This window comes from Ahaetulla prasina, chromosome 3 (assembly GCF_028640845.1).
Source record: "Ahaetulla prasina isolate Xishuangbanna chromosome 3, ASM2864084v1, whole genome shotgun sequence".
In the NCBI taxonomy this organism is placed as follows: Eukaryota; Metazoa; Chordata; class Lepidosauria; order Squamata; family Colubridae; genus Ahaetulla; species Ahaetulla prasina.
This window is the reverse complement of record NC_080541.1, coordinates 227,030,208-227,167,900: the sequence shown is the minus strand read 5'-3', so window position 1 is coordinate 227,167,900 and position 137,693 is coordinate 227,030,208. Positions and strand designations below refer to the sequence as shown.

Here is a 137,693-nt window from a genome sequence, read left to right as displayed (position 1 = left end):
CATCCTTTATAAGGTAGGTAAAATGAGGACCCAGATTGTTGGGGGGCAATAAGTTGACTTTGTATATAATATACAAATGGATGAAGACTATTGCTTGACATAGTGTAAGCCGCCCTGAGTCTTTGGAGAAAGGCGAGATAGAAATGCAAATAAACAACAACAACAACAAAAACTATGAGATTCTTGGGGTTCTCTGAGCTTGGTGGTTTCCTGCAGATGTTTCATGACCCAACTAGGGAACATCATCCGTGCCAGAAGGAATGTAGTTTTACAGAAGTCAAAGGCCTTCAAGTTTTTCAGCCTGTTTGGTCTGCCTGTTGCCAGAATAATTCAGAAACATTTATTGTTTTCATTTATCCTTCCCTCGACTTTCGCCAAGGATGGATATGCGACAGGTTGACAGCAAGACCCCCAAAAACGGACATTTACAATTTGTGTTTTGATTTTATTTAAAACAGCTAGTACTCGATGGACCCCTGGAGGTTATGTTCACACAACATGTTTAGCCAGGTGAGGAAAAAAAAAAACCCGTAGCAAATGTTTTTGGACAATACGGTGTTTATTTTGGCTGGGGGTTTCTCAGGGCTTCGAATGTAATATGATCCCACCAGATTTTTTTTCTTTTTTTAGCTGATTTGTGCGTTGTAGTGCACCAATTTATTTATTTGATATCGAATTTATTTGCCACACACACACTCCGCTCCCGTCTGCCAGTTCCATGAACTCTGGGGGGGCTTGCAACAAGATAAAAGCAGCATACAACAACGATAAAAACAGATTAAAATTACAAAAAATTGAAATCAACTAAAAAGCAAGGCCTTGGATGGAAAAGGTGCCTTTTTCTGTTTTTTTATTTTTATTTATTTATTTGCATTTATATCCCGCCCTTCTCCGAAGACTCAGGGTGGCTTACATTGTGTTAAGCAATAGTCTTCATCCTATTTGTATATTATATACAAAGTCAACTTTTATTGCCCCCAACAATCTGGGTCCTCATTTTACCTACCTTATAAAGGATGGAAGGCTGAGTCAACCTTGGGCCTGGTGGGACTTGAACCTGCAGTAATTGCAAGCAGCTGCTGTTAATAACAGACTGTCTTAGCAGTCTGAGCCACCAGAGGCTGTTAGCGTATTAAACCCCAAATCCCAGAAATAATGGATTAATTCAATAAACCTGGTTAAGTAGATGGTGCGTTAACAACCATGGAAGCTGATTTTTTTAAAAAAAAAAAATGGCGCATAGCTACGTCAACCTTTGTCCATGAATTGGGTGGATATTTTGAATATGTTTGCAGGACACCTGGCTCAAAAATTGTGCTGGGAGGCACAGAAGTTCTGCAGTTGTTGTACCTGGGGACTTTGAAAGTCTCCGGAAAATAATAAAGTAAAGTAAAGTAAAGAGTAAAGTAATAAAATAAAATAAAATAAAAAATAAAATAGAATAGAATAGAATAAAATGATAAAATAACATAAATAAAGTAAATAAAATAAATAAATGAAATAAAATAAAATAAAATAATAAAATACAATAAAATAAAATACAATACAATAATAAAATAAAATAAAATAAAAAATAGAATAGAATAGAAAAAAATGATAAAATAAATAAATGAAATAAAATGAAATAATAAAATACAATAAAATACAATACAATAATAAAATAAAATAAAAAATAGAATAGAATGAAATAAAATAATAAAATAAAAAATACAATAATAAAATAGAATAAAATAAAATAATAAAATCTAATTTTCCAAGATTCTGGGCACGTAGTTTCCCCCAAACTAGTGCTGTTTTTTTTTTATCCTGACGACCTGACGTAGCTCTCAGTCAGTGCAAATCCGTGTGGTTGGCGGAAAGTACCATCTGAGCAAGGGTGGGGTCCACTTACGTTTCCTACCACTTCGCAATGGGAGTGCGCGTGCGCAGATCGTATTTGATGACATCAGGGTGGGTGGGCGGAGTCTCCCGGCTCCATTACTAACGGTTCGCAAGAACCGGACCGAACCCACCACTGTATCTGAGGCTTGAAAAAATGTGGGAGGAAGAGGAAGGTTTGCCCTGTCAAAGACCTTAGAGAGCACAATGGACTCCACAGCCCTCCTCCTCCTCCTCCTCCTCTTCCTCCTCCTCCTCCTCCTCCTCCTCCTCTTCCTCCTCCTCCTCCTCCTTTCTGCAAAACCCCATTCCCTTCTAGCACTGATGATGTTACCTAGTTGGGTCATGAAACATTTGCAAGCAAATAACCAAGTCCAGAGAGCATCAAGGACCCCTCAGTTCCCCTCCTCCTTCTCCTCCTCCTCCTCCTCCTCCTCCTCCTCCTCCTCCTCCTCCTCCTCCACCCCACTCCCTTCTAGCACTGATGATGTTACCTCGTTGGGTCATGAAACATTTGCAAGCAAACGACCAAGTGCAGAGAGCACCAAGCACAGTTCTCCTTCTTTTCTTCTCCGGAAGCTAAGAATTTAGTGATCCCTGAGGTCCAAAAGGTTGGTGACCCCTAGCATAGAAGACCTCCAAGGTCCCTTCCAACCCTTGTCATTCTGTAAGGGTCTCCTGCTTGAGTAAGGGGGTTGGACTAGAAGACCTCCGAGGTCCCTTCCAACTCTGTCATTCTGTCATTCTGTAAGGGTCTCCTGCTTGAGTAAGGGGGTTGGACTAGAAGACCTCCGAGGTCCCTTCCAACTCTGTTATTCTGTCATTCTGTAAGGGTCTCCTGCTTGAGTAAGGGGGTTGGACTAGAAGACCTCCGAGGTCCCTTCCAACTCTGTTATTCTGTCATTCTGTAAGGGTCTCCTGCTTGAGTAAGGGGTTTGATTAGAAGACCTCCGAGGTCCCGTCCAACTCTGTTATTCTGTGAAAAGCCCGAATAAAAACCGCAGGGAATTTGATCGGCAGCGTCTCCTGATCTCTCTGAAAGGTCGCTTGCTATTCTCCTTCCTCCTCCTCCTCCTCCTCTTCCTCCTCCGTTCTTCTTCCAAATCCCAGAAGGGGACAGGGTGTGAAACCTACAGCTAGGGGTGAACAGCAGGTTAATTTCCAACTGCAGCTTCCCTCGGAAAACAATAGGACAATGCGCTGCCTACGTAAACCAGAGCAAAGGAGGGGAAGTTGTAAGATCTGCATGCAGGGCTCATGAAACCCAAGCCGGAGGAAAGGCCCCGCTTTGCAGAGACAATTAGCGGCCGACTTGGCCTCGGTCCTGCTTGAGCTGTCCAGGGAAGTCCCAGGGGTCCACTCTGGCTGGGCTTGAAGGTCACCTGGCCCGCAGCTCTTCAAAACAGCTTCTACCTTTGGGCCCAAGGAGACGAAAACAAGGGGAAACTCATCTGCGCGGCCACCCCCAGCCCTGAAGGCCTTGCAGGAGATGACCCTCCCCGCCCTCCCGGGATGGAGGGAGGCCTTGCAAGTTGACTTCTTCTTCTTCTTCTTCTTCTTCTTCTTCTTCTTCTTCTTCTTCTTCTTCTTCTTCTTCTTCTTCTTCTTCTTCTTCTTCTCTTCTCTTCTCTCCTCCTCCTCCTCCTCCTCCTCCTCCTTCTCCTCCTCCTCCTCCTCCTCCTCTTCCTTCCTTCCTTTCTTTCCTTCCTTCCTTCTCTCCTTTCTCTTTCTTTCTTTTCTACTCCTCCTTCCCTTCTTTCCTGCCTGCCTGCCTGCTTTCTTCTTCTTCTTCTTCTTCTTCTCCTCCTCCTCCTCCTTTTCCTTTTCCTCTTCTTCCTTCCTTCCTTCCTTCCTTTCTTTCTTTTCCTTCCTTCCTTCTCCCCTTCTTTCTCTTTCTCTTTCTTTTCTCCTCCTCCTCCCCTTTCTTCCTGCCTGCCTGCTTTCTTCTTCTTCTTCTTCTTCTTCTTCTTCTTCTTCTTCTTCGTCTTCGTCTTCGTCTTCGTCTTCGTCTTCTTCTTCCTTTTCTTCTTCTTCTTGTTTCTTCTTCTTCCTTCCTTCCTTCCTTCCTTTCTCTCTCTTTCTTTTCTCTTCCTCCTCCTCTTCCTTCCTTTTCTCCTCCTCCTCCTCTTCTTTCTTCCTTCCTTCCTTCCTTCCTTCCTTCCTTCCTTCCTTCCTCCCTCCCTCCCTTCCTTCCCTCTCTCTTCCCATCTGCCTCACATCTCCCCTTCCTCCCTCCCTCCCTCCCTCCCATTGAATCCAATAGAGTCGCAACAGCTATTTATCCAAGGAAACATCAGAAGCAGCTACATATATCAGACAAACACAACCAACAATACGTACTAAAATAACAACAGGTATAAGAATTCCAAGTGGTCTTCCGTGTTTTCTGAAAGGTGTCTTACTTAAGCGGGGCCGTCTAGTCCCCAAACGGGCAGCTGCTTCATTGACCCCGGGCTCTCCTGTTCTGCTGGCAACTGAAAACAGAGGCGAGAAAATGTATCTCAAGAGCCAGCAGGAATTCAGCATCCAAGAGGCAGAAGGGGAACTCACGAAATTTGCAGAGGACACCAAACCGGAGGGAATTGCAAACACTTTGCAAGATAGACTCAAGAGTCCGAAGGATCTTGACCAGTGGTGGGATTCAGCCGGTTCGCTCCGGATCATCCGAACCGATAGCGGCGATGGTGGTTTAACGCTCGCCTACTGCACATACACCTACTGCGGGTGTGTGAGCGCGCTCACATTTGTGAACCAGTGGGGAAGGTAAGAAAACCCCACCGCTGTTCTTCACAGACTTGAACACTGGAGCAGAGGTGAAATCCAGCAGGTTCTAACAGGTTCTGCAGAACCGGTAGCGGAAATTTTGAGCAGTTCGGAGAACCGGCAAATGCCACCTCTGGCTGGCCCCAGAGTGGGGAGGGAACAGGGATTTTGCAGTATCCTTCCCCTGGAGTGCAGTGGGAATGGAGATTTTGCAGTATCCTTCCCCCAGGAGTGGGGAGAGAATGGGGATTTTGCAGTATCCTTCCCCTGGAGTGCAGTGGGAATGGAGATTCTGCAGTATCCTTCCCCCAGGAGTGGGGAGGGAATGGGGATTTTGCAGTATCCTTCCCCTGTCACGCCCATCGAGCCACGCCCACCAAGCCACACCACGCCCACCAAGCCACACCCACAGAACCGGTAGTTAAAAAAAAATTGGATTTCACCACTGCCCTGGAGCCTATCTACCAATGAAAGAAGCAACCTGGAATTAAGGAGAAACTTCCTAACGGTGAGGACAATTAACCAGTGGAACAGCTTGCCACCGGAAGTTGTGGCCGCTGCATCGCTGGAGGTTTTTAAGAAGAGGCTGGGCAGTCACTTATCTAAAATGGCATAGGTTCTCCTGCTTGAGCAGGGGGCTGGACTAGAAGACCCTCCAAGATCCCTTCCAACTCTATTCTATTCTAAAATGAAACTCGGTGTAGAGAAAAGTGAGGTTCTACATTTAGGCAAGCAAAAAACAAAAGAGCAGGTATAGTATAGGTCAGGGGTCTCCAGCCTTGGCAACTTTAAGACTTGTGGACTTCAACTCCCAGAATCCCTCAGCCAGCAAAGCTCACTGAGGACTAGGAGCATAGGCTTTCCAAGCAGAGGGAAGACCTGTGGGAGTGCAAGGCCAGGTACCGGAGCCTGGAGGCTCAGCGGGCTGAGATGGTCAACCAGTTCCAGGCCATGACGCTGTCCTACTGGAACGAGGCCCTCTGGCTCTTCGCCACCAATGGCGCTTCCCTCCAGCCTTCGTCCAAAGCCCCGCCCAGGAGGCTGAAGCAGACCCCAAGTCAGAATTTCTGTCCCCCTCCGACCCACACAAAAAGACCCTGAAGGGGGAGACTCTCTGCAGCAACACAAACAGGGCCTCTGTGGCTCAGACTGGTAAGACAGTCTGTTATTAACAGCAGCTGCTTGCAATTACTGCAGGTTCAAGCCCCACCAGGCCCAAGGTTGACTCAGCCTAACATCCTTTATAAGGTAGGTAAAATGAGGACCCAGATTGTTGGGGGGGCAATAAGTTGACTTTGTATATAAATATACAAATGGATGAAGACTATTGCTTGACACAGTGTAAGCCGCCCTGAGTCTTCGGAGAAGGGCGGGATATAAATGCAAATTAAAAACAAAAAACAAAAAAAAACGTTCATTGCACGTATCCGTCCCAGAGGGCTGTAATTTGAGGACCCCTGATTTAGTGCAATATAAAAAATGCAAATAATTTTTCTGTGGACCATCAAAATTTTCTCGCAGACCACCAGTGGTCCACGGACCACCTGTTGGTGACCGCTGCCCTTGGGGACCCCAGTGTCGGAGCACCCACAACTTCTGTGTCCAATCACACTTCTTGGCCAATAAAAATTCTATTCTATTCTATTCTATTCTATTCTATTCTATTCTATTCTATTCTATTCTATTCTATTCTATTCTATTTCTATTTCTATTCTATTCCATTCTATTCCATTCTGCATTCCATTCCATTCTCTATTCTATTCTATTCCATTCCATTCTGTATTCTATTCTATTCTATTCTATTCTATTCTATTCTATTCTATTCTATTCTATTCTATTCTATTCTATTCTATTCTATTCTATTCTGGAGGGCAGCCGTTCCACCGATTAATTGTTCCCGCTGTCAGGAAGTTTCTCCTTCGTTCTCAGGTGGCTTCTCTCCTGGATGACTTTCCACCCGTTGCCATCCGCCTGGAAGGGGTTCTCGTGAATTAAAAATTCCGTCGAAGAATTCTCCGTGGCTCCCAGGACCCCTCCTGGCTTTCCACGTCAAACCTGGTGGCTGGAGGTGTCCAAAACAATCGCTTGATAAGGCGGTCTATTTTTAAAGCGAGGATATAGCCAGGATTCTGACAATCGAGGGAAGGGGGCTGGGCTTCTCCCTCGGGACCACTCGGTAGCTGTAAGGGGCCGGCAGGTTTCCTCAATGAGTTAGAGCCATACAATGCAAGGAAGATGGAGCCGAGAAAGACACTGGACCATGCTGGCCGGAGATTATCTGCTCCTTTACCCAAAGCGGTGACCCCTGACCGGGCCAGGGAAGCAGGCGCTGCCGTCAGAGGGTGGGCGAGGCGGCTGATGAGCCAGGAAAACAAGGTGAAAGCAGCTCAGCTTTTCCGTCGGACTCCTCCAGTCGGGTTAGCCAAGAAATGTTGCTGTTTTGTTGACTTTCGATCGACCGATGCTACCTTCGGCTCCACCAGGAGTCCATGGAGTCACGAGCGCTGTCTTTAGAATAACAGAAAAAAAATGGAGTGGGAAGGGACCTCGGAGGTCTTCTAGTCCAACCCCCCTGCTAAAGCAGGACATGCTAGGCAGGTAGTCCTCGACTTAACATTTAGCGTAAGTTCGTTCTGTGAGCGCTTGAAATTACAAGGGCACGGAACAAAGGGACTTATGACTCTTTTCCACACTTACGACCATTGCCGTATCTCTGTGGTCACAGCAGGGCCTAAATTTGGATGCTTGGCAATGGACTCGTATTTATTTATTTTATTTATTTATTTATTTTGTCACAACAATATATGTAGGTATCATACAAAAAGATTATATAGCATATAAACACATATATGAGTAAATATTAGGAGGTATAAGCATATATATATATATATATATGTAGGTCTTTGGTTATTCGGGTTTTCTCCCGCGTAAAATTGGAAGTGTCTTGGCGACGTTTCGACGAAGTCTCATTCGTCATCTTCAGGCTTCAGCTTCGTGCTTCTGGGAGCAATGTGTGACTGCAGCTGTTTCTTCCTTTTTAACTGCTAGTGGGGGTTTGAACTGATTGGGTGGGAGCTTGGCTGTGCTCTGATTGGATGTGGGTTTTTTTGGTGCTCTGATTGGCTGGGGGTGTGTCCTGTTTGGGTGGGGGCTTGGTTGTGCTCAAATTAGTCTGAGTTGCAGGGGGATCTGAGCTGGTGAGCTGCACTGCTACTGTTTGGCTTCGTGTTCGTGGTCGTGCTACATCTTCGTAGTGGGTGTCAGTCTGCTGCATGTATGGATTGGAGGGGTTTGAAATGGCTAATGTTGCAGCTGCGGTCTGGCTTCTGGTCCTTGGTCGTGCTTCCTGATCAGTGTGGGTTTGGGTGTGCTTTCTGGGTGGATGTGTGGTGGTGACATCCTGTGTGGACCTCGTGAGTGTGGGTCTGGTGTCATTCCTCGTGTTAGGGACACGTTTGTCAATAAGGGCAGGTTTCCAAATGGCTGGTAGGCGGGAGGTATCATCTCGTTTGTTCATGCTGTGTGGGCGTTTTTCTATCTCGATGGCTTCTCTGATTATTCTGTTGTTAAAGTGTTCAGTTTTGGCGATAGTTCTGGTCTTTTTAAAGTCAATATCGTGTCCTGTGACTTTAAAGTGTTGGACCAGGGAAGAAGTTGGTTCCTCTTTTTTGAATGAGTTCTTGTGTTCTTCAATGCGTGCACTTATTCTTCTGTTGGTTTGTCCAATGTATGTGGTGGGGCAGGCGGTGCATGGGATTTCATATATATATATATATATATAGAAGAAAAGAAAAACAATAGGACAGGAACGGTAGGCACATTTGTGCGCTTATGCACGCCCCTTATGGTCCTCTTAGGAATGGGGTGAGGTCAAAAGTAGAAAGTTTTTGGTTAAAGCTTTTAGGATTATGGGAAGAGACCACAGAGTCAGGTAAAGTATTCCAAGCACTGATGATTCTGTTGCAGAAGTCATATTTTCTGCAATCTAGATTAAAGCGGTTGACATTAAGTTTAAATCTATTAGTTGCTCTAGTATTATTGCAATTAAAGCTGAAGTAGTCTTTAACCAGAAGGACATTACAATAGATGATTCTATGAGTTAAGCTTAGGTCTTGTCGAAGGCGACGGAGTTCCAAGTTTTCTAAGCCTGGTGGGATAAGGTATTTTGTTGTTTTCAGAGGAATGGAGAACTCTTCTTGTAAAATATTTCTGGACACGTTCAATTGTATTGATGTCAGAGATGTGGTGAGGGTTCCAAACAGGCGAGCTGTATTCTAGAATTGGTCTAGCAAATGTTTTATATGCTCTGGTATTTATGATGGTTGCAGCGTCTTGCCATCATATTTTGCAACCTTCTGACAAGCAAGATTCTCTTAACAAACTTGTCACTAAATGAGTCACTGCAGTGCGGCCCTTGGTGCTCTCTGAGCTTGGTTGTTTTCTTGCAGACGTTTCATTACCGAACTCGGTAACATCATCAGTTCTAGTGAGGAGTTCAGTTTGTGCAACCACTATGTAGGGAAAAAACAGGCAGAAGAAATGATGCACGATTACTTAACAACGGTTAAGGTTCACTTAACAACTGAACTCGGTATGCCTAGTTTAATGAAAAGAAGGACTAAGGGAGACATGATAGCAGTGTTCCAATATCTCAGGGGCTTCCACAAAGAAGAGGGAGTCAAGCTATTCTCCAAAGCACCTGAGGGTAGAACAAGAAGCAATGGGTGGAAACTAATCAAGGAGAGAAGCAACCTAGAACTAAGGAGAAATTAACAATTAATCAGTGGAACGACTTGCCTGCAGAAGTTGTAAATGCTCCAACACTGGAAATTTTTAAGAAAATGTTGGATAGCCATTTGTCTGAAGTGGTGTAGGGTTTCCTGCCTGGGCAGGGGGTTGGACTAGAAGACCTCCAAGGTCCCTTCCAACTCTGATATTATTATTATTATTATAACTGCAGCCAAAAAGGTTGTAAAATGGGGCACAACTCACTTGAAAATCATCTTGCTGAACAATGGAAATTTTGTGCTCTACTGTGGTTGTAAGTCGAGGACCAGCTGTAACGTACATTTACTGCCCCCAACATGGCCAAGAAGAATAGTAAATGAAATTGACATCTGGAATGGAATAGAATGGAATTAGGAAAGAGTAGAGTAGAGTAGAGTAGAGTAGAGTAGAGTAGAGTAGAGTAGAGTAGAGTAGAATAGAATAGAATAGAATAGAATAGAATAGAATAGAATAGAATAGAATAGAATAGAATAGAGAGTTGGAAGGGACCTTGGAGGCCTTCTAGTCTAACCCCCTACTTAGGCAGGAAACCCTATCTCACTTCTGACAAGTGGTTATCCAACATGGAAAATTGGGGAAAACTGAAAGAGAGATGGATTCCGTACAAATGTCCATGTATGCTTTTTGACAACATTGGGGAATTCTGGGGCGGCTTGTCAGCTGTCTAATGTGTCAACAGCAACCCTCATGTTTGAGGATTTCCCATGCTTATCTTGCTTAGCGTGGGAACAATCGGGCTCAGAACATTGGGCAAAAAAATGAAATTCAATGTAGAGAAAAATAAGGTCTTACACTCTTTTTTACTTAGACAAGAAAAACCAAAGCTACAAGTACAGATTAGGCGAAACCTGGCTCCAAAACAGTAACTGGGAGAGGGACCTTGGAATCCTAGTAGGTGATCGCTTAAATATGAGCCAGCCGTGTGCGGCAGCAGCCAAAAAACCTCATGCAATCCTTGGTTGAATAAACAGAGGCACGGGATCAAAATCACGTGGTTTATAAAGCCTTAGTAATCCTACGTCCAGTTTTGGTCACCACATTAAAAAAAAGTTGTTCAGACTTTGGAAAAAGTGCAAAGAAGATGATTAAAGGCCCGGAGGCTAAAACATACGATGAGTGGTTGCAGGAATTGGGTATGTCGAATCTAAAGGAAAAGAAGGACTAGGGGTGACAGGGTAGCAACCTTCCAATATCTGAGGGGCTACTGCAAAGAAGAAGGGTTCAAACTATTCTGCAAAGCACCTGAAGGCAGGACAAGAAGCAACGGGTGGAAACTAATCCAAGGAGAGAAGCAACTTAGAACTAAGGAGAAATTTCCTGACAGTGAGAACAATTCATCGGTGGAACAACTTTCCTCCAGAAGTTTTTAAGAAGAGATTGGATAACCATCTGTCTAAAATGATATAGGGCCCCCTGCCTGAGCAGGGGGTTGGACTAGAAGACCTCCAAGGTCCCTTCCAACTCTGATATTCTGTAAGGGAAAACTTGCTCTGTAACCAGTTTTTAATCTTAGTCGGCATGGCCCAGTGCTGCCATCTAGCTGAGATAGAGGTTAAACTTGAAAGCTCTTGAAAGCTTCTAGTGTTGGAGCATCCACAACTTCTGAAGACAACTTCCGTTCCACTGATTAATTGTTCTCACTGTCAGGAAGTTTCTCCTTAGTTCTAGGTTGCTTCTCTCCTTGATTAGTTTCCACCCGTTGCTTCTTGTCCTGCCTTCAGGGGCTTTGGAGAATAGCTTGACTCCCTCTTCTTTGGGGCAGCCCCTGAGATATTGGAAGACTCCTATCGTGTCTCCCCTAGTGCTCCTTTTCATCAAACTAGACCTACCAAGCTTCTGCAACCGTTCTTCATATGTTTTATCCTCCTGTCTTTGTTGCTCTTCTCTGCGTTGGCTGCAGAGTGCAGAGAGACGTGTGTTTTTCCAAGCGAAATGTGCTTTGGGTTGAGTTTGAAGCGCATATCTTTTATGTATTCATATATTTATTCTCCTTTATGGATACGTTTCATAACAACACAGCACTTTTTGTTCCGCACCAGGAATTAATTCTGCACTGTGTAACTCTGCACTGCATGAGACTAGCGATTTATTAGCATTGGCTGAGAATGCAGTGCGGCGAAAGGGGCATGGGTAGAGTTCAAATGCCCTCTAGTGCAGGGGTCTGCAAACTTGGCTCTTTTAAGACTTGTGGACTTCAACGCCCAGAACTCCAGGGCCAAGTTTGCAGACCCCTGCCTCTAGTGGAAAATAGTGATTGGTTGGTGATTGCATTTGCAAACCTGCTTGGTTTGTGAGTTTAGGTAAACTCTTCCTCTCGGTCCTAGAAGGAGACAATGGCAAGCCACTTCTGAAATCTTACTTAGAAAATTTGAAAGATTTCTCCAGGCAGAGAGTGTGTTTCTCTCTGTTTGTGTGTGTATTGCGTTTCATTTCCACCCATCCTACTCTTTTTAGCTTTTTGTTGTGTCTGCGCCCCCCGAGCCGGGCCTGCTGCCAGAAAGTGACTTGGAAAGTGAGGGGGAAGGGCCGTCAGGACTTACCTCAGGAGCACCGGCTTCCCTGGCTCAGCTCCAGGAGCCAGAGGCAGGCCAGGTGGAGGAGATAATGAGGCCTCTATCCCCTGACTCTTTCCCCCCCAGGCCACGCCTCCAGACCCAGCTGATGGCAATCAGGCCTGGCTGGACCCTAGGTTTCGTAGGCAGGAGAGGAGGGAACAACAGAAGCAAGGGTGGGGCAGGCCCAGGAAGTGCTGAGTCCTGGAGCCACACCCCACAGGATATAAAAGACAGCGAGAGCTGCTGTGTCTCTTTGTAACAGGCAAATCCACTGATTAAGAGCTGAAGTTTGTTTCTGGGAGTCTCACCAGCATCGTGGAAGATAACAGAGGTTCTTGGCAGACGCTGGCTATTCTGCTGCCAGAGCTGATAGTGCCGGCTAATTAAGCCATCACTCGGACGGAGGCGAGGGAGGACACAACACGTTTGTTATTCGTACAGGTCATCCTCAACTTACGGCCACAATGGAGCTCAAAATGTTTCTGTGGCTAAGTGAGACCGTTGTAAAGTGAAAAGCCACAGCGGTGCAGTGGTTAGACCCACAGTACTACAGGCTACTTCTGCTGCCTGCTGGCTGCCGGCAATTTGGCAGTTCAAATCTCACCAGGCTCCAGATTGACTCAGCCTTCCGCCCTTCTGAGGCGGATAAAACGGGGACCCAGATTGTTGGGGGCAAAAGGCTGACTCTGTAAACCGCTTAGAGGGGGCTGTAAAAGCACTGTAAAGCGGTATATAAGTCTAAGAGCTAATGCTATTCCTTCCCTCCTCCCTTCCTTCCAACCTCCCTCTCTCCCTCCCTCCCTCCCAGTGGTTAGATTAACTCTGCCCACTGCCAGCAGTTCAATCCTGACCGACTGGCTCAAGGTTGATTCAGCCTTCTATCCTTCCGAGGTGGATAAAATGGGGACCCAGATTGTTGGGGGCAAGAGGCTGACTCTGTAAACCGCTTAGAGGGGGCTATAAAAGCTGTGTGAAGCGGTATATAAGTCTAAGTGCTATTGCTATTCCTTCCCTCCTCCCTTCCTTCCAACCTCCCTCTCTCCCTCCCTCCCTCCCAGTGGTTAGACTAACTCTGCCCACTGCCAGCAGTTCAATCCTGACCGACTGGCTGAAGGTTGATTCAGCCTTCTATCCTTCCGAGATGGGTAAAATGAGGACCCCAGATTGTTGGGGGAAATCTATAAACAGCTTAGAGAGGGCTGTAAAAGCACTGTAAAGCAGTATATAAAGTCTAAATGCTATTGCTATCACAATAGTCTGTAGAGATTCTCAGTCATCCAGGTCATGGCTGTGCTTTTATCAGGAGGCAACCGGGCTTTCTTGTGTTTTTTTTCTTTTCTTTTGAAGACATTTCGCTTCTCATCCAAGAAGCTTCTTCAGCTCTGACTGGATGGTGAGGAAGGGAAGGATTTATATTCCTTGAAGACAGCTGGTCATTTGCATCCTTTTAGAGAGTCCTTAAGGCTACTTGGAAGTTTTCATCCCAAATTATATAGCTAAAAGTCTGTAGAGATTCTCCATCATCCAGGTCACGGTTGTCCCAAAGGTGTGTTTTTCAGGAAGCAACTAGACTTCCTTGTTTTTTTCTTTGAAGACGTTTCGCTTCTCATCCAAGGAGCTTCTCCAGCTCTGAATCACTTACAACATTTTTTCACCTTTCTTGCCCCGTTGTTAAGTGAATCACTGCAGTTATTAAATTAGTAACACGGTCATTAAGTGAATCTGGCTTCCCCATGGACTTCGCTTGTCAGAAGGTCGCAAAAAGGATCACATGACCCCGGGACACTGTGACCGTCATAAATATGAGTCAGTGACCAAGCCTCCAAATTTTGATCATGTGACCATAGGGATGCAGCAACGGTCATAAGTATGAAACGGTCATTTTTTTCAGTGCCATTGTAACAGTCACTAAACAAATGGTCCTCAGTCAAGGTCTACCTCTATATAAATTTGTTTAATGAATAATTAAAACAAATAATAAACCTCCCATAGAATCGCGAATCTAGTTTGAACATCCGGCACATTGTGCGATGAGCAACAACCACAAAACTGAAGAACTGAGGAAGCTTCTTGGATGAGAAGAAGGGAAATATCTTCAAGGAAAACAAAGAATGTCATTCCCATCGTTCCCAGCCAGACTGTCCTGATGCAGAGGTGGGTTTCAGCAGGTTCTGACCAGTTCTGGACAACCGGTAGCGGAAGTTTTGAGTAGTTCGGAGAACCAGGAGTAAAAATTCTGACTGGCCCCACCCCCACCTATTCTCTGCCTCCCAAGTCCTAGAAGATAGGGAGGAAATGGGGATTTTGCAGTATCCTTCCCCTGGATTGGGGTGGGAATGGAGATTTTACAGTATCCTTCCCATGCCACGCCCACCAAGCCACACCCACAGAACTGATAGTAAAAATTCTGACTGGCCCCACCTGCATCTATTCTCTGCCTTTCAAGTCCCAGCTGATGGGAAGGAAATGGGGATTTTGCAGTAACCTTCCCTTGCCACGCCCACCAAACCACACCCACCAAGAGAGAGAAAGGGAGGGAGGGAGGGAGAGAAAGAAATTGAGAGAGAGAAAAATAGAGACAAAGAGAAATGGAAAAAGAGAGAGAGAAAGAAAGAGAGAGAGAGAAAAGGAGGGGGGAGAGAGAAAAAGAAATTGGAAAAGAAAAAGAGAAAGAGAGAGATGGGGAAAGCGGAGGGGGGGAGAGAAAGAGAGAGACACACAGAGAAATTGAGAAAGAGAAAGAAAGAGGGAAAGGGAGAGAGAAAGAGAGAAAGAAAAAAAGAGGGAAAGGGAGAGAGAAACTGAGAAAGAGAAAGAACGAGGGAAAGGGAGAGAGAAAGAGAAAGAAAGAAACGGAAAGGAAGAGAGAAATTGAGAGAGAAAGAAAGAGGAAAGGAGAGAGAAAGAGAGAAAGAAAGAGGAAAGGGAGAGAGAAACTGAGAAAGAGAAAAGAAGAGGAAAGAGAGAAAGAGAAAGAAAGAAACGGAAAGGAAGAGAGAAATTGAGAGAGAAAGAAAGAGGGAAAGGGAGAGAGAAAGAAAGAGGAAAAGGGAGAGAGAAAGGGAGAAAGAGGGAAAGGGAGAGAGAAAGAAAGAGAGAGAGACACACATAGAGAGAGAAATTGAGAAAAGAGCGATAAAGAAAGAGGGAAAGGGAGAGAGAAAGAAAGAAAGAGGGAAAGGGAGAAAGAGAGGAAAAGGGAGAGAGAAAGAAAGAAAGAAAGAGAGACACACATAGAAAGAGAAATTGAGAAAAAGAGCGATAAAGAAAGAAAGAGGGAAAGGGAGAGAGAAATTGAGAAAGAGAAAGAAAGAGGAAAGGGAGAGAGAAAGAGAGGAAAGGAGAGAAAGAAAGAAAGAAAGAGAGAGACACACAGAAAGAGAGGGAATTGAGAAAAAGAGCGATAAAGAAAGAGGGAAAGGGAGAGAGAAAGAAAGAAAGAGGGAAAGGAAGAGAGAAATTGAGAAAGAAAGAGGGAAAGGGAGAGAGAAAGAAAGAAAGAGGGAAAGGGAGAGAGAAAGAAAGAAAGAGGGAAAGGGAGAGAAAAATTGAGAAAGAGAAAGAAAGAGGGAAAGGGAGAGAGAAAGAGAGGAAAAGGGAGAGAGAAAGAAAGAAAGAGGAAAAGGGAGAGAGAAAGAGAGGAAAAGGGAGAGAGAAAGAAAGAAAGAGAGGAAAAGGGAGAGAAAGAAAGAGAGACACACATAGAAAGAGAAATTGAGAAAAAGAGCGATAAAGAAAGAAAGAGGGAAAGGGAGAGAGAAATTGAGAAAGAGAAAGAAAGAGGGAAAGGGAGAGAAAAATTGAGAAAGAGAAAGAAAGAGGGAAAGGGAGAGAGAAAGAGAGGAAAAGGGAGAGAGAAAGAAAGAAAGAGGGAAAGGGAGAGAGAAAGAGAGGAAAAGGGAGAGAGAAAGAAAGAAAGAGGAAAAGGGAGAGAGAAAGAAAGAAAGAAAGAGAGACACACATAGAAAGAGAAATTGAGAAAAAGAGCGATAAAGAAAGGGAGAGAGAAATTGAGAAAGAGAAAGAAAGAGGGAAAGGGAGAGAGAAAGAGAGGAAATAGAGACAGAAATTGAGAAAAAGAGACCGATAGAGAGAGAGAGAGAATAAGGCAGGCCGTGCCTCTCAACCAAACTCCATCTCCCAGCATTCAGCGCGGAAGGCGGTTGAAAGCATAGAGCCCGAGGGCGAGAGCGGCCAGGCGAGAAGGCAAGCGAGCAGCTTCCGCTTCCGGCCAGCCTCGCTTTGGGGCCCTGCGGTGGCGGCCGAGCCTTGTGCCGCCGCCATATTGTCTGTGTGAGGCCGGTGAGGCGGGTGGACGGTGGGGCGGCCGGCGGCTGCTGAGGTAACGGCGAGGCGGGGACGCTCCGGGGGGGAGGGGGCCTAGCCGGGCAGGGGGGGGCACCCTTCCTGCAACCCCTTTGGCGGAGGGGCGGCGATGAATGGGGGCTGTAGCCTTTAGGAAGGGAGGTGAAAAAAAAAAGGGGGGGTTCCATGAATGGGGGCGCTGCTCCTACCAACCCCTCCCCCCCGCCCATGAGGCGAGGCTCAATTGGGGTGGGCCTTTCCTCGCCCCCCTCCCTCCCCCGTCTCAGTGCTCCTTCCCCAACCTGGCGCCCTCTAGCTGCGCTGCGTTCACCCCTCCCCCAACCACAGTGTGGGTGGGGGGTGATAGGGGGACCTTGGCAGGCGGGGCTGGGGAGGGAGGGTCTCCACCCCCTCCCCCCCACCCAAAGGGGGAGAGGGACACACCCCTGTTTGCAAGGAAGTCTGGTTGGGGGGGCATTCTATGGGAGGGGGGGACCAAGGACCCCTCCCCAAACCAAGACTCCCCCCCCCCATATATCTAATGGGGGAGCAGGCAGGAAGATTTCCCCCACATAGGGACACCCTCAGATTCTGGGTTAAGATATTCCCCAACCAAGACCCCCATATATCTAAACTAATGGGGAGCAGGCAGAGATCCCCCATCCACATAGGGAGATTCTGGGTTAAGATATTCCCCAACCAAGACCCCCATATATCTAAACTAATGGGGAGCAGGCAGGGGACATCCCCAATAGGAAGACTCAGATTTTGGGGTAAGATTCTCCCCACCAAGGAAACCCCCATATATCTAAACTAATGGAGCATGTAGGGGGACAACACGGCTCCCCCAAATAGGGAAGACTCAGATTTTGGATTAAGATTCTCCCCCACCAAAGACTTCCCCAAACCAAGGAAACCCCCCCCCATATATCTAAACTAATGGGGGAGCAGGCAGGGGGACATCCCCAATAGGGAAGACACTCAGATTCTGGATTAAGATTCTCCCCAACCACAGTGTGGGTGGGGTGATAGGGGACCTTGGCAGGCGGGGCTGGGGAGGAGGGTCTCCACCCCCACCCAAAGGGGAGAGGGACACACCCTGTTTGCAAGGAAGTCTGGTTGGGGGCATTCTATGGGAGGGGGACCAAGGACCCTCCCAAACCAAGACTCCCCATATATCTAATGGGGAGCAGGCAGGAAGATTCCCCCACATAGGGACACCCTCAGATTCTGGGTTAAGATATTCCCCAACCAAGACCCCCCCATATATCTAAACTAATGGGGGAGCAGGCAGGGGAGATCCCCCCCATCCACATAGGGAGATTCTGGGTTAAGATATTCCCCCCAACCAAGACCCCCCCATATATCTAAACTAATGGGGGAGCAGGCGGGGGGGACCCCCCCATAGGGAAGACTCAGATTTTGGGTTAAGATTCTCCCCACCAAGGAAACCCCTCCCCATATATCTAAACTAATGGGGAGCAGGCAGGGGACATCCCCAATAGGGAAGACTCAGATTTTGGATTAAGATTCTCCCCACCAAAGACTTCCCAAACCAAGAAAACCCCCATATATCTAAACTAATGGGGGAGCAGGCAGGGGGACATCCCCCAGTAGGGAAGACACTCAGATTCTGGATTAAGATTCTCCCCCAAACCAAGACACCCCCCCCATACATCTAGACTAATGGGGGGCAGGCAGAGGGACACCCCTTCCCCCAGATAGGGAGACCCTCAGATTCAGGGTTAAGATATTCCCCCCATCCAAGACACCCCCTATATATCTAAACATTGGTGATGGCATTAGATTCCCCCCCCCCACCCAGCTGTGTAGCATATGGGGCAGGATCTGATGCTAATGCTACCACCAATATTTGGATCTATGGAGGGGGGGGCTTGGTTTATGGGGTGGGGGGTGGGGCTTAGTGATGGAGAGTCTTAATTCAGAATCTGAGAATCTTCCCTATATGGGGTGGGGGTGGGTGGGGGTCCCCCTATTTGCACCCCTGTTCATTCATTCATTGCTCCCTCTAGGGCTGATTTGTGTATGTGTGTTTGTCTTGGCTCCTGTTGAGATCCTGACATCTGGCTGGAGAGGAAGAAAAAAAAAAAAGCTGCAACTCGTTGGCAGTGTGATATTGTCGTTGTGCGAACGGGGAGGGCGAAGGGAGGCTGCCTGGGAGGTCTGCAGTGCTGCATCCTCCCAGCAATCTTTCTCAGGGTGGGGTGGCTGTGGGGGTTATCTACTGGGTTTCATTGGAGGGACTGTTAAATCCCAGTTTGTGTCCTGGTTTACGACGACGGGGCACAGCAGGGCGTCCCGACACGTGTGTCCTTTTGCTTGCGTTCAGGATCTCTTTTGTGTTTTGAGGGATCTTCTTCCCCCCCACATACACCTTTGATCAATTTCCTTCCTTGTGGTTTTCTGGCAATTGAGCTGAGTGGGGCTCCAGTTTCTGGCAGCTAGAAATAATTATGGGTGGTTTAAATTATGCTTGTTGATCTCAGAGACTGAAGACTCTATGCTTGGGAGTAGTTTCTCTTGAGGTTGTTTCTTCTTTAAACTTTGTCCGTCAGTCCCCCCCAGATCGCCTGGTTAAAAGAGAATATTTGTAGCTCGGGGCTGAACTGGGAGGTTCTTGGTGCTCTCTGGGCTTGCTTTTCTTCTTGCAGATGTTGCATTGCCAGACTTGGTAACATCATCAGGGTTGGAAGGGAGTGGGGTTTGTGGAAAGGAGGAGGAGGACAACAACACAGGACTGTGGAGTCCTTGGTGCTCTCTGAGCTTGGCTGTTTTTTTGCAGACGTTTCGTGACCCAACTAGGGAACATCTTCAGTGCTAGAAGGAAGGGGTTTGAGGATTATGGAAAGGATGGTCTCTAAGCTTGGCTGTTTTTTTGCAGACGTTTCATGACCCAACTAGGGAACATCTTCAGTGCTAGAAGGAAGTGGGTTTTGCAGAGCAGAGGATGAAGATTATGGGGTCACTGGTGCTCTCTGAACGTGACATTTCATGTCCCAACTAGGTAATATCATCAGTACTAATCTAGCGCTGATAGTGTTATCTAGTTGGCTAATAAAACATCTACAAGAAAACCCAGCTCAGAGAGCACCAAGGACCCCATAGTTTTCCTCCTCCACTTCACAAATCGTATTTCCTTATAACACTGATGATGTTACCTAGTTGGGTAATGAAATGTCCACAAGAAAAAAAAAACAACCAGCACCAAACTCTTGAGAACCCCAAGGGCCTTTTTCTCCTTACTACTGGTTGAATGTATTCAGGGCATCATTACTCCATCCCTCAGTCGACAATCTTCAAGAGCCAGCTGGTTATTACTAAGCAATCCTGTGGGTTTAAAACAGTTAAGCAAAACAGTTTGGAAACTACTTCTTGTATTTAAAACCTGTTGAGGCTTTTCCGAGCCTGTTATTATAAGGAAAAAATGTTATACAGGTAGTCCAAACTTTCTGTGGCTCAGCGAAACACCGGTTAAGTGAGCATTGCCCCATTTTACGACGTTTCTGGCCGCAGTCGTTAAGTGGATCACTGCAGAAGGTTAAGTTAGCAACACGGCTGTTAAGTGACTCTGCCTTCCTCATCGGCTTGGCTTGTCAGAAGGTCGCCAAAGGGGATGACATGATCCCTGGGCGCTACAACCATCTTAAAATATTGCCAAGCCTCTGAATCTTGGATCATGTGACCATGCTGCACGGTCATAAGTGTGAAAAAACGGTCATGGGTCGCCTTTTTCAGTGCCATTGTACCTTCAAACGGTTGCTAAACGAACTGTCGTAAGTGGAGGACTACTGGTAATGAAGATGGGGTGTTCCTTATAGAATAGAATAGAATTTTATTGGCCAAGTGTGATTGGACACACAAGGAATTTGTCTTGGTGCATATGCTCTCAGTGTACATAAAAGAAAAGATACGTTCATCAAGGTACAACATTTACAACACAATTGATGGTCAATATATCAATATAAATCATAAGGATTGCCAGCAACAAGTTATAGTCATACAGTCATAAGTGGAAAGAGATTGGTGATGGGAACTATGAGAAGATTAATAGTAGTGCAGATTTAGTAAATAGTTTGACAGTGTTGAGGGAATTATTTGTTTAGCAGAGTGATGGCCTTCGGGAAAAAACTGTTCTTGTGTCTAGTTGTTCTGGTGTGCAGTGCTCTATAGCGTCGTTTTGAGGGTAGGAGTTGAAACAGTTTATGTCCAGGATGTGAGGGATCTGCAAATATTTTCACGGCCCTCTTCTTGATTCGTGCAGTATACAGGTCCTCAATGGAAGGCAGGTTGGTAGCCATTGTTTTTTCTGCAGTTCTAATTATCCTCTGAAGTCTGTGTCTTTCTTGTTGGGTTGCAGAACCGAATCAGACAGTTATAGAGGTGCAAGTGACAGACTCAATAATTCCTCTGTAGAACTGAATCAGCAGCTCCTTGCCACGAGGACGTAACATTGGCCTCTTACTCTCAATTTACTTCTGAAGGTGCATTTTTCCTGCATTTCCCAAAGCGTGTTGCATGTATCCTCCCTCCTTAATCATTGTGGGTAAAACAGTCCTGGTTGCCAGGAATCAGAGTGAAAACTTGGGAGAGGCACAACCCACTGTTTTCCTAGCACAGGTGAGGAAGTGTGCCAAAAACATTGGTGCCAATAGTTCAGACGTTGTGTAGTTGTTCTTCCTACGGTTCTGGAAGGATATGTAGAACATGCCTATATTCGTTGGATAGATTCGTTGATTTTATTAGATTAATTTATTTTTTTTTAAATAAAGAACGAAATGGATTTAACGAAATGCAAAATGAGCTTAATGGACAAAGAACTAGCATGGAAAATTAAAAGTGTTAAGCAAAACTTTTTTTGAAAATGCAAACCAACCAGGAAGATGGAAGAAGAAGAATAGAATTTTTTATTGGCCAAGTGTGATTGGACACACAAGGAATTTGTCTTGGTGCATATGCTCTCAGTGTACACAAAAGAAAAGATACGTTCATTAAGGTACAACATTTACAACACAAATGGTCATATGGTACAATTTAACACTTAATGATAATCATAGGGTACAAATAAGCAATCATGGTTGTCATATAAGTTAAAAAAGAGAGAGAGAAATATTAATTTATTATGTGAACTCTTCTTTTATTAGTTTTATTGTTTTTATATGAGGTTTTATATTCTGCAAGCCGCCTTGAGTCGGTCACCATGTGCGAATTGTTGTTGTCGTTAGTTGCGAAGTCGTGTCCGACCCATCGCGACCCCATGGACAACGTTCCTCCAGGCCTTCCTGTCCTCTACCATCCTCTGGAGTCCATTTAAGCTCATGCCGACTGCTTAAATAAATAAATAAATAAGTAAATAAATAAATAAATAATAAGCTGTATAGTAGAGAAATGACAGTGATAAATACAGGTAGTGCTGAACCTAGGACCACAACTGACCCCAAAACTTCCGTGGCTAAGCGAGACAGTTGTTTCATGAGTTTTTGCCCCATTTTGCGACCTTTCCCGCTACAGTCGTTAAGTGAATCGCCGCGGTTGTTAAGTTAGTGACACGGTTGTTAAGTGAACCTGGCTTTCCCATTGACTTTGCTTGTCGGAAGGTCGCAAAAGGGAATCACGTGACCTTGGGACACTTTAACCATCGTAAGTGTGAGTCCAAGCGTCTGAATTTTGATGACATGGTCATGGGGATGCTATAAAAGTCATATATGTGAAGAACAGTCATAAGTCGCTTTTTTAAGCATCGTTGTAACATTGAACGGTCACTAAGTGAACTGTTGTAAGTCGAGCGGGACTTAACAACCACAACTGAATCCATTGCTAAATGAGACAGTTAAGTGAACTCGGTCCCGTTTTAGGGCCTTCTTCGGTTCTAACTAACCCAAGGGTCTGCAAACTTGGCTCTTTTAAGACTTGTGGACTTCAACTCCCAGAGTTCCTCAGCCAGCTTTACTGGAGTTGAAGTCCACAAGTCTTAAAAGAGCCAAGTTTGCAGACCCCTGAACTAACCCATAGGGAAAAGGAAGGATTTACAGATAGTCCTCAACTTAAGACAACAATTGACCCCAACATTTCTGCTGCTAAGCGAGGCATTTATGAAGTGCGTTTTGCCCCGTTTTATGACCTTTCTTGCCACTGTTGTTAAGTGAATCACTGCAGTTACTTGGTTGTTAAGTGAATCTGGCTTCCCCCATGCTTGCCAGAAAGTCACAAAAGCTGATCGCGTGACCCCGGGATACTGGAGTTGTCATAAATATGAGTCAATTGGAAAGTGCCCAAATTTTGTTCACGTGACCATGGAGATACTGCAAGGGTCGTAAGTGTGAGAAACGGTCATAAGTCACTTTTATTTCAGCGCACTTGTAACTTTGAACGTTAAGTCAAAGACTACCTGTATGAGGAAATGTTTTGTGGTCCTCAGGGAGATCTCTGAGGCGGGAGATTATAGAATCACAGAATCCCAGGGCTGGAAGAGACCTTGGAGGTCGTCTAGTCCAACCCCCGGTCCAAGACAGGAGTCCTCAGACCATCTCGATCAAATGGTTGTCCAAGCTTTTCTTGAAAACCTCTTGAGATGGAGCACCTGGAAGACAAGCAGTTCCATAGATTAATTATAATATAATATAATATAACAACAGAGTTGGAAGGGACCTTGGAGGCCTTCTAGTCCAACCCCCTGCCCAGGCAGGAAACCCTACACCATCTCAGTTAGATGGTTATCCAACATTTTCTTAAAAATTTCCAGTGTTGGAGCATTCACAACTTCTGCAGGCAAGTTGTTCCACTTATTGATTGTTCTAACTGTCAGGAAATTTCTCCTTAGTTCTAAGTTGCTTCCCTCCTTGATCAGTTTCCACCCATTGCTTCTTGTTCTACCCTCAGGTGCTTTGGAGAACAGCCCGACTCCCTCTTCTTTGTGGCAACCCCTGAGATATTGGAACACAGCTATCATGTCTCCCCTAGTCCTTCTTTTTATTAAACTAGGCATACCGAGTTCCTGCAACCGTTCTTCATATGTTTTAGCCTCCAGTCCCCTAATCCTCTTTGTTGCTCTTCTCTGCACTCTTTCTAGAGTCTCAACATCTTTTTTACATCGTGGTGACCAAACCTGGATGCAATATTCCAAGTGTGGCCTTACCAAGGCATTATAAAGTGGCACTAACACTTTATAATGCCTTGGTAAGGCCACACTTGTTCTGTTATTTTTTATGCTACAATTTAGAATAGATCTTGATGCTCCCCCCCTCCCCCCCGTTTGTTAATAGGTATGGCTTCCATATCTCCATCAATACTGTGGAGACAGTGGTTCCTTCTCATACAGGTAGTCCTCAATGTATGACCACAAATGAGCCCAACATTTCTGTCACTAAATCGAGAAATTTATTAAGTGAGTTTTGCCCATTTTACCATTTTGTCAAGTGAACCACTGTCATTGTTAAATTAGTCACATGGTTGTTAAGTGAATCTGATTTTCCCCTTGTCAAGAGGGTCGCAAAAAGGGATCACGCGACCCCGGGACACTGCAATGTGAGTCGTAAATGCGAGTCAGTTGTCAAGCATCCGAACGTAAATCATGTAGCTACGGGGATGTTGCAACGGTCACAAGTGTGAAAAACCATCATAAGTCACTTTTTTCAATGGATCTGTAGGCTCCAAATTTAGCTGAATGTAGAAATGTCAGTTTGAGTGGCGTAAGGAATCTCCTAGTTTTTTACTCTTGTCTGTTTGATCCATGGACTTTATACCGTGGTAAAAGTTGTAAAATTGTGAATCCTGTTTTTACTTGCGCACAAAGGCATGTTGAATTGGCGAGTCCAGATTTGGTTGAAGAACTCAAAAGAGGAGATTTGTTCATGGAATTCTTTGGGTGGTTTGCGATTTGTTCATTCTTGTGGTAGGAAAAAGCAAAATTACTGGCCTCTTTAATTTAATTTAATTTAATAATTTATTTAGAAAATTCATATTGCTGCTGACTTCAAGGCGGCTTAAAGGGATATAAAAACAGCACATGAAAGAAATAAAAATAATAAAATATTAACCCTGCCCCCCCAATTATTAATGAAGTACAGGTAGTTCTCGACTTAGAACCACAATTGAGCCTAAGATTTTTGTTAAATTTTTGAGCCTGAGACAGTTGTTAAGTCACTTTTTACCCCACAGAGTCCCTCTGTGGGAGAGATGGGCAGTTTAAAAACCTGACAGATAGATAAATAGATTTTATAAAAGCACTATTGTATTCTAGAAACTGTCAAACTCTCAGACAAACAGGGAGAGCTGAGACCGTCTGTTGGCTTATTTTCAAAGTAATCATAACCTTAATCTGTGCAGCCAAGCAAAGGAAAATGTGAATAACAGGTAAATTCAGCTTTTTAAAGTTATTTGTGGAGAAGGTTGGCTCCCAAGCAGGTCAATTGTGTTGCCGTTGGGATGCCTACAGGTAGTCCTTGACTTACGACCACAATTGAGCGACCCACATTTCTGTCGCTAAGCTTCACCCCCTTTTACAACCTTTCTTGCCACAGTTGTGAAATGAAACGCTGCAGTGGATTTAAGTTAGTAACCCGGCTGTTAAATGACTCCGGCTTCCCCGTTGAGTTTGCTTGTCCAAAAGGTCGCAAAAGGAGATCGATCACGTGACCTTGGGACGCAGCAACCGTCACAAGTACATGCCAGTTGCCAAGCGTCTGAATTTTGAATCATGTGGCCATGGGGATCCTGCAGTCAACGGTGGTGTGAAAAAACAGTCGTAAGTCGTTTTTTTCCATTTCCCCAAAAACAGTCACTAAATGAGCGGTTGTAAGTTGAAAACTACCTGTATTCAGTTTCCTGACTTGAATTTAAATTGAGTTTCCTCAAACAATCCAGCTTTACAAGGTGGTTCTTTGTAAACCAATTCAGGATTAGGTTGCACATAAACCAAGTTTATTTAAACTTACCCTTAGAAGAACTAGGAGGGGTTTTATAACATCTGTTCAGCGCCATTCCTGCTTTACCAGTTTTTTTCCAAAAAGTTTTTCAACTGCAGCCAGGATTGGTATGGCGATGCCAACTAAATTAAGAGCCGAGGGAGGTTGCCAGTTGGGCATGGATTTTCCCTGAAAACTGCTTCTTTTCATGAAGTAACCATTATAGAATTTACTTCATACTGTTGACTATGTTTCTGACTTGGTTGTGTTATGTGTTTTTTTAAAAGAACATCAAAAAGGTATACTTCAGTTAAAAGAACATTTGTGCCAAAAATTATTATTATTATTTATTAAATTTTTATACCGCCCTTCTCCCGAAGGACTCAGGGCGGTGTATAGCCAAAGATAAAACACAATACATATACAATTAAAACCAAACCAATACATATACAATTAAAAATGGGGGTTTGGGTATCCAATAATATCATGTTTCCCCAAAAATAAGACCCTGTTTTATTTATATATATATATATATATTTGTTTTCTGAGGTTTTCGCGGGTGTTTGTATGTAGGTCTTTGGTTGTTCGGGTTTTCTCCCGTGTAAAATTGGAAGTGTCTTGGCGATGTTTCGACGAAGTCTCATTTATCATCTTCAGGCTTCAGCTTCGTGCTTCTGGGAGCAATGTGTGATTGCAGCTGTTTCTTCCTTTTTAACTGCTAGTGGGGGTTTGAACTGATTGGGTGGGAGCTTGGCTGTGCTCTGATTGGATGGGGGTTTTTTGTGCTCTGATTGGATGGGGGTGTGTCCTGTGTTGGTGGGGGCTTGGTTGTGCTCAGATTAGTCTGAGTTGCAGGGGGATTTGAGCTGGTGAGCTGCATTGCTGTTGTTTGGCTTCGTGGTCGTGGTCGTGCTACATCTTCATAGTGGGTGTCAGTCTGCTGCATGTATGGATTGGAGGGGTTTGAAATGGCTACTGTTGCAGCTGCGGTCTGGCTTCTGGTCCTTGGTCGTGCTTCCTGATCAGTGTGGGTTTGGGTCTGCTTTCTGGGTGGATGTGTGGTGGTGACATCCTGTGTGGACCTCGTGAGTGTGGGTCTGGTGTAATTCCTCGTGTTAGGGACTTGTTTGTCAATAAGGGCGGGTTTCCAAATGGCTGGTAGAAAAACGCCCACACAGCATGAACAAACGAGATGATACCTCCCGCCTACCAGCCATTTGGAAACCCGCCCTTATTGACATATATATTTGCCACCAAAAAAATGCCATTATTTTCGAGGGGGGAATAGCAACAGCCCTTAGACTTATATACCGCTTCACCTCTTGCCGCCAACAGTCTGGGGTCCCCATTTTACCCACCTCAGAAGGATGGAAGACTGAGTCCACCTGGAGCCTGGTGGGATTTGAACTGCCAAATTACAGGCAGCCAGCAGTCAGCAGAAGTAGACTGCAGTACAGCACTCCAACCACTGCACCCACAGTGGCTCATAGCCCTGACACACCTCACTTGCATGTGTTGCCCCCGGCCTCCTCTTCACTGTCGGAGGCCTTCAGGAACTACTTCTGCAGCCAGCAGAAGTCCTGGAGGCCTCGACAGCCGATAACAGAGCTCCGGATCGATCTGGAGCTCTGTTATCGGCTATAGAGGCCTTCAGGAAAACCTGTTGGCTGCAGAAGAAAGGGTCTGGCAAGGCAGGTGTCGGGGTGTGCGAGGCCTGGCTGCAACTGTCTTGAAGGTAAATAGTAGGGTAGCTGTACCCCCACCCGCACCCCCACCCTGGAGTGGGTGGGTGGGAGGTCTTAATTAGGGCTTATTTTCAGGGTAGGGCTTATATTGGACTCACATGTAAAAAATCAAACTTACTTTCGGAGTAGGTTGTATTTTCAGGGAAACACGGTAGGATAAGTAGAAAAAATGAAATTGTAGTAAAACAGAGATCCCTGAACTTTCCGGCTTTTGTGGGCTGGCGGGCAGAGGTGGGCGGGGGAGAGAGAGAGAACAGTTACGTGTGAGCGGGCGGGCGAGCATGTGGCAGCTCCATTTGTGCGAGGGATGGGCACACATGCTGCTCACACAAATTGGAGCTGTGCGTGCGCAGGCTCGCTCTCACAAGTGGAGCTGCGTGTACTTCCTTATGATTTATATTGATATATTGACCATCAATTGTGTTGTAAATGTTGTACCTTGATGAAGGTATCTTTTCTTTTATGTACACTGAGAGCCTATGCACCAAGACAAATTCCTTGTGTGTCCAATCACACTTGGCCAATAAAAATTCTATTCTATTCTATTCTATTCTATTCTATTCTATTCTATTCTATTCTATTCTATTCTATTCTATTCTATTCTTTGCCCCCAGTTCCAAACGGGCCACAGCCCAAAGGTTGGGGACCCCTTGTAGTAAAACACTAAATGTTGAGAGTGAAAATTGAAGGCCTGGCCTAAATTTACCTTTGGTGAATTAATCACGGGAGGAATGGGTTTTTTTCTCCCCTCTCCCTGGTGAGTAATTGCAAGGTTGCGCTGCAGTCTGCTGTCAATCTAAAGGTTTCTCTTTTCCGAGCGCCGAGATTCTCCCATTATATTGCAAGGATTTACTTTGCACGAATTCCTCTGGCTGGGGAATTCTGGGAGTTGAAGTCCACAAGTCTTAAAAGTTGCCAAGTTTGCAAACGCCTGACTTATAGCAAATGGTGGCTTCACTTAAGGGCCATGTTATAATTGTCTTGTTGGCTTAACCACCACTTCAGAAAAGTTGAAAAATCAGTCGTGGCCACGTGGCGACTTATTTCCCCACCACGACCGTAATAGCGGGCACAATTACTGTCATAAGGACAGTCAAAGGACTCCCTGTTCAGCAATACGGGTAGTCCTCGACTTACGACCACAACGGAGCCCAAAATTTAAGTTGCTAAGTGAGAAATTTGTTAAGTGAGTTTTGCCTGCTTTTACGACTTTTCTTGCCGCATTTTGTTAAGTGAATCACTGCAGTTGTTAAATTAGTCAGTAGTTAAATTGTTAAGTGAATCTGGTTTCCTTGCGGATTTTGCTTGTCGGAAGGTTCGCAAAAGGGGATCACATGACCCCGGGACCCTGCAACCGTCATAAACGTGTGTCTGTTGCCAGGCGTCTGAATTTTGAACGCATGACCAAATGGGGATGGTGAAATGGTCATAAGTGTGAAAAACGGTTGTCCCAAAGTTGCTTTTTTTTTCAAGAGGCAACTGGACTTTCTGGGTTTTTCTTTGAAGATGTTTCACTTCTCCTCCAAGAAGCTTCTTCAGCTCTGGATGGTGGGGAATGGAAGGATTTATACTCCTTGCAGACAGCTGGTCATTTGCAATCTTTTAGAGAGACGTTGAGGCCACTTGGAGGTTTTTAGGACTGCCTGTATAACCGATTTTGGCCCTGGCCCCGGTAGTTGTGCCTCTGAATTATTGGTCCCCGCTGACCATAAAATACGATCCGGGTGAGTGTGATATTCCCCCTGGGATGAGTCAAGACGTTTTGCGAGAGCCGCTTCTTCACACCCGGTTGGAGAGATGACAAGCAACGCTCCTTGCATTTATGGTGCAAATTCAGGAAAACTTGTTCACAGAGGTAGAATATTTGGGAGGAGGGTTTCTAAATATCTTGTGAGGGTTTTTTTTTTTTCTTGGGGGGGGGGGAAATGTGGCTTTTATATATTTAGTCGCTTTTCTCACATCTTCCCTTCCAAAGGTGGGAGGTGATAACTTTTAAAACATAAGTGTCAGATAAATTGGGTACAGAAATATGGGTCTGCTTTGCGTGGAAGGAGAAAAAGGAAGTTTTAACATTTTTTTAGCCATTTTTAGCCTTTTTAGGAAAATCTAGGGGAGGCTCTCCGAGTCTTCAGCTGGCTCCTCCTTATGGGGGTGGTAGTCCCAACCATCTAAAGCAGGGGTCTCCAATCTTGGCAACTTTAAGCTTGGCGGACTTCAACTCCCAGCTTTGCTGGCTGGGGAATTCTGGGAATTGAAGTCCGCCAAGCTTAAAGCTGCCAAGGTTGGAGACCCCTGATCTGTAGAATATAATTGGATTATTGATGATCATACCCTGATCTAAATTGAGATGTAGATAGTCCTTGACGTACGACCACAATTGAGCCCCCCACATTTATGTGGTTAAGTGAGACAATTGAGCCCCAAACTTGTTAAGGTCGCAAATGAGGGGGGTCACATTGATCCCGGGACGCTGTGACCGTCATAAATGTGAATCGACTGCCAGGTGTTTGAATTTTGATCACGTGACCACCGGGATGTTGCATGTTCGCAAGTGTGAAAAATGGCCGTAAGTCACATTTTTCAGTGCTGTTGTAACGGACACTAAACGAAGTCTATATTTGCAGAAATTAATAGCTGGAAGCTGCATTTATGAGAAACGTAATGCCAAACCAACATGGCCTCCATGTTTCTGCCGTCGCTGCACAAAACTATCCAGAATCTCTGAAACCATGGAGCATGTGTTTGGTTTCCATTCTTTGGTTCCTTCTCTTTTTTTTTCCTGCAGTCATGGCCTTTTTCTCTTTTCCTTGCAAATAATAGACCTCTGTGAAACAGGGAATATTCCACACCACTGCGGAATACTTTTAACATTTAAAAAGAGCTCCAGTGGAGGGCGTAACATATTTTGAGCTCTCTCAACCCAACATGTACACCTAGATTTGTTAAAAAAAAAAAAAAGGCTTAAAATAACTCCCAGTTATTATTCCCCCCCCCCTTATAAAGGAGAGTATTTGTAGCTCAGGGTTCAAATGAGGGGTCCTGGGTGGTCTCTGATCTGGGTTGTTTTCTTGCAGACGTTTCATGTCCCAGCTAGGCAACATGATCAGTGCTAGAAGGGAGAAGGGTTTGCAAAGGGGAGGAGTGGGTGGGGAGGGGCTGTGGGGGTCCTTGGTGTTCTCTTAGCTTTGTTGTTTTCTTGCTTTCTTGCAGGTATTTCATGACCCAGCTAGGTAGCATCATCGGTGCTAGAAGATGGGGGGTGGGGTTGCAGCAGGGTGGATTTGATTTAAATTATTTATTATTTATTTATTTACATTTATATCCCGCCCTTCTCCGAAGACTCAGGGCGGCTTACATTGTGTAAGGCAATAGTCTCATTCTATTTGTATATTTATATACAAAGTCAACTTATTGCCCCCAAGAATCTGGGTCCTCATTTTACCTACCTTATAAAGGATGGAAGGCTGAGTCAACCTTGGGCCTGGTGGGACTAGAACTTGCAGTAATTGCAGGCAGCTTGGGATAATAACAGGCTTCTTACAGCCTGAGCCACACCGCAGCCCAAATCAAGTCGATTTTAAATCACAATTTAAATCACTAGTAAAACAGTGATTTCAAATCATCATTGTTAAAGAGTAACCGTCATCTCTGTTCCGCAGCAGCTGCTCTTCCTCTGACTTGCTGTTGACTCACTGACAGTCCCAGTCACTTCATTGGTCCTTGAGTGGCTCAGACTGTTAAGACAGTCTGTTATTAACAGCAGCTGCTTGCAATTACTGCAGGTTCAAGTCCCACCAGGCCCAAGGTTGACTCAGCCTTCCATCCTTTATAAGGTAGGTAAAATGAGGACCCAGATTGTTGGGGGCAATAAAAGCTGACTTTGTATATAATATACAAATGGATGAAGACTATTGCTTGACATAGTGTAAGCCCCCCTGAGTCTTCGGAGAAGGGCGAGATATAAATGCAAATAAAAAAAAAAAGGGGACAGCTGGTGATACGGTAGGGACACAACAAAGTGAGGGACATGGCAGGCAGCAGATGAGTGGATGCTCTCTAACAGCCGCTGCCATGATGGATCTGAAATGACAGGTGCTGTTTAATATATTTATAAGCTGCTTAAAAGGTTTCACTTTCATTTTTTACCGCTTGCCCTTCCTCCTCGCACTTCGAGCCTGGTGGTACCGATGCATTTCTCTTCCAACAGTCATACGGTTTGTAGTGTACATAGATTTGCAAAACAAGGGGATAAAGGAATATTCCTGAACTTCGTTTTATGATCGGTCTCATGGTTACCGTGAAATTGTGTGAATGCATCAATGCTGTGCACGTTATCTCAGCTTGTAGAGCTTGGATTCATTGAACGGGTTTACCCAAAAATGTAAACATTGCAGAATATACAGCCTCATGATGCATAACTAAGCTCCACTTCATGCTGACTAAACTAAATATTTATTGAATTTATATTGCCGCCTATTCACCCAGGGTGACTCAAGGCGGCCTACAGAATATAAAGCCTCATTTAAAACAATAAAACTAATAAAAATCAAATAAATTACTATACTATAGCAGGGGTCTCCAACCTCGGCAACTTTAAGACTTGTGCACTTCAACTCCCAGAATCCGGCTGAGGAATTCTGGGAATTGAAGTCCACAAGTCTTAAAGTTGCCAAGGTTCGAGACCCCTGTACTGTACTGTACTATACTATACTAATACTATACTATACTATATTATACTATACTACATCTAATACAAATACGAATACTAATACTACACTATAATACTAATACTATACAATAATACTAATACTATACTATATTATACTATACCAGCGGTTCTCAACCTGTGGGTCACAACCCCGTTGGGGGTCGAATGACGATTTGCCAGGGATCACCTAAGACCATCGGAAATATGGGAAGTATACTTGCAAGTTGAAGAATCGCGCTCCAATGGTTGACTCTACAAGCCAGCTGCAGGCTCTTCAAATCGCTAGCCGAATTCGGCTTCAGGCGCGATGAATTAAAAAAGAGAGAAATCTTTGCTCTGATATCTCCCTCTCAAGCCAGCTGCAATCGCTCCCAATCGCTAGCCTAATCTGGCTTCAGGCGCGATAAACTTAATAGTGGAGGAGTCTCTGCTTTAATGCCTCCGTCCTCAAGGCAATTGCAAGCAGTTCAGATCGCTAGCCAATACGGCTTCAGGCGCGATAAATTCAAAACGAAAATAATTTTACGGTTGGGGTCGCCACATCGCAGCACTATAAAGGTTGAGAACCACTGTACTATACTTCCCCACCCGGTGACACCAGATCACACTAAGCATTTAATGGGCTCCCTGATCCCACTCTGGGTTTCCCAGACCCGCTGGCAGAACCAGATCTTCAGCGCCTTCTGGATGAGTGTTAGAGTGGGAGCCGTTCTAATCTTTTGGGGCAAATGATGTTCCAGAGAGAGGGAGCCACCACGGAGAAGGCCCTTCTTCTGGGTCCCACCAGGTGTATCTCCTCGGGGATAGATTTTTTTACTCCATAACCATTTGATGAAAATAAATTGGAGGAACATCCAAAAAAAAATCCGATTTAAACAAAAAAATGGTTTTTAAAAAATAATCAATTTTTATCCACCTGGTTTGCAGAGACAGGAGGAGGAGGAGGATGACGAATGTGGGGTCCTTGGTGCTCTCTGAGTTTGGTTGCTTTCTTGCAGACCTTTCATGACCCAACTAGGGGATATCATCAGTGTCCGGTTTTGAACGGAATACCTTTCAAGAACGGAAATGGAACAGAACCCATAGGGCCGTGATGGCGAACCTATGGCATGCGTGCTACAGGTGGCACACGTAGCCATATCAGCGGGCACGCGAGTTCAGTTCCAGCTCACATGTGTGCGCCGGCCAGCTGATTTTCGGGCCTCTTGGGCCCACCAGAAGTAGGGATACATGTTGTTTCCTGCCTCCGGGGGGGCCTTGGGGTGGTGGTGGGGAAGGCCCGTTTTTCTCTCTCACCTGGCTCCAGAGCCTTTCTAGGAGTCTGGGGAGGGTGAAAATGGACTTCCCCACCCTCCCCCAGAGGTCCTCCAGAGGCCGAAAACGACCCACTTGCTAACTTCTGGTGGGGCTGGAAGTTGGAAAAGGTGCTGTTTTCGTCCTCCCCAGACTCCTAGAGAGGGTCTGGAGCCAAATGAGAGAGATGTTGACCTTGATGAAGGTATCTTTTCTTTTATGTACGCTGAGAGCATCTGCACCAAGACAAATTCCTTGTGTGTCCAATCACACTTGGCCAATAAAAATTCTCTTCTATGATTATCATTAAGTGTTGTATCATTAAGTGTTAAATTTGTACCCTATAACCATCATTTGTGTTGTAAATGTTGTACCTTGATGAAGGTATCTTTTCTTTTATGTACACTGAGAGCATCTGCACCAAGACAAATTCCTTGTGTGTCCAATCACACTTGGCCAATAAAAAAATTATATTCTATTCTATGCTCTGGAGCCAGGTGAGAGAGAAAAACAAGCCTACCAGGCCATTGTGTGCCAGGAGCGGGTGTGTGTGTGTGTATCACATGTGGGGCGCATAGAATTACAGGTGTGGGCACGCGTACCCCGGCACACGAAGGCAAAAAGTTTAGCCATCACGGCCGTAGGGTTTATACATTTTATGAGCAGAAGCATTTTACACACACACCCCAAGCAAAGCACTTGCAGCTCTCTGGATCCTAAGGTTGCTTTAGATCTAAGGGTGCTGAGATCTGACCCGCAGGGCCTCCCTGGAAACAGTGAAGGGCCGGCCTGCAGTGCTTCTGCCAGTGAAAATGGAGCTCGGGAGGGCCGCACGTTTTCACTGACAGAGGGTTGCAGGAGGCCGTCCCAGCCGAAAACGGAGATCAGAGTGCTTGATCCTCCACAGGTCCTCCCCCCCACATACAGGTGATGTTGAGCTGGCCACGCCCCTTCCCGCCCCCTGCCCCCAAAATCAACACAACCGTGATGCAGCCCTAACCACCACAAAGGCGCTGGAGATGGGAAGAGCAGAATTTTGCTTTGGCGGGTAGGCTGAATAATGGATGACGGAGCCCACAGCTTCTGGAAATCGGAAGCAGGAGAAATGGGTGTAGAACAAAAGAGCAGGGATGGGCAATCTCTTAATTGCTTAACAGATCTAAAGCAAACAAACAAAAAAACCCCACTCAGAGCCATCCAACCAAAAAAGAGATTCCTGAGGGACTGGCAGGGGGATCCAGAAATAGAATAGAATAGAATTTTATTGGCCAAGTGTGATTGGACACACAAGGAATTTGTCTTGGTGCATATGCTCTCAGTGTACATAAAAGAAAAGGTACAACACTTCATCAAGGTACAACACTTACAACACAATTGATGGTCAATATATCAATATAAATCATAAGGATTGCCAGCAACAAAGTTACAGTCATACAGTCATAAGTGGAAAGAGATTGGTGATGGGAACTATGAGACGATTAATAGTAGTGCAGATTCAGTAAATAGTCTGACAGTGTTGAGGGAATTATTTGTTTAGCAGAGTGATGGCCTTCGGGAAAAAACTGTTCTTGTGTCTAGTTGTTCTGGTGTGCAGTGCTCTATAGCGTCGTTTTGAGGGTAGGAGTTGAAACAGTTTATGTCCAGGATGTGAGGGGTCTGTAAATATTTTCACGGCCCTCTTCTTGATTCGTGCAGTATACAGGTCCTCAATGGAAGGCAAGTTGGTATTCTCACATCATCAGGACTTCTTTCTACCTGACCCCCAAGAATCAGTCAGTCAGTCTGTCTGATTTTAAAGAGATACTATCTTCTTCTCCCTCTATTTTTTAAAAGCTACCCATCTCTGTAGTTTTTAAAAGATATCCCTTCCTTCTCTCTCTCTCTCTTTCTATAAATCTCTGTCTCCATCCATTATCTACCTTTCAGGAGGCTGTCAAGAAGAGACGGGACTACCATCCGGGTCTCCTGCTTGGGCGAGTGGGGGTTGGACTAGATGATCTACAAGGTCCCTTCCAGCTCTGTTAATGTATAAACGGGTGCAGATCGTGGCGTTCTCGTGATGGATCGTGCCATAAGCGAGAGCGATCCCTTTCGCAGAACAGAAAATGGGTCATCGGTTCTCAGAAAAATCTCTCGCCCTGCCCTCAAAGCACGCCAGGTCCGTGAGGCGTGCAAGGAAAAAAACAAACAAACAAACCCAGAACGTTTTGCACATCCCCGCTGAAGCTTCCTTATAGTTTACATCGTCCCAGCCACCCAGTACGATGTGCTGCCAAAATTAACTTTGGTGGAGCTCTGGGTCATGGTGAAACGGGAACGGAGGTAGGGATGGGTAAAATGCCCAGATCTGGTGGTGGTGGGGAGGAGTTGGGGATGAGCAAGACCTTAAACCGTTACTATCTGTCTCTCTTTGCCGTTGGGTACACGAGTTATTGCAGATCCTGCATAGGGCAGGGAATGTCAAACTTGAATGGCTGCCGTGGCTGAGAGATGGAAGAAAAATATCTATCGATCTATCTGCAAATATCTGTTTATGTAACTCAGTGCTAATCTTTAATCGCTCAGAGACCAGTGTGTAGAATTACTGTGCAGAAATTACAGAATAAAGAGTTAATGATTGTTGTTGTTAGTTGCAAAGTTGTGTCCGACCCATCGTGACTCCATGGACAACATTCCTCCAGGCCTTCCTGTCCTCTACCATCCTCGGGAGTCCATTTAAACTCATGCCTACCGCTTCAGTTACTCCATCCAGCCACCTATAATAAATGATAATAAAATGCAAAAGAAAGAAGATTGTGTATGCACACACATCCACACAGATATATCTACCTACACACACACACACACACACACACACACACACACACACACACACACGTATATACAGTGTCGGCTGGTGGCCCCCAGGAGTAGGGCCTTCTCTGTGGGGGCAGTGACGCTCTGGAATGAACTTCCCCCTGGCCTACGTCAAGTGCCTGATCTTCGGACCTTCCGTCGTGAGCTCAAAACACACTTATTTATTCAAGCAGGACTGGCATAATAGTGTTGAATTTTAATTTGGTTTTTTTTTTAATATTTTAAAATTTAAAATTTTAATTTTAATTATCAGCCTTTTATAATCTGCTATGTTTTAATTGTTGTTTTAATTGTATATATCTTGTGTTTTACTTTTGGCTGTACACCGCCCTGAGTCCTTCGGGAGAAGGGCGGTATAAAAATTTAATAAATAAATAAATAAAATAAATAAATACATACATTGAAGGTCGGCAGTTCAGCGGTTTGAATCCCTAGTGCCGCGTAACGGGGTGAGCTCCCGTTCCTTGTCCCAGCTTCTGCCAACCTAGCAGTTCGAAAGCACGTAAAAAATGCAAGTAGAAAAAATAGGGGCCACCTTTGGTGGGAAGGGAACAGCGTTCCGTGTGCCTTTGGCGTTGAGTCATGCCGGCCACATGACCACGGAGACGTCTTCGGACAGCGCTGGCTCTTCGGCTTTGAAACGGAGATGAGCACCGCCCCCTAGAGTTGGGAACGACTAGCAGTCCTTGACTCCCCAACAGTTCATTTAGTGACCGTTCAAAGTTATAACGGCACTGAAAAAAGTGGCCTATGACCATTTTTCACACTTATGACCGTTGCTGCATCCCCAGAGTCACGTGATCAAAATTCAAAAGCTTGTCGACTGACTCGTATTTATGACGGTTGCAGTGTTCCCGGGGTCACCTGATCCCCTTTTGCGACCTTCTGATCAGCAAAGTCAATGGGGGGGGACGACAGCCAGGTTACTAACTTAACAACTGCAGTGATTCACTTAACGTCTGTGGCAAGGAAGGTCATAAAATGGGGCAAAACTCACGTAACAACTCTCAGGTAGACACAGAAATTTTGGGCTTAGTTGTGGTCCTATATATCATGTATCGGCTATCATTCGTTTCACCTATCTACTGATTACATCTCTCTCGCTATCATGTCTGTCTGTCTGTCTGTTATCTAGATGATAGATAGATAGATAGATAGATAGATAGATAGATAGATAGATAGATAGATAGATAGATAGATAGATAGATGAAAGAAAGAAAGAAAGAAATTGGGTATGATTAGTTTAATTTTTTTTAAATTTGAATTTATATCCCGCCCTTCTCAGAAGACTCAGGGCGGCTTACATTGTGTAAGGCAATAGTCTCATCCATTTGTATATTATATACAAAGTCAACTTAAAAGCCCCCAACAATCTGGGTCCTCATTTTACCTACCTTATAAAGGATGGAAGGCTGAGTCAACCTTGGGCCTGGTGGGACTCCAGCCTGCAGTAATTGTAATTGGAGGCAGCTGTGTGTTAATAACAGACTGCATTAGCCTGTTGAGCCACTTCCCAGCCCTGAAATGATGAAAAGAAGGACTACAGGAGACATGATAGCAGTCTTCCAATATCTCAGGGGCTGCCCCAAAGAAGAGGGAGCACCTGAAGGCAGGACAAAGAAGCAACGGATGGATATGAATCAAGGAGACCTCCCAAGGTCCCTTCCAGCTCTGTTATTCGATTCTCTCCCTCCCTCCCTCTCTCTCATCGATCTATCTAATCTATCAATGGGGTTAGAATCACTCCTGTGGCATAAAGTGCAGACCACTCAGCAGCACTTGGCTGTTGGGTTGGATTGATCTAATAATAGCATTTTAAAGGTGAAACAAATTAGAATGGCCAGGGTATTTAATAAAATGTGGAACTTATAAACCCTAGCTCTTATTTATGTACTATCGATCCATCCTATGATGCATGACATGGAAAAGATTGAGCAATAGACCCCTTGCTTTCTCTCAACCAAGGTTGGCCAAACTTGGCGATTTTAAGACTCGTGACCTTCAGCTCCCAGAATTCCCCAACCACTCTGAGGAATTCTGGGAGCTGAAGTCCTCAGGTCTTAACAATTACCAAGGTTGGGCACTCCTACTCTAAGCGGCGGAAATGTTTCACAGAAGAAAACCTTCCCTTTTAATAACAAGCTTTAGCCTGGCTCCTTGATACTTAAAACTTCAGTTTTAAGACAAATATGGAACTTTTTTGCAACCTAGCTTGGAAGCGTCGAGTCCTCTCTTCAGCATCCTTGCACTTTTTTGTCTTTGCAGTGAAAAAAAAACATACTCAGATTCGGAGGCAATCCTGGGTGTTGATCCGGAAGCCGGAAGAAGCGCGAAGCCCAGATCCGTAGCCCAGCTCCACCTGCCAGCCTGTCCGACATGTCGGGGCCTGTTCCAAGCAGGGCCAGAGTTTACACAGATGTAAATACACACAGACCACGGGAGTACTGGGATTACGAGTCGCATGTGGTGGAGTGGGGGTAAGTGTACCTGGTCTACAGGTTGGCCTGTTTGGCTATTTGGTGCCTTGTAACACTGCTGGATTTTATTCTGTTCTAGAATTCTATTCTGTTCTATGGAGATTCACAGTCATCCAGGTCACGGTTGTTCCAAAGGTGCTTTTTTTCAAGAGGCAACTGGACTTTCTTGTTTTTTTGTTTTTCGAAGACGTTTCACTTCTCATCCAAGAAGCTTCTTCAGCTATGACTGGATGGAGGGGAATGGAAGGATTTATATTCCTTGCAGACAGCTGGCCATTCGCCTCCTTTTAGAGCAATGGTTCTCAACCTTTATAGTGCTGCGACCCCTTTAATACAATTCCCCACGATGTGGCGACCCCAACCGTAAAATTATTTTCGTTTTGAATTTATCGCACCTGAAGCCGTATTGGCTAGCGATCTGAACTGCTTGCGATTGCCTTGAGGACGGAGGCATTAAAGCGGAGACTCCTCCCCTATTAAGTTTATGGCGCCTGAAGCCAGATTAGGCTAGCGATTGGGAGTGATTGCAGCTGGCTTGAGAGGGAGTCATCAGAGCCAAGATTTCTTTTTTAATTCATCGCGCCTGAAGCCGAATTCGGCTAGCGATTTGAAGAGCCTGGAGCTGGCTTGTGGAGTCAACCATTGGAGCGTGATTCTTCGACTCGCAAGTATACTTCCCATATTTCCGATGGTCTTAGACGACCCCTGGCAAATCGTCATTCGACCCCCAACAGGGTTGCGACCCACAGGTTGAGAACCGCTGTTTTAGAGGGTCGTTGAAGGACTTGCAGGTTTATCTGTGTCCTCAGAGTCACCTGAGGGGTGCAAATGGTTCCTGTAGTCTGCATTTTGTTTCCCTCTGGAAATCCATCCCTACTCCCACACCATTTTAAGGGTCTTCATCCCAAATTGTATAGCTAAACGTCTATAGAGATTCTCTGTCATCCAGGTCATGGTTGTCCCAAAGGTGCATTTTTCAGGAGGCAACTGGACTTCCTTGTTTTTTCTTTGAAGATGAGAAGACGTTATTCTCATCCAAGAAGCTTCTTCAGTTCTGAACCACTTATAACATTTTTCCACCTCTCTTGCCCCTTTGTTAAGTGAATCACTGCAGTTGTTAAGTGAATCGTGCAGTCGTTAAATGAATCTGGCTCCCCCATGGACTTCGCTTGTCAGAAGGTCGCAAAAGGGGATCTCATGATCCCGGGACACTGCAGCCGTCATAAATACGAGTCAGTGGCCAAACTTCCGAATTTTGATCATGTGACTATGGGGATGCTGCAGCAGTCATAAGTATGAAACAGTCATTTGTTCAGTGCCATTGTAACAGTTACTAAACAAATGGTTGTCAGTCAAGATCTAGCCGTATCTAAATTTTGTTTAATGAATAATTAAAACAAATAATAAAACTCCCACAGGTTTTGGGAATCAGGCGGTGTGTGTGTGCGTGTGTATGTATATATATATAGTGATAGTAACAACAAAAATGTTGAATCCAGTTTGAACATCCGGTGCACTGTGCGTGTTCTGTCCCCTCCCAACCACAACCAAAAAGACACGCGAGCTGACTCTTTACCAGCAATTTACTCCGACGACATATATTGCCTGCCGAGTTCTCCTCAGACCAGCATAATTACAGTTCAGAAATAAACAGAAGCCAAAGTCTTAATCACAAAATAGCACAGCCAAAGCTCCCAAAAGTCTGTTTTTGTCCGTCACGAAGCCCAATGGCAGCTCCACCCCCTTTTATACCCTGTGGGGTATGGCTCCGTGACTCATTATTCCCTGGGCCGGCCCTTTCCTTCCTTTTGCTGCGCACGCTTCACCCGGCGTCGCTGCCTTGCATCTAGCCAAGATTGATTCTCCTCAGCTGGCTCTTGGAGCTCTGCCAGGGAGGAGGAGGAGGGGTCGGGGGAAAGAGGCCACATCAGCTCCTCCTCCTCCACCTGGCCTGCCTCTGGAATCTGGAGCAGAGCCAGAGAGGAAGGTCCCGCAGAGGGAAGCCCTGTCGGCTCTTCCCCCTCACTCTGTGAGTCACTCTCAGCCAGGAGACCCGGCTCGGGGGCTGCAACAGACACAATAGTGCGATGAACAACCACCACAAAACTGAAGAACTGAGGAAGCTCCTTGGATGAGAAGAAGGGAAACATCTTCAAGGAAAATAAAGAATGTCATTCCCTTCGTTCCCAGCCAGACTGTCCCGATGCCATGAAATGAAGACTGGATAGGAGGGAGGGAGAAAGGGAGGAAGAGAGAAATTGAGAGACAGAGAAAAGGCAACTGGACTTTCTGGTTTTTCTTTGAAGATGTTTTGCTTCTCATCCAAGAAGCTTCTTCAGCTCTGACTGGATGGTGGGGAATGGAAGGATTTCTACTCGGTGCAGACAGCTGGTCATTTGCATCCTTTTAGAGCAACATTGAAGCCACTTGGCGGTTGGTCTGTGTCCTCAGGGTCACCTGAATGGTGCAAATGGGTGTGGAGCCTTCTTGGAACTGCTAAAAAGACTGTGTTGTAGTCTGTTCTGTTCCTTATTCTTATCCTTATCCTGTTCTATTTTCTTTTCTATTCTATTTTCTGCTCCATTTTATAATCGCCTCTCCCCTCCACTCCCCTCTCTTTTCTCTCTTCTGTTTTCTTCTCCCATTCTTTTCTTTGTTCTGTTTTCTTTTTCCATTTTTCTCTTCCCTCTCCTCTCTTTCCTCTTTTCTCCTTTCCTCTTTTCTCCTTCCCTAACCATGTGAGCCACTCCACTCCACCACCAGGTGGAGCCAGAACACCTGGTGATTGGCCCAAAGTCACCCAGCCTGCTTTCATTCCTAAAGGTGGGATTAGAATTCATCATCTCCTGGTGATTGGCCCAAAGTCACCCAACTGGCTTCCATACCTAAGGCGGGACTAGAACTCACTGTCTCCTGGTGATTGGCCCAAACTCACCCAGTCGGCTTCCATACCTAAGGCGGGACTAGAATTCACCGTCTCCTGGTGATTGGCCCAATATCATCCCATCTGACGTCATTCCCCACAAACATTGAAAAGGATCCATCACGTACTTAAAAGCTTTTATCCCTCTGTGGCTAAAACCGTGCATGTGGTGGAGAAGCTGGGATCTTTCAGAGCCAGAAATAATTCAGAAATAAGAAAATATAATTGGTCAGAGAAGAACTTGTTAGCTGCTGCAAAATGGAAAAGAAAGAAACATTGATTCACTGCTGCTCTGTTAAAAGGAAGCCCTGATTGGCACATCATCTGTTAGGTATATCTTCTCTTTCTAGCAGGAGTTCAGAGCACCCTATATAGCACTCTCGCCTCTATTTTGTATCACCTCCCCGCTGCAGTGCGAAGGAAATTTAGGCAGAGAGATTGTGAGAGTTTGCAACTCGGCTTTTATGGCCTTGTTCTTGCACTCTTGGGTGTCGTGTCCCCCTCCCCCTCCGACGACCGGGTCTAGGAAGTCCGTATCAGGCGTGGCAACGAAGCCTCTGCAGCTTTGCCATATTCCTCCGAGGTTTCTCAGGGCATGCAGGAGTCCAAGTTGCGACCTCAGCAAACTAGTTGAGACTTTGCTTGACTCAAAGTTGGAATGCCAAAAGCAGGTCCTTTATATAGGCTGTGGGGTGTGGCTCCATGACTCAGCATTTATCCAGGCCTGCCCCTCCCTTCCTTCTGCTGGCGTCGCCTCTCAGATCTCCGGAAGCAAGGATCCTCCCACTGTGAATTGTCTTCTGCTGTTTGAGAAAGGGAGGGGTAGAAGGAGTAGGCCCGAGTAATTCCAATCCGTGTCTGACTTCCTCTGATGGCTGAGCCAAAGGAACACACGTATGAGTGTGGTTTGTTTGTTCATTCCTGACATCCTCTCCGGGCACGGGGCCAGGGCCAGGGGCTGGAGGCATGACAGGCCATTCATCTTCATTATCAGACTCGGAGTCTGATAGCAGGCCCGGGAGGAGACAGGAGGGGCCCGGCTGAGGAGAGGAGGGAGGACGAGGCACAACATTGGGTCTCGATCCTGTCGCTTCTGAAAACTATTTAGAGACTTAGGGGACTAGAGGCTAAATCATAAGAGAGATGTTGCAGGAACTGGATATTTCTAATATAATGAAGAGAAGGACCAGGGGAGACACGATAGCAGCCTTCCAATATTTGAGGGACTGCCACAGAGGGGGGGGGGGTTTGTCAACCTATTCTGAAAGCACTTCTTTTTCTCAAGGACAAAAAGCAAATGATGGAAACTAATCAAGGAGAGAAGCAACCTTGAATTTAGGAGAAATTTCCTGACACTGAGAACTATTTGACAGCTTGCCTCCAGAAATTGTGAATGTTCACTGGAGCATTGGAGGTTTTAAAGAAGAGACTGGACAGTCACTTGTCTGGGGTGGTATGTAGCAGGGGTCTCCAACCTTGGCAACTTTAAGACTTGTGGACTTCAAATCCCAGAATCCCTCAGCCAGCTTTGCTGGCTGAGGAACTCTGGGAGTTGAAGTCCACAAATCTTAAAGTTGCCAAGGTTGGAGACCCCTGGTCTAAATTGACCAGTGGTCCCTGCTGGCACATGTTACTGGTCTAGATTTTGACAGCGGGAAAAATATATAAGAAGGTCTAGTGGTTAAGAGACCAGGCTAAAAAATTGGACGGTGAGTTCTAATCCCACTTTAGGTATAAAAGCTGGCTGGGTGATTTTACACCAATCACCAGAAGACCCTGAATTCTAGTCTTGTCTTAAGGAGAAAAGTCAGCTGGGTGATTCTGGACCACTCACCAGGAAATAGTGAGTTCTAGTTCTGCCTTCATCAGGGAAGCTGGCTGGGTGACTTTGGGCCAATCGCCAGGAGATGATGAGTTGAATAGAATGAATAGAATTTTTTATTGGCCAAGTGTGATTGGACACACAAGGAATTTGTCTTTGGTGCATATGCTCTCAGTGTACATAAAAAGACAAGATACATTCATCAAGAATCATAAGGTACAAGACTTAATGATAGGGTACAAATAGAATAGAATAGAATAGAATTTATTGGCCAAGTGTGATTGGACACACGAGGAATTTGTTTTGGTGCATATGCTCACAGTGTACACAAAAGAAAAGAAAAAGAAAAAAATACGTTCATCAAAGGTACAACATTTACAACACAAATGATCATAGGCTGCAATTTAACCCTTAGTGATAGCAACAAAAAGTTACAGTCATACAGTCATAAGTGGAAAGAGATCGGTGATGGGAACGATGAGAGGATTAATAGTAGTGCAGATTTAGTAAATAGTTTGACAGTGTTGAGGGAATTATTTGTTTAGCAGAGTGATGGCCTTCGGGAAAAAACTGTTCTTGTGTCTAGTTGTTCTGGTGTGCAGTGCTCTATAGCATCGTTTTGAGGGTAGGAATTGAAACAGTTTATGTCCAGGATGCAAGGGCTCTGTAAATATTTTCACGGCCCTCTTCTTGATTCGTGCAGTATACAGGTCTTCAATGGAAGGCAGGTTGGTAGCAATTATTTTTTCTGCAGTTCTAGTCCTGTCTTAGGGAAAAAAGTCTACCTGATGACTCTGGGCCGATCACAAGGAGATGATGAGTTCTAGTCCTGCTTTAGGCCAAAAAAGGAAAAAAGACTCAGGCCAATCACCAGGAGAATCGAAGAAGCTTCTTAGATGAGAAACAAAACATCTTAAAGAAAGATCAGAAAGTCCAGTTATCTTTAAAAGTTGGGACAAGATATGTTAAGTCAGAAAAAGAATGCTGGCAGATTTCTCTGATTTTTCCCTACTACAGACTAACAGTTCTCCTTCTGCAGTGAGTGATTTCTTTGAACACAAGAATGCTTTTGGTTGGTGAATAATTTTAATTCTCTTGCTTTGTATTTTTTTTTTTTTTTGTCTTACAGGAATCAAGACGACTATCAACTAGTTCGAAAGTTGGGCCGGGGCAAATATAGCGAAGTCTTTGAAGCCATCAACATCACAAATAATGAAAAAGTAGTTGTTAAAATTCTGAAGGTGAGGCTGCTGTGCAGAGGGAGAAGATTTTACAAAATGCCCCTTGGCTAATTCCGGTCAAAATGTTTACGCCTCGTCATTAAGAGTCACCCAGGAGACCGTATGCAAGTTGACAGTCAATTGCTCTATCCCTCTGACGTTCTGGGATAAATGTCTGCAAAAGTGTAAGAAAACACTCTTTTGTAGATTAAAAAAAAAAATTACCAATAGAAGAGAACGTTTGTAGCTCAGGGTTGAACTGTGGAGTCTTTGGTGCTCTCTGAGCTTGGTGGTTTTCTTGCAGAAGTTTCATGACCCAACTAGCTGGGAAGTGGCTCACCAGGCTAATGCAGCCTGTTATTAACACACAGCTGCCTGCAATTACAATTACTGCAGGCTCGAGTCCCACCAGGCCCAAGGTTGACTCAGCCTTCCATCCTTTATAAGGTAGGTAAAATAAGGACCCAGATTGTTGGGGGGGCAATAAGTTGACTTTGTATATAAATATACAAATAGGATGAGACTATTGCCTTACACAATGTAAGCCGCCCTGAGTCTTCTGAGAAGGGCGGGATATAAATTCAAAAAAAAACCCCAACCTAGATAACATCATCAGTGATCGAAGGGAGTGGGGTGAAGAGAAGGAGGAGGAAGAGGACTGGGGGGTCCTTGGTGCTCTCTGAGCTGGGTGGTTTTCTTGCAGACGTTTCATGACCCAACTAGGGAACATCATCAGTGCTAGAATGGAGTGGGGTTGGGAGGAGGAGGACTGTGGGATTCTTAGTGTTCTCTGCACTTGATTTCTTGCAGATCTTTTATTACCGAACTAGGTAACATCATCAGTGGTATTGTGTGCAAGAAAACCACCCAACTTAGAGCGCACCAAGGACACTATAAAAAGAAGGGATTTATTTCTTTAGTATGCTTGTACGATGATTCTGGGTGGCTGTTTTACGGTCTGGGCAGTTATTTTACTGTCAATATGGGACTTTTAAAGATAAAAATGTTACGGTGGTTAACACCAGTGACATATGCATGCCATCTTAGCATGATCTTGCATGAGATCTTATACCATCCTGGTCAGACTGTTGTCCAGTCTCCTCTTGAAAACTTCCAGTGTTGGAACACCCACAACATCTGGAGGCAAACAGTACCACTGATTAATTGTCCTTACTGTCTGGAAATTTCTCCTTAAATCCAGGTTGCTTCTCTCCTTGATTAGCTTCCATCTATTGTTTTTTGTCCTGCCCTCAGGGGCTTTGGAGAATAGGTTGACCCCCCCTTCGTTGTGGCAGCCCCTCAAATACTGGAATAATGCTATCATGTCATCCCTAGTTTTTCTTTTTGTTAAACTTTACATACTCAGTTCCTGAAACCATTCTTCATATCAATCAATCAATCAATCAATCAGATTAGACCTGGAAAGGACCTTGGAGGTTTTCTAGTCCAACCCCCTGCTCAAACAGGAGGCCCTATGCCATTTGAGACAACTGGTCTCTTCTTGAAACCTCCACTGATGGAGCCCCCACAACTTCTGGTGGCAGTCAGTTCCACTGATTAATTGTCCTCACTGTTAGAAAGTTTCTCCTTAATTCTAAGTTGCTTCTCCTTGATTAGTTTCCACCCGTTGCTTCTTGTCCTGCCTTCAGGTGCTTTGGAGAATTCTTTGACTCCTTCTTGTTTGTGGCAGCCCCTGAGATATTGGGAGACTGCTAACATGTCACCCCTTAGTCCTTCTTTTCATAAGACTAGACATACCCAGTTCTTCAGATGTTTTAGCCTCCAGTCCCCACATCATCTTTGTTGCTCTTCTCTGCACTCTTTCTAGAGTCTCAGCATCTTTCTAGAGTCTCAGCATCTTGAAGGTATCGTGGTGACCAAAACTGGATGCCGTATTTCCAAGTGTGGACTTATCACTGCAGTATTAAGTGTTTTATTTTTTGCCTAGGGAGAGGATATAAACAGAGGATCTGGCCTACTTTTCCTTCCACGTTTAAGAGCTGCTTGGAAGAAGGTTTTATATTTGCCCTTTTGCTCAGCTGAAAACTTCATATTCTAGAAAGACTCCATATTCTAGAAAGACTCCAGAAGGAAAAGTGCAGAGAAGAGCAGCTAAGACGATTAAGGGCCTGGAGACTAAAGCGTACGAAGAACGGTTGCAGGAATTGGGTCTGGCCAGTGAAAAGAAGGACTAGGGGTGACCTGATAGCAGTATATTTGGTATTTGAGAGGCTGCCCCAAAGAAAAGGGTGGGTCCACCTATTCTCCAAAGCACCCAAAGGACAAGAAACAACGGAGGGAAACTAACCAAGGAGAGACACAACCTAGAACTAAGGAAACATTTCCTGGCCGTGAGGGCAATTAACTAGGGGAACTACTTGCCACCAGAAGTTGTGGGTGCTCCATCACTGGACGAGACTGGACACAACCATTTGTCTGAAATGGTATAGGAGGATAGCGAACCTATGGCACATGTGCCGGAAGTGGCACGCAGAGCCATCTCTCCAGACACGTCAGCCATCACATGTTGCTCTTATGGGTTCCGGCGCCGGCCAGCTGGTCTTCGTGCATACGGGAGCACCGAAACCGGAAGAGCATGTGCGCGGGAAACCGAGCTTCCGGGTTTCTGGCACGTCCATGCGCGCTGGCTAGCTGGTCTTCGTGCACGCAAGCGTGCCAGAAACTGGAAGACCAGGTGGCCGCCGCGCATGCATGTGCAGGAAACCCGAAGCTCAGTTTCCGCTGTTTTTCTGGTTTCCGCCGTGACTTGCGTGCCGGAGAGCTGCTCTTCCCATTTTCGGTGCTCTCCCGCACACGCACACTCCCATTTCAGCACTTGGTGCCGAAAAAGTTCGCCAACATTGGTATAGGGTCTCCTGGGGGTTGGACTAGAACAGGGGTCTCCAACCTTGGCAACTTTAAGCCTGGAGGACTTCAACTCCCAAAGTTCCCCAGCTAGCTTTGCTGGCTGGGGAATTCTGGGAGTTGAAGTCCACCAGGCTTAAAGTTGCCAAGGTTGGAGACCCCTGGACTAGAAGACCTCTAAGGTCCCCTCCAACTCTTATTATTTTGTTATTCTGGTCTATTATACAACTAACATTATTTGCATATTCAAGTTTTTTTTTAATTATTATTTTATTATAACACACAATCTGACAAACACATAACATACAACATGTAAATATATCCTATTTTTTGAATGTTTCTTAGTGGTCTTCTTTCCTTTATACCTCTTCCCCCCCCCCCCCATATCTCATTTACTGTTATATTTTCTTCATTGTCCCTTTTTCTTTATTTACCTTACGGTTTCTAATACTAATAGCTTTACAATTCTATATATAAATATACATATTTTACATTTCTCGTTTCTCCCCCCCCTTTTTTTTTGTTTACATTTATACCCCGCCCTTCTCCGAAGACTCAGGGCGGCTTACAGTGTATAAGGCAATAGTCTCATTCTATTTGTATATTTTTACAAAGTCAACTTATTGCCCCCCCAACAATCTGGGTCCTCATTTTACCTACCTTATAAAGGATGGAAGGCTGAGTCAACCTTGGGCCGGGCTCGAACCTGCAGTAATTGCAGGCTTTGTGTTCTTAATAACAGGCCTTACCAGCCTGAGCTAAACCGGCCCCTTTACATTTTATTCTTTATTTCTAGTCTCAGGCCATTCATACCATCTGTTCCAAATTATATAATAATCTGTCTCTTCTTTTTCTTTTAATTTCTTTCGTTAGTTTGTCCATCTCGGCGCATTCTAAAACTTTTCCTGTCACTTCTACATCTGTTGGTGTCCTTTCCTTGTTTTCCAGTTTTGTGCATATGTTATTCGTGCAGCCGTTATAATGTGTAGAATCAGCTATTTTATTTCTTTGGTATATGTTCCTGTGAATATTCTTAATAGAAATGTTTCTGGTTTTCTTTCCGTTGGTTGATCAGTTATCTTTTCTACCCATTTCTTTATATTTGCCCAAAAATTTTTTTGCCGTTGGACACATCCACCATAGATGGTAATATGTTCCAGGGGTTTTCTTGCTCTTCCAATATGTTGAGGTGTTATTTGGGAACACCTTTGCAAGTCTAGTAGGTGGAAGGTGCCATCTATAAAACATCTGCATCTGGTTTTCCTTGTAAGCCGTGGAAAATGTTAGCAAGGTTTTTTTTGGAAAGAGTTACGATGGCCTGACCTGTTCTACTGGGAATAGTCTAGAGCAGTGGTTTTCAACCTTTATAGTGCTGCGACCCCTTTAATACAATTCCCCACGATGTGGCGACCCCAACCGTAAAATTATTTTCGTTTTGAATTTATCGCGCCTGAAGCCGTTATTGGCTAGCGATCTGAACTGCTTGCGATTGCCTTGAGGACGGAGGCATTAAAGCGGAGACTCCTCCCCTGTTAAGTTTATGGCGCCTGAAGCCAGATTAGGCTAGCGATTGGGAGTGATTGCAGCTGGCTTGAGAGGGAGACATCAGAGCAAAGATTTCTCTCTTTTTTAATTCATCGCGCCTGAAGCCGAATTCGGCTAGCGATTTGAAGAGCCTGCAGCTGGCTTGTGGAGTCAACCATTGGAGCACGATTCTTCGACTCGCAAGTATATTTCCCATATTTCCGATGGTCTTAGGCGACCCCTGGCAAATCCTCATTCGACCCCCAACGGGGTCGCGACCCACAGGTTGAGAACCGCTGGTCTAGAGAGCAGTTCCCAAATCACATTTGCACCGAAGAAAGCAGATCTTTTGAGTTGTGGCTTTGAGAAAAAGGACCCTTGTTTTGTACTTCCTTGCCTTCATTAATTAGGGATTATGGGATAATTAACTCCTAAGAGCCCAGTTCCAAAGAGCTCAGTCAGGGTTACAGGACCGATGGGGCTTTCCCCCCCCCCCTTGTTTTTCCTCTCAAAATAACAAGACTTCCAGACTCTTGCAAACCTGTTTTTGAATTCCCCCTTATTTCGCTATTCTATTGCCATGGGAAGCACTGTTTCTGAGTGAAGAAGACTTGAGCGTTCCCCAAAGTCAACTTCCTGAATTGTTTTGCGGATAATTCGTGGTTATTAGTTTCACAATTAATTGACGGCGAGCATTGGAATTCTCCTGCGTGTACCGTACTTTTTGGAGTATAAGATGCACTCCCCCCCCACCAAAAAAAGAGGGTGGAAATGTTGGCGCGTCTTATACACTGAATACAGCCATTTTTGGCTTCCCGAAACCCCGCTCTGCGCGTTCCATTTTCACCAAAAACAGGCCTGTTTTTGGCCTCCCAAACCCCCCACACGTCACATTTTTGCCTTTCTCGGCCCCCAGGAGCATTCTGCAGGCCTCCGAAACCCTTTGCACATCCCGTTTTTGCGAAAAAACGGGCCCGTTTTTCGAAAAAACGGGATGTGCAGTGGGTTTGGGGAGCCGGGGAGGGCAAAAACCAGCCGCGCGGAGGGCAAAACCTATTTTTTCCCCCCCTCGTTTTCCTCTTGGAAATCTTGGTACGGCTTATACTCCGGTGCGTCTTATAGTCCGAAAAATACGGTATGTTTGATGGATGGTCATGTGGGAGCCCTGTGCTCTCTCTTGAGTTTGGTTGTTGTTGTTTGTTTGGTTTTTTTGTAGACGTTTCATGACCCACCTAAATAATATCAGAGCTAGAAGTGTGGGGGGGGTTTGCAGAGAGGAAGAGGAAGAGGAGGAGTGAGGGGGAGGAGGACTGTAGGGTCCTTAGTGCTCTCTGAGGCCCATTGTCGTCTTGCAGGCGTTTCATTACCAAACTAAGTAACATCATCAATGCTAGAAGGCAGTGGGGTTTTCAGGGAGGAGGAGGAGGAGGACTGGGTTTCTTGGGTGCTCTCTTGAGCTTGGTTGATTTCTTACAGGCGTTTCATGACCCGACTAGGTAACGTCTTCAGGGTTAGAAGGGAGAGGGTGGGTTTGCTCTCTGTTTATACACCGTGGTTGTCCCTGTCGGTGTTGGTAGGTATGTTTTTGGTGGTTCTTTGATTGGGGCTGTGGTTTCTTGTTAGCTTGTTGGTCTGAGCTGGTGGTTCCTTGGTTGTCCTGTCAAAATGGGCAGGGCAAGGCACTTAACATGGAAGCAGAGAGCGAAACGCCACTCCCGTTGCGCCGATGATGTTCCCTAGTTGGGTCACGAAACGTCTGCAAGAAAACAACCGAGCTCAGAAAGCACCAAGGAGCCTGCGGTCATCGTTGTCTTCCTCTCCGCAAACCTCACTCTTCTCTAGCAGCGATGATATTCCCTACTAGGGTCATGAAACGTCCTCAAGAAAACAATTAAGCTCAGAGAGTAACAAGGACCTCACAAGCCGTCCTCCTCCTTTCCACAAACCCCTCTCTCTTCTAGCACTGATGATGTTCCCTAGTTGGGTTATGAGACATCTATAAGGATGTCTATAAGGAGCCGCGGTGTGGCTCAGGCTGTAAGAAGCCTGTTATTAAACACAGCTGCTTGCAATTACTGCAGGCTCGAGTCCCACCAGGCCCAAGGTTGACTCAGCCTTCCATCCTTTATAAGGTAGGTAAAATGAGGACCCAGATTGTTGGGGGGGCAATAAGTTGACTTTGTATATAAATATACAAATAGGATGAAGACTATTGCTAACATAGTGTAAGCCGCCCTGAGTCTTTGGAGAAGGGTGGGATGTAAATGCAAATAAAAAAAAAATAAGGAAAGAACTCAGCTCTGAGACCACCAAGGACCCCCAGTTTAATCCTAAACTGTCTTCTAGTGATGCTTTAGTATCCTTTGTCTAAAAGCCCGTTTACTGCCTCCTGTCCATCTCTCCTCTGAATTTATATACACTTTCTTTTTCAAATGACGCAATATTTGCTTCCACAAACTCCCGCAATTCAGTCACCACTTTTCTGCTGCAAAATTAAATGCAACTTTTTTTTTTGGGTAACCCAAATATATTCAGTAAGCAAAACCAGTAAGAGACGCTGGTTGCAGCTACAGTGGTTCTCCCCCACCCCCGACTTCCCCCCTCCTGGAGTTTTGCCTGTCCCAGCTAACGGATTGTTTTCCTTTGGTCAGCCGGTGAAAAAAAAGAAAATTAAACGAGAAATCAAAATCTTGGAGAACCTGCGAGGTGGCCCCAACATCATCACCCTCGCCGACATAGTGAAGGATCCAGTGGTGAGTAATTTTGATGGGGGAGGGGGCACGTAGATGGGCTGAGGGAATACAGGGTCCAAAGGTGGTTGGGGTTTTTTATTTTTTATTGATTTATGAAAAGATAGAGGATAACATTAGTATTATCCCTCCTCTCTCATCTGTATCTGTCTGTCTACCTATATCAGTCTGTCATTCTATATCATCAGTCTCTCAACTACATAATTCACTGTTTTGTCTGTCTATCTGTCTATATCTATTATCTATATCTACCATATCTACCATCTATTTACTCTGTCTGTCTATCTCTATCTCTGTATCTCTCTCTCCCTCCCTCCCTCCCTCCCTCTCTCTCTATATATTATATATATCTACCCACCCACCCACCTCTATCTATCTATCTATCTATCTATCTATCTATCTATCTATCTATCTATCTATCTATCTATCTATCTATCTCTACTATCCATATCTATCTATCCATTATCTATCAATCTACTATCCCTATCTATCTATCTATCTACTATCCATATCTATCTATCCATTATCTATCTACTATCCCTATATCTATCTGTCTGTCTGTCTATCTATCTATCTCTGTCTATCTCTTTCTCTGTCTATCTACCCACCTAGCTCTATCTAGCTATCTAGCTATCTATATCGATCTACTATCCATATCTATCGATCTATCAATCTATCGATTTATCTATCTCTATCTACTATCCATATCTATCTATCCATTATCTATCGATCTACTATCCCTATCTGTCTGTCTGTCTATCTATCTATCTATCTATCTATCTATCTATCTATCTATCTATCTATCTATCTATCTATCATCCATATCTATCTATCCATTATCTATCTACTATCCCTATCTATCTATCTATCTATCTATCTATCTATCTATCTATCTATCTATCTATCTATCTATCTATCTATCTATCTATCTATCTATCAATCATCTCTCTCTCTCTTTCTCTCTTTCTCATCTATCTAATCACTTTCTGTCTCTAGATCCATCCATTCATCAATCTGTCCATCCATCCATCCATATGTCTGTCTGTCACATTTAAAACTGACCGTCTCCTTCATAGAGAGATTCTGGGCGGTGTTTATGCTCTCTTTGTTTTCTTTTTAGCTATCCAGGATCTCGACATTGAGATAGGCAGCATATAAATTTTAATAAATCCTGGATATTTTTTTTTTAAAAAAATAAAATCTAGTTCATCAGAGGGACAGTCTGGCTCACAAGTTGCAGACAGATCTCCCGTCACCTGACAAGGCAAATAGCACATTTTAAGCCAGGCAAGACTGCTTACAACGCCTTTTTCATTTCAAATAATAACCTCAGGTAGCTCAGCATTTCAGGCGTTTTTGGTCACAGGATCCTAAAATGGTAAAAGTGATATTTTATTTCCTGTTTTTGCCTCTGGTTCCCCCCCCCTCCTGCCCCCCTTCCCCAAAAATAGCTTGTTCTGAAAGGTTTGATCAGATCAGGCCTTAGAATTAACTCCGCTTTCTACAAAACGCAGCCTTTTCCTTCTAAGCTTTTCCTGGATTCTAGAAATGTCGGCCGGCAGTCAGTCAGTCATTCACTCAGTCTCTGAGCAGCCTTTAATGCGGCCTAATAAATCATGCATTGGAAGAACCCCAGGTGACTGACATTCTCTCTTCCTTCCGTCATCCTAGTCCCGGACCCCTGCCTTGGTGTTCGAGCACGTGAACAACACAGATTTTAAGGTACGGGTTTCTATCCATCCATCCGTCGGAGGAGGCAGTGTTTTTAATTTCTTGGCTTGAGGGAGGGAGGGGAGAGAAAGGTTTGATGGGGCCGTGGAAGCCAAGTGATGGCGATGAAGCTGGAAGCACGTTAGCAATCTGATTTTTGGAGGACTCCCCATTCAGTTCTCGGTTCAGAGCAGGGAAACCCAGACTAGTTTGCAGCTTCATAGCTCACAGCTTACAAGGCCAGACTAGTTGCGTTTTAGAGCTGAGCACAGAGCTAAGCCACGCCCAGACTCCTTCCTTAAGTTTCTGTTTCCAAAACAGCCCTCATTGGCGGACCATGTTACCATGTCTTCCCAGCCATGAATATTCTGACAATTGTGTACACTGTAGGGAGTCCTCATCTCAAAATAGATTCGGGTGACCGTGTGTGTTGAATGACGGAAGACGTAAATGCTTAAAAAGCTATCCACATCCAGAGAAGCAGAGATCCACATCAAGGTTAATACTAGATAAACAAGCAATAAACCGCAGCGTAATCGTGGAACCATTAAGAACGTCCCACCAACACTGGCAGGGCAAGCCATCTGTAGGTGGAGAGCAAACCTTACCTTCTTCTGGCCCCGATGATGATGTCTAGTTTGGTAATCAAATGTCTGCGCAAGAAAATGGCCTAGCTCAAGAGAGCCCAAAGGACTCCAAAGTCATCCTTCTCTGCGAACCCCTCTCCCTTCTAGCACTGATGATGTTCTCAAGTTGGGTAACGAAACATCTACAAGGAAACGACCAAGATCAGAAAGCATCAAGAACCCCTCAGTTCCCCTCCTCCTCCTCCACTAACACTACCACCCCACTCCCTTCTAGTACTGATGATAATCCCTAGTTGGGTAATGAAAATCTGCAAGGAAACCACCGAGATCAGAGAGCACCAAGGACCCCATAGTTCTCCTCCTCCCCCTCCCCACTCCCTTCTAGCACTGATGATAATCCCTAGTTGGGTAATGAAACATCTAGAAAACCACCAAGCTCAGATAGCACCATAACTCACACAATCCTCCTCCTTCTCTCCATCAATCCCACTCCCGTCTAATACAAGATGCCATCTAATTGGGTAATGAAACATCTGCACCAAGGGACCTCCCCCCCCACCCTCCCAGTTTTGTTTTGTTTTTGAATTTATATCCCGCCCTTCTCCGAAGACTCAGGGCGGCTTACACTATGTCAAGCAATAGTCTTCATCCATTTGTATATTATATACAAAGTCAACTTTTATTGCCCCCAACAATCTGGGTCCTCATTTTACCTACCTTATAAAGGATGGAAGGCTGAGTCAACCTTGGGCCTGGTGGGACTTGAACCTGCAGTAATTGCAAGCAGTTGTGTTAATAACAGACAGACTTAGTCTGCTGAGCCACCAGTTCAACCCTCAGCTGCAAAGAGTCTCTTTCATGAGCTTCTATTTTAGTTCTCTCATTGGTTCTCCCCCTCTGGCCTGTGAGAATATTTACCGGTTCACAATTTAACCAAGAACAAAGTAATTCTTGACATGTGTTCCCAACTCCTCCCTCTTTAGCATTTTGGCTCTAAATCCCTTGTTAGGTCCCAAACCTTGAAATTTCCCTAGGCGGGAGGCTTGCAAGTGAACTGGGGTTTATTTCGGGGGTTCCCTAGAGGCCATCCATCCTTTTTGCCTTGCAGGCATTGCACTCAGCCACTAGGTGGCAGCTTTAGTGAAAAAGATTGACAGACCCCTGACTTGCATCCCCCTTTTGTAAATTGGGGGGGGGGCTTTTGCAGAGCTGATTTGCGTTGTCTCCTCCGTTATTTTCCCTTTTTTAATTAATTTCCTGCCTCAAACCCCCCCCCTTTTTATTTGCATTTATATCCCGCCCTTCTCCGAAGATTCAGGACGGCTTACACTGTGTCAAGCAATAGTCTTCATTCATTTGTATACTATATACAAAGTCAACTTATTGCCCCAACAATCTGGGTCCTCATTTTACCTCCCTTATAAAGGATGGAAGGCTGAGTCAGCCTTGGGCCTGGTGGGACTTGAACCTGCAGTAATTGCAAGCAGCTGCTGTTAATAACAGACTGACTTAGTCTGCTGAGCCACCAGAGGCCCCTTGTTGCAAACTGAAAGATTAACTCAACAACACCCTCCCCCCTCCAGAGTTACGTTATCCAAAACAAATGTTGGGATTCAAATTCTTCTCCAGAAAGAGAAGAGATACTTGGATAGAATTAAGAGGAGATTGTTGTCAGAGTTCCTTGCAAAATCAAATCCAGAAAGCATAACACAGATAACTGATTCAGCTGGATCCATTAACTTCTTTATATACAGTATTTTTCAGAATATAAGACACACCTTTTTTCCCCCCAAAAAAGAGGATGAAAATCTGGGAGCATCTTATACTCCGAATGTAGCCCCGCCCAGCCTCTCAAACAAAGGTTTCAGAGGCTGAAAAAAGCATCAGCAATGAAGCTGCAGAAAAGAAGCCCCCAAACAGCTTCAGAAAAAAAGCCTCCAAACAGAGCTTCAGAAAAAAAGCCTCCAAACAGAGCTTCAGAAAAAAAGCCCCCAAACAGAGCTTCAGAAAAAAAGCCCCCAAATAGAGCTTCAGAAAAAAAGCCCCCAAACAGCTTCAGAAAAAAAGCCCCCAAATAGAGCTTCAAAAAAAGCCCCCAAATAGAGCTTCAGAAAAAAAGCCTCCAAACAGAGCTTCAGAAAAAAAGCCCCCAAATAGAGCTTCAGAAAAAAAGCCTCCAAACAGCTTCAGAAAAAAAGCCTCCAAACAGAGCTTCAGAAAAAAAGCCCCCAAATAGAGCTTCAAAAAAAGCCCCCAAATAGAGCTTCAGAAAAAAAGCCTCCAAACAGAGCTTCAGAAAAAAAGCCTCCAAACAGAGCTTCAGAAAAAAAGCCTCCAAAGAGAGCTTCAGAAAAAAAGCCCCCAAATAGAGCTTCAAAAAAAGCCCCCAAATAGAACTTCAGAAAAAAAGCCCCCAAATAGAGCTTCAAAAAAAGCCCCAAATAGAGCTTCAGAAAAAAAGCCTCCAAACAGCTTCAGAAAAAAAGCCTCCAAACAGAGCTTCAGAAAAAAAGCCCCCAAACAGAGCTTCAGAAAAAAAGCCCCCAAATAGAGCTTCAGATCCTTTTTTTTTTCTGAAGCCCTGTTTCGGGGGCTTTCAGAGGCATTAAAAAAAGTTTTTGTCTCAAACGGAGTTTCAGAAGTTTCAGAAACAGAAAAAAAAGCAAAAAAAAAAAAGCACAGAGCTCACAACCAAGGAACCTGTTGCTAAAATTCACCTCTGGGAACAGCTGATTGGGGGTAGTCCGGGAGGAGGATCCACCTGCCAATCAGCTTTTTTCTTATTTTCCTCCCCAAAAACAAAGGCACGTCTTATACTCCCAAAAATATGGTAAGTTAAATAGGCAGGGCGACAGTATACAGCCTTGTCGAACTCCTTTCCCAATTGTGAACCAATCAGTGGTTCCGTGTGTCCAGTTCTTGCTGTTGCTTCTTGACCCACATACAGGTTTCTCAAGAGACAAATAAGGTGGTCTGGTACTCCCATCTCTTTAAGAACTTGACAAAAGTTGTTGTGATCCACACAGTCAAAGGCTTTAGCCTTTGGACTGGGGGGTGGGGTCAATTATATATACATTGCAGCCCCCCCCCCTCAGAAAACCGGTAGAAAAAGTCCTCGGCTACAGGGATCGACACAGGAAAATTTTAAATTAGGCCAATGAGTTCAGCTAATGTTTTCAACTCTACACGTTTTTATGCCGCCTGGAGTAGCGTCCATGCAGTCTGAGATTGAGCACAGTTAACTTCCTTATTGGGTTAGAAATGGGGAGGTTGCCGCTTTATTCATTTATTTATTGTTGTTGTGTTCATTTCCCACAGCAATTATACCAGACGTTAACGGACTATGATATTCGGTTCTATATGTATGAAATCTTGAAGGTGAGTGGCCTTTCGTGAAACCTTTTGAGATGGTCTGGAAATAGCGTTTGAGAAGGGAGAGCCGGCCCTTGTGGAGCGGATAATGTCTTGTTTCTTTCGCTGAGGCCTTGAGCACATTTCTTTGGGTTAAGACAGACCTGGAGAGATGAATCTTATCTCTCTTAATTCAGAATTGTGTCCCCTTCTTCTTCCCTCTCCTCTCTTCTCCTCTCCTCTTTTTTTTTATTTACCGTATATACTCGAGTATAAGCCGAGTTTTTCAGCACGTTTTTTGTGCTGAAAAACGTCCCCTCGGCTTATACTCGGGTCTATACGGCTTATACTCGAGTTTTGTTTTTTAAGCCCTCGGCTTATACTCGAGTATATCGGCTTATACTCGAGTTTTTTTCTTTTTCACATTTTGCGGACGGCTGGAAGCCCTGCCGGTGCAGTGAGAGGGCGGGCGGGGCCGCCAGCCTTCTCAGCTGAGGAGGAGGTTTCCCCAACGGTAGGTGCCTCATTTCCACCCTCGGCTTATACTGAGTCCCCAGTTTACCCCAGTTTTGGGGTAAAATTGGGGACCTCGGCTTATCTTTCGGATAAACATATTCAGTATATATACGGTATTTATATCCCGCCCTTCTCCAAAGACTCAGGGCGGCTTACACAGTGTCAAGCAATAGTCTTCATCCACTTGTATATTATATACAAAGTCAACTTATTGCCCCCAACAATCTGGGTCCTCATTTTACCTACCTTATAAAGGATGGAAGGCTGAGTCGACCTTGGGCCTGGTGGGACTTGAACCTGCAGTAATTGCAAGCAGCTGTGTTAATAACAGACTGTTTTAGCAGTCTGAGCCACAGAGGCCCCTCTCCTCTCCCTTTCTCCTTTCTTTTCTTCTTTCCTTTCCTCCCCTCCCCTTCTTTTCTTTCGTTGTTTCCTCCCCTCTCCTTTTCTCCTTTCTTTTCCTGTCTCTCCTCTCCTCTCCTCTCCCCTCCCATTTTTCTGCTTTCCTTTTCCTCCCTCCCTTCTTTCTTTCGTTGTTTCCTCCCCTCTCCTTTTCTCCTTTCTTTTCCTGTCTCTCCTCTCCTCTCCTCTCCCCTCCCATTTTTCTGCTTTCCTTTTCCTCTCCTCTCCTCCCTTCCCCATCCCTCTCCCCTCCTCCTCCTCTCATTCTATATTTTCTTTCTTTCCTTCTCCTCCCCTCCCCTCCCTTTTTCTCCTTTTCCCCTCCCTCCTCCTCCCCTCCATTTCCTTTCCTTTTTCTCCTTTCCTCTCCTCTTTTCCCCCCCATTTCCTTTCCTTTTTCTGCTTCCCTTTTCCTCTCCTCCCTTCCCCCTCCCCCTCTCTCTCCCCTCCTCCTCCTCTCCTTCTATATTTTCTTTCTCCCTGCCCTCCCCTTCCCTCCCCTCCTACTTAATAGCATTCCAACCAATAGAATGCTTTCTATTGGTAAAATGGCTTTGAGAATCTCACCTTCCTACTTTGAATCGGTTGCCGTAGAGCACAACCTGGGCGTGTCTTAAGATAGGCGGACTTCAAACCCCCAGAATTCCCCGTGCTGGCTGTGGAATTCTGGGAGTCGAAGTCCACGGGGTTAAAAGTTGAGAAACCACCGATTCAAGGTTTTATTTCACGGCCTTGTTCTTCCAGGCCCTGCCTCACAAATCGGTTACACCCCCCCACCCCCACCCCACGAGGCGCTTCCCACCCTCCGGGGTCCCCACAGGCCTTGGACTGCATCCCACCCCACTGTACCCGCCCTCCTCCTCCTCTCATCCCACGTCAGGCATTATACAAGATGTCCGGAGCTCAGCTTAGGGATGGAAGAGAGGCCACGCCTTTGATGGGTGGCATGCGGCAACCTCGGACGCGGCCGCCATTTTCTGAGCAGCTACACTGAATTGTGGCCCTTCATAAAATGGCCTCCCTGTCATTTGTTCGGCTTTTTTTTTTTTATTTGCATTTATATCCCGCCCTTCTCCGAAGACTCAGGGCGGCTTACACTGTGTTAAGCAATAGTCTTCATCCATTTGTATATTATATACAAAGTCAACTTTTATTGCCCCCAACAATCTGGGTCCTCATTTTACCTACCTTATAAAGGATGGAAGGCTGAGTCGACCTTGGGCCTGGTGGGACTAGAACCTGCAGTAATTGCAAGCAGCTGTGTTAATAAGAGACTGTCTTAGCAGCCTGAGCCACCAGAGGCTTTGGGCGGGATGTGGCTTTCCTATACAAAACCCTCCTTTCTGATGTTGGGGCGTCTCTCTCTCTCTCTCTTCTCCAGGCCCTGGATTACTGCCACAGTATGGGGATCATGCACAGAGACGTCAAACCTCACAACGTCATGATTGACCACGAGCATCGGAAGGTGAGGAGCGGTGGGCCCCGAGGGGTCTTCCTTCCCTCCCTGTCCTTCAGCCAGCCGGTACCTTTTGCCACGTACATTGTGGGCCAGGCCTGGCTGAAAAAACGATCAGGGAAAGGAAAAGAGAAATGTAGACGGTGCAAAAATGGTTCGGCTTCTGGACTTTGGCATCCAGGTGGTTTTTTTCCTTTTTCCTTTTTCCTTTCCCTTTTTCCTTTCCTTTCCTTTCCTTTCCTTTTCTTACCCTTTCTCTTTCTCTTTCCTTTCCTTTTTCCTTTTCCTTTCCTTTTCCTTTCCTTCCCCTTCCCTTCCTTTTCCTTTCCATCTTTCATTCTCTCTCTCTCTCTGTCTCTCTCTCTTTTTCTCTTTCCTTCCTTCCCTTTCCTTTCCCTTCCCTTTCCTTCCCCTTCCCTTCCTCCTCCCTTCTCTTCCCCTTCTTCTTCCCCTTCCCTTCGTGCGATCTTGGGACACAGTAGTGTAGTGTATTTTTTTATTTGCATTTCTATCTCGCCTTTCTCCGAAGACTCAGGGCGGCTTACACTATGTCAAGCAATAGTCTTCATCCATTTGTATATTATATACAAAGTCAACTTATTGCCCCCAACAATCTGGGTCCTCATTTTACCTACCTTATAAAGGATGGAAGGCTGAGTCAACCTTGGGCCTGGTGGGACTTGAACCTGCAGTAATTGCAAGCAAGCTGCTGTTAATAACAGACTGTCTTACCAGTCTGAGCCACAGAGGCCCTTAAATTTTGGGCTCCGTTGTGGTCGTAGGTCGAGGACTACCTTGTAATTCAATGGTACTTTTGAAGCATGGGTGTTTCACTTCTGAGCTGTCTCCAATAATTAATTACCTGTGGATTTCTACAGGTTGTTTTTTTGTCTTCATTTCCTTTGTTTCTGGTTTTGTTATTCCCTTCTGGCGGCGGGGGGGGGAGGGGGCTGCCGAGTGCCAACCAAAGAAAAATATTCTATCTTCCACCTTAATCTCTCCTCTTCTTTTCCAGCTGAGGCTAATAGATTGGGGTTTGGCTGAATTCTACCATCCGGGTCAGGAATATAACGTCCGAGTGGCTTCCAGATACTTCAAAGGGCCGGAACTCCTTGTAGATTATCAGGTATTTGCACTATAATAATAATAATAATAATAATAATAATAATAATAACAACAACAACAACAACAGAGTTGGAAGGGACAACAACAACAACAACAACAACAACAACAACAGAGTTGGAAGGGACCTTGGAGGCCTTCTAGTCCAACCCCCTGCCCAGGCAGGAAACCCTCCACCATTTCAGACAAATGGTTATTCAACGTTTTCTTAAAAACTTCCAGTGTTGGAGCATTTACAGCTTCTGGAGGCAAGTTGTTCCAGTGATTAATTGTTCTCACTGTCAGGAAATTTCTCCTTAGTTCTAAGTTGCTTCTCTCCTTGAATAGTTAATATAATACAATATAACAACAGAGTTGGAAGGGACCTTGGAGGCCTTCTAGTCCAACCCCCTGTCCAGGCAGGAAACCCTACACCATCTCAGTCAGATGGCTATCCACCATTTTCTTAAAAATTTCCAGTGTTGGAGCATTCACAACTTCTGCAGGCAAGTCGTTTCACTTATTAATTGTTCTAACTGTCAGGAAATTTCTCCTTAGTTCTAAGTTGCTTCTTTCCTTGATCAATTTCCACCCATTGCTTCCTGTTCTACCCTCAGGTGCTTTGGAGAATAGTTTGCCTCCCTCTTCTTCGTGGCAACCCCTTAGATATTGGAAGACTGCTGTCATGTCTCCCCAGTTCTTCTTTTCATTAAACTAGACATACCCAGTTCCTGCAACCGTTCTTCATATGTTTTAGCCTCCAGTCCCCTAATCATCTTTGTTGCTCTTCTCTGCACTCTTTCTAGAGTCTCAACATCTTTTTTACATCGTGGCGACCAAAACTGGATGCAGGATTCCAAGTGTGGCCTTACCAAGGCATTATAAAGTGGTATTAACACTTCACGTGATCTTGATTCTATCCCTCTGTTTATGCAGCCCAGAACTCTGTTGGCTTTTTTGGCAGCTGCTGCACACGGCTGGTTCATATCTAAATGGTTGTCCACTAGGGCTCCATGATCCCTCTCACAGGTACTTGATGTGGAATGACCACAAACCTGGGAAAAAGGGATGGGCGGAACCAGCAATTGGGCTACTACCCCAGTAGAACCTAGGAGCAAAAAGGAAGCAAAATGAAATGAAGAAAGAACGATATTTAGAGCCAGTTTGGTCAGCAACCTGTGGCTCTGGAGCCACATGTGGCTCTTTCATCCCTCTGCTGCGGCTCCCTGTTGCCAGTCGGCTCCACAGCTGATAGGTTAGGACAGGTAGAGGAAAAAGGACGCCACACTAGGAGGAAACTCTATGGCAGGGGAAGTGGACTTCTGGTTGGTTCCAGAATTGAACAGGGGGCTTCCTGTTAGGACCTTTGTGGCTCTTTGAGTGTTTAAGGTTGCTGACTCCTGGTCTAGCGGTTAAGGCACCAGGCCGGAAAGCAGGAGAGAGTAAGTTCTAGTCCCGCCTTAGGTAGGAAAACCAGCTGGGTGATTTTAGTCCAATCACCAGGAAGCCGTGAATTCTAGTCCCACCTTAGGCATGCAAGCTGACTGGTTGACTTTGGGCCAATCACCAGAAGGTTTTGCGTTCTAGTCCTGCCTTAGGCATGAACTGGGTGGCTTTGGACATTGGCCAAACTCATCAGGAGATGATGAGTTCTAGTTCCACCGTAGGCAGGAAAGTTAACTGGATAATAGATAAAGATAGAGAGATGATAACAGATACAGATATGTGATAAATAGATAAGTTGATCCAATGGATGGATGGATCCACAACGTCTGGAGCTCCCAGAACTTCCGAAGGCAACCTCTGTTCCATGGGTTGATTGTTCTCACTGAGAGAAAATGTCTCCTTATTTCCAGGTTGAAGCTCTCCTTGGTCAGTTTCCATCCATTATTCCTTGTCTGGTCTTCAGGTACCTTGGAAAATAACTTGACCCCTGTTCCTCTCTGTGGCAGCCCCTCAAATATTGGAAGACTGCTCTCATGTCTCCCCGGTCCTTCTTTTCATTAAACTAAGACATGCCCAATTCCTGCAACCGTTCATCATATGTTTTAGCCTCCAGTCCCCTCATCATCTTGGTTGCTCTTCTCTGCACTTCTTCTAGAGTGTCCACATTTTTTTAATAGTGTGGTTAGACAGAAAGACAGGCAACGCTGGTGCTGGTCTGTTTTAAGCCTTATGGGAGGGGCCAATCATCTCTTGGCCCTACTTCCGAGTCGTCCTCTTTGCTTGAGCTGCGCTTGCCTTCTGGCAGCTCTTCTCATGCGCGCATTAGGAACAGGCTCCTCCTGTTCCTCTGCTTCACTACTATCAGGCTCTGGAGTCTGCACATCACTCCCCGATGGCCCTGGCCCCATCTCTGCCTCCGACGCAGAGTCCTCATCCGGGCCTTCCCCAGCCTCCAGGACTGGCCCAAGCTCTTCCTCAGCCTCATCGCTTTCCGAGTCCATTGCCAGCTCCACAGGCTGCTGACGGACCACAACAATAAGAGCCACGGAGGCGTCAACCCTTCCTACATGATGCAGTCCGTCCAGTGTCTCCATGAGAGCATCGCCCATGCTGGCTGAGTCTTTCCCAGGTCGATCTGCCAGCGAGCCATGCTAACGAGTTTCCTTCCCTTCCTTGTAGATGTACGACTACAGCCTGGACATGTGGAGTTTGGGGTGCATGCTCGCCAGCATGATCTTCCGAAAGGAGCCTTTTTTCCACGGTCACGACAATTACGATCAGGTGAGAAGAGGGCGGGGAGCAGAACCTCGCAGCCTGCACATTCACTATGAGGTCAGCCAGGTATGGGCAGAGAGGTAGATGCTCAGGTAGACCCCATGGAACAGCCTCCCAGTAGGTGGTTTCATTCCCCCCCCCCAATCTGTGCAGCCTTTGAATGGGGGGGGGGTGTCTACAAGTCCCTTGTAAAAAAAAAAATCCTCATTTCAGGGAGCTGTTTTGGGGCCCCTTCAAATTCATATTTCATAATTAGGTAGGTAGATTAGGTAGGTAGGTAGTTGGATAGATGGATGGATGGATAGATAGATCAATAGATAGATAGATAGATTGAGATGGATGGATGGATGGATAGATAGATGGATAGTGTTGTGCCTCGTCCTCCCTCCTCTCCTCAACCGGGCCCCTCCCGTCTCCACCCGGGCCTGTTATCAGACTCGGAGTCTGATAATGAAGATGAACGGCCTGTCATGCCTCCAGCCCCCGGCCCTGGCCCCATGCCTGGAGAGGATGTCAGGAGCGAGCAGACAAGCCTGATAAACTTCACTCCTACAGCATGTGAGCAGGAAGCCAGCCACGTGCTGGAATTACTGACAGCAGATCCAGCTGAAGAGAATTCAGAGCGGGAAGATCCTCGCTTCCGGAGATCTGAGAGGTGACGCCAGCAGAAGGAAGGGAGGGGCAGGCCTCAGCATTTATCCAGGCTGAGTCGTGGAGCCACACCCCACAGCCTATATAAAGGACCTGCTTTTGGCATTCCAACCTTGAGTCAAGCAAAGTCTCACCTAGTTTGCTGATATCGGACTCTATCGCTGAAGTCACAACTTGGACTCCTGCCTGCCCTGATAAACCTCGAAGGAATTTGGCAAGCTGCAGAGGCTTCGTTGCCATGTTTGATACGGACTTCCTAGATCCGGTCGTTGTCGGGGGAGTGGGACACGACAGATGGATGGATGGATGGATGGATGGATGGATAGATAGATAGATAGATAGATAGATAGATAGATAGATAGATAGATAGATAGATAGATATGCATGTACAGTAGCAGGGTCACTGCTCGAGAAAAGTTTCCAGAAGATGGGCTCCAGCATAAATTGCCAAGCGTCTGAAATTTGATCACGTGACCCTGGGGATACTGCAACCGTTGTAGGTGTGAAAAAGAGCCATAAGTCACTTTTTTCAGTGCCTCTGGAACCTCAGTCACTAAACGAACTGTCTTAAGTCGAGGACTGTCTGTATTGAATTTTTTCCCCCCCCATCATTACATCCACTATCTCCCGTTGTCTCCTTGCAGTTGGTGAGAATAGCCAAGGTGTTGGGAACGGAAGACCTATACGACTATATTGACAAATACAACATTGAGCTGGACCCCCGTTTCAACGACATCCTTGGCAGGTAGGATGGAATTGATCGAGAAGACGGAAGGCAGGCCACGTTCCACAAATTTGTCTGTGGGTGTTTGAGGAAGGGAGGCGAATGGAAAATCCAAGGAAGTCCTGTTGCAGTAGGAGATAACCAGGCTGAGCCCAAGGGGAGGGGAGGGGGTCTAAGCGACGAGTCCCTGCATGCTCACAAGAGATCTAAATCCAGCCTGCCTGGAATGCCTTCTTAGTTCCCGGTCATTTCCCTTGACGGTTAGTAGCTCAGATTCTTGTAGAAAACTTAAAACTTGCAATAATTCTTTATTCTCATTTGAACTGCCCAAATATTCTGATTGACAGTTGACTTTTGGAACATTATCTTTGGGACCCTGAAGACCTGGTTTTTGCCAATGGGCCTGGGAAGCCCGGGGGGCGGGGTGGGAGGGAGGGGGATACAGAGGTCATCAAGTGACCAGTTTGTCACCAGGGGGTGTGTGGTGATTTATTGGGTTTGTAAAATTTGGGGTTTTGTTTTTTGTAAATATTCTGCCCAAAAATACCAATCAGAGGAGAATATTTACAACTGAGGGTTGAAATGAGGGTGGCTTGGTTATTTTCTTGCGGACGTTTCATGACCCAACTAGGAAACATCAGAAAAGAGGGGGTTTTGTGGGGAAGAAGAAAAGAGAGGGAGGATTGTGGGGTCCTTGGTGAATTCTTTTGAGTTTGGTTGTTTTGCTGCTGACATTTCATCACCCAACTAGGTAACATCATCAGTGCCAGAAAGAAATGGGGTTTGCCATCAGTCCCTTCTAGCACTGATGCAAGAAAACAACCAAGCTCAGAGAGCTCCGAGGATCCCACAATCCTCCTCCTCCTCCTCCTCCACCTTCTCCTCCTGCAAACCCCACTCCCTTCTAGCACGGATGATATTCCCTAGTTGGGTCACGAAATGCCTGCAAGAAAATCACCAAGCTCAGAAAGCACCAATGACCCCTCAGTTCTCCTCCTCCTCCTCCTCCCACCCTGCAGACCCCACTCCCTTGTAGCACTGATGATGTTACCTAGTTAGGGTAATGAAATGCCTGCAAGAAAACAACCAAGCTCAGAGAGCACCAAGGACTCCTGACCTTGAGTGAGTTGGGCAGCCACATAAATTTCCTTAAATAATAAGACAGTTTACAGTGCCACAGGTGGCATGCGTAGCCATATCAGTGGGCACTTGAGCTCAGCTTGAGCCCACCAGAAGTAGGGAAACATGCTGTTTCCTGCCTCCAGAGGGCCTGGGCGGTGGTGGGGAAGGCCCGTTTTTCTCTCTCACCAGGCTCCAGAGCCTCTCTAGGAGTCTGGGGAGGGCGAAAACTGCCTTTCCCAACCCCCCCCCCCGGAGGCCAGAAACGCCCCGTTTACCAATTTCCGGTTGGACAGGAAGTGACGTTTTTTGCCGTCTCCAGCCTCCAGAGCCTTTCTAGGAATCTCTGGAGGCTGGGGACAGCAAAAAAGTCACTTCCTGTCCAACCGGGCCGTTTCTGGCCTCCAGAGGGGGGATGGGGAAGGCCGTTTTTACCCTCCCCAGACTCATAGAGAGGCTCTGGAGCCAGGTGAGAGAGAAAAACGGGCCTGCCGGGCCATCACGTGCCAGGAACTGGGTTGGGGTCGTGCGTACATACGCTTGGGGGGGGTGCATAAAATTATGGGTGTGGGCACACATGCACATGACCCCCCCCCCCTTTTCTGGCACACGATGGCAAAAAGGTTAGCCATCACTGGTTTAGACTAACAAGCTCTGATGCACCTACCAGAGTTAAAACAGTAGCGTTTCTTTCCCTCCCTCCACCCCCCCACTTCTCTCTCGCAGGCATTCACGGAAACGATGGGAACGTTTCGTCCACAGTGAGAACCAGCACTTGGTCAGCCCCGAAGCCTTAGATTTCTTGGACAAGTTGTTGCGATACGATCACCAGTCACGACTGACCGCGAGAGAAGCCATGGAGCACCCTTACTTCTGTGAGTCTCGTTCTCAGGAAGCCCAGCCAAGCGTCCTTCGGCCGGACGAAGACCCCGGCAGGAAATATTACTTCATGTAATATTTCAGAATAACCCCGGAGAATGCTAGATGCTGCACTAATTGACTTTAATTACTCCTTACAGTGACGGGGTTGCGTCCTTTTCTTACGACAAGTTGGTGTGGGCCAAAGATTGCAAAATACGAAATCGGACCTGGAGCTGAGTAGCTGAGATATGAAAAAAATGAAGCTTTGTGTAGAACGATGTTACTCAAGTGTTGTGACTTTAAGAAGGGTGGACTTCAACTCCCAGAATTCCCTGGGGAGTGGCTGGCTGGGGAATTCTGGGAGTTGAGGTCCACCCCTCTTAAAGTCTGGCAGGGAGATGAATAGTTGTTTGTCACACCTATTCATCTCCACCCCCTGCCATTTATCACTAGAGCCAGGGACCGGCTTTGGGATGGAAGAGCAGCGGTGGCTCTTCCATCCCAAGGGCCAGCCCATAGATTTCCCCTACTCTCCTCTGCCTTCTGTACATCAGGCACTGGACCCTGCTGTTCCTCCTCTTCCTCATCAGCCACCTCCAGACCTGGGGGCTGTTGACTCTCCATCTGAGGGCTGATGGATGGCCCAAGCTCCCTCTCAGATAAAGCAGGGGTGTCACTCAAGGCCTAAGGGCCAGATCCAGCCCACGGGGTGCTTAGATCCGGCCGCTGAGGCTACCCTGGAAACAGTGAAGGATCATCCCACAGTACCCCGCTGAGCTTCGTTTTCACTGGCAGAGGGTTGCAGGAGGCCGTCGCAGCTGAAAACGGAGTTCGTTTTTGCTGGCAGAGCATTTGGGCTACCACAGGTCCCCCTCTTCCTCTCTCTTTCTCTCCACTCTTTCTCTTTCTCCCACTCTTTCTCTCTCCCTCCCTCCCTCTTATTCTCTGATTCCCTCTCTGTCTCTCTGTCTGTCTCTCTCTCTCTCATTCTCTTTCTCTTTCATTCTCTGTCTCTTTCATTCTGTCTCTTCTCTTTCTCTTTCATTCTCTGTCTCTCTCTCATTCTCTCTTTCATTCTCTGTTTCTCTCTTTCAATCTCTCTCTCACTCTCCCCTCTTTCTCTCTTCTCTTTCTCTCACTCTCTCTTTCTCTCCTCCCGCTCTCTCTTTCTCTAACTAAATCTAATCATCTAACTAAAAACTTTCTCCCTCTCTCTCTCTCTCTCTCATATTCTGATTCCTCTCTGTCTCTCTCTCTCTTTCATTCTGTCTCTTCTCTTTATCTTCCATTCTCTGTCTCTGTCTCTCATTCTCTCATTCTCTGTCTCTTTCTCTTTCTCTCTCATTCTCCCTCCCCCCTCTTTCTCTTCTCTTTTTCTCTCTCTCTCTTTCTCTCTCTCTCTCTTCCCCTCTCTCTTTCTCTCTCTCCCACTCATTCTCTCTCATTCTCTGATTCTCTCTCTCTCATTCTCTCTCTTTCATTCTCTGTCTCTCTCTCTTTCATTCTGTCTCTTCTCTCTCTCTCTCTCTCTCTCTCTCTCTCTCTCTCCTCACTTAACAACTGGGGCGGGAAAGGTCGTAAAATGGGGGCAAAGCTCACTTAACAAATTTCGGAAGCCCACGCACGGGGGTCATCGTCTCCCTTCCTTTCTCGCCTTTCCAGACCCGATTGTGAAGGACCAGGCTCGGATGAACTCAGCCAGCCTGCCAGGAAGCAGCACGCCTGTGAGCAGCGCTGGGATGCTGTCAGGTGAGTCCCTCTGGGGTGCCGAGATAGGAAACGGGCGGGTTCTCCCGGAAGGCCTCTCGTCCTGCTGCTGCTTGGGCTCCCTGGCAGGCAAAGGCACTGCATATGGCATGGGTGGCGTTCCCCAATTTGTAAGCCACCTTGAGTCGCCAGGGGCGAATAGGTGGCAATATAAATTGCCTCAATAAATAAATAATAGTTGGGTCGGGAAATGTCTACATGGAAACCACTAAGCTCAGACAGCACTAAGGACCCCACAGTTCTCCTCCTCTTCCTCTTCCTCTTCCTCCCCACAAACCCCCCTCCCTTCTATCACTGATGATGTTCCCTAGTTGGGTCATGAAACTGATGATGTTCCCTAGTTGGGTCAGAAAACAACCAAGCTCAGAGAGCACCAAACACACCAGAGGCTATTCTCATTTGAGGGGGGGGGTGAGGATGGGGGGGCAAATTTGCCCTCTCCGGGTTGCTAATTTTGTTCTTTTCTCTGCCTCCTATTCTCTCCCCCCACACCCCAGGAATTTCTTCAGTGGCGACGTCTTCCCCCCTCGGACCTCTAGCCGGCTCCCCCGTGATTGCCGCTGCCAACCCGCTGGGAATGCCAGTACCTGCTGCCGCAGGGGCTCAGCAATAAAGGACACCCCCCTCCTCCTTCCGTCTCCCAGACGCCGGACTGGAGCCACCATCGGGCTGAGGGTCCTCCTTCACTCACACCCCTCCCTCCACAGCCTCTTGTAGCCAACGTGGGGAGGGGGCGGGAAGGAGAGAGAGAGAGACAGGAGGAGCCATGTTGGAGCCATTGCTTGTCGATTGATCGTCCTTCCGTCATGTCATCCATATGTATCTCTCTCTCTCTCTCTCTCTCTCCCTCCCCTCTGGATATATATATAGAGATATATATATATATAGATATGGATGAATCTTCTGATGCTGAATTTCTTCCCTCCCTCCGCCCCGCCCCGCCCCAGGCCTGCCTTTTTTTTTTACTTGAACGTTTTGTAACTCAGAGGAACCCCTGGCAAAAAAGAAAAAAAATATATCCACCCACGGGGGCGTTTCACGGACCCTTTCTCGCCTGTTCCCGCTCGCCCCGTCCCCAGGTCCTCCTCGAAGACTCTTTCCAAAGTGAGGACGCCGGTTCTTCCTCATCTCGGTTTCTCTCGTCCTTAATGACTCGCCGATGCCTCTTCGCTCCCTCTGCGTGCTCCCCCCCCCCCTTGCAGGGGGAACATAACGTCTCCATCGCCCGCCCACGTCGCCCTGTGGAATTCCAGCCTCGGAAAGCCGGCAAGATGGGAGACAACGGGGGCGTCTCGGAAGCCACGTCGCCGTTTTCCTGCAGCGGCTCGGAACGGACTCGGTTTGCAGAAAAGGAAGGACAAAAAAAAAAACGGTCCATGATCCCATGGGATTGTCTTCTCCTCATCTTAATCCAAAGCCTCCAGGCCTCGCCATCCAATCCGTACCTCCCAAAAAAGATAGCATCCGGCCCCACCGCCAAGCATAAACGTCTTCTGGACTTCTGGAAAAATCCCAATTTTTCACCTGTTTTTTTTTCCTGGAAAAATCAAATTTTTCACCTGTTTTTCTTTTCCTTTTCCTTTCCTTTTTTTTTTAAAAAAGAAAACACACCTCCTCAAACTTCTAACAGGTTAGATCTTGGAAAGAAGAAAAAAACCCCAAACGGATCTAGGGGGTGCTCTGTTGACCCTCCCATATATATATATATTTTCTTCATGTGCCATGTGGTGAGAGCTGTGTGTGTGTACGTGTGTATGTGATACTTAGAGGAAGCTGGCGGAGAGAAAATTTTCGAGGGGAAAGAAAAAAGGCGTGTGAAAAACAACGCGGAAACAGGTCAGCTCGTAAAGGTGTCCACTCCCTGTGATTGTGTGTCTGTCTACTACACACACACACACCCCACCGAAACGCAGAGGCCTCTGTAAGGCAAATCGGTCTCGCTCTTCCTTATGCTGAAATATCCTACGTCGGAATGCCCGGCTGTAAATAAAAAACTTTTCTTTTTTTTTTTTAATCGATCAAAGGTTAGATTTAACGTCGCCTGCGCGGAGGCTCTTCTCTGGGTCAGTATCAATACGTTTTACATTACGCGCAGCCTCTTAACCCCTGGAATTGGGGCTTCGGACCAGGAGGCTGGGCTCTGCGTGTGTTTGTGTGTATGTATGTTCGGAGTGTGTGCGTGTGTGTTTTGTGTCCCGAAACTGGTTCTCCCCATTGCCGTTTCGGCACCTCGCCAGGATTCGGTGGCCGCCGCCGCCATCCCGTGTTCGGAAGCCTTACAAAAAGTGTGCTCACAAGCCAAAATGTCGCCGGTTTTGAGGGGGGCCCCCCCTGTGTTTTCCTCGCGCCGCACTGGAATGTCAGGGCGGCCGTAGTGAAGGGCAGGATGGAAGCCCCGTCCCCCATTTCTTTCCAAACCACTGGAGGTCCGTATCTCGCTGCCGGGGGGCGGCCTTGGAAGCCCCATCAGATCCTCCGTGAAAAATTATTCGTTGGGGGCGGCATTGCTACGCGTGTCCTGCTAACCGTCTCGGGGTAGGCCTTGAGTTTCATACTAATATGCAACTTTCGGAAACTTGGAATTCTGGGGGGGGAGCCACATTTGCGTTCTTCGGGGTGGGATGGGACCTGGGTCCCAAAGCAAGAAGCAGCACGAGATCACCCCACCCCACCCTCAGCGGTTCCCTTAAATGAGATGAGAAAGGACTTTCGGATGCCCGCCGGCAGGAAATTTTCCCACGGCGGCACCTGCGAGAAATTGGGGAAAGGCAGCATCGGTGCGCCTAGATTTTGCACTAGGACAGCTCCCCTCTGGAGCTGGGGATCGATTCAACCCTTCGCTTTCTTCTTTTGATCTTCGAATTTGGCATGCAGGGCAAAAAAAATAGGATTTGTCGCGTGCTTCTTAGGAATCGGGTGCCGGGTGCGAGGTGATGAGGATTTAAGGGTGCGTGGTGGTGGTGGGGAGTCGCCAAGGGGAGCAGTATCCATCCAAGCTAACCCAAGGTGGAAATAATTTGTGGTCGAGGAGTTGATGTTAAACCGGGTGTTTCTCAATTTTTGGCCCCTCTTAAAAAAGATGCGTGGACTTCAACTCCCAGAATCCCCTGGGAGTTGGAAGTCCACGCATCTTTTAAAGGGGCAGACTTAGTCGAGAAAAACTTGCTGCGCTCAACTCCCTTCCCGGTGCTCATCCTGGCCTTGCAGCCCAAAAACCTGCAGATTGTAACAACGTCTGTGTTGTAAATTACCTCATCTGTATACGTGGTATCAGAACACTTTTTTTAAATTACTCAGCACTTCCTGGGAGGGGCGGGGTGGGGTGGGGGCTGGCATTGTGCGAGATGGCAGGAAAAGAAAAGGAAAAAGAAACGCCAGTATAAATAGTCCTGTTTGCAAATTTGAATCTTTTTTTTAAAAAAAAAGAAAGATCTTGTTTGAAGTGATCTTTTTTATTATTTTGTTAAAATTTAGATTGGTTTTTTTTCTCTCTCTCTCTTTCTCTTTCTGGATTTACCTGAATGGAATTGTAGTGTCACTATTGAAACTAACCCTTAATTGTGCTGAGAAGTTGTGCCATGGAGGTCTTTAATTTTTTTAAAAATAAAATCATTGAAACAAAAAAGTCTGGTGAGTCCCTAACTCTTAAAAGCAAACGTAGCCAGCCAGCCGTGGGATAGATTTTTAACTCCTAGGACCTAGGACTTGAAAAGCTGCTGGTACTTAGAGCAGGGCTCTCCAACCTTGGTCCCTTTAAGACTTGTGGACTCCAACTCCCAGAGTCCCTCAGCCAGCAAAGCAAAGCTGGCTGAGGAACTCTGGGAGTTGGAGTCCACAAGTCGTGTTTTTTTTTTTAAATACTTTATTAAACTTTTTTACATTAAAAGCATAAAAAAAAAGGGGAAAAAAAGGCTTATATCATTTAACAGTTTATTTGTGGTGTTTTTCATCTAATAATAATCCATGCAATAATGACAAACATTAAATTATACATATTTGTGTTCTTATTTTATCTATGGATTATGTTTAGTAACTAAATATTCCTATCTCCTTTCCATCCATCCATACCACCGTTCCCATATACCATAAAATACTGATGTCTCCTTATCCTTCAGACTCAAAGTTAGTTTGTCCATTTCTGCGCAATTCATAATCTTTTGTACAATAAGTCTCTCTGTGGGCACACATGGCTGTTTCCAACATTGGGCGAAGGCCATCCTAGCAGCAGTTAATATATGTAGTATTAAATATTGTATACTCTTCACGTATTTTTTTTTTAAAGATCCCCAATAAAAAAAGTTCGGGTAGTCCGCAAGTCTTAAAGGGACCAAGGTTGGAGACCCCTGATTAAAGTCCTTGACTTAACAGTATTGGTTAGTGACCGTCGGAAGTTACAGCACTGGGGGAAAAAAATGACCTATGGCCGTTTTTCAGTTACGACCTTTGCAGCCATCCCCCATGATCACGTGATCAAAATGCAGCTGCTTGGCAGCTTGACTCCTACTTATGACGGTCACAGTGTCCTGGGGTTACGTGACTCCTCTTTTGCAACTTTCTAACAAAGCAAAGTCAACCATGAAGCTGCGCTACTAATTCATCAACCTGCAGGGATTCGCTGAACGACGGTGGCAAGCCAGGTCGTAAAATGGAACAGAAGTCGCTTAAGCGATGTCTCATTTAACAACAGGAGTTTTGGGCTCCGTTGTGGTCCTAAGTCGAGGACTACCTCTCCCTTCATGGCAATTTTAAAAATGCCCTTTTCTGGAATTCCTTCAGAGCCAAGAAAAGGCACCCAAATATTTCACGTTTTGGCCGTGAAAACTTTTCATTGTTGGAAATTCAAATTAGTTCCAACAAGAGTCCCTTTTTCTATGGAAAAGACCATAGAGATACGAAAAGGGAAGAGCGGCGGGTATCTCTCATTTGAATCTTGGCGAATATGGAGGCTAACGAGCCCCTCCATATTCTTTGATGGAACAAAGAACAGAGCAGAGCCACTTTCAGGTAAAAAGGACAAGGAGAGGAGAGGCGAGTTCCGTTCGTGACTTTTTTTTTTTCCCTTTTCCCCCCCCTTGGGCAAACCAGCCCTTCGTTGGAAGCATTTCCGGTTCCCTCGTGCCCTTCAACAAAGATGGCGCCGGAGGCATTTCCGCCCGCTTCCGTTTTTATCAGCCGTGGGAGAAACAGAAGCGAACTTCCCTTAGAGGAGGAAGAGGAAATGACGTCCACGCCGGTTTCCGGTTCCTAGCGTGGAGAGCGCGTGGCCGGAGGAGCAGCATGGCGGCCGAGGGAGACGAGCAGCGGGGACGGGGCAGGCCGCCGGCTGGGTCGGGGCCGCCCACGAGGCAGCGTCTGTAGGTCCTTCGCGCCGGGACGGACTTCATCCCTCAGAAGTTCCTGACCGGCTCGAGGTGGACTCGGCCTTCCCTCCTCCTGAGGTGGGTCAAATGAGGCCTCAGAGGGTTGTGGAGAAAGAAAGAGGCGGACTCTCCCCACAGTTCAAGGGGGGGGGCTGGGGGGGGCTGGGAAGCGCTACAGAAGCCTTTTAAGTGCTGTTGCTGCCTATCTATGTCTTCTCTCTCACTGTCTCTTTACGTCTGTCTGTCTCTCCAAAATCTGGCTTGATTTTAAAATTTTTAGTTTGTTTTTATGGGTTTTAAATTTTTGTAAATTTTTTATAAGGTGTTACTATATTTTAAATGTTCGGCCAATTGAATAAGTTTTTTAAGGGGTGTTCTTAATATTATATGTATTGTTTTTCTTTGTATTTTTATTCTGGCTGTGCACCGCCCTGAGTCCTTCGGGAGAAGGGCCGTATACAAATTAAAATATTATTATTATTATATTATTATTATTATTGTCCATGTATGTCTCCTGTCTATGTCAGTCTCTCACTGTTTCCGTCTGCCTCTCCACGTCTCCTATCCATCCATCCATCCATCCATCCTCTCTCTCTCTCTCGATATCATCCTTCTATCTATCATCTATATCTAGTTCGTCTATCTATATCTCTATATATCCATCCATATCTATGGATATGGCTAGCTTGGGACCTGGGTACTTACGGGACCGCCTTCTGTTACCTCATGCCTCCCACCGACCCGTACGCTCCCACAGAGAGGGACTTCTCAGGGTGCCGTCCGCCAAGCAATGTCGGCTGGCGGCCCCCAGAGGAAGATCCTTCTGTGGGGCCTACTCTTGGAACGAACTCCCCTGGTTTACGTCAAATTTCTGACCTTCGACTTTTCAACTGAAAACATATTTGTTTGTTCAAGGGCTTTCTTAAATTGTTTAATTTTAAATTTTAAATTTTCTCTCTGGTTTTAATTGGGGTTTTTAGATTCATAATTCTTAATTATTTCGGCCATACTGTATAATAAGTTTTTTAATTGTATTTTAACTGTATATTGTTCTTTTTTTATCCTGGCTGTACACCGCCCTGAGTCCTTCGGGAGAAGGGCGGTTTATAAATCCAATAAATAATAATAATAATAAATAATAATCTACTCTCTCTCTCTGTAGATATCTATCTATATAGCTATCTAGCGCTCTCTCTCTCTCTTGCTATATCTATCTCTCGCTATCTATAACTATCTAGATATCTAGATCTCCCTTTCTCTCTCTCTTTCTCTCTCTCTTGATATCTCGCTAGATATCTATCTATATAGCTATCTAGCTATCTCTCTACCTATATTTAGCTAGCTAGCTATCTCTATCTAGCCATCTATCTATCTAGATATCTCTATATATATATATATATATCTATAGCTATCTATCTCTTATCTAGCTATCTATATTTCTTATTTATCTAATCTATCTTATCTATCCATTTATCCATCCATTTGTCTATCTCTATCATCCATCTCCTTATATCTATCTTATCTATTTATCTATCTCTTATTTATCTATATCTACCTAATCTATTTTATCTGTCCATGTATCTATCATCCATCCATCCATTTATCTGTCTGTCTATCTAATCAACCTTATCTATCTTATCTATCCATTTATCCCTCCATTTATCTATCATCTATCCTATCCTAAGCCTGTATTCTGTATCCTATCTTCCTATAAACTATTCTGTCCTACATCCTATCCATCTATCCATCCATTTATCTGTCTCTATCATCTATCTATCTATCTATCTATCTACCTACCTGAATACAGTATTGCAGACTTACTCTGCTCACTGCCAGCAGTTCATTTCTGACCAGTGCAAGGTTGACTCAACTTCCCAGATAGGTAAAATGAGGACCCAGGTTGTTGGGGGCCATGGGCTGACTCTGTGAACTGTCCAGAGTGTACTATAAAGGGCAATGGGACACTATATATGTCTAAGTACTAGTGGTGGTGTTACATTTAGTAATACGTTGTTTAATGAGAATCGAATAAGTGTTCTATTTATTAATATCTGGGCCATTTATTCAATTAACCGTGGCATTTGTTAGTTGGGGAAAACCTGCTTTTCTTCCTGTGTAAGCTCTCAAATGGCAGCTGTTCACTACATCAGTGTCTGATGTGGACCGCCATGGTCACACCCAAGGGAGGATAGTCTGCTCCATTTAAACAGAGAGGCTTGACAGATGACGTGCAAAATGTGATAGATAGGCAGACAGGCAGGCAGACAGAGACATAAAGACGTAATCTATTTTATCTATGTATATTTATTATACATAGATCTAAGATAAGACTAATATTACCCACAACTTTTCTGTCAAGAATTGTGGAATGGTATTATCCCTCCCCCCCACACACACGGGATATTGAATAGAATAGAAAAAACAGAGTTGGAAGGGACCTTAGAGGTCTTCTAGTCCAACCCCCACCCTATACCATCTTAGACAAATGGTTGTCCAATCTATTCTTAAAAACCTCCAGTGTTGAACATTCACAACTTCTGGAGGCAAGTTGTTCCATTGATTAATTGTTCTCACTGTCAGGAAATTTCTCTTTAGTTCTAAGTTGCTTCTCTCCTTGATTAGTTTCCACCCATTGCTTCTTGTTCTACCCTCAGGTGCCTTGAAGAATAGCTTGACTCCCTCTTCTTCGGCGCAGCCCCTGAGCTATCAGAAGACTGCTCTCATGTCACCCAAATCTGTGATGACCCGGAACTGGGCACGGAAACAACACAGCCAGAACCAAGGCTTAACTCCCCTTTATTGGTCCAACTTTCCTCCGAATGTCTCACCGTTCACTGCAAATCCAGGAGCGAAGCTCTGAACATGCACCTCCAATAGTTCCTGGCTGCTATTAATCCAGAGGAGCAGCTCTGTTCTGAGAGCGGCCATAGTTCAAGGAAGTTGTTTCTAAGGTGTCACAGAAAGAATTCACTGGTACTGCACCACCACCCAGAGTATAACTGTGTCACTGCGACCTCACATGTAGCCACGCCAGCATGGCAAACAAGGCAAAGAAGACAATGCCAGCAAAGTATCCAGATGTCGGTAACAGCATGTGAGGCTGCGAAAAGCAACTCTTCTTCCCAACAAACACCCCTCCCAACAGCATCTCTTTAAATCTTATTCCCCAGGTGAGCCTTATGAAGAGGGGCGGGGCGCCCTCCTCCCGAGTTGTCAGGTTGCCCTGCGCTGATCATGCCTCCTCTCCATTCTCTGTGCTTTGGGAGTGGGGGGTGGGGGTGGGGGAGGTAATTGCTCTTCTGCTGGGCTGCCTGCCCTGTTCTGTCCTCCCCCCTTGCCTGGTCTTTCTACGCCCTGCCTCCTTCGCTGGCCATCCTTCCCAGGCCTGAGGGACCAGGGACTGCCTTGTCCTGCTCTTCTGGTCGTTCTTCCATTGGCCCTAGCTCCGTTTCATCCTCGGGCTCAGGTTCCAATGGGGCCATGACACAGTCTTCCATTAAACTAGACATGCCCAATTCCAGCAACCGTTCCTCATATGTTTTAGCCTCCAGTTCCTTAATCCCCTTTGTTGCTCTTCTCTGCACTCTTTCTAGAGTCTCAACATCTTTTTTTTTTCCACATCCTGGCAACCAAAACTGGATCCATTATTCCAAGTGTGGCCTTACCAGGGCATTATAAAGTAGTTTTATAATGTTCTCATTATGAGCCACGGTGGTGCAGTGGTTAGAGTCCAGTACTGCAGGCTACTTCTGCTGACTGCCGGCTGCCTGCAATTTGGCAGTTCAAATCTCACTAGGCTCAGTGTTGACTCAGCCTTCCATCCTTCCGAGGTGGGTAAAATGAGGACCCAGATTGTTGGGGGGCAAATATGCTGATTCTATAAGCCGCTTAGAGGGCTGCAAAGAACTGTGAAGCGGTATAGAAGTCTATTGCTATTGCTATTAACACTTATTTATTTATTTATTTATTCAAATTTGTATACCGCCCTATCTCCCTAGGGACTCAGGGCGGTTCACAGGCAAATAAAATACATATAAATACAAAATACAAAATAAAATAACCATTAAAAACTAATTAAATATAGCCCGATAATTAAAAACAGTATATATAATAAAACCCATTTAAAATCTACATTTAAAAAACCTAGTCCAGTCCTGCGCAAACGAATAAATGTGTTTTAAGCTCGCGGCGGAAGGTCACGTGATCTTGGCTCTATCCAGGGATGAAATGCTCCCGGCAGCAAAAATCCCCACCCCCCTGCCCTGCTCAGTGGTGTGTTTTTTTACTTTTAAAAGCAAAAAATGCTTTCCCATCAGAAAAGCCTCTGATGATCGTGCGGCTCAGCTGGAATTATCAGAGCCTTTTAAAACCGCCGAAGAGGTTGTAGAAAAAATGCTTTTAAAAGTTAAAAAAAAAGATGGCCACACCCACCCAGTCACATTGCCCCCTCCCCCACTAAGCCATGACCACAGAACTGGTAGTAACAAATTTTATATTTTATATTTCACCACTGATTCTATCCCTCCATTAATGCAGCCTATGTTGGCTTTTTTGGCAGCTGCACCACACGGCTGGCTCATAATTTTTAAATGCTTATCTTCTAGCATTTTAATGTGACTGGCCAGAGCAAGTTCTTAAACATTCGCTTGTCTTCCAGACCTACTTGGGGCGTAGAGACTGAAGATGAGGAGAACGCCACAGTACAAGCCAAGGCAGGAGAGGTAAGGCCAATTGTAACAAGGGGTTTTTCTTGCATCCGAATTCTCTTCCAGCCTGTCCTGTTTTCTCGCTGCTCCCTCAGCTACGTCTGCTCCTTTGTCCGGGGAAAGTTTCTGCAGTTGTGTCAAATTCATTGCCCACCTTTTCGTGGTGGGCATTGGTCCAAACAGCTGCCAAAGTAATACCTGTAGTTCATGGGCCTCGGAATTCTTTGTGGGTTCTGGGGATAGTTTTTCTGCAGACACCTGTACCTGTGTGCATGGCATTATGCAAACAAGGAGGAAGCATCGATAATATTTGTAGCTCGGGGTTGAAATGAGGAGTCCTGGATGCTCTTTGAGCTTGGTGGTTTTCTTGCCGATGTTTCTTAACCCAATTGGGTAACCTCATCAGTTCAAACCCCACTTCCTTCTCGCACTGATGATAATACCTAGTTGGGTAATGAAATATCTGCATGAAAATCATCCCAAAATGTTTTTTTCAAAAGGCAACTGGACTTACCATATTTTTCGGAGTATAAGACGCACCTTCCCTCCCCCCAAAAGAGGGTGAAAATCTGGGTGCGTCTTATACTCTGAATGTAGCCCCGCCCAGCTTCTCAAACGGAGGTTTCAGAGGCTGAAAAAAGCATCAGAAACGGAGCTTAGAAAAAAAGCCCCAGCACTTCAGAGGCTTTTTTTCTGAAGTTCTGTTTCAGAGGCTTTCAGATGCAGAAAAAAGTTTTTTTTCTCAAATGGAGTTTCAGAAGTTTCAGAGGCAGAAAAAAAACCAAGGCACAGAGCTCACAACCAAGGAACCTTTTGCTAAAATTCACCTCTGGGAACAGCTGATTGGGGGTATTCCGGGAGGCCGATCCACCTGCCTTATTTTCCTCCCCAAAAACTAAGGTCTTATACTCCGAAAAATACCTTGGTTCTTCCCTGCTTTTTTCTTTCAGGAATCCCAAAACACACCCCTGTTTGCATTCTGGTTCGGGTAACCCTGAGGGTACAGATAAATTCCCAATGGCCTCAATGAATCTAATGACCAGATGACTGCAAAGGCTATATCAATCTTTCTGTTCCCCACCATTCAGTCAGAACCGAAGGAGCTTCTTGGATGAGAAGTGAAATGTTTTCAAAAGGGTGGGGAAAAAACCACACCAAAAAAATACACTTCCCTTTTGAAAATCGTCTTGGGGACAACCACTACCTGGATCAAATGACAAAACTTCCTAACAGCGAGGAGAATTAACAACTGTTAATTGGTGGGACAGCTTCCCTTCAGAAATCGTGGGCGCTCCATCGCTGGAGGGTTTTAAGAAGAGACTGGACAAGTCACTTGTCTGAGATGGCCTAGGGTCTCCTGCTTGAGTAAGGGGCTGGACTAGAAGACCTCCAAGGTCCCGTCCAGCTCTGTGCTGTTCTGTCGTTGAGAATCTCCATAGGTATCTGCATGAAAACAGCCAAACTCAGAGAGCACCAAGGACCCCTCAGGGAGAAAAGTTTCCAGCAGGATTCTGTCTTAAACAGAATAAGTCCACCTGGCTTGTTGCTTTTTGGCCAATTTTTTTTTTTGAAAAAATGGCCTTTAAAAAGCCTCAAAAATGGGCCAAAAAAGCACCCCTCAAAAATGGGCTGGAAAAAGCCTCAAAAACAGGCTGAAAAAAGCTTCAAAAACGGCCAGAAAAAGCCTCGAAAACAGGCCCAAAAAACCTTAAAAATGGGCCAAAAAAACCTCTAGAAAACAGGCAAAAACAGGCTTCTAATTTTTTTTTTAGATTTTTTTTTTAATTTATACACATTAAAACAGTAGTTCTCAACCTTTATAGTGCTGTGACCCCTTTAATACAATTCCCCACCATGTGGCGCCCCCAACCGTAAAATTATTTTTGTTTTGAATTTATCGCGCCTGAAGCCGTCTTGGCTAGCGATCTGAACTGCTTGTGATTGCCTTGAGGACGGAGGCATTAAAGCGGAGACTCCTCCCCTATTAAGTTTATGGCGCCTGAAGCCAGATTAGGCTAGCGATTGGGAGTGATTGCAGCTGGCTTGAGAGGGAGACATCAGAGCAAAGATTCCTCTCTTTTTTAATTCATCGCGCCTGAAGCCGAATTCGGCTAGTGATTTGAAGAGCCTGCAGCTGGCTTGTGGAGTCAACCATTGGAGCGCGATTCTTCGACTCGCAAGTATACTTCCCATATTTCCGATGGTCTTAGGCGACCCCTGGCAAATCGTCATTCGATCCCCAATGGGGTCCCGACCCACAGGTTGAGAACCGCTGCTCTAGAAAGAGTGCAGAGAAGAGCAACAAAGATGTTTAGGTGACTGGAGGCTAAAACATATGAAGAACAGTTGCAGGAACTGGGTATGTCTAGTTTAATGAAAAGAAGGACTAGGGGAGACATGATAGCAGTGTTCCAATATCTCAGAGGTTGCCACAAAGAAGAGGGAGTCAGGCTGTTCTCCAAAGCACCTGAGGGTAGAACAAGAAGCAATGGGTGGAAACTAATCAAGAGTTCAGAGGTGTCCTTTCTTACTATATATACATATTTTAATCCTATCTTATTTTACTTTTATGATCTATCTTCTTTTATTTCATCTACATTCTACCCTATTGTTCAGCTTTCTTACCTTTCCTACTTTCTAACCATTCGTACCATCTACGAATTTATCCATCTGCTCTTCTAAATTTAGGTGCGTCTTGTAGTCCGAAAAATACGGTAAGCAGATGCTGTCAACCGCGCAGTCGCGACGGAGTTTCATTGATAATCCTGGCTTACGGAACTGAACTGACAAAAGAAGGGGTGAGCCTCAATTAAGGAAAGAATGCTTCCTTCCCTTTTCCCACCGTCTTTTCCCTCTAAAGCAGGGGTCTTCAATTTGCTGGCTGGGGGATTCTGGGAGTTGAAGTCCGCCAGGCTTAAAGTTGTCAAGGTTGAAGACCCCTACTCTAAAGGGGGATGAATTTCCCTCTTCTGTAGAAGGTTTCCGATTAAGATGGCGTATGGGTGGCTGGATGGGTCCCCTTTAATCTTGGCAGCGGTGAGTAGCAAGGAAAGCTTTGCGTTGCAACAATCTCCTGCATGATTACAGATGGTCCTCGACTTAACAGTGGTTTGTTTAGTGACCGTTGGAAATTACGACGGCTCTGAAAAAAGTGACTTACAACCGCTTTCCACGCTTAACAACCTGTTCTGTTTCCCTCCCCCTAATACTCCCAGCAAAGAGTCAGTCAGAGGCCTCCTTTTCTCCTTTTATTTACATAGATACATGTCCTGGCCACGTCTACCCACGGGCCTGCCAAGTTTCTGGAGATGACGAGGAAATTATAGATAAGGCCAGAATTACTCACGAATATATTCTTCCCTCCATTGAGACAGTTAGCTCGCGCCAATTCATTGCTTTGTCCAAGACAAAAAAACCAGGAAGTCCCGCCTCCTATTTATAGTCTCTGCAGATGTCACTGCATGACAATTATGACTTGGCTTTGTCCCAACTCTTCCGCTGCTGCGCATGCCGGTCACGCCTGCGTAATCTTGCATCACTCCAAAACTGTTCTTGGGGCGTTGCCAAATCAGAAGGAGGCTCCAGGGAATCAGGCTTTGCCGGCCCCTCCTCCTCCCTTTGAGTGGGTGCCAGGGAGGGAAAGGGCTCAAGAGAAGCAGGGCTGGCCAGGTCTTCTCCCTCACTTTCTGAATCATCCGAGTCCAGGAGTCCGGGTCCAGGAACCTGGGTCACAACACAACCGTTGCGGCATCCCCTCCCTGCTCACGTGAATAAAATTCGGACGCTTGCCAACCGACTCGTATTTATGACGGCCACGATTGCGGTCGCAAAAGTTCTGTCCTTCGCCGAGAAATTCATTGAGCTGCACCCCATTTTACGACTTTCCTTGACACGCTTGTTAAGTGAATCGCCGCAGGTGTCAAATTAGTCACACGGTTGTTAAGCGAATCTGGTTTTCCCATTAACTTTGCTTGTCGGAAGGTGGCAAAGGGAGGGGTCACGTGATCTCGGGATGCTGCCACCGTCATAAATACGAGTCAGTTGGCAACGTCTGGATTTTTTTCACACGATGCTGCAGCGGTCATAAGTGAAAAGCGGTCATAAGTAAGTTTTTTTCTGTGCCGTTGTAACTTCGAGCTAACAGTTGTAAGTCGAGGTCTGCGTATCTGCATGCATAAATATTATAATGAGTCAGTTGACGATGTATTTCAGAATATGGGTTCTACTCTCTGAAGCTCCAACTTCTAGGTTAAAATTGTCACAGGAACTGCTTCCTTTTCTCTTTGAATCGGGGCCTCCCAAGTGCAGCCATGTCAAATTCGATCCCTGCCTGCTCGGTGGCGGGAACCGGCCCTGCGGTTGCCACATCAGCGCTGTAGTTCATGGGCCCCTGGTTCACGTCGTTGGACCCGGGGATAAAAAAATATGCTACAGACATGTATAGGGTCTGGACCAGAGGTGGGTTTCAGCAGGTTCTGACCAGTTCTGGAGAACCGGTAGTAAAAATGCTGACTGGTCCCGCCCTCATCTATTCTCTGCCTCCCAAGTCCCAGCTGATTGGGAGGAAATGGGGATTTCTAACCTTTTCCTGGATTGGGGAGGGAATGGAGATTTTACAGTATCCTTCCCCTGCCACGCCCATCAAGCCACACCCACAGAACCAGTAGTAAAAAAATTTGAAACCCACCACTGGCTCCAACCCACACAAAAAGACTTACAACGGTTTGCTAAGTGATGGAGAACCGGTAGTAAAAATTCTGATTAGCCCCGCCCCCACCTGTTCTCTGCCTCCCGAATCCCACCTGATTGGGAGGAAATGGGGATTTTGCAGTAATCTTCCCCTGGAGTGGGGAGGGAATGGGGATTTTACAGTTCCTTCCCCTGGAGTGGGGTGGGAATGGGGATTTTGCAGTATCCTTCCCCTGGAGTGGGTTGGGAATGGGGATTTTGCAGTATCCTTCCCCTGGAGTGGGGAGGGAATGGGGATTTACAGTATCCTTCCCCTGGAGTGGGGTGGGAATGGAGATCTTACAGTATCCTTCCCCTGCCACGCCCACCAAGCCACACCCACAGAACCGGTAGTATAAAATTTTTTGAAACCCACCATTGATCCTGTCTTGAATGAGTTTTCTGCCTGCTTATAAATGGAGCCGAACTTCCGGCTTCCACTTTCTATTATCTCTTAAGCACCGGTAGCTGTTTTCTTCTTACAAAATTTCCTTTATGCAGCTGGCAGGAATGTGGAACGAGCCAAAGGCAGGTTCCTTGGTTAGCAGCTTGATTTTTCCTTGCTTTTCTGGGAGCCTTTTCTTACGGGTAATATTTTATTTGGGGAAATGAAGAGGGAGGAGTTTGATTCCTTCCCAGAGCAGGTTAGTGGGGTGGGGTGGGAATGGGGATTTTGCAGTATCCTTCTCTGCCACGCACACAGAACCAATCGTAAAGAAAATTTGAATCCCACCACTGGTCTGGACCGGTACGGTGTCGTGTCCCATTCCTCCACTGATGTCCGGGTCAGGGAAATCCGAATCAGGCGTGCCTCTGCAGCTCTGCCAAAGTCCAAGCAAAGTCCTCAGGGCAGGCAGGAGACCAGAAAGTGACTTCAGCAAGATATGTTTAGACTTTGCCTGACTCAGAGAATGCCAGAAAGCAGATCCTTTATATAGGCCATGGGGTGTGGCTCCATGACTCAGCACTTATCCAGGCCTGCCCCTCCCTTCCTTCTGTTGCCTCCGCCTATCAAGTCTTCTGACGCGAGGGTCACTCCAGTCTGCAGCTGTTGGCAATTGACCTCCCTCAGGCTCACATGCTGTGGAGGAGGGGGAGGGGTCTAGTTGCTCCGTTTGCCTGGGCATGGAGCCAGAGCTGGGGGCTGGAGGTATTTCTTCTTCTTCAGCCTGTCTGGGCATGGAGCCAGGGCTGGGGCCGGGAGGCATACTAGGACATTCCTCCGTGTTCGGAAGCAGATAAGAAGGCCCCGGCTGTGGTGAGATCGGACGAGACACAACACACGGTTGGCAGGGTATAGGTATAGGATGGGCTAGTGTAGGATTTCCTGCTTGAGCAGGGGGTTGGACTAGAAGACCTTCAAGGTACCTTCCAACTCTTGTTATTCGGTTAATCTGCCTCCCACTCCCAAAGCCAGTCCAGAAGGATACCATGTTAGAAAAACTCACAAGAGCTAGAAACCCTCTTGATAGTTTCTGTAACTTCCATCGTTTTTAAAAACAAAATTCTGCGTTAAACTACGAGCCCGAGATTAATAGTACAGGTAGTCCTCGACTTTTAACGACCACAACTGAGCCCAAAAATTACGTTGCTAAGCGAGACATTTGTTAAGTGAGTTTTGCCCCATTTTAAGACCTTTCTTTGCCACAGTCATTAAGCGAATCACTGCAGTTGTTAAGTTAGTCACACGGTCGTTCAGTGAATCTGGATTCCCCGTTGACTTTGCTTCTCTGAAGGTCGCAGAAGGGGGCCACGTGGTCCCAGGATTCCGGCAAGCGTCATAAACACGAGTCAATTGCCAAGTATCTGGACTTCGGTGACATGACCATGGGGATTGCTGCAACAGTCATAAGTCACTTTTTTTCAGTGATGTTGTAACTTTGAACGGTCACTAAATGAGCTATCGTAAGCCGAGGACTACCTGTAATTCAACATGGTTTTTTTAAGTATTTACTGTAAATATTTTAAGATGGGTTCATTTAATTTTGGAATCCCAGCTGTGACAAAAGAATGGGAAGTTGATTTTTTTTCTCTCTCTCTCTCTCTCTCTGTTTTATTCATTTTATTCATTTGTAAACGATACGGATGGTTACAGAAAGAAACATTGTAGATTTACAAAAGCATTCTTATTGATTTCCCGGCAGATCTTCTCCCATCCAGAATGTCGTCGGGAATAAGTTGTTAAATCGGAATTTCAGCCTTGGCTCTCGCAACGCAACATCCACGTAGCCTTATTTTGAAAAGACCCACGAAGAAAAAAACCAGACCTATTTTGTTCAGGAAAAGGCCTAAACAGAGACCCATCGTGGATTGTGGCAGTGAGCCTGTCGGAGAAAAGACAGTGGATCATTTTGATTTATTTGTAATAAAGCTGGAAGGACTCTCTCTGAACAGCTTCCTTTCCTGATTGAAAATATATATATATATATATTGTATTTTGAAACACATTTCCTCACTCTGGTTTTTCACCATTCCCGTACAGCTTGCAATATTTCACTTCTTTTTTCCCCTGTTGTTCCCCAGTACCTGGATCTTAGATGAATTAACAGATCCACACTCTTCGTTTCATTATACAAGGTTATCTTAATACTGGCTTCAAGTCGGAGTAATGGGAAAACGACACACAATCGTTTGCACACATCCGTGGCAAAAATGTGGTTTCCACACCTTTTGCCCACCAGTTCTGCATTTCTATAATAAATGTTACCACTCACAGCTTGTTGGTCAGAATTCTTCCAAATAGTATCCAATGTTATTTATTTACTAGATTGTTATCCCGCCTGTATTACTTTATAAGCAACTGACGGCGGTGAACATACCTAATACTCCTTCCTTCCTCCTGTTTTCCCCATAACAACAACCCTGTGAGGTGGGCTGGACTGAGACAATAACTAGCCCAAAGTCACCCAGCCCACCTTTCATGCCTAAAATGGACTACAATTCAGCATCTAGTGATTCAAAGTCTGGACAATTGCTAACCCAAAGTCACCCAGCTTTCATGCTTAAGGTGGGACTAGAACTCACAGCCTCCTGGTGATTGGCTCAATCACCCAACTGACTTTCATGCCTAAGGCGGGACTAGAACTCACTGTCCCCTGGTGATTGGCCCAAAGTCACCCAGGCAGTTTTCATGCTTAAAGTAGGACTAGAACTCTCAGCCTCCTGGTGATTGGCTCAGTCACGCAACTGACTTCCATGCCTAAGGCGGGACTAGAACTCACAGCCTTCTGATGATTGGCCCAAAGATCATGTCATCCTCTTGTTGACCCGACGAGCAAAGTCAATGGGGAAGCCATATTCACTTAACCGGGTTACTCACTTAACGATGGTGGAAAGAAAGGTCGTAAAATAGGGAAAAATGAACTGAACAACTGACTTCATTTAGCAACTGAAATTTTGGCCTCAATTCTACAGGTAGTCCTCAACTTGCGACCACAAGGGAGCCCAACATTTCAGTTGTTAGGTGAGTTTTGCCCCATTTTACGCCTTTTCTTGTTAAATGAATCGCCGCAGCAGATAAGTTAGTAACCTGGTTGTTAAGGGAATCTTCTCAATTGTTGTAGGGTCTCCTGCATGGGGGTTGTGGGGTGGACTAAATGACCTCCAAGGACCCTTCCAACTCTTGTTATTCCGTATTCTCCATTGACTTTACTCGTCATAAGGTCACAAAAGATGATCACATGAGTTGCCAAGCATCTGAATTTTGATCACACGATTATGGGGGATGCTGCAAAGTTCGTAACTCTGAAAAATCATTCCACGTCACTTTTTTGCCGTTGTAACTTTGAACGGTCACTAAATGAACTGCCGTAAGTCGAGGACTTCCTGCATTAGTTCTGCGCACAAGTCAGCCACAGTGTTCTGACCCAGCTCCCCAAACACGACAAACCCTCTGAAGCGAACTCAAAAAGATTCCTTTACTTAGGACTGCCGGCAGCCCTGGTTTCTCACCGCAGGCTAACGTCCGGCTGGCCGCAAGATGAATAGTTGTCTGCCACACCTATTCATCTCTGCCCCCTGCCTTTGATACCCAGAGTTAGTAAGGGACTTCGCTAGCAGCGGTGGCTCTTCCTTCCCAAGGACCGGCCCATAGATTTCCACTGCTCTCCTCTCCTCTCTTCTGTGTATCGGGCACTGTACCCAGCTGTTCTTCCTGTTTCTCATCAGCCCCCTCCACACCTGGGGGCTGTTGACTCTCTACCTGAGGGCTGACGGACGGCCCAGGCTCCGCCTCCTCTGATTCAGCTGCTGGAGGGGCCGGTGGCCAACCGGCCACAGCCCTCCCTTTCACCTCCTCCTCCTCCCTAGTTCCACTTCCTACAAATCTCACTCCCTAGTTGAGTGATGAAACATCTTCAGGAAAACAAGGATCCCAAAGTTGTTGTCGTCATCATCCATAAGAGCCACGATGGAGCAGTGGTTAGATTACAGTACTGTAGGCTACTTCTCTGACTGCCGGCTGCCTGCACTTTTGTTGTGCCTCGCCTGCCCTCCTCTCCTCAGCCGGGCCCCTCCCATCTGCTATCTGAGCCAGAGACTGATAGTGAAGAAGAATGGCCTGGCATGCCTCCAGCCCCCAGCCCTGGCACCATGCCCGGACAGAATGAGCAAACAAACCTCCCTACAGCGTGTGAGCACGAAGCCAGCCACGAGCTAGAATTGCCGGCAGCAGATCAGGAGGACGAAAAGACACAGTGGACAGATCCCCGCTTCCGGAGAATGGAGAGGCGACGTCAGCAAAAGGAAGGGAGGGGTAGGCCTGGATAAGTGCTGAGTCATGGAGCCACACCCCACGGCCTATATAAAGGATCTGCTTTCTGGCATTCCTTGAGTCAGGCAAAGTCTCATCTGGGTTGCTGAAGTCACACCTTGGATTCCTGCCTGCCCTGAGGACTCTGACAGGAATTTGGCAAAGCTGCAGAGGCTTCGTGGCCACGCTGGATACAGACTTCCCAGACCCGGCCGTCAGAGGAGGAGTGGGACATGACAACTTTGGCAGTTCAAATCTCACCAGACTCAAGGTTGAATCAGCCTTCCATCCTTCCGAGGTCGGTAAAATAAAGATCTGCTGGAGGGTTCTAGCGGCCGACAGGCCACAATTTAGACTCAGCCTGGACTGAGACGAGGAAGGAGAAAATGGAAGAAAAACTCAAGAAATTCCCCCAACACAAACACACTTACCTTCTCCCACTTCTGTCGTAATAACCAGTCTTGCTGTAGCCTTAAATACCGTCGAATTATGTTTAACCAGACAAGTGAAGAGCGAGAAGTTCCAATTTTGGGTGGCCGTGATCTTCAGGGAACTCTGGCGGGAGTACGTCCTGTTTGAATTAAAAGTTGCCACGCCAGGCTTTCCTTTACCGCTGGGATTCTTGCAAAACAAGTCCACTTTGGCCACGTTTGGATAAAAATATTCTGCTTTGCAAGTGACCATCACCGAGGCGTTCAGCTGGACGGGAGAAGGCGGGATGGTCTCAAGACGCACCAGGGGAGGAACTGAGCAAAGAAAGCCAAAGAGTTTGGTCAAGAGGTTGGGATTCATGGTTCCTGCACACAGATGCGGCTGGAAGACTAACTGGGTTTGATCTCTGATTGTGATTTGGGGGGGTGGGGAACAACCCTCGCATGAAAAATCCAGAACCTGGTTTGCAGGAAGCCCAAGGAGCTGCTGATCCAGTTCTACAGACGAATGATTGAGTTTCTAATCTGCACCTCTAGAAATGTCTGGTTCGGTTCTGCAACCCAACAAGAAAGACACAGACTTCAGAGGATAATTAGAACTGCAGAAAAAATAATTGCTACCAACCTGCCTTCCATTGAGGACCTGTATACTGCACGAATCAAAAAGAGGGCCGTGAAAATATTTACAGATCCCTCACATCCTGGACATAAACTGTTTCAACTCCTACCCTCAAAACGACGCTATAGAGCACTGCACACCAGAACAACTAGACACAAGGACGCCATCACTCTGCTAAACAAATAATTCCCTCAACACTGTCAAACTATTTACTAAATCTGCACTATTATTAATCTTCTCATATTTCCCATCACCCGTCTCCTCCCACTTATGGCTGTAAGTTTTTTGCTTGTATCCTTACGATTTATACTGATATTGTTTCCTGATTGCTTATTTATAGCCTATCCTTATTTATAGACTATCCTTAAGTGTTGTAAGTGTTGTACCTTAATGAAGATATATTTTCTTTTATGTACACTGAGAGCCTATGCACCAAGACAAATTCCTTGTGTGTCCAATCACACTTGGCCAATAAATTCTATTCTATTCTATTCAATAGTAGAGAATCTATTTAAGAGTTATTATTGGGTTCTTGCTTGAATCCTTACGATTTATACTGATATTGTTTCCTGACTGCTTATTTGTACCCTATGACTATCATTAAGTGTTGTAAGTGTTGTACCTTGATGAATGTATTTTTTTCTTTTATGTACACTGAGAGCCTGTGCACCAAGACAAATCCTTGTGTGTCCAATCACACTTGGCCAATAAAATTCTATTCTATTCTATCAAAACTTAATACCACAAAGAAAGAAAGAAATGAGGAACCTGCCCTGACCCAGCTCCCCAAACACGACAAACCCTTTGAAGTGAACTCAAAGATTCCTTTATTAGGAGCGCCGGCAGCCCCGGCGAAAAGTTTCTCTCTCACCACAGGCTAACAAGTCCAGCCGGCAGGGAGATGAATAGTTGTCTGCCACACCTATTCATCTTTGCCCCCTGCCTTTTATCCCCAGAGCTAGGGTGGGGCTTCACTAGCAGCGGTGGCTCTTCCATCCCCAGGACCAGCCCATAGATTTCCACTGCTCTCCTCTCCTCTCCTCTGCCTTCTACACATCCACACATCAGGAACTGGACCCAGCTATTCCTCTTCCTCATCAGCCACCTCCAGACCTGGGGGCTGTTGACTCTCCATCTGAGGGCTGATGGATGGCCCAAGCTCCCTCTCAGATAAAGCCGGGGTGTCAAACTCAAGGCCCGAGGACCGGATCCAGCCCACGGGGTGCTTAGATCCGGCCCCCGGGGCTACCCTGGAAACAGTGAAGAATCGGGCCGCGGTGCCCTGCTGAGCTCCGTTTTCACTGGCAGAGGGTTGCAGGAGGCCGTCGCAGCTGAAAACGGAGTTCGTTTTCACTGGCAGAGCATTTGGGCCACCACAGGTTCCCCTGACACAAGTGATGTCGAGCTGGCCATGCCCACTCTGGCCACACCCACCCAGGCTCCCTGAGGTCAAACACAAACCTGATGCGGCCCTCAGTGAAATCAAGTTTGACACCCCTGAGATAAAGCTTCATGGATCCTGGGTGTAAGTCAACTTATGCTGCTTGCAACTGTGTAAGGATGCCAAGCTAGTTCCCTGCTCAACCCCTCCTTCCATCCTGGCAGTTTCCTAACAGATTCACTCCACAATGTCTCAGTTGCTGAGTGCAGATCTTCTTGTGGTCTGCCAGCAGCCCGTGGACCTGGCAATGGAGTCAGACAGTGAGGAGGCTGGGGAGGACAGTGGGCCAGTCCTGGAGTCGGGAAAGCTGGGACAAGGACTCTGCATCGGAGGCAGAGATGGGGCCAGGGCCATGTGGGAGCGATGCATGGACTCCGGAGTCTCCAGAGGCAGACAGCAGAGAGGCAGAGGAACAGGAAAAGCCTATTCCTAGTGCACACATGCGAAGAGCTGCCAGAAGGCAAGAGCAGCTGAAGAAAAAAGGACAACTCAGGAGTAAGGCCAGAAGATGGCCATTCCCATAAGGCTTAAAAGAGCAGCAACGAGCCATTGGGTTCTTTGTAGAAAAGCAACGTTGATTCCATTGCTTCTTGTCAGTGTCTCTTGAACTTTGTGGGGTTTTTGCCAAGAAAAGCCTTTGGCAGGTTGCCAAAGACAACAAAGGTTGGTGATAAGGCCAACGGACCGGTTATTAAGAATTTGTTTTGTACTAAGCTGAGAATGAATTAATTCTCAGCTGTTTTAATAAAATAAATTGTTGAGGATTGAATTATGTTTAGTAATCACTACTTGGGCCTTGGTCACAACAGAGCTCCCTCCCTCTCTGAATGGCACCTACCTGTCACATAGACCGCAACCTGTTTCTTTATACTAGATTCTCCCATTTGGAGAACTTTATCGATCATTTGGCAGCGGTAGGTCCCATTATCCTCAGGGCCCATGTTGCTGAGGCTGATGCTGAAGTCGGTTCTCGATCCTGGAACGAGCCTCACCCCGCGAGAATTTGGGTCACTCTCCTTGTAAATCAACTTCCGGCCGTTATTGCTCAATTCTTTGTACCATCTTGCACTGGTTGGCAGATCCATCGGAGTCAGGGTACAGTTGAGAGTGAGGGTCTTGCCTCCTGTGACCTGCACGAAGGTGGACTCGGGTTTCTGAGGTTCGATATTTAGGTCGGAATCACCAACCACTGAAATGGAAAATAGCTTCTGTTTAATCTGGAGGTCCAAAATAGCCATAATTTGAGTGAGGCAATGCGTGGCGGGATTATTTGAACCCCACTTCTGGGCCTGCTTCCATCTAACTTTAACACTAGACTTTCTTTTCTGCACACTCAGCACAACTAACAGAGCGATTCTGTTGTGCCTCGCCCGCCCCCTCTCTGCAGCCGGGCCCCTCTCATCTCCTGTTATCTCAGCCAGAGACTGATAGTGCAGACGAATGGCCTGGCATACCTCCAGCCCCCAGTCCTGGCACCATGCCCAGACAGACTGAGCAAGACGAATGGCCAGGCATGCCTCCAGCCCCAGTCCTGGCACCATGCCCAGACAGACTGAGCAAATAACACCCCCCCCCCACGGCGTGTGAGCATGAGGAGCATGAAGCCAGTCACGAGCTAGAATTGCCAGCAGCTGGAGGGTGGACAGATCCACGCTTCCAGAGAATGGAGAGGCAACGTCAGCAAAAGGAAGGGAGGGGCAGGCCTGGATAAGTGCTGAGTCATGGAGCTACACTCCATGGCCTATATAAAGGATCTGCTTTCTGGCATTCCTTGAGTCAGGCAAAGTCTAATCTGGTTGCTGAAGTCACACCTTGGATTCCTGCCTGCCCTGAGAACTCTGACAGGACTTTGGCAAAGCTGCAGAGGCTTCGTGGCCACGTTTGTGACAGACTTTCCAGACCCGACCGTTAGAGGAGGAGTGGGACACGACAGATTCAGTCAAGATCAAGTGGGATAGATAGCTTCACCTCCAGATGGATTCGTGATTGGCTGACAAACTATACTCAATGAATAGTCCTTAAAGGGTCTACGTCTACACGGAGGGAAGTAAGTAGTAGGGTACCCCAAGTTTCCAGCTTTGCTGGCTGAGGAACTCTGGGAGTTGAAGTCCACAAGTGTTAAAAGAGTCAAGTTTGCAGACCCCTGACCTATACAGACCAATAGCTAAATGCAGGGGTGGGATTCAGCCGGTTCAGATGAACCAGTAGTTGCAATCTGCCTGCTCGGGTACAATCCCGTCCTATATCGCTTTGTTTTTTGACACCACACGCATGCACGGATGGTATGTGCGTAAGCAAAGCTATCTCATCGTATCCCGTCCTGTACAATCACAGTGTTGTGTCTGCGGGCCCCGAGCAGTTTTTGACGCAGTGCGCATGGGCGAACCGGTTATTAAATTATGTGAAGCCCACCTTTGGATAAATGTGAAGTCCGCCCTGGAAAACACAACAGGTGAGAAAAAACCTCAAGATCCTCTCCTTTGATTCTCTTTGGTATTGTTGTGACCCAGGCCCAAGTAGGTAGTAGGAAACTCAGTCAGTTTAAAAACGAACAAACTGAGAATTAACTCATTCTCAGAGTAGTCCAAAGTAAATTAAAGCAAATTCCTCCCAACACCATTCCTCAGTCCTATCACCAACCTTGGTCTAATTAGGCAAACTGCCAAAGGCCTTTCTTGGCAAAAGTTCAGAAGACACCAATACGAAACAAATGCAACAAGACAAAGCTATCAATGTTGTTTTCCAGCAAAGAGCCCAAACGCCGTTGCTGGTCTTTTAAGCCTTATGGGAGGGGCCAATCATCTCTTGGCCCTATTCCCGAATGGTCTTCTTTGCTTTAGCTGCTCTTGCCTTCTGGCAGCTCTTCTCATGCATGCATTAGGAGCAGGCTCCTCTTGTTCCTCTGCCTCACTACTGTCAGCCTCTGGAGGCTCCGGAGTCTGCAGATTACTCCCCGATGGCCCTGGTCCCACCTCTGCCTCTGACGCAGAGCCCTCATCCGGGCCTTCCCCAGCCTCCAGGACTGGCCCCTGTTCTTCCTCAACCTCATTGCTGTCTGACTCCCTTGCCAGCTCCACAGGCTGCTGGCGGACCACAACAGATATAAGAAGAAGAAATTGGGAGAATGCTTTCATGGTTCTGTTATTAGGACCTAGGGCAGCAAAGTTGAGTTTCAGTGTTTTGGTGTCGTGAGTTCCCCAATCTAGCTGACTTCAAAGAACTGATTGATGCGAAGCAACAGAGCTAACCACTCCCTGCCCACATATTGCAACAAAGGTGGCTTGTCCATCAGAAGAAAGCAATTCCTCTAACTTTGAGGAAATCAGCTCTAACCCACAATTCGCTTAAAGTGCTTCCCACTCCCGAGCTAGCAGAAAACGTGGCATAAAATTTAGAATAGAATAGAATTCTTTATCGGCCAAGTGTGTTTGGACACACAAGGAATTTGTCTTCGGCGTGTAAGCTTTCAGCGTACATAGAAGTGATAAATCAGGATCATAGTCATCATGAGGAATTCTGGGAGTTGAAGTCCACAGGTCTTCAAGTTGCCAAGGTTGGAGACCCTTGCTTTAAACAACATCTGAAGAACCTTTAAACAACAATCTACCAATCTTCCTGTCTTTCAGCTGGAAATCTGAGCAACCACACTCACCTATTTTCTGAAATGAACACATCCTCAGGTCTTGGATAAGTAGGAGGAATGAGAGCTGCAATGGACCCAGGATGGTCAAGGAGGACCTCAAGGAAGCCATGCCAGTAACAGCAGGAGAAACATCTGGAGCTACTCCATCGCTTGATCCTCCCAAAACATTTTTCTTTTCGAAATGGAACAAAAGGGGAACTTGCGTTTCCTGCTGCTAAATTTGAACCAATTGCCACATTTGGGATGGTTGCTCTGTAAGAGGGTGACTAAGGAGAGGTTCCGGAATTCTAAATTTATAATTGGCAGGACGATTATACCATGGAATTAAACCAAGATGGAGACCTTAGCAGCGATTTCTGTTTTGTTTCACCTAGTTGGGCCATGAAACGTCTGCAAGAAAACCACCAAGCTCAAAGAGTTCCCGAAGGACCTACAATTCTCCTCCTCCTCCTCCTTCTCCTCCTCCTCCCCCCACAAATCCCTTTCCCCTCCGATGATATTACCTAGTTTGGTCATTGAAACTTCTCCTTCTCCTTCCCCTTCTCCTTCCCCTTCTCCTTCCCCTTCTCCTTCCTCCTCCTTCTCCTTTTCCCCTCCTTCTCCTTCTCCTTCCCTTCCTTCCTTCTCCTTCCTTCTCCTTCTCCTTCTCCTTCTCCTTCCTTCCCTTCTCCTTCTCCTTCTCCTTCCCTTCCCTTCTCCTTCTCTCCTCCTTCTCCTTCCTTCTCCTTCTCCTCCTTCCTTCTCCTTCTCCTTCTCCTTCTCCTTCCTTCCTCCTTCTCCTTCCTCCTCCTTCTCCTTTTCCCTTCTCCTTCTCCTTCTCCTTTTCCCTTCTCCTTCCTCCTCCTCCTCCTCCTCCTCCTCCTCCCTTCTCCTTTTCCCTTCTCCTTTTCCCTTCTCCTTCTCCCTCTCCCTCTCCTTCTCCTTTTCCCTCCTCCTCCTCCCCCTCCTCCCCCTCCTCAGCAAATCACTCTGTTTCCAAGCACCCAATAGGTGACCCAACACTTTCATCCGGGCGGAGAAATGATGGAGGTTTCGTGTGCTTGCAAAGGGGATGCTTTGAAATGGAGCGATTGGGGTCTCCTTTGGAAGCACATGAAGCTTTGTCTCCCTCTGGGCAAAGAGCAGGCAGCAGAGCTAGGCGGAGGCAGAGGCAACCCCAATGCACCACCCACTCCATCCCACCATTGAACTACTACCCAGAAAGGGCATCGAGATCACCTCCCTCCCCCATCCCTCTGCCTCCGCCTGCTGCCAGTGCCCTTGTTCAAGCCTCCTGCGAGCCTCTGAGACAGGCAGCTGCTGAGCATGTCCGAATCACCTCCTCCTCAGCAAATCACTCTGTTTCCAAGCACCCAATAGGTGACCCAACACTTTCGGAGAAATGATGGAGGTTTCGTGTGCTTGCAAAGGGGATGCTTTGAAATGGAGCAATTGGGGTCCCCTTTGGAAGCACATGAAGCTTTGTCTCCCTCTGGGCAAAAAGCAGGCAGCAGAGCCAGGCGGAGGCAGAGGCAACCCCAATGCACCACCCACTCCGTCCCACCATCTAACTACTACCCACAAAGGGCATCGAGATCACCTCCCTCCCCCATCCCTCTGCCTCCGCCTGCTGCCAGTGCTCCTGTTCAAGCCTCCTGTGAGCCTCCTCTGAGACAGGCAGCTGCTGAGCATGAGACTGAGACAGGCACCTCCCTCACCTCTGGGCTCTGCCTCCATGCGTTGTGGCCTGTCGGCCCCTGGCCCCTCCAGTAGCCGAACCAGAGGAGGAGGTCAGGGTAAGCATCAAGACAACCTGGGAGCTCTGAGGGGGAAGAGGGAGTGGAGCTGGCAGAGAGAGAGAGAGAGAGACAAAGATGGAGCCTGGGCCGTCCGTCAGCCCTCAGATGGAGAGTCAACAGCTCCCAGGTCTGGAGGTGGCTGATGAGGAGGAAGAGGAACAGCTGGGTCCAGTGCCTGACATGCAGATGAACAGAAGGTAGAGGAGAGGAGAGCAGTGGAAATCTATAAGACGGTCCTTGGGACGGAAGAGCCACTGCTTCTAGCGAAGCCCCACCCTAGCTCTGGGGATAAAAGAAAGGGGGCAGAGATGAATAGGTGTGGCAGACAACTATTCATCTTCCGGCCAGACGGACTTGTTAGCCTGCATCGAGAGAGAAACTTTTTGCTGGGGCTGCTGGTGCTCCTAATAAAGGAATAATAAAGGAATTGCTTCCACTACAGAGGGTTTGTCGTGTCTGGGGAACTGAGTCATGCTTGGAATTAACGGTATTTACACTGCGCCAAGGAGACTGAGGCATGCCAAGAGGTTGGCCCGTTGCGGCCGTGGGCAAACAGACAGTGGGACGGAGTGGGCAGGGCTGGCGGTAGCTGTGTTCTCACTCCCATCCATACTCGCCACCTCCTGCAGTTAAAAAAAAATAAGACCTCCCCCCAAAATAAGCCCAAGTGCTTATTTTCAAGCCCCAAGGAAAATACGACCGGGTCCTATTTTCGGGGAAACGCGGTATCAACTGCAGTGATTCACTTAACAACTGTGGCAAGAAAGGTTGTAAAATGGGGCAATGCCAGAAATAAAATGGAGGCTGGCTGCAAGGAAAGGAGGTCTCTATTTGGTTTTCCAGAAACTCCAGTGACAGCAGCATGTTTCTGGCTGAGTGCGTGGATGGATTTTTATAGGGTTGTGGGGGGTTTGGTGATTGAGATGCTCCAGGGGATTGTGTAATGGAGTGAGCCTTGTGTCTTTTGCTATTCCAATGGTGGCGGGTTAATCCTATTATGGTATCCTATTAAGGTACGCAACTTGGGCGTGCTCCTGGATGGTCGGTTGTCCTTTGAAGATCATTTGACGACCGTCTCAGGAGAGCTTTTTATCAGGTTCGCCTGATCCGCCAGTTGCGTCCCTTCCTGGACCGGGATGCCCTATGTACGGTCACTCATGCTCTCGTTACCTCTCGTCTGGACTATTGCAATGCTCTCTACATGGGGCTCCCCTTGAAGAGCACTCGGAGACTTCAGCTAGTCCAGAATGCGGCTGCGCTGGTTATTGAGGGAGCGGTTCGGAGCTCCCACGTAACACCTATCCTGTGCAGACTGCACTGGCTACCTGTTGTTTTCCGGGTGCGCTTCAAGGTATTGGTTACCACCTTTAAAGCGCTCCATGGCTTAGGACCGGATTACTTACGGGACCGTCTACTGCCGGCTTCTATCTCCCAGCGTCCGGTGTGTTCCCACAGAGAGGGACTCCTCAGGGTGCCGTCAGCCAAACAGTGTCGACTGGCGGCCCCCAGGGGGAGGGCCTTCTCTGTGGGGGCTCCTACCCTGTGGAACGAGCTTCCCCTCGGGCTTCGACAACTACCTGACCTTAGGACCTTTCGCCGCGAACTTAAAACCTATTTATTTCGTATGGCTGGACTGGCCTGATTTTAAATTCTAAATTTTAAATTTTAATGGAATTTTGATGGGTTTTAAATTTTTGTAATTTTATGGGGTGTAAGGTTATTTTAAATTATTGGCAAATTTGAATCAGTTTTTTAAGGGTTGTTTTAATTATGATGTATTTCTGTCTGTATTTTATTTGCCTGTTCACCGCCCTGAGTCCTTCGGGAGAAGGGCGGTATACAAATTAAAACATTATTATTATTACTATTATATGTCCTAAAGGTCCTGTCCTGTCCTTAGAATTTGGGTGGGGGGATGTACATTCTTAATCCCGTCAGCTGCAGCCTTCCATGGGAGCTGTGGCTGAAGGCGTTTTGTTTATAAATAGGATGGCCTGGATTTCTTAGTAAGTACAAAATATCCCACTCTAAAGACTTGAGACTTCTGTTTGAGGCTGTGGCACGAAGACTGGGGGCTGCTTTCTGCCTTTGTTAAGATTTTTCTCCATTTTCTCTGAGAGAGAAAGGTGAGAGAGGAATAGAAGAAAGGGAAAAAGTGGGGAAGAAAGAAAAGGAGGGGAAATAAGAGTAGGAGAGAAGGTTAGAAAGGGAGGAAGGAATGAGGGGGAGGAAAGGAAAGGGAAGTAGAGGAGGAGAGGAGGAAAGAGGAAAGTAGAAAAGGATAGAAGAAGGGAGGGAAGAGAAAGGAGGAGGAGAATGGGTTTTAAATTTTTTAGTAAATTTTAGAGGGAATATTTTTATAAGTAGCCAAATTAAATAGGTTTTTTAAGGGTTGTTTTTAGTTTTGTATTGTTGTTTTCTTTCTGTATTTTATTTGTGGCTGTACCTGAGTCCTTTGGGAGAAGGGCAGTCTATAAATAAAATTATTATTATTAAAAGCATTTTAAAAATCTAATCTAACTTCACGTGATCTTGATTCTATCCCTCTGTTGATGCAGCCCAGAACTGTGTTGGCTTTTTTGGCAGCTGCTGCACACGGCTGGCTCATATCTAAATGGCTCATATCTAATTTAACTAAATTAAATTAGTTAAAAACGTTTTCCCTGCGCCCCCAGAAGCGCCAAGTAAAATGATACCACCTTGTTGTTTTGCTAGCTGATCCATGATCTTTTTTTTCTGATCTTGATTTAGAAATGGCTTCTTGTCCACAATATATGTACTAAGCTGTTCTATGTTATAGTTCTTTTCCCGTATGTAATCTGTGTGAAGTACGTATGTGTCGGTCTCGTAGTGGTGCAGGCAGGCCGAGTTGCAGTAATGTTTTTATTGATCGTGGCCGTACATTTGTCCTCAAGAATAATCAAAGCCTTGTTGAAAATGTGCGGACCGAACATAATTTCTAATGTTGGATTTTCCCCCTTACCAGAGGGAGCCCCCTTGTGGAATACTGTGAAGCCGTTACCATGGCAACTCCACTGTGCTGTACAGTAGAAGTCATTTTAAGGCACAACAGGCTGTATCTTAACAGAACACACACCCCAAGGGGTGTTGGGGTGTCTTACCCCACAGTATTTGTTTCCAGAGAATAAGTCATCTGTATACCAAGTTTGGTTGAAATTGCTCGAGGCATTCTTATTTTTTTATTTATTTATATTTATAATTACATTTCTATACCGCACCATCTCCCGAAGGACTCAGGGCGGTGTACAGCCAATATTAAAATACACACACCAATACAATATAAATATAATAAATAACAATTTAAAAACAATTAAAAGCAAATATTTAATGGCCGAATCACTAAAACGGTCAAAGACCGATTAAAACCCATAAAAATTTCACTAAAATATGTCTTAGGCTAGTCCCGCTCGGTGAAATAATAAAGTCTTCAGTTCATGTTTGAAGGCCCGGAGGTCGGGGAGTTGGCGTAACCCCGGAGGTAGCTCGTTCCATAGGGCTGGTGCCGCCACAGAGAAGGCCCTCCCCCTGGGGGCTGCCAACCTACATTGTTTGGTCGACGGCACCCTGAGGAGGCCCGCTCTGTGGCAGCGCACAGGTTGTTGGGAGGCAATCGGTGGCAGAAGGCGGTCTCGCAAATACCACGGTCCTAAGCCATGGAGCGCTTTAAAGGTGGTAACCAGCACCTTGAATTGCACCTGGAAGGCTACCAGCAGCCAGTGTAGGCTGCGCAGGATGGGTGTTATATGGGAGCAAAGCGGGGCCCCTCTATCACCCGCGCGGCCACATTCTGGACTAGCTGGAGCCTCCTGGTGCTCTTCAAGGGGAGCCCCATGTAGAGAACATTGCAATAGTCCAGGCGGGAAGTGACGAGGGCATGAGTGACCGTGCGTAAGGAGTCCCGATCAAGGAAAGGGCGCAACTGGCGAATCAGGTGAACCTGATAAAATGCTCCCCTGGCGATGGCCATCAAATGTTCTTCTAAAGACAGCCGATTGTCCAGGAGAATGCCTAAGTTGTGCACTCTTCCCTTGGGGGTCAGTACTTCCCCCCCAACAGTCAGCGATGGCGTAAACTGACTGTACCGGGACGCCGGAACCCACAGCCACTCTGTCTTGGAGGGGTTGAGCCTGTTCCTCCCCATCCAGACCCGCACGGCCTCAAGACACCGGCCCATCACCTCGACGGCTTCGTTGGGGTGGTTCGGGGTGGAAATGTACAGCTGCGTATCATCAGCGTACAGATGATAATCCACCCCGAAACCACGGATAACCTCGCCCAGCGTCTTCATGTAGATGTTGAACTGGAGAGGCGAGAGAACAGACCCGTGAGGCACCCCACAAGTGAGGCGCCTTGGGGTCAATCTCTGCCCTCTGCCAACACCGTCTGCGAATGGTCAGAGAGATAGGAGGAGAACCACCGATAAACGGTGCCTCCCACCCCCAATCCCTCCAACCGCCGCAGCAGGATACCATGGTCGATGGTATCAAAAGCCGCCGAGAGATCTAGCAGGACCAGGACAGAGGAACATCCCCTGTCCCGAGCCCTCCAGAGGTTATCCACCAACGCGACCAAAGCCGTCTCGGTGCTGTACCCGGGTCTGAAACCGGACTGGAACGGGTCCAGATAGACAGTTTCCTCCAGGTATTGAGGAAGCTGATATGCCAGAGTTATGCTGGAACATACACACGCACACACAGCCATTTTTATATAGAGCGATAACATGATGGGGTTGCAAGGATGAAGCATTATACAAAGCATTTTAGGGACAATATGGTTGATTCCTTAAGCAGATCCTTTCTCATCCTGAAAGTCTGTCAGGAATAGGAGCCCTTAACTTGGCTTTCCAGACTGTCTCGCTTCCTGGGATAATCTGGAGTGATTTCTTGCACAATTGCATTTGCACACTTTCATTAGGAAGAGGAAAGAGACAAGAAGAAGGACGGCTGCTTTGTTCAGAAAAAGAGCAATCCAGAGACTGGTGGGAGAATTCTTTGTTGAGCCTGTGGAGAAAAAACCAGTGGATTGTTTTGATTTAATCCTAATAAAGTCTGGTCCAGGGATGGGAGAGGTCTCGGGGGGGAAGGGCAGGGCAGATGGATTGGTGCCTGTGCTAGGCCATCCAGGGTCTCCCCACTCTGAGGCACCCCAACTGAGATGATTGAGAGAGAGAGAGAGAGAGAGAGAGAAAGAAAAAGAAAGAAAGAAAAAGAAAGGAAAGGAAAGGAAAGGAAAGAAAGAAAGAAAAAGGAGGGAGGGAGGATGGAAGGAAGTTGAGAAGAGGTTGAGAAGAGAAGAAGTAAAGAAGGAAGGGAGAAGGATAGATAGAAAGATAGATGATAGAAAAAAGAAAGTAAGAGAGAGAAGAAAAAGAAGGGAGGGAGGGAGGAGAGAAAGTGAGGAGAGAAGGTGGAGAGGGATGGAGGGATGGAGGAAGGGAGACGGATAGATAGATAAATAGATGATAGAAGAAAGAATGGAAGGAAGGAAAGAAGGAGAAAGGAAGGAAGGAAGAGAAAGAAAGAAAGAAAGAAAGAAAGAAAGAAAGAAAGGCAAAGGTAATACCAATAGTCATAGGTGCCTTAGGTCTAATCCCAAAACATCTGGACCACGACTTGTACATCATCATCAGCATTGACAAATTCACCATCGGGTCAATTGCAAAAGGCAGCTTCACTCAGAACAGCTTACATTCTGAATCAATATATCTGTTAACACCGTCAAACATCCACCTCTGCCTATCCCGGGTCCTTCAGGAGGACAATCATGCCAAATCTACTCTCAACGTCTGGCTGATAGTACAACAGATCATCATAATACACACCACTACAGCGAACTGAAAACAACTCTAGGCTAATCAGGGTTAAGTTATATCTCACCAACTGGGAACTCTACTCATCTTGACCCATGTGACGTCCCTAGGGAAACAGCCAGAGGTCTTTCTGAAGACCTACTCCTCAAAATCACAGCCCCTGTGAGGTAGCTTGAGTTGAGAAAGTGTGGTTGGTGTCAGTGGGCTTCCATGGGACGAGAACCTGGGTCTGCCTGGTGCCTTAATAACAACCACAGAGTTGGAAGGGACCCTGGAGATCTTCTAGTCCAACCCCTTGCCCAGGCACGAAAGCCTACACCACTTCAGACAGATGGTTATCCAACATTTTCTTAAAAATTTCCAGTGTTGGAGCATTCACAACTTCTGCAGGCAAGTCGTTCCACTTATTAATTGTTCTAACTGTCAGGAAATTTCTCCTTAGTTCTAAGTTGCTTCTCTCAATTAGTTTCCACCCATTGCTTCTTGTCCTACCCTCAGGTGCTTTGGAGAACAGCCCGACTCCCTCTTCTTTGTGGCAACCCCTGAGATATTGGAAGACTGCTATCATGTCTCCCCTAGTCCTTCTTTTTATTAAACTAGACATACCCAGTTCCTGCAACCGTTCTTCATATGTTTTAGCCTCCAGTCCCCTAATCATCTTTGTTGCTCTTCTCTGCACTCTTTCTAGAGTCTCAACATCTTTTTTACATCGTGGCGACCAAAACTGAATGCAATATTCCAAGTGTGGCCTTACCAAGGCATTATAAAGTGGTATTAACACTTCACGTGATCTTGATTCTATCCCTCTGTTGATGTAGCCCAGAACTGTGTTGGCTTTTTTGGCAGTTGCTGCACATGGGTGGCTCATATCTAAATGGTTGTTCACTAGGACTCCAAGATCCCTCTCACAGGTACTATTATTGAGCAAGGTACCACATATACGGTACCTGTACATTTTGTTTTTTTGGCCTAAATGACCAGGCCCAGACTTCATGCCCTCGTCCCTCTCTGCAACCCAGAGCTCACTTACCTCTTACGACTTCACCAAGTAGAAGGTCCTGATGTAAGATGTCCTCCAAGGAACTGTGCTGAACCTGGCATGACAGCACTGACCCCATATCTTCTTGTCTGAGCAAGATGTCCACCGTGCTGTTCACGCTGTATAGGATGCCTGTCTTTGTAGTATAATTCAGGATGTCGATCCTGGCAGGCTCTATCGTTTCCTTATCCTTTAACCAGATGACTGTGATTTCTTGGGTGGGGAATTCTTTTGCCGAACAACTGAAAGAAACCTGGGACCCCACCGTGATGCTCTCTGAGGGTCCACGAAGCAAAGGTTGGGATGGATGGGCTGAGAAAGGAAGCATGAAGGCATCAGTTGATGTTCCCTCTTACCTCATGTTGTGGTCCCCCGGCAGCCTGCGGAGCTGGTAGCAGAGTCGGACAGTGAGGAGGTTGGGGAGGAACATGGGCCAGTCCTGGAGTCTGGGGAAGGCTCAGATGAGGGCTCTGCGTCAGAGGCAAGACATGGGGCCAGGGCCATCTGGGAGTTATATGCTGACACTGGAGCCTCCACAGCTGGACGTCAGCGAGGCAGAGGAACAGGGGGAGCCTGTTCCCAGTGCATGCATGCGCAGAGCTGCCCGAAGGCAAGAACCGTTAAGACAAAAGGGGCGACTCAGGAGTAAAGCTTGGAGATGATTGGCCCCTCCCATACACTGAGAGCATATGCAAATTCCTTGTGTGTCCAATCACACTCGGCCAATAAAAAAATCTATTCTATTCTATTCTATTCTATTCTATTCTATTCTATTCTATTCTATTCTATTCTATTCTATAAGGCATAAAGGAGGAGCAAAGGCACGTGAGCCTTTGCAGGAAGCAACTTTGTTTGTTCTGGTCGGTTTAAATTCTGAAGCTCCGTTTTGACTCTGTGCTCCGTGTGGCCTTGGAAAGCTAATTGCCAATTAGGCCTTTGGGAGCATGTCAAGGGAGAGAAAGGTGGGTGCTTATCAGCCTTATCCCGAAGGACTGTGGCAGACTTCTGTCGGACTCTTTACCAACTCTTTGTGAATCATTATGGACCGTGAATGAACAATAATTCACAGCCGTCGAAATAAGAAGAGGGTTTTTGGGACTAATCGTGTGCTTTTTACTGTCTCAGGAAGCCTAGGTCAGAACACCTCAAATTCCCTGAGGAATTATTCTTATCCAACAAATCTCCCAAAGGCCAAAGGGGCTGGATATTGTTCCCCAAATTCTTTAATCTTCAAACTTTTTAAGAACTTAATTTTTTTTTAAAAAAAATACATAGAGTAGAAGGACTCCTACCCTGCGCAGGAGGTTGGACTGGAACAGGGGTCTCCAACCTTGGCAACTTGAAGACTTGTGGACTTCAAGTTGTCAAGGTTGGAGACCCCTGGACTAGAAGACCTCAAAGGTTCCTTCCAGTCTTATGGTTCTCTGTCCTGTAGAAGCAGTGGACTACCAATCCCATCTCCCGGAGGAAGGCCAATGATAAAACGTGCGGATCAAAATACTGAAATGGAGCCATGTTAGAGAAGGTTGATCTTGCCTTTTAAAGGGATTGATATGCTCCGTACCCTGGAGGGTGGGTGGGAAGCAAAGAGATTTTGAGGGGGAACCCATCACCCCCTCTTCCCCGCTGCTCTGACTGAGTTGGCGGCATTAATTCTGGTTACTTTGGGTGACAGACTTTGAGTTTCCTCAACTGGAGAAGCACGGGACAGGTAATTCTGCTGGGAAACTGCCAACCAGGCTGGAAGGAGGGATCAAGAGAGGGCCTAGCTTAGAATCCTTGAGTAGCTGCATGAGACGTAAACTTGACTTGCCCCCAAGACCCATGAGGCCTCATCTGATTGTTCCCAGGCAGGCAGGCTGGGGAGATTAAAGTCAAGTGCAAACAAGTGCAGAGCCACAGGTGAATAACCAAAGTTAGTAACCTTTTTGTCTATCTCTTCTAGTACAAGAATCCCCCCAGATTGCGCTTGATTTCCTCTGGGAAAGACCAGGTGAGGCTTCGTGAATCTTGGAGGAAGAGGTGAAGCTTTAGCATAGAATGGAATAGAATAGAATACAATAATAATAATAACAACAGAGTTGGAAGGGACCTTGGAGGCCTTCTAGTCCAATCCCTTGCCCAGGCAGGAAACCCTACACCATCTCAGACAGATGGTTATCCAACAATACAATATGAAATGAAATGAAATATTGAATGGAATGGGAATGAGATGAGAAAACAAAAGAGAAGAGAGAATAATAGAATAGAATGGAAAAGAACAGAATAGAATTAGAATAGAATTAGAACAGAACAGAACAGAAGAGCATTAGAATAAGAATAAAATAAAATAAATTAGAATTAGAATTGGATTAGAATTAGAATTAGAATAAAATAAAATAGAATTAGAATTGGATTAGAATTAGAATTAGAATAGAATTAGAATAGAACAGACAGAACAGAACAGAACAGAAAAGAATTAGAATAGAATTAGAATTAAAATAGAACAGAATGAAATAAAATTAGAACAGAACAGAACGGAATGGAATAGAATTGTAAATTCGGTGTGGCTCAGGCTGTAAGAAGCCTGTTATTAAAACACAGCTGCCTGCAATTACTGCAGGTTCTAGTCCCACCAGGTCCAAGGTTGACTCAGCCTTCCATCCTTTATAAGGTAGGTAAAATGAGGACCCAGATTGTTGGGGGCAATAAGTTGACTTTGTATATAATATACAAATGGATGAAGACTATTGCTTAACATAGTGTAAGCCTCCCTGAGTCTTTGGAGAAGGGCGGGGTATAAATGCAAACAAAAAATAAAATAAATAAATAAATAAATATAAAATAAAATAAAATAGAATAAGAATTGGAATTGGAATTGGAATTGGAATGGAATGGAATAGAATAGAATAGAATAGAATAGAATAGAATAGAATAGAATAGAATAGAATAGAATAGAATAGAATAGAATAGAATCTTTGTCACTTTAAATGTAAACTCACCAGCATACATTAAAATGAAATTTCGTTGCATTTAGCTCTCAAAGGATAACCATTTTGCATATACCCACATACACACACATATATGACACAGAGAAACATCACAGTCTAGTTTGAATATATACCTATACATGGCAGGAAAAAAAAGAGAAACCTGTGAATTTACAGGACGGATGGCATAAGGAACAAATCTGCCTTTTGCCTCTTGTAACTGCGCAAGGACTCCACGCTAGGTCCCTGCTTGGCTCCTCCTTCCAGCCTGACTGGCAGTTTCCCATCAGATTCACTCCCAAATGTCTCAGAATTGACTAGAGGAGATAACACCTGAATAGCACCTACCAATCACAGAGACCACCGATTTTGTCTTTATAGATCTTCCGCTTTGGGGGCCTTCCTTGACCATGGAGCAGCAGTAGGTTCCGCTCTCTTCGGGGCCGATGTTGTTGAGTCCGATACTGAAGTCAGTTGGCGATCCTGGATTGAGCCTCACCCCACGAGACAATGTGTCATTTTCCCTGAAAATGATCTTCTGGTCATTGCCCAAATCTTTGTACCATTCGGCACTTCCTGGCATATCCTTCTGAGCCAGGATACACTTGAGAATTAGGGTCTTCCCAGCTGTGATTGTCACAGCTTCCTGGCTCAGGCTGGGGCGCCCACCAACTGAAAAGGAAAATGGCAAAAATATTAAGGCTTTTTGGATAAGAATTTGGTGGATTGTACAAAACGTTTTGAAAAAGGAGATAAAAGTTCCTGCCGCAAGTTTATTTGCTGGGAATTATCACGGACTGTACAGTACTAAGTTGATTTTAAATTTAATAACAGCGGCAAGATTACTAATAGGACAGTATTGGAAGAAAAAAGAAGTACCTACCATAGGAGAATGGATATTGAAAGTTGCCAATTTGGCTGAGATGGCGAAGATACCAGCCTTTTTGAAAGACAATACGCAAGAAAGATATTTAAGTGAATGGAAAAAATGGATTGATTATATTCAAAACAGATTTCAGACTAAGAGTTATCAGACTGCCTTTGAATGATTAGGATGTATTATTTTTGATTGTTTTGGGGGAAGTTAGGAATTGATGAGAATTTTAGGATTATAATTTAGTTAGGAAGGAAAATTTTTTAGTATATGTTTGTTTTATTTTTTACTATACCTTGTGTTTGTTCTGGGAAGTCGGGGGAGAGGGGGGAGGGGGGTTTGTGAAGGGAGGGGGGAGGGGGGAAAGGGGGGGAGGGGGGAAAGGGGGGGAAATTTTGTAAAACTTTTTCAATAAAAAAAAAGAAAAAAAAGAAAAGGAAAATGGCATCTGATTATTATTATTATTATTGTTGTTGTTGTTATAGTTTATGAATGGCCACCGTTCTATGCCTTTACAGAGGGATAGAATCAAGATCACGTGAAGTGTTAATACCACTTTATAGTGCCTTGGTAAGGCCACATTTGGAATACTGCATTCAGTTTTGGTCGCCACGATGTAAAAAGGATGTGGAGACTCTAGAAAGAGTGCAGAGAAGAGCAACAAAGATGATGAGGGGACTGGAGGCTAAAACATATGAAGAACGGTTGCAGGAACTCAGTATGTCTAGCTTTTTTTTTAAAGAAAAGTTTTTATTTTCCATAATAATTCCAGCGATTTGGCCAGTGTACAATACAATCAATTATCCAACAATTAATCATTCCCTTAAATTGTACTCAATCGGGCCTGCCCAGCCGCCCCTCCCTTCCTTAATCCTTTCTACCCTTCTCTACCTTCTTCTACTTTCCCCATCCTTCCTCCTCCTCACTTTCCTACTTCCTTGTAGACAAATTCCTTGTGTGTCCAATCACACTTGGCCAATAAAAAATTCTATTCTATTCTATTCTATTCTATTCTATTCTATTCTATTCTATTCTATTCTATTCCTCTCCTCTTTCCCACTTCTCATTTCCACCCTTTCTAACCCTCTCACTTCCCCTCCTTCTCCTCCTCCTATCCCTTCTTCCCCCTCCCTTCTTTCCTACCTACCTACCTACCTACCTACTTTCTTCCTTCTCTCTATTCCTCTCTACCTACCCTTCTCCTTCTGGAGTGGTTGCTGAGCAGGCCCGATTTTACACCATTCCAACTTATTTAGTTCTTCAATTATTCCTGTACATTGGCAATCAATCAATTTGTAGTCTTCCCCTTCCCCCCCATTTCCCCTCCCACCTCCCCCGGCCCCGAGACTTCCCAGAACAGAATACAGGGTATAATGTCTAACAAACATAATCTAAAATAAAACATAAAACATATTCCTCAATCACTTCACACCTTCACACTATCAATTCCCTTCTTTCTTAAACATACTAAGGTCTATGTCTAGTCTTATGAAAAGAAGGACTAGGGGTGACATGATAGCAGTGTTTCAATATATCAGGGGCTGCCACAAAGAAGAGGGAGTCAAGCTATTCTCCAAAGCACCTGAGGGTAGAATAAGAAACAATGGATGGAAGCAACTTAGGAGAGAAGCAACTTAGAACTAAGGAGAAATTTCCTGACAGTTAAAACAACAACAAATAATCAGTGGAACAGTTTGCCTCCAGAAGTTGTAAATGCTCCAACACTGGAACTTTTAAAGAAGAGATTGGACAACCATTTGTCTGAAATGGGTCTCCTAGGACTAGTCCAGGGGTCTCCAACCTTGGCAACTTGAAGACTTGTGGACTTCAACTCCCAGAATACTTCAGCCAGCAAAGCTGGATGAGGAATTCTGGGAGTTGAAGTCCACAAGTCTTCAAGTTGCCAAAGTTGGAGACCCCTGGACTAGAAGACTTCTGATGTCTCTTTCATCGCTATGTTCTATGTTCTTCTAGAACTGCTCTGGGTCACTTGGCCTGTATATAAAAACAAAGACCTTAATTTTAGTTTTGGGTTGTTGTTGTTGTTGTTGTTTTGTTTTTTAAACTTTCTTTCTTGAAAACCGTGCAGAAGAGCACAGTCTCTTCACAGGCTTCCCAAGGACTCAGGGAGCTGTTTTTAGGAACAGCTACTGAATTCTCCAAATAAGTATCCTTGTGGCTGGCTGAGTGTGTGTGTGTGTTTGTTTGTTTGTCTCAGGGTCCGTGTCTCAGTTTGAAATGGAAAACTAAAAGGGAAGCAGGACAAGACGTGCGGGAAACGATGGATGGCGTACAAATTCAAAGCGGGGAGAAGTTGCTTTTATCTTCCACAAGAGAGTTGCGCAAGTCGAACCACTCTGAGGATTTGTCGCTTGTGGTACGATGTGGTATCAAGCAAAACCGCTGGGTTTATTTCCAAGGCTGAAGTTCGTTTTGTTAGATCAGGCAGATAACTCCGAACATGATCGAGATCGCATAGGCGGAAAAGTGGGGAGGGGAGGGGAGGCTGATGGGTCTGGAAGGGACTTTCTAAGTTCTAAAGCAGGACTCGTCAACATCTTCAGAAATGACTTCAATAAGGGAATAGAAGGGGAAACTTACCGAATTGCAGATGATGCTAAGCTGGCGAGAATAGCCAACACCCAAGATCAGCGGTAGTCAACCTGGTCCCTACCGCCCACTAGTGGGTGTTCCAGCTTTCATGGTGGGCGGTTTTGTCCTGATACTGAAGCACTTTCCTTTTTTTTAAATTTAATTGACTTTAAAAAAAAATTTTCATAGCGTTATTTAAAAACATTTTCATTAGGTTTTCATAAAATTCCTCATGACAAGGGGAATTTTATGAAAACCTAATTTAAGGTTTAAGGTTTAATTAAATTAAGGTTTAATTTAATTTAAGGTTTAAGGGGCGTGCATAAGAGCACAAAAGTGCCTACCGTTCCTGTCCTATTGTTCCTTTCATTATATCAAATTAACATAGCTGTTGCATACTTTTACTTGTATATTTATATCTTTCTTTTATGATGTATTGTTTTTTTATCTATGACGATGTTTGTGTATACCTTGATGAACGTATGTACACTGAGAGCATTTGCACCAAGACAAATTCCTTGTGTGTCCAATCACACTTGGCCAATAAAATTCTATTCTATTCTATTCTATTAATCGTCTCATCGTTCCCATCACCAATCTCCTTCCACTTATGACTGTATGACTGTAACTTTGTTGCTGGCAATCCTTATGATTTATATTGATATATTGACCATCAATTGTGTTGTAAATGTTGTACATGGCATAGGGCCGGGCTATTTACGGGACCGCCTGCTGCTACCGAATACCTCTCACCGACCCGTGCGCTCTCACAGAGAGGGACTCCTCAGGGTGCCATCGGCGCAACAGTGTCGTCTGGCGACACCCAGGGGAAGGGCCTTCTCTGTGGGGGCTCCCGCCCTCTGGAACGAACTCCCCCCAGGACTCCGTCAACTTCCGGACCTCCGAACCTTTCGTCGCGAGCTCAAAACTCACTTATTCATCTGCGCTGGACTGGGTTAGTTTTAAATTTATGGGTTTTTAATGGGTTTTTATCCTAAATTTTTAATCTTGGCCAATTTAATAAGTTTTTTAATTGTATTTTAATCGTATTTATATTGTATTATTGTGTATTTTTTACCTGGCTGTGAACCGCCCTGAGTCCTTCGGGAGAAGGGCGGTATAAAAAATTTAAATAATAAATAATAAAAAAAATAAAAAAATACCTTGATGAACGTATCTTTTCGTTTATGTACACTGGGAGCTTATGCACCAAGACAAATTCCTTGTGTGTCCAATCACACTTGGCCAATAAAAAATTCTATTCTATTCTATTCTATTCTATTCTATTCTATTCTATTCTATTCTATTCTATTCTATTCTATTCTATTCTATTCTGTTGTGACAAATGAAATAATAAAAAAAAACAATTTAAATTTCTGAAAATATACTATTTGTATCGGCCACGCGTAAGTTTAGTTCACTGGGAGCTTCCGGGTGGCGCCACCCTCCTCGTTGTGTGCTAATTTATGGCACTCCGCATTGAATATGGTAGAAGCCGGATTTAACAACTGATCCCGGCTTCATTTCTCTCTCTGGTTGAAAGAGAGAGACAGAGCAAGGGGGAGGATTTGGGTAGATTCTCCTAGGGGCTTTGTTTTTGTAATACAAAGCCCTGAACGGTCGAATCCCCTTATTTACCCCTCCCCCACCTCCAGTATTCTCTGCGCTCCTGAAAAAGCAGGAAAAGAGGAGGGTGTCCACTTCTGCTAACAATTGATTTCTTTTTGTGGATACGAAAAGCAGGCGGAAGAGTGTGAGGAACAATTATTGGTTTGCAAGTATTTTTGATTTTCTGACTTCCTCCCCCCCTTCAGTTTCGTTTTAGAGAAACTGAAAGCAGAGCGATACATCAAAGGGAGCTTTGCTGTTGAATCGAAACTGAATGGAGATTTTATCTTATTGTGTTTGACTGTGGACTGTTGGATTATATTACGCTGTTTAAGTACTTACAAGGGATTCTCAGCAGGAATTTTGTTATGGAGGTTCTTTCAGAAGAATGGATTCGTGACTTTATACAGGACTACACAGAAAGAATGTATTTAATTATTCAAAATACAAATTGATAAAAAATGGGGACGTTTTGGATGAGAGTTTGGAGCAAATTAACCAGTGCAATTATTCGGAAAATGGAATGGAGGATATACAAATAAAAGTGGATAAATATGAAGATTTGATCGTGAAGAAACAAGGTGATCTAAAGAAGTTTTCTTTAAACAGTTTGGATGAGTTGCCTGAATTTGTGCTACAGGAGATTGTTCCTCAAATGGAAAAGACTCACAAGCTTAATGTTTCCCAAGAGTTCTCTTTTTGGACTGATGGAATATACGGCAGTAATTTTTGGATTTCTGGACATAAGGAATTACTAGGAAATATTGTGATTGACTTTTTAAAAGGAGCAACGAAGGAAAGACAGAGATTAATGCACCAAAAAAAATGGCAAGAGACCAAAGTATTATTTTTGAAACAAGGTTTTTTTAAAATATTAATAGACAAAAATATTAGTGTCCCGAAGGCAATTTGTGATTATAAAAGACTAGATATTTGGATATACTGGACTTTGATGAGGAAGGACTAAAGTTGAATAGATATTGTAATTAATTAAATAATATTGTAATTTTCTATTGAAATTTTATAAATTTTATAATCTGTTGTATTGAATTTTAAATAGAATATTCTTGAAAGATCTTATGTAAGAAGGACTTGGGGAAATTATATGGTTATATGGTTATAGAAGTTATAAGGGAGATATTCTTTGAATTGGATTGGATTTTTATGCTTTAGCTGGTTTTAAATATTTTAGGAATAATTTGTTTTACTGATTTATATATTTTATTACTGTTTATTGTTAATTTTTTCAAGGATTTGGTTATGTAAGGAGGAAGTCAGAGTTAGAGAGGGAGAATTGGTATAATAGTTTTGGGGAAAAATTTTTTTTTAGCATATGTTTGTTTTATTTTTAACTATACCTTGTGTTTCTTCCGGGAAGCCAGGGGGGAGGGGGGAGGGGGTTTGTGAGGGGAGAGGGGTTGGTGGGAAAGGGGGAAAAAATTTTTTTGTAAAACTTTTTGAATAAAAAAAAAAAAAAAAATTTAAATAATAAATAATAAAAAAAATAAAAAAATACCTTGATGAACGTATCTTTTCGTTTATGTACACTGGGAGCTTATGCACCAAGACAAATTCCTTGTGTGTCCAATCACACTTGGCCAATAAAAAATTCTATTCTATTCTATTCTATTCTATTCTATTCTATTCTATTCTATTCTGTTGTGACAAATGAAATAATAAAAAAAAACAATTTAAATTTCTGAAAATATACTATTTGTATCGGCCACGCGTAAGTTTAGTTCACGTTCCGTAAGTGAAACAAAATGGCGTACAGTGCGACTGCAAACAAAAGAGCCTCGTCCCAGAATAGCTGGCGCATCTCCCCCCACACCGCCCAGCTGTAACAGACAAGCAGAGCTGGTAGCCGGTGTCTCCCCCAAACCCAATCCATGATGTGCGAGAGGCATGCGCAGACGACGACACACCACGCATTACTGTGGAACCGGTGGGCGGTTAGAAAATTTTACTACTAACAGAGATACAAAAGTGGGCGGTAGGTATAAAAAGGTTGTCTACCCCTGCCCAAGATGATAGTCTGTAGAGATTCTCAGTCATCCAGGTCATGGTTGTCCCACAGGAGCATTTTTTTCCAGGTGGCAACTGGACTTTCTTGTTTTTTTTCTTTTGAAGACGTTTCGCTTCTCATCCAAGGAGCTTCTTCAGCTCTGACCGGATGGTTGGGGAATGGAAGGATTTATATTCCTTGCAGACAGCCGGTCATTTGCGTCTTTTTGGAGAGTCGTTGAAGCACTTGGAGGTTTATCTGTGTCCTCAGGGCAGAGGTGGGTTTCCGCAGGTTCTGACCGGTTCTGGAGAACCGGTAGCGGAACTTTTGAGTAGTTCGGAGAACCGGTAGTAAAAATTCTGACTGGCCCTGCCCCCATCTATTCTCTGCCTCCCGAGTCCCAGCTGATGGGGAGGAAATGGGGATTTTGCAGTATCCTTCCCCTGGAGTGGGGTGGGAATGGAGATTTTACAGCATCCTTCCCCTGCCACGCCCACCAAGCCACACCCACAGAACTGGTAGTAAAAATTCTGACTGGCCCCGCCCCCATCTATTCTCTGCCTCCCGAGTCCCAGCTGATTGGGAGGAAATGGGGATTTTGCAGTATCCTTCCCCTGGAGTGGGGAGGGAATGGAGATTTTACAGCATCCTTCCCCTGCCATGCCCACCAAGCCACACCCACAGAACCGGTAGTAAAAATTCTGACTTGCCCCGCCCCCATCTATTCTCTGCCTCCCAAGTCCAGCTGATTGGGAGGAAATGGGGATTTTGCAGTATCCTTCCTCTGGAGTGGGGTGGGAATGGAGATTTTACAGTATCCTTCCCCTGCCACGCCCACCAAGCCACACCCACAGAACTGGTAGTAAAAATTCCCAAGTCCAGCTGATTGGGAGGAAATGGGGATTTTGCAGTATCCTTCCTCTGGAGTGGGGTGGGAATGGAGATTTTACAGTATCCTTCCCCTGCCACGCCCACCAAGCCATGCCACGCCCATCAAACTATGCCATGCCCACCAAGCCACACCCACAGAACCGGTAGTAAAAAAATTTGAAACCCACCACTGCCTCAGGGTCACCTGAGTAGTGCAAATGGTTCCTGTAGTCTGCAATTCTTCCTCTGGAAATCCATTCCTACTCATACCTTACCCTTCGGACAACCTTGACCTGGATGAGTGAGAATCTCTACAGACTTTTAGCTATACAATTTGGGATAAACACCCTTGGAATGGTGTGGGAGTAGGAATGGATCCAACCGCACGGATGCAAAGTCCCAATTTGGTTATCAACGATGGAAGCAATGATACACCCAAACACCACAGATTTGAACAAAATGGTGAGTTATGCAGAAGATGAAAAAGGAGAATTAAAATCAGTTCAAGATTTGAAAATGCAAGGACTAAATTTGGAATGGTGGCCTTATCTACAAATGAAAACTAGATTTAAAAAAGACCAGGAACAATATGGTATATTTAAGGAACAATTGAAAATAGACAAATTACTATCAGGATTGGATGGTGGTGGTGAAAGATTACAAAAATTTACAATTTTCTTTTAAGATATAGAATGGAAGAGGAAACAGTAAAAGAAACGATGATTAGTTGGGCTAGAAATTTCAGACACAATATAGAATTAGAAAAATGGATAAATTATGGGAAAGGAATTACAAATTTACAATGGGGTAGCATACGAAGAACAGCTTTACAAAATGTTTTATAGATGGCATTTGGCTCCAGCGAGATTGGCCAAAATGTTTCCAAATTCATCACCCAAATTTTGGAGATGTGGCCATAAATTAGAACATACCACCACATGTGGTGGATGTGCCCCAGTGTAAAAAAAATTCTGGTGTAAAATTAAGAGATGGGTGGAAGAAATTACATTACAAAAGATAGAACTTAAACCGGAGCTGTTCTTATTAGGAATAATAGACCCCAAAATAGAGAAAAATTTGCAATATATAATACTGCACATATTAAGGGTGGCTAGGATTACCCTTGCACAAAAGTGGAAAGAGATTAACCTACAGTCAGAGGAAATAGTGATTAGAAAAATTCTTAAATGCACAGAAATGGGAAAAACTACTATAGAAATAAAGGAAAGAGACAATTCGGATTACTATAAAGTGTGGAATAAAATTTACGAGTGGCTAGAAAACAGAAACCAAAATAAGAAAAGGAAATTTAATCTAATATCGATTAAATAAAAACCAAAAGCTATTTAGTATTGTTAATGTGAAATCACTGACTATGTAAATAAGTATAATGTAAATATATGTACCAACCGTGGTTATAAGAGCTATCAAAGTTGTTATAAAGGATAGAAAGATAAAGTAGAAGAGTTGAATATAAAAGCAGAATATACATGCCAATGCAGAAGGCTGTAAAATAGTAGTAGTAATAATAATAACAACAACAACAACAACAACAACAACAATAACAACAACAACAACAACAACAACAATAATAATAATAATAATAATAATAATAATAATAATAATAATAATAATAATATTAATATCAGAGTTGGAAGGGACCTTGGAGGTCTTCTAGTCCAACCCCCTGCCCAGGCAGGAAACCCTACACCATTTCAGACAAATGGCTATCCAACATTTTCTTAAAAATTTCCAGTGTTGGAGCATTCACAACTTCTGCAGGCAAGTTGTTCCACTGATTAATTGTTCTAACTGTCAGGAAATTTCTCCTTAGTTCTAAGTTGCTTCTCTCCTTGATTAGTTTCCACCCATTGCTTCTTGTTCTACCCTCAGGTGCTTTGGAGAATAGTTTGACTCCCTCTTCTTTGTGGCAACCCCTGAGATATTGGAACACTGCTATCATGTCTCCCCTAGTCCTTCTTTTCATTAAACTAGACATACCCAGTTCCTGCAACCGTTCTTCATATGTTTTAGCCTCCAGTCCCCTAATCATCTTTGTTGCTCTTCTCTGCACTCTTTCTAGAGTCTCAACATCTTTTTACATCGTGGCGACCAAAACTGAATGCAATATTCCAAGTGTGGCCTTACCAAGGCATTATAAAGTGGTATTAACACTTCACGTGATCTTGATTCTATCCCTCTGTTTATGCAGCCCAGAACTGTGTTGGCTTTTTTAGCAGCTGCTGCACACTGCTGGCTCATATCTAAATGGTTGTCCACTAGGACTCCAAGATCCCTCTCACAGTTACTATTATTGAGCAAGGTACCACATATACGGTACCTGTGCATTTTGTTTTTTTTGGCCTAAATGTAGAACCTTACTTTCATCACTGTTGAATTTCATTTTGTTAGATAGTACACATTGTTATGTTTGTCTTGTTTTTTTACTGTGTTTTTTTGTCCCGTCCCCCCGTCCCCCCCCATTTTTAAAGATAAAATGCTTAATAAAAACTATTTTTAAAAAAAAGACTTGGTTCCTTATTTTAATCTGCTCACATCTAAAAAAAACTTCCTGGTTTTCTAGATATCAGATTTGTACGTATTGCTAGATTGCACAATATGAATGTTGTGGTATTCAGATAAGGTGACTAACTCGTGGGGGTGTAACGGGGAACTTGAATGGTGGGAAATCAATGGCTGGGCTCCATCAAGGCCTGGATGGGGAAAACCAGCTTTGAACTGAACTTCAAGACAACAGAATGGATGCAAACCAGTGGTGGGTTGCTACCGGTTCAGACCGGTTTGCGAGAACCGTTGGCAAAAATCTGGCCAAGTTCGCAGAACCGATTAAGTTAAGTTTATTTAATTTCTATACTGCCCTTCTCCCAAAGGACTCAGGGCAGTTTACAGCCAAGATAAAACGCGAAATACAAAAATTAAGAACAGATTTAAAAACAAATATTCGAATTTGGCTAGAAACTATAAAATCCAATAAAAGACCCATTTAAAAACCCATTAGGCCAGTCCTGCACGATGGAATAAAAACGTTTTCAGCTCACGTCGAAAGGTCCGGAGATGAGGAAGTTGGCGGATCGCTGGTGGTAGCTCGTTCCAGAGGGTTAGAGCCCACACAGAGAAGGCCCTCCCCCTGGGGGTCGCCAGCCGACATTGTCTGGCCGACGGCACCCTGAGGAGACCCTCCCTATGGGAGCGCACTGGTCGATGGGAGGCTATCGGTGGCAGTAGGCGGTCCCGTAAATAACCCGGTAACGATGCCCAGCTGGCCATGCCCTGAACTGGTTCCCTGTTAGCCTACCTTTCCCCAAGCCAGCAGCATGCCTAGAATTTCTTGCCATGTCTGCTCTAATATCTTGAATATTGTATAAAAATAGAAGTTTCCCATTTATTAAAAAAATGATTTAGTTTTGGCGGTTCGTACTAAAATTTTGTGCAAAAAGTTTCTTTTTCTTTTGCTCAAATAGAATAGAATAGAATAGAATTTTTTATTGGCCAAGTGTGATTGGACACACAAGGAATTTGTCTTGGTGCAGATGCTCTCAGTGTACATAAAAGAAAAGATACGTTCATCAAGAATCATAAGGGACAACACAAATAAGCAATCATATATATATAGAATATAGAATAGAATAGAATAGAATAGAATAGAATTTTATTGGCCGTGTGATTGGACACACAAGGAATTTGTCTTGGTGCAGATGCTCTCAGTGTACATAAAAGAAAAGATACGTTCATCAAGAATCATAAGGGACAACACAAATAAGCAATCATATATATATAGAATATAGAATAGAATAGAATAGAATAGAATAGAATAGAATAGAATAGAATAGAATAGAATTTTATTGGCCAAGTGTGATTGGACACACAAGGAATTTGTCTTGGTGCAGATGCTCTCAGTGTACATAAAAGAAAAGATACGTTCATCAAGGTACAACATTTACAACACAATTGATGGTCAATATATCAATATAAATCATAAGGATTGCCAGCAACAAGTTATAGTCATACAGTCATAAGTGGAAAGAGATGGGTGATGGAAACTATGAGAAGGTTAATAGTAGTGCAGATTTAGTAAATAGTCTGACAGTGTTGAGGGAATTATTTGTTTAGCAGAGTGATGGCCTTCGGGAAAAAACTGTTCTTGTGTCTAGTTGTTCTGTTGTGCAGTGCTCTATAGTGTCATTTTGTACCTTGATGAACGTATCTTTTCTTTTATGTACACTGAAAGCGTATGAACCAAGACAAATTCCTTGTGTGTCCAATCACACTTGGCCAATAAAAAAATCTATTCTATTCTATTCTATTCTATTCTATTCTGTTCTGTTCTGTTCTGTTCTGTTCTGTTCTGTTCTGTTCTGTTCTATTCTATTCTATTCTACTCTAGCATTTTGTCTCATTTATCTCACCAATTTTCAACAGATTTATGTCCATGATTTTATGATAGAATCGAATAGAGTGACAACATTGGAAGGGACCTTGGATTAGTTTCCATCTGTTGCTTCTTATAATAATAATAATAATAACAGAGTTGGAAGGGACCTTGGAGGCCTTCTAGTCCAACCCCCTGCCCAGGCAGGAAGCCCTCCACCATTTCAGACAAATGGCTATCCAACATTTTCTTAAAAATTTCCAGTGTTGGAGCATTCACAAACTTATGGAGGCAAGTTGTTCCACTGGTTAATTGTTCTAAATGTCAGGAAGTTTCTCCTTAGTTCTAAGTTGCTTCTCTCCTTGATGAGTTTCCACCCGTTGCTTCTTGTTCTACCCTCAGGGGCTTTGGAGAATAGCTTGACTCCCTCTGCTTTGGGGCAGCCCCTGAGATATTGTGAGACTCCTATCATGTCACTCGTTAGTCCAGTGGTGAAATCCATTTTTTTTTACTACTGGTTCTGTGGGCGTGGCTTGGTGGGCTTGGTGTGGCTTGGTGGGTGTGCCTTGGCGAGCATGGCAGGGGAAGGATACTGCAAAATCTCCATTCCCTCCCCACTCTGGGGCCAGCCAGAGGTGGTATTTTCCGGTTCTCTGAATTACTCAAAATTTCCACTACCAGTTCTCCAGAACCTGTCAGAACCTGCTGGAACTGCGCTAGTCCTTCTTTTCACTAAACTAGACCTGCCCAATTCCCGCAACCTTTCTTTATATATTTTATCCTCCAGTCCCCTAATCACCTTCGTTGCTCTTGTATACTGTATACTGCACGAATCAAGAAGAGGGCCGTGAAAATATTTACAGACCCCTCACATCCAGGACATAAACTGTTTCAACTCCTACCCTCAAAACGACGCTATAGAGCACTGCACACCAGAACAACTAGACACAAGAACAGTTTTTTCCTGAAGGCCATCACTCTGCTAAACAAATAATTCCCTCAACGATGTGAGGGAATCTGCACTACTATTAATCTTCTCATAGTTCCCATCACCAATCTCTTTCCATTTATGATTGTATGACTATAACTTGTTGCTGGCAATCCTTATGATTTATATTGATATATTGACCATCAATTGTGTTGTAAATGTTGTACCTTGATGAACGTATCTTTTCTTTTATGTACACTGAGAGCGTATGCACCAAGACAAATTCTTTGTGTGCCTAATGACACTTGGCCAATAAAAAATTCTATTCTATTCTATTCTATTCTATTCTATTCTATTCTATTCTATTCTATTCTATTCTATTCTCTGCACTCTTTCTAGAGTCTCCCCATCTCTTTTACGTTGTGGCAACCAAAATTAGTTGCAATATTCCAAATATTTACCAAGGAAATTACAAAGGAGCACTAACACTTCACGTGATCTTGAATTAATCTCTCTGTGTTTCTTTGCATTGAGATGGGGAGCATATAAATTTAATAAAACGAATAAACAAATAAACAAACCATCATCAGAAGCATTGAAGCTGCTGCCCAAAATGCAAAGAGTGTCCACATGACCCACCCGCCCACTAAACCAGAGACCACTCTTGACCGCTGACCACAAACCTCAGCTCTCTTCCTGGCCCTTCCTACTTGGTCACTTGGCCAATGGAAGAAACTTTCACCTCAAAGCAGGGGTCTCCAACCTTGGTCACTTTAAGACTTGTGGACTTCAACTCTCAGAGTTCCTCAGCCAGCAAAGCTGGCTGAGTAATTCTGGGAGTTGAAGTCCACAAATCTTAAAGTGACCAAGGTTGGAGACTCCTACCTCAAAGGATCCATAATCTGGAATCTTTATTTTTATTTATTTATTTATTTTATTTTGTCACAACAGTATATATAAGCATAAGCATGAAATAACTATACAATATATAAGCATATATATATAAGCATAAGTATGTAATAACTATATTAATTGGATATAACGAAAGGAAAAAAAAGGACAGGAACGGTAGGCACGTTTGTGCTCTTATGCACGCCCCTTACAGACCTCTTAGGAATGGGTTGAGGTCAATAGTAGACAGTTTTTGGTTAAAGCTTTGGGGATTCTGAGAAGAGACCACAGAGTCTGGTAGTGTATTCCACGTATTAACAACTCTGTTTCTGAAGTCATATTTTCTGCAATCAAGATTGGAGCGGTTCACATTAAGTTTAAATCTATTGTGTGCTCGTGTATTGTTGTGATTGAAGCTGAAGTAGTCTTCAACAGGAAGGACATTGCAATAGATGATTCTATGAGTTAAACTCAGGTCCTGTCGAAGGCGGCGGAGTTCTAAGTTGTCTAAACCCAGGATTTCAAGTCTGGTAACAACAATAACAACAATAACAACAATAACAATATCAGAGTTGGAAGGGACCTTGGAGGCCTTCTAGTCCAACCCCCTGCCCAGGCAGGAAACCCTGCACCATCTCAGACAGATGGCTATCCAACATTTTCTTAAAAATTTCCAGTGTTGGAGCATTTACAACTTCTGCAGGCAAGTTGTTCCACTGGTTAATTGTTCTAACCGTCAGGAAATTTCTCCTTAGTTCTAAGTTGCTTCTCTCCTTGATTAGTTTCCACCCATTGCTTTTTGTTTTATCCTCAGGTGCTTTGGAGAATAGTTTGACTCCCTCTTCTTTGTGGCAACCCCTGAGATATTGGAGCACTGCTATCATGTCTCCCCTAGTCCTTCTTTTCATTAAAATAGACATACTGAGTTCCTGCAACCGTTCTTCATATGTTTCAGCCTCCAGTCCCCTAATCCTCTTTGTTGCTCTTCTCTGCACTCTTTCTAGAGTCTCAGCATCTTTTTTTACATTGCGGCGACCAAAACTGAATGCAGTATTCCAAATGTAAGGTATTTTGTTGTGATCAGAGGAGTGGAGAACTCTTCTTCTAAAATATTTCTGGACATGTTCAATTGTATTGATGTCTGAAATGTGGTATGGGTTCCAGTTTTATTTATTTTATAAATAAATTATTTATTTATGCAGATTTACGCAGCCAAGATTCTCTACAGGTCTGTGCCTCAGATGTTGGCATTCTTGAATACAGCTCACCTGTCTGGAACCCATACCACATCTCTGACATTAATACAATTGAACGAGTCCAGAAATATTTTACAAGAAGAGTTCTCCGCTCCTCTGTAAACAACAAAATACCTTATGCCACCAGACTTGAAATCCTGGGATTAGAGAATTTAGAACTCTGCCGAATCTGACATGACCTGTGTTTAACACACAGAATCATCTATTGCAATGTCCTTCCTGTTAAAGACTTCTTCAGCTTCAATCGCAATAATACAAGAGCAAACAATAGATTCAAACTTAATGTCAACCGCTTCAAACTTGATTGCAGAAAATATGACTTCTGTAACAGAGTTGTTAACACTTGGAATACACTACCTGACTCTGTGGTCTCTTCTCCAACTCCTAAAATCTTCAACCAAAAACTGTCTACTATTGACCTCACCCCATTCCTAAGGGGACTATAAGGGGCGTGCATAAGTGCACAAAAGTGCCTACCGTTCCTGTCCTATTGTTTCCTTTCAATATATGTTCCTGTATATAATGTTGTGACAAAATAAAAAAATAAAAAAATAAATGTTATTTAAATGAATCAAGATGTCCTGCTTGAGGAATCTACTAATCTCCCCGTCTTCCAGCTAGAAATCAGAGCACAAATATTCACCTATTCTCTGAACTGAACACTCCGTCAGGTGTCGCACAAGCAGGAGGAACCACAGTTGGATGGGACCCAGGATTGTGAAGGAGGACCTAAAGGCAGCCATACTGGTGGCAGGAGCAGGAGAAACCTCTGGGGCTACTCCTCACCCCTCCCCAAAAATGCTTCCTTTTAAGGACGGAGCAAAAGAGGAACTGGCATTTCCTGTTTCTAAGCTTGAGCCAATAGCCTTCTTTGGCACAGTTGCTCCGTGGAAAAGCGGTATTCCGGAATTCAAGATTAATAATGTCCCAAAGTAGAAGATAACAGATGGAGGTGTATTGCAAAAAGAGGCTGCAATTTCTCTTCTGTTTCACTGAACGTGAGAGCCATCAACCCATGGGACAGAAGTTGCCTTCGGAAGTTGTGGGAGCTTCATCATTGGAGGCTTTCAAGAAGAGACTGGCATGGTGTTGGGTCTCCTGCTTGGGCAGAGGGGAGGTTGGGCTTGATGACCAACAAGGTCCCTTCCAACTCTGTAAATTTGTAGTCCTCTTCCCCTGCTCCTTTCTAGCACTGATGATGTTATCTTGTTGGGTAATGAAACATCTGCAAGAAACCCACCAAACTCCAAGACAGCCAGGGACCCCACCTGTTGTGACTCCAGCCCCCGAACCTGGCCCCATGCCCGAAAGTGACTCTGAGAGTGAGGGGGAAGGGCCGGTAAGGCTTATCTTGGGAGCCCTGATGCTCCAGGAGCCAGAACCAGGCCAGTAGGAGGACGTAATGAGGCCATCATCCCCTGATTCCTCCCTTCCTCAGGCTACGCCTTCAGACCCAGCTGATAATAATAATCAAGCTTGGATTAACCCGCACTTCAGAAGATTAGAGAGGCGGTGTCATCAAAGGGAAGGGTGGGGCAGGAGCCCCACCCCACAGGATATATAAGGAGCTTTGGGACTGCTCTCACTCCACGGGAAGCAAAAGTTTAGCTGAACTGTTTCAAAAAGAGCTGAAAGTCTTGCTACGTGAGTCATTTGTTTGAACTTTGGCAGGCAGCTGCGATTTCTCTGCCTGGACTGATAAGAGCCGTGAATCCACTGGCTGAAGGCAGCTTGTAGGTCTTATTTATTAGATTTTATTTATTTATGGGTCTGAAGTGGGGAAGGAGACAGAACACCACCGTTGTCGTCGTCCTTCTCCTCCTCTAGACCAAACTGGCTCTCTTTCATTGCTGTTGCTTTGAGGACTGGAGGACTGTGGTTGCCTTTTAAGTACCATATTTTTTGGAGTATAAGACGCTTCAGACTATAAGAGGCACCTACCTTTTTTGGGGAGGAAAACAAGAAAAAAAATCTGCCTCCGCCTCCCAGCAATTTGCCTCTTTGCAGCCGACAGGAAACAGCCTGTTTCAGTTTCAGCTTCAGCACAGCCTGATTAGCATAAGCAGCTGATTATCAGCCTCCCGAGGATCAGCTGTTTCAGGCTACAGGGATTGCCATATCCTATTGCTGCCCCTTTTTTTGCAATCCCTGCAGCCTGAAACAGCTGATCCTCGGGCTATACAGGACTACCTGTATAGACACAAGTATTGAACATTGGACGTTGTTGGTTCTTCTAATAATAATAATAATAATAATAATAATAATAATAATAATAATAATAATAATAATAATAATAATAATAATAATAATAATAATAATATCAGAGTTGGAAGGGACCTTGGAGGTCTTCTAGTCCAACCCCCTGCCCAGGCAGGAAACCCTACACCACTTCAGACAAATGATTATCCAACATTTTCTTAAAAATTTCCAGTGTTGGAGCATTCACAACTTCTGCAGGCAAGTTGTTCCACTGATTAATTGTTCTAACTGTCAGGAAATTTCTCCTTAGTTCTAGGTTGCTAGAACTAACTATATTTTTAAATGATTTTGATTAATGATTAATAATTTTTTAAAAATCTTTGCTCCTTTATAACTTCTGTAAACAAACAGTTGTCATTTTTATTTCTTTCCTAATCATTTCAATGCACATCAAAACAATTTATTATTTCCAGGTTTCTTGGGGTTTTTTTTTTCCAGTTTTTTTTCCCCCCTCCACCTGAAAAGCTGTCAGAACTAGGATTTCCTAATCGGACTTTGCATTTCCTGGAATGTTCTGGAACGATATTTTGCGTTTTTGCATCCACACGCCTTCATTAGGAAAAGGCAAGAGGCCAAAAGAAGGACGGCTGCTTTGGTCAGGAAAAGCGGGATCCAAAGAACGAGGAGAGATTGTTATGCTAGTGAGCCTGTGGAGAAAAACAACAGTGGATTGTTTTGATTTAATCCTCATAAAGCCTGCTCCATCGCGGTTAGGACAACTCGCCGCAGCCAGCTCACCATGAGACAACTCACTATGGCCAACTCGCCAGAGGACAAGAGTTACACCGCACGTCTCCGAGCATGTTCAACCCAGTCAATTTATACTGTAGAGTGACGGTCTCTCCAGGTGTCACCGATAAGGTTTCTGGAAGTTGTGTTATCTCTATATCCTGTCCTCTAACAACTGAAACACAAAAAGACATGTTTGTAATTACCGTACTTTTCAGAGTATAAGATGCACTTCCCTTCCTGCAAAAAAGGGGGTGGAAAAGTCTGTGTGTCTTATACAGTGAATGTTGCTGGCTTGCCATCTGCGCATCTCTGCAGCAGAAATTTACCTCCCTGCAGCAAACAGCAAACAGCATGGTCAGCTTCAGCACAGCCTGTGTTCTGTTTCCCTTCCCCCAATACTCCCAGCAAAGAGTCAGTCAGAGGCCTCTTTTCTGATTTATTTACATATATATAAATGTCCCAAGTTTCTGGAGATAACAAGGAAATTACAGATAAGGCCAGAATTACCCACGAATATATTCTTCCCTCCGTTGATACAGATTGCCCGCGCAAATTCATTACTTTGTCCAAGACAAAAAACCAGGAAGTCCCGCCTCCTATTTATAGTCTCTGCAGATGTCACTGCATGACAATTATGACTTGGCTTTGTCCCAACTCTTCCGCTGCTGCGCACGCCGATCACGTCTTCGTAATCTTGCATCACTCCAAAACTGTTCTTGGGGCGTTGCCAAATCAGAAGGAGGCTCCATGGAATCAGGCTTTGCCGGCCCCTCCTCCTCCCTTTGAGTGGGTGCCAGGGAGGGAAAGGGCTCACGAGAAGCAGGGCTGGCCAGGTCTTCTCCCTCACTTTCTGAATCATCTGAGTCCAGGAGTCTGGGTCCAGGAACTTGGGTCACAACAGCCTGATTTAGCACGAGCAGCTGATTGGCAGATGGATCTGCCTCCCAGAATATCACCTATCAGTTTGTTGTGCCTTGCCCGCCCCCCTCTCCGCAGCTGGGCCCCTCTCATCTCCTGCTATCTCAGCCAGAGACTGATAGTGCAGACAAATGGCCTGGCATGCCTCCAGCCCCCAGTCCTGGCACCATGCCCGGACAGACTGAGCAAATAAACTCCCCCCCCACAGCGTGTGAGCATGAAACCAGTCACGAGCTAGAATTGCTGGCAGCTGGAGGGTGGACAGATCCCCGCTTCCAGAGACTGGAGAGGCGACATCAGCAAAAGGAAGGGAGGGGCAGGCCTGGATAAGTGCTGAGTCATGGAGCCACACCCCATGGCCTATATAAAGGATCTGCTTTCTGGCATTCCTTGAGTCAGGCAAAGTCTCATCTGGTTGCTGAAGTCACACCTTGGATTCCTGCCTGCCCTGAGAACTCTGACAGGACTTTGACAAAGCTGCAGAGGCTTCGTGGCCATGCTCGAAACAGACTTTCCAGACCCGGCCGTCAGAGGAGGAGTGGGACACGACACAGCTGTTCCAGGCTGCAGGAATTGTCCCCACCCATTGCCGCCATCCCCACCCATCGCCGCTGCCACCTATCACCGCCTCCGCATGGCCCATTTTTGGCCTCCATGTGCCTCATTTTCAGCCTTGATGTGTCCCATTTTCAGCCCATCCCAGGCAGCGGGAATAGGCGGCAGTGGGATCCCCACAACCTGGAACGGACCGAAAGTGGGACACACAGAGGCCGAAAACAGGATGCGCAGAGGTCAAAAATGGGGCACGTGGAGGCAGTGATAGGTGACAGCAGCAATGGGCGCCAATGGCGCCGATGGACGGTGGTGATCCCTGCAGCCTGGAACAGCTGATAGGCAGTATTCCGGAAGGCAGATCCAACTGCCAATCAGCTGCTGGTGCTAAATCAGGCCTGTGCTGAAGCTGATCACACTGTTTGCTGTTTGCTGCAGAGAGGCAAATTGCTGGGAGGCAGATTTTTTTTCTTGTTTTCCTCCCCAAAATGTTGGTGCGTCTTATACTTCAGAGCATCCTGTAATCTGAAAGATATGGTAGGTTTCCTCTAGAATGTGGTCCCCATTCTTCTTGAGACAGTGGGCTATGGGTGGTGCTCCTTCTACATCTACGATTCCTTACCCCAATATCCCAATCCGAAGAACAACTTAACAGTAAACAACAATGTAATCTAGGGATCACCAAGAACTCTCCTATGAACACTAATAGTCACTTGTCTATAAAGAAAGAGTAAACCCATTCCCTCCTGGCACTGATCATGTTACCTAGTTGGGTAATAAAATGCCTGCAAGGAAAACCAAGCTCAGTGACCACCAAGGACCTCACAGTTCTCCTTCTCCTCCCTGTTCGGACACAGCTCCCCAAACACGACTCTGAAGTGAACTCAAAGATTCCTTTATTAGGAGCGCCAGAACCCCGGCAAAAAGTCTCTCTCTCACCGCAGGCTAACAAGTCCGGCCAGCAGGGAGATGAATAGTTGTCTGCCACACCTATTCATCTTTGTCCCCTGCCTTTTATCCCCAGAGCTAGGGTGGGGCTTCGCTAGCAGCAGTGGCTCTTCTGTCCCAAGGACCGGCTCATAGATTTCCACTGCTCTCCTCTCCTCTGCCTTCTGCACATCCGCCCATCAGGCACTGGACTCAGCTGTTCCTCCTCTTCCTCATCAGCCAACTCCAGACCTGGGGGCTGTTGACTCTCCATCTGAGGGCTGATGGACAGCCCAGACTCCGCCTTTCTCCCTCTCTCTCTCTCTCTCTCTCTCTCTCTCTCTGCCAGCTCCATTCCCTCTTCCCACTCGGAGCTCCCACGCCTCCTTCTCCTTTGATTCGGCTACTGGAGGGGCTGGTGGCCGACAGGTCACAACATTCCCTTTCACCTCCTCCTCCACTCCACAGACCCCACTCCCTTCTTGCACTGATGATGTTACCTAGTTGGGTCACGAAACATTTGCAGAAAAACAAGCAAGTTCACAGAGCACCAAGGATCCCACAATTGTTGTTGTCATCATCCATAAGAGCCTCGGTGGCGCAGTGGTTAGAGTGAAGTACTGCAGGCTCCTTCTGCTGACTGCAATTTGGCAGTTTGAATCCCACCAGACTCAAGGTTGACTGAGTCTTCCATCCTTCCAAGGTGGCTAAAATGAGGACCCCAGATTGTTGGGGGCAAGAGGCTGACTCTGTAAACTGCTTAGAGGGGCCTTATATAAGTCTAAGGGCTATTGCTATTGCTATCCTCCTCTCCACAAACCTCACTCCCATCTAGCACTGATGACGTAACCTATCTGGGTAATAAAACATCTGCAAGAAAACAACCACATTCAGAGACCACTATGGGCTTCACTGTTCAACCCTGGACTACAGCTATTCTCTTCTATAGGGACCATTGCTTCAGTTGGACTGTTTTGGTGTTCTTTTGAATAAAAAAATGTCTCTATTTAATATTCAGGCTATCTAAACAATGTTCCCTGTGAAGAGAGGGGAGTAGGTCTCTTCAAGTGAACCCCCCAAAATCAAGCTGGTTTCTGCCCAGGGGCGAAATGCTCCCGGTTCGGACCAGATCACTCGATCCGGTAGCGATGGTGGCAGGTGGTTCAGAGAACCAGTAGCAAAAACCCTGCCCCCCCCCGCCCAGAGGAGCCACGCAATCATCAGAGGTTGGTTGTTTTTTTTTACTTTTAAAAGCATTTTTTCTTCGGCTGAAAAAATGCTTTTAAAAGTAAAAAAAAAAAGCTTCCGATGATCAGCTGGGATCGTCAGAACCCTTTAAAAGCATCTTTTAAAACCTCTTTGGCCAAAGAGTTTGTAAAAAAAATGCTTTTAAAAGGTTTTTTTAAAAAATTTGCATTTATATCCCGCCCTTCTCCGAAGACTCAGGGCGGCTTACACAGTGTCAAGCAATAGTCTTCATCCATTTGTATATTATATACAAAGTCAACTTATTGCCCCCAACAATCTGGGTCCTCATTTTACCTACCTTATAAAGGATGGAAGGCTGAGTCAACCTTGGGCCTGGTGGGACTTGAACCTGCAGTAATTGCAAGCAGCTGCTGTTAATAAGAGACAGACTTAGTCTGCTGAGCCACCAGAGGCCCCAGAGGTGCCAGAGGTTCTGGCGATCAGGCAACTCAACTGGGATCGTCAGAACACTTTAAAAGCTTTTTTTCCTCTGGCGATCCCAGCTGAGTTGCCTGATTATTACAGGCTTTTAAAAGCATTTTTTAACAACCTCTTCGGCTGAAGAGGTTGTAGAAAAAATGCTTTTAAAAGTTAAAAAAAAAAAAAGTTGGCCACGCCCACCCCACCACCATCAAGCCATGCCCACAGAACCGGTAGTAACAAATTCTACATTTCACTCCTGTTTCTGCCTATTGTGACTTGCCGGATCAGTTTCTAGTTGGTCATCTTCTCGTGTTTTCTGCTGCTTCGACCACCAAAGATTTCATGAAGTTTCATTTCTGATATTCTCTTTTGGTTCCCCTTTTCTTCCTGGGTGGGAAAGCCAGTTTGCTGACTCCAAATTATTTTTTGTTTCCATCCATGGGTGATTTCTTCCAGGATTGCCTGTGTGAAAATTTGTAGGTGTCTGGGAAATGACTGGAGGGGAGAAGAGACCTTAAGAAGCGGAAGATGAGATAATTGACTAGTCATCTCATGAAAGTCAAGGTAAGAAGAAAGAAGGAAGGAAGGAAGGAAGGAAGGAAGGAAGGAAGGAAGGAAGGAAGGAAAGAGGGAGGGAGAGAGGGAGGAGGAGGAAGGAAGGAAGGAAGGAAGGAAGAAAGAGAAAGAGGAAGGAAGGAAGGAAGAAAGGAAGAAAGGAAGAAAGGAAAGAAGGAATCAGACTCCTAGGGAGCTGGGAACAGGCCATTCAAATTTTTTTTTTATTTATTTACATTTATATCCCGCCCTTCTCCGAAGACTCAGGGCGGCTTACAGCGTATAAGGCAATAGTCTCATTCTATTTGTATATTTACAAAGTCAACAAATTTGGCAATGAAGCCTCTGCAGCTTGCCAAGTTCCTTTATCAGGGCAGGCAGGAGTCCAAGTTATGACTTCAGCAATAGAGTCCGATATCAGCAAACTAGATAAGACTTTGCTTGACTCAAGGTTGGAATGCCAAAAGCAGGTCCTTTATATAGGCTGTGGGGTGTAGCTCCATGACTCAGCATTTATCCAGGCCTGCCCCTCCCTTCCTTCTGCTGGCGTCACCTCTCAGATCTCCGGAAGCGAGGATCCACCCACCCTGAATTGTCTTCAGCTGGATCTGCTGTCAGCGTCTGGGAAAGGAAGGGGTCAGAGGGAGTAGGCCCGAGCAATTCCAGCACTTGGCTGGCTTCCTGCTCTGAAGGCTGAGCCAAAGGAACACACGTTGTATGAGTGAGATTTATTGGGCTACTCCTTTCACTCCTCTCCGGGCATGGGGCCAGGGCCAGGGGCTGGAGTCATGACAGGCCGTTCATCTTCATTATCAGACTCGGAGTCTGATAAAAGGCCCGATTGGAGATGGGAGGGGCCCGGCTGAGGAGAGGAGGGAAGACGAGTCACAACAGTATCACTGTTACCTTTTTCATCCATTATCAAATAGTTTCGATGGTCAGGTTCAATAGTGAGATTGACTTACCTCAGCTACCGGTTCGCAAATATGAGCCTTCTGTGCATGCTTAGAGCGTCCATGATCACGTCCAGCCAGGTGGGCGGAGCTTCCCACCACCGCCACTACTGGTTTGCCCGAACCAGTAGAACCAGTAGAAACCCATCACTGGTCAGGTTGCGATATTTCGTGATTTTTTTTCTAGTTCTTTCTCTTTGGCTTTGGTGTCTCCATCAATAAATTGTATGTTTCGGTTTTTGACAACTGCGATATCTGGCGTGTTGTGTTCCAAATAACGATCCGTCTGTATTCAAAAGTCTCACAAGATCTTCACCTCATTATCATTATTGCTGTCCTCCAGTACTTGCACTTTCCTTGCCAGAGAGGAAGTAGGCTTTGGATAGAGGAAAGCTACTAGCGACCAGAGTTTTCTCTTGAACTGTCTAATTACAAAATACCTCAAAATGGGGAAATGACTGTTTGCAGCCTTTATAGACTTTACTGCAGAATTTAACACAGTACAGGGAGAAACGTTGGGGTGGAAATTGATTGCACCTAAAATGGACCCCCAAATTGATCAAAACTTTGGTACAATCACTTGTTTGAGAGTGAGGTTTGGGTCCACGCAGCCGTGACAAACAGGATCCCTAGTTACCTGTGTGTAGAGGTAGCTCTCCACTTACGGTGGCACATAAAGAAGTGACTTATGACCATTTTTTTCCAGCCCTCTCTGTATAATTAGTATATTTTACCATCTTTGGACACAGAAAGCAACATGAGATAAACAATTTTAACATAACATAACATAATAACAGAGTTGGAAGGGACCTTGGAGGTCTTCTAGTCCAACCCCCTGCCCAGGCAACAAACTCTACACCATTTCAGACAAATGGCTATCCAACATTTTCTTAAAAATTTCCAGTGTTGGAGCATTTACAACTTCTGCAGGCAAGTTGTTCCACTGATTAATTGTTCTAACTGTCAGGAAATTTCTCCTTAGTTCTAGGTTAACTTAGTTCTAGGTAACTTCTGAATTTTCTAATTCTAATCACAACTTCTGATTTTCAATTAGGTAATAGAATAACAGAGCTGGAAGGGACTTTGGAGGTCTTCTAGTCCAACCCCCAGCTCAAGCAGGAGACCTTGTACCATTTCAGACAAATAGTTGTCCAATCTCTTCTTAAAAACCTTCAGTGTTCACAAGCATTCACAACTTCTGGAGGCAAGTTGTTCCACTGATGAATGGTTCTCACTGACAGGAAATTTCTCCTTAATTCCAGGTTGCTTCTCTCATTTAGTTTCCATCCGTTGCTTCTTGTCCTGCCCTCAGGTGCTTTGGACAATAGGTTGATTTCCTGCTCTCTGTGACATCACCTCAAATATTGGAACATGACTATCATGTCATCCTTGGTCCTTCTTTTCATTAAGCTAAAGGTAAAGGTTCCCCTCCCACATACCTGCTAGTCGTTCCTGACTCTAGGGGGCGGTGCTCATCTCTGTTTCAAAGCCGAAGAGCCAGCGCTGTCCAAAGACGTCTCCGTGGTCATGTGGCCGGCATGACTCAATGCCAAAGGCACACGGAATGCTGTTCCCTTCCCACCAAAGGTGGTCCCTATTTTTTCTACTTGCATTTTTTACCTGCTTTCGAACTGCTAGGTTGGCAGAAGATGGGACAAGTCACGGGAGCTCACCCCATTACGTGGCACTCGGGATTTGAACCGCTGAACTGCCGACCTTTCGATCGACAAGCTCAGCATCTTAGCCACTGAGCCATTAAACTAGACCTACCCAGTTCCAGAAAGCATTCTTCGTATGTTTTAGCCTCCAGCCCCCTAATCATCTCTGTTGCTCTTCTCTGCACTCTTTTTGGAGTCTCAATATATTTTTTATATCATGGAGATCCAGTGACATCATACCTTTCTTTCCACCCATAAATGTATCGTGTGATATAATTCCTGGCAAACATTCCCCATCTATAGAAATAGAATAGAATTTTTTATTGGTCAAGTGTGATTGGACACACAAGGAATTTGTCTTGGTGCATATGCTCTCAGTGTACATAAAAGAAAAGATACGTTCATCAAGGTACAACATTTACAACACAATTGATGGTCAATATATCAATATAAATCATAAGGATTGCCAGCAACAAGTTATAGTCATACAGTCATAAATGGAAAGAGATTGGTGATGGGAACTATGAGAAGATTAATAGTAGTGCAGATTCAGTAAATAGTTTGACAGTGTTGAAGGAATTATTTGTTTAGCAGAGTGATGGCCTTCGGGAAAAAACTGTTCTTGTGTCTAGTTGTTCTGGTGTGCAGTGCTCTATAGCGTCGTTTTGAGGATAGGAGTTGAAACAGTTTATGGCCAGGATGCGAGTGATCTGCAAATATTTTCACGGCCCTCTTCTTGATTCGTGCAGTATACAGGTCCTCAATGGAAGGCAGGTTGGTAGATAGAAAATAGAACACACACAAATATGGAACCTGGATATTTCACATTTTTCGTATCACTTCTTCATCCAAAGGCGAATGGATTTTGTTTTTCCTTGAAGACATTTCGCTTCTCATCCAAGAAGCTGCTTCAGTTCAGTCAGAACTGAAGAAGCTTTTTGGATGAGAAGAGAAACGTCTTCAAGGAAAAAAAAGAAAAAGCACATTTGTGACGATCCATTTTAAGACAGATTCATTTTAGTCAAGGACATGGCAAAACAATATGAGGTTGATTTTTTTTTAATCTCCATGTTGATTTTATAATGTTAGATGTTTGACAGAGTGAAGCATTTTAATAACATGACTAACAATTCATTAACCATATCGTTTCCCATCCTGAAAATCTGTCAGGAACAGGAATTCCTAACTTGAACTTCCAGATTGTTGGACTTCCAGGGATTTTCTGGAACAATATTTTTGCATTGTTGCATCCAAGGTCTATGGAGATTCTCTGCCATCCAAGTCCTGGCTGTCCCAAAGGTGCTTTCTTGCTTTTCTTTGAAGGTGTTTTGCTTCTCATCCCAGGAGCTTCTTCAGTTCTGACTCTTGCATTTGATCTTCCTTATTAGGAAAAAGGAAGAGATGAACAGTATGACGGCTACTTTGCTCAGGAAAAGCCCGATGTAGAGAACAGAGGGGGATAGTTGCGGTGATGAGCCTGTGGAGAAAACACAATGGATTGTTTTGATTTAATCGTAATCTTAGTTTGGGGAAAGGTGGGTGGCCGATAAATTTTACAAACAAAATAAAATAATAAAATAAAATAAAGCCTCTCCACGATGCATATTCCAGATTGGCATCAAGGGACTCATAACATAACATAACATAACAACAGAGTTAGAAGGGACCTTGGAGGCCTTCTAGTCCAACCCCCTGCCCAGGCAGGAAACCCTACACCATCTCAGTCAGATGGTTATCCAACATTTTCTTGAAAATTTCCAGTGTTGGAGCATTCACAACTTCTGCAGGCAAGTCGTTCCACTTATTAATTGTTCTAACTGTCAGGAAATTTCTCCTTAGTTCTAAGTTGCATCTCTCCTTGATTAGTTTCCACCAATTGCTTCTTGTTCTACCCTCAGGTGTTTTGGAGAATAGTTTGACTCCCTCTTCTTTGTGGCAACCCCTGAGATACTGGAACACTGCTATCCTGTCTCCCCTAGTCCTTCTTTTCATCAAATTAGACATACCCAGTTCTTGCAACCGTTCTTCATATGTTTTAGCCTCCAGTCCCCTCATCATCTTTGTTGCTCTTCTCTGCACTCTTTCTAGAGTCTCAACATCTTTTTTACATCGTGGAGACCAAAACTGGATGCAATATTCCAAGTGTGGCCTTACCAAGACATTATAAAGTGGCACTAACACTTCACGTGATCTTGATTCTATCCCTCTGTTTATGCAGCCCAGAACTGTGTTGGCTTTTTTAGCAGCTGCTGCACACGGCTGGCTCATATCTAAATAGTTATCCACTAGGACTCCAAGATCCCTCTCACAGGTACTACTATTGAGCAAGGTACCACATATACGGTACTGGTGCATTTTGTTTTTTTGGCCTAAATAAATAAATTTAAAAAAAAACAAAATCATCAGAATGCAGTCAAAAACATGAAGGTGGCAGACAGTTTTCACTCTGCATGTTTTGTCAACTCCGCTGCATGAGATCAGCCATTTTGTAAATGCAGATTGCAAAATATATACTTCAATAATAGCAGAGAGACTAAAAAGATTCCTGAATGAATTCATCCACTCAGACCAGAATGGATTTTTACCTAAAAGACAAGTCAAAAAAACAACATGAGAATTATTTTGAATACTTCGGAGTATTATGAACAGTGGTGGGCTGCTACCGGTTCGCCCCAGATTGGGCAGGACTTGTAGCGGCAGTAGGAGACTCCGCCCACACACGTGGATATCTCTGCGCATGTCCACGAGCGAACCAGTAGCAGCCAAAATTGAAACCCACTACTGATTATGAAGTACACTGGGAGAAACCAATGGCATCGATCTTTTTAGATGCACAGAAAGCATTTGACAATGTAAATTGGCAATTTATACTATTACAATTGAAATATATGGACTTTGGTGAAAAAATTATTAACACAATTAAGGCAATATATTATAAACAAAAAACAGTGGATTGCTTTGATTTAATCATAATCTTAGCTTGGATAAGATGGGTGGCCAATAAATTTTACAAACAAAATAAAACGATATAATAAAGCCTGCTCCATCATATATATTCAAGGGTTTCATCACACGACGATAAAAAAAAACACCATGAAAATGGCAGATACTTTTAACTGCCCTATATGTTTTATCAACTCCACTGCAGGAGATCAGCTATCTTCATTCCATCTACAGATAGCAATATCCTTTAGACTTATATACTGCTTCACAGTGCTTTTACAGCCCTCTCTAAGCAGTTTACAGAGTCAGCACATTGCCCCCCAACAATCTGGGTCCCCATTTTATCCACCTTGGAAGGATGGAAGGCTCATTCAACCTTGAGCCCGGTGGGATTCGATCTGCCAAACTGCAGGCAGCTGGCAGTCAGCAGAAGTAGCCTGCAGTACTGCACTCTAACCACTGCGCCACCTTGGCTCATGAGACAGGACTTTGTTATGAAGAGAAAATGCAACAGAAAATGCAAATATTCTTGGGAAGGGACTCCGTATATGACAAGCCCTTCCTCCTGAAGGTCCCCTATCTCAAAACCTTAAGTATATTAAAGTACATTTTAAATCATGATATATGAAGGAGTAATACAATCTAATCTTTTAAAAAAAAACACGACCTGAAAAATAAAAGGGTGCAAAGAATAAATCAGCAAATTCTCAGAAGAAAACAAAATACATTTTACTTCTTTCAAGTTGCATCCTGATCAAAAGCGTGGTGGTTTCGTTGACCAGAGGCTGGGAATCGTGCTGGACCTGGCAAAGGAACATGGAGAAGTTCTTGTCTTCAGTGGCCATCATCTCTAGGTTGCTCTTGAGGGAAAAAGTCCTGTCTTGATTCAAAGTCTTCATGCCAACCTTTCCTTTTCTGCTTGGGGCATCCTTGGGAAACAACTCCACTTTCGCGTCATCCGGATAAAAGCTTTCCACGTTGCAAGTGACCGTCACTGAGGTGTTCAGCTGGACGGGAGAAGGTGGGCTGGTCTCAAGACGCACCTTGGGTGGAACTGAGCAAAGAAAGCCAAAGATGGTCAGTCAAAAGAGCTTCGGACTCCTGGTTCCTGCATGCAGAAGAAGATAGAAGACCAGCTAATTCTTCTCTCTGACTGTGACATTGTAGAAACAAGCGGGTTCTCTGAATTACAACCCTGGTGTGAAAAAATGCAGAACTTGGCTTGCCAGAAGGCCAAGACCAAAACTTAACTCTATGAACAAAGAAAGAAATAAAGAACTCGGTCCAATTTTTGGCAAATCTCTATCCCCGTTTGTTTGTGTAAGGTGTCTTGCTAGATGGCTAAATAGGTTTTGAATCCTGCCATTCGTTTGGAGGGTGTCGTGTCCCACTCCTCCGCTGACGGCCGGGTCAGGGAAATCCGAATCAGGCGTGCCTCTGCAGCTCTGCCAAAGTCCTAGCAAAGTTCTCAAGGCAGGCAGGAGACCAGAAAGTGACTTCAGCAAGATATGTTTAGACTTTGCCTGACTCAGAGAATGCCAGAAAGCAGATCCTTTATATAGGCCATGGGGTGTGGCTCCATGACTCAGCACTTATCCAGGCCTGCCCCTCCCTTCCTTCTGTTGCCTCCGCCTTTCAAGTCTTCTGAAGCGAGGGTCACTCCAGTCTGCAGCTGTTGGCAATTGACCTTCCTCAGGCTCACATGCTGTGGGGGAGGGGGAGGGGTCTAGTTGCTCCATTTGCCTGGGCATGGAGCCAGAGCTGGGGGCTGGAGGTACTTCCTCCTCTTCAGCCTGTCTGGGCATGGAGCCAGGGCTGGGGCCAGGAGGCATACTAGGACATTCCTCAGCGTTCGGAAGCAGATAAGAAGGCCCCGGCTGCGGTGAAAGCGGGCGAGACACAACAGAGGGCAACATCTTACACACCTTCTTTCTATGACATCTACAGGCAAGTCCTTCACTTACGACCACAAGTTTCCCTGACAAAGCAAGGCATTGTTAAATGAGTTTTGCCCCATTTTACAGATTTTCTTCCCATGGTCATTAAGCAAGTTGTTGCATTTGTTAAAATAGGAATGTGGTTGTGAAGCAAATCTGGTCTGTCCCTTGACTCTGCAGATTACAATAAGGCAGGGGGTCTGCAAACTTGGCTCTTTTAAGACTTATGGACTAACTCCCAGAGTTCTCAGCAGCTTTGCTGGCTGAGGAACTCTGGGAGTTGAAGTCCTTGAGTCTTAAAAGAGCCAAGTTTGCAGACCCCTGCAATAGGGGATCACATGACCTTGGAATGCAGCAACCGTCCTAAGTTCATGCCAGTTGCCAGATGTCTGAATTTTGATGATGTGACCTTCCCTGGGAATTGCTGCCAGGATCATAAGTGGGGAAAAATGGTCGCAATTCACTTTTTCCAGTCCAACGTTGTAACTTTGAACAATCACTGAATGGATGGTTGTAAGTTAAGGACTGCCTTTATTTGGCCACCCAAGTCAAATAATTGGACTTTGGACAGCGTGCAAAATCACTGAGCAAAAATGCAAAGGAATTGTTCTGACCCAGCTCCCCGAACACAACAAACCTTCTGAAGTGAACTCAAAGATTCCTTTAATTAGGAGCGCCGGCAGCCCTGGCAAAAAAATTTCTCTCTCACTGCAGGCTAAATGAAGATGAAAAGTTGTCTGCCACACCTATTCATCTCCGCCCACTGCCTTTTATCCCCAGAGCTACGGTGGGGCTTCACTAGCAGCGGTGGCTTTTCCTTCCCAAGGACCAGCCCCTAGATTTCCACTGCTCTCCTCTCCTCTGCCTTCTGCACATCCACGCATCAGGCACTGGACTCAGCTGTTCTTCTTCTTCCTCATCAGCCACCTCCAGACCTGAGGGCTGTTGACTCTCCATCTGAGGGCTGACGGACGGCCCAGGCTCCGCCTCTGTCTTTCTCTCTCTGCCAGCTCCATTCCCTCTTCCCACTCGGAGCTCCCAGGTTGCCTTGATGCTGACCCCGACTCCCACGCCGCCTCCGCCTCCTCCTCCGATTTGGCCGCTGGAGGGGCTGGCGGCTGACAGGCCACAACAAATGTACACCACTAAAGCAAAGTGAAACTATTCTGGACTAATCAGGTTTAAAATATACTTTGCCCACTCAACTTGACCTAAGTCCCTGGGGAAAAAGCCAGAGGTGGAAGGTCTTTCTAAAGACCTGCTCCCCATCTAACCACAGCCCTGTGAGGTAGGATGGGTTGAGAAAGTGGAGTTGGTCTCAGTGGACTTCCAAGGGACAAGAACCTGGGTCTTCCTGGTGCTGTTCCCACTGCCATGGAGGTACCTTTTACCAGGTCTAGACTCTGCAACCCAAGGTTCACCTACCTCTTAGGACATCCCGAAGTGCGAAGGTCTGCTGGAGAGGACCACGATCATCCAACGATCTGTGTTGGATCTGGCAGGTCAGCTGAGACTTCACGT

At 45.2% G+C, this 137,693-nt stretch overlaps 4 protein-coding genes, 1 long non-coding RNA gene and 2 other non-coding genes across 7 annotated transcripts in view; 4 read left to right on the top strand and 3 right to left on the bottom strand.

Moving 5' to 3' along the window:
* Positions 1–16,188: 16,188 nt before the first annotated feature.
* CSNK2A1 (casein kinase 2 alpha 1) lies at positions 16,189–69,533 on the top strand. Its single transcript, XM_058177201.1, has 13 exons — positions 16,189–16,326; positions 38,078–38,289; positions 44,164–44,275; positions 51,295–51,396; positions 53,065–53,115; positions 57,009–57,068; positions 59,341–59,424; positions 60,431–60,541; positions 63,142–63,243; positions 64,533–64,633; positions 66,458–66,606; positions 68,255–68,341; positions 68,857–69,533. Exons 2-13 carry the CDS (start codon positions 38,189–38,191, stop codon positions 68,970–68,972), a joined length of 1,176 nt encoding a protein of 391 aa, XP_058033184.1. The 5' UTR covers positions 16,189–16,326; positions 38,078–38,188; the 3' UTR covers positions 68,973–69,533.
* A 4,056-nt stretch (positions 69,534–73,589) lies between these two features.
* LOC131195372 (uncharacterized) lies at positions 73,590–85,868 on the top strand. Its single transcript, XR_009154425.1, has 5 exons — positions 73,590–73,797; positions 76,374–76,889; positions 78,377–78,440; positions 81,114–81,223; positions 85,298–85,868. It is a non-coding gene; the product is annotated as an uncharacterized LOC131195372 (long non-coding RNA).
* Positions 78,553–78,685, top strand: LOC131196473 (small nucleolar RNA SNORA5). Its single transcript, XR_009154753.1, has one exon. It is a non-coding gene; the product is annotated as a small nucleolar RNA SNORA5 (small nucleolar RNA).
* Positions 82,729–82,865, top strand: LOC131196475 (small nucleolar RNA SNORA5). The gene has a single exon (XR_009154754.1). It is a non-coding gene; the product is annotated as a small nucleolar RNA SNORA5 (small nucleolar RNA).
* Positions 85,265–94,497, bottom strand: SIRPB1 (signal regulatory protein beta 1). Its single transcript, XM_058177210.1, has 4 exons — positions 94,047–94,497; positions 91,233–91,583; positions 88,335–88,649; positions 85,265–85,477 (listed from the first exon to the last, which is right to left on the bottom strand). The coding sequence occupies exons 1-4, from the start codon at positions 94,144–94,146 to the stop codon at positions 85,335–85,337; spliced, it is 909 nt and encodes a 302-aa protein (XP_058033193.1). The 5' UTR covers positions 94,147–94,497; the 3' UTR covers positions 85,265–85,334.
* A 3,493-nt stretch (positions 94,498–97,990) lies between these two features.
* Positions 97,991–121,840, bottom strand: LOC131195365 (tyrosine-protein phosphatase non-receptor type substrate 1-like). The gene is made up of 4 exons (XM_058177209.1): positions 121,711–121,840; positions 106,002–106,325; positions 102,676–102,996; positions 97,991–100,836 (listed from the first exon to the last, which is right to left on the bottom strand). Exons 1-4 carry the CDS (start codon positions 121,808–121,810, stop codon positions 100,667–100,669), a joined length of 915 nt encoding a protein of 304 aa, XP_058033192.1. The 5' UTR covers positions 121,811–121,840; the 3' UTR covers positions 97,991–100,666.
* Positions 121,841–131,602: 9,762 nt separating this feature from the next.
* Positions 131,603–137,693, bottom strand: part of LOC131195361 (signal-regulatory protein beta-1-like) — a 15,847-nt gene continuing 9,756 nt past the window's right edge. Inside the window, exons 3-5 of the mRNA XM_058177200.1 lie at positions 137,598–137,693; positions 134,969–135,289; positions 131,603–132,769 (exon numbers count right to left, since the gene is read on the bottom strand). The exon at positions 137,598–137,693 is cut by the window's right edge and continues 231 nt beyond it. Coding sequence (XP_058033183.1) covers positions 132,645–132,769; positions 134,969–135,289; positions 137,598–137,693 — 542 coding nt within the window. The 3' untranslated portion in view covers positions 131,603–132,644. The remainder of the gene's footprint in view (positions 132,770–134,968; positions 135,290–137,597) is intronic.

Coding starts and splice junctions, on each gene's coding strand:
- SIRPB1 (XM_058177210.1), bottom strand. CDS start 94,146: ATGGCTTCCTTGAGGTCCTCCTTGACCATCCTGGGTCCATTGCAGCTC. Junction 88,650..91,232: donor GGTTGCGGTCTATGTGACAG/GTAGGTGCCATT, acceptor TTCTTTGCTCAG/TTCCTCCCCTGGTGCGTCTT. Junction 85,478..88,334: donor TACGACAGAAGTGGGAGAAG/GTAAGTGTGTTT, acceptor TTTCTCCGACAG/GCTCACTGCCACAATCCACG.
- LOC131195365 (XM_058177209.1), bottom strand. CDS start 121,810: ATGGCTGCCTTTAGGTCCTCCTTCACAATCCTGGGTCCCATCCAACTG. Junction 102,997..106,001: donor ATCGGTGGTCTCTGTGATTG/GTAGGTGCTATT, acceptor TTCCTTTCTCAG/CCCATCCATCCCAACCTTTG. Junction 100,837..102,675: donor ACTTGGTGAAGTCGTAAGAG/GTAAGTGAGCTC, acceptor TTTTCTCCACAG/GCTCAACAAAGAATTCTCCC.
- CSNK2A1 (XM_058177201.1), top strand. CDS start 38,189: ATGTCGGGGCCTGTTCCAAGCAGGGCCAGAGTTTACACAGATGTAAAT. Junction 44,276..51,294: donor TAGTTGTTAAAATTCTGAAG/GTGAGGCTGCTG, acceptor TCCTTTGGTCAG/CCGGTGAAAAAAAAGAAAAT. Junction 53,116..57,008: donor TGAACAACACAGATTTTAAG/GTACGGGTTTCT, acceptor CATTTCCCACAG/CAATTATACCAGACGTTAAC.